Source organism: Calliphora vicina, chromosome 1 (assembly GCF_958450345.1).
Source record: "Calliphora vicina chromosome 1, idCalVici1.1, whole genome shotgun sequence".
NCBI lineage: Eukaryota > Metazoa > Arthropoda > Insecta > Diptera > Calliphoridae > Calliphora > Calliphora vicina.
The window spans coordinates 149,047,543-149,191,721 of record NC_088780.1 but is presented as its reverse complement, the minus strand read 5'-3'; the positions used below and the strand labels follow the sequence as shown (position 1 = coordinate 149,191,721).

The 144,179-nt window shown below is 29.9% G+C and overlaps 4 protein-coding genes across 4 annotated transcripts; 2 read left to right on the top strand and 2 right to left on the bottom strand.

The window, feature by feature from the left end:
• Positions 1 to 13,878: 13,878 nt before the first annotated feature.
• On the bottom strand, positions 13,879 to 23,372 carry Hug (protein hugin). Its single transcript, XM_065503214.1, has 3 exons — positions 23,343 to 23,372; positions 14,287 to 14,578; positions 13,879 to 14,119 (listed from the first exon to the last, which is right to left on the bottom strand). The coding sequence occupies exons 1-3, from the start codon at positions 23,370 to 23,372 to the stop codon at positions 13,887 to 13,889; spliced, it is 555 nt and encodes a 184-aa protein (XP_065359286.1). The 3' UTR covers positions 13,879 to 13,886.
• Positions 23,373 to 65,797: 42,425 nt separating this feature from the next.
• On the top strand, positions 65,798 to 119,822 carry LOC135953345 (octopamine receptor beta-3R-like). The gene is made up of 11 exons (XM_065503198.1): positions 65,798 to 66,657; positions 79,704 to 79,904; positions 89,266 to 89,541; positions 89,607 to 89,778; positions 91,758 to 92,023; positions 92,120 to 92,607; positions 92,653 to 93,310; positions 93,389 to 94,161; positions 100,165 to 100,608; positions 118,470 to 118,578; positions 119,612 to 119,822. Exons 1-11 carry the CDS (start codon positions 65,798 to 65,800, stop codon positions 119,820 to 119,822), a joined length of 4,458 nt encoding a protein of 1,485 aa, XP_065359270.1.
• A 12,065-nt stretch (positions 119,823 to 131,887) lies between these two features.
• Positions 131,888 to 136,084, bottom strand: LOC135959000 (uncharacterized). Its single transcript, XM_065509984.1, has 3 exons — positions 135,865 to 136,084; positions 132,227 to 132,769; positions 131,888 to 132,156 (listed from the first exon to the last, which is right to left on the bottom strand). Exons 1-3 carry the CDS (start codon positions 135,970 to 135,972, stop codon positions 131,929 to 131,931), a joined length of 879 nt encoding a protein of 292 aa, XP_065366056.1. The 5' UTR covers positions 135,973 to 136,084; the 3' UTR covers positions 131,888 to 131,928.
• A 1,428-nt stretch (positions 136,085 to 137,512) lies between these two features.
• Positions 137,513 to 138,985, top strand: LOC135953336 (uncharacterized). The gene has a single exon (XM_065503187.1). It carries the CDS (start codon positions 137,513 to 137,515, stop codon positions 138,983 to 138,985), a length of 1,473 nt encoding a protein of 490 aa, XP_065359259.1.
• The last annotated feature ends 5,194 nt before the right edge of the window (positions 138,986 to 144,179 follow it).

The window sequence follows — 144,179 nt, the reverse complement described above, 5'->3', positions numbered from 1 at the left end:
TTCACTTAATTGTGAATAAATTCGAAAAGAATCAATCAATTTTTATGATCATTTTGTTGCTATTATATGTGGGTTTCCGACAAAGCAATAAACCTGAACAATTTCTGCCATTTTCGATTTTTCATGATTTTTTTAAAACACAAAAATTTTATATTTTCATGTAAAAAATATATTTTTTGCTTCAATTTGTTAATACAACTCCTAAACTACTAAGCCGCTTAAAACACAATATATAAATGGAATAAAGGTTATGTAAATTTAAACTGTTCTAAGTTTATTTTAATAATATCGGAGTAAACGCTTTTGAGTTATCATAAAACATGTGGAGAAAAGTCTAAAAAAATTCAAAATTTAAAAAAAAAAATTAAAAAAAAAACTTCTCGATAGAATTTAAAATTTTGACCATATTTGTTCTACTGGAACCACAATACATCAAAATTGTGTAGTGGTTTAAAAAGCCTCTAAAATTTTTTCGATTTTGTTGCTCTGTGTAATCAATCCTTCTTCAACAGAAATGGTGTTGTCAATGCTTAGGCCATATATAAATACATATATCTATGTACTTTCATTTAAATACAAAAAGCGAGAGAAAATATTATTAAATATGAGTAACAGTATACATTTATTATACAATTTTACTTTTATTATACCATCCACCTGTATCCGACATATATGCAAAGATATTAGGCTGGCCCTTGTTTTATTCATAAAAAAAAATTAAACAGAGTAGTTAAAATTTTATCAGGATTGCGGCATAATCAACATTTTTATGGCTGCTCAAAAAGTATTCAGGGAGGGCATTTGTATGGGGACTAGGTAAAATCATGAATCATGGACCGATATTGCCGATTTTCAATACCAAACACAGCTAGATCATCGTCTTAGAGTCATACTAGGACTCAGACTATATATACTAATATAAATGACAACATCAATATAACTCCCATCTTTGTTGATGGATGGTATAAAAAAATTATATTAATTTTATATTTAATCATATATGGTTAAATGAAAAATAAAAAAACAATATTGCTACTTCGGCAAATTCTAAACTTTATCCGATTTAAGGAAATCCAAACAGTTCATAACATAAGAGCCACCATAATATACACACATAATTTATTTATTTGTATGTATTAGTTTAAATTAATGTGTGTAGATTTGACTAAAAAATAACAATTTATGTATACAATTTTTGTATTTGAGTGCCTAAAGGTATTTCAAATATTTTTAACTTTCCAAACTCAAATACAGGGGTACAAAAAGAGGTTAAATTTTTGTTGCTATTAAGCAAACAGCTACAAAAAAATATATAAAAATAAAACGAAATATATTTGTTCCATTTACCTAAACATTTTTTCGCTTTTATAACAACAGCAGGAAAAAAATTGCCATCATCAGATTGTTTTAAAATAACCCAGTAATAAATATGAATTTATTCTATTGAGTATATGACTTAAAAATGCGGAATTTTTTAAGTTTTAACATTTTGTACAATATGAATTTTATTCAAAGTATTAGTCATTGTTAGCTATGAACTCTACCCATAATTCTGGCAACATATGGATTCCGAGACAAAGTAACTGCTCAAGAACGAATCAAGCCAATATCGGATACTCTGTTCGGGAGAGAGAGTGTTCCGCACGATCTGGCCTATAAAGCGGGTGAGGCAAAATTTCCAAACAACTTCATTCTAAATACTTTTTAACAGGTATTGCAATATATTGCCGAGCAATGTCATGATGTAATATTACAGTTGCATGTCCGGCCGCATATTCTAATCGTTTTTCGGTCAATTCTCGCTTCAAACGAATCAGTTGCACCCTGTGATGGTTTGGCCAGATTTCATTATAGATATTAGCCTTCAGCTGGTTAGCAGGGCTTTACATACGATCTCTTACGTTTTGGGTTATTGTAATGAATCCATTTTACAACGCAAGTAATTATTCGGTGCCAAAAAATAATTGTCTGGGTCCACATAAGATTCCAAGACGATCTAGCTATGCCCCACATTGGTATTAAAAAATTTAAATAAAAACAATTCGGAATACAAACGAAGAAATAGGATCCATATTCCTCTTTACTCATGTGAAATGTGATTCAACAGGACTAACCGTTAAAGAATTATATCCCTCTTTTTTTCTGTACCACTGCGCACAGAGGGATGACTTCATACATTTTTTGGCAAAAATTATAAGGAGCGGCCGCAGAGCGCTGAAATTTGGCACCGATAAATATATGGAACAAACTAAGAAAAAAATAAAATTTTATCAAAATCGATTTTTTCGCATAAAATTTTTCCTATCCAAGTAAAAGTCTAGAAATTTGGTACATATATTTTCTGAAAAAAAAGAGAATGTATGACGAGTTTCAATAAAATCAGCCATGCCCACCGCACACCGCCCATGCAATTCAAATTCAATACATTTTTGTGTAAAAATTATAAGGAATGGTTGTAGAGCATTGAAATTTGGCACCGAGAATTATATGGACTAAACTAAGAAAAAAATAAAATTTTATCAAAATCGACCACGCCCAATGCCCACTGCCCATACAATCCAAATAGATTTTTTCGCATAAAATTTTTCCTATCCAAGTAAAAGTCTAGAAATTTGGTACATATATTTTTTGAAACAAAAAAGGAACGCATGTCGAGTTTCAATAAAATCGGTCACGCCCACCGCCCACGAAACCCATACATAGATAAGATTTTTTTTTTTGATATTTTGTTTATTATTCAACAAAAAATTTTAAGTTTTCATCCTGTTCCGAAAACTAACGAAAACAATTTTTTTTTTAGTCGAAACAAGACACTCCCAACTTTCATTTTATTAGAAAACAGCTTTTTTGAAACAAAGGAAGAACGCATGCCGAGTTTCAATAAAATCAGTCACGCCCATGCAATTCAAATGCAATAAATTTTTGTGTAAAAATGGTCGTAGAGCATTCAAATTTGGCACCGAGAAAAAAAATAAAATTTTATCAAAATCGACCACGCCCACTGCCCATACAATCCAAATAGATTTTTTCGCATACAATTTTTCCTATCCAAGTAAAAGTCTAAGAATTTGCTGCATATATTTTTTGAAACAAAGGAAGAACGCATGCCGAGTTTCAATAAAATCGGTCACGCCCACCGCCCACGAAACCCATACATAGATTAGAATTTTTTGATATTTCGTTTATTATTCGACAAAAAATTTTAAGTTTTCATCCTGTTCCGAAAACTTCCGAAAACTATTTTTTTTTAATCGAAACAAGACACTCCCAACTTTCATTTTATTAAAAAAACAGCTTGGAGGAAATTGGGGCTACATTTTTGTTTTCCATGAAAAATCAAAAATAAAATAATTTTTAGAGACTTATAGATTTGGGCATATCTTCTTAACGGTTTATGATATCGCCATAATTTTTTTTTTTATTTATGGAGAAATGTTATATTTTTCAAATATGTTAAAGGTAAATGGCATTATTAGGAAAATTATAGATATATAAACCACTGAATCGAGTGAAAATATAAGTAAATTTTTGCTTAACGCCCTTGCATGGACTTTACTTAAATTTTTTAAAAATAAAATAAATTTTTTCTTAAAACTATAAGTGTACATTTCATCTTTAAACATTTCTCTACAAAACTGCATCATTTGATTTTTGAGTGTTTGAAAAATTTACTTTTTGACACCAAAATCCATCTGTGCTTCGTGTCTGTCTGTCAGTTGAAATCACTACAGGGACCAAACGAATTTAGCTAGCTGGCTGAACTGTGAAGGGTGCCCCGATAGACGTGCGGATTCGATTCCCGTCAGAGACTCTGAGTCTATCGGCAGACAAGCAAAACGCTTCGAAGTTTGTGTATGTTTTAAAAAATATAAAAAAAAAATATATAAAAAATATTCTCTGTTCGGTCCATTATTTCACCTAGCCCCCACACAAATGTCCATCGGAATACTGTTTAAGCAGTCATTAATAAGTTGATTATGCGACAGTCCTGATACAATTTTGCACAAATTTCTTCTAAGTACTTTGAAATTTTACTCTAAAGTATGGAGAAAATCCTGCAACATTTGTCCCTAGTCCCCACTCAAAGTCCCCCTCTATGAAAATGACTTGACCATTCATAATTGTCTTACAATTGACAAGATCGTTCCATAATTGTTACATATTGATGGTGAGTCCACAAGATTAGGTACAGCCGAACATAGCACTCTTATTTGTTTTTATTGTTTTAGTAGTTTTGTAACACTGAAAATTAAATTTCAAATAGTTTTTGTTCCCAAATTGTTACTCTGGTTACCTTAATAAAACGCAATTTAATAAATATACCTGGAATACTTAAAATGTTGCCAATTTTTTTTTTATTTTTGTAAATTCATGTTTTTCTCTTTTTTTACCTTCACGTGCACTTCAAAACACACATCATTTTTCATGCAGATTTATTTTCATCAGTCATGTGTCAATGCTTTAAAGACAAATTCTTTATTCTTCTTTATGACACCAAAAAAAATTAAAGAAAGGAACGTTCACATTTACACACTAACGGAAAATGATTTTCCTTTTTTTATTTTATTTTTTGCTTAGATTTTAGATGCTTTATGTAAATACGTGCCTTTTACGCACTTTACTCAATTTGACATTCTCTCATATATATTTTATTGTGTTTGTATCAGTGTGAAAATGACAGTGAGAGTGAAAGTGAGTGTATTTGTGTGTTTAAGGAATGTTTTTCTTATTTGCTTTATTCTACCTTAAAAGTGGAGGTTTTAAGCGAGATTTTTTAACACTTTATTGTTGTTTATTTTATAAATTTATTATAAGATCACATTAAGTAGATAATTTAACAAACTTACAAAGGCATTCATTTCGCAACAAAAAAAAAATTGTATGAAGAGGAAACGGCTCGGGGAAAATAAGTCAAAAAGTTACATTTTAAAGTACAAGTAAGTATTTGTTAAAAGATTTATATTTTGTATTAAATTTGCAACAAATTGCTATAATTTATAAAATGAGTTTAAAATTTTCAAATAAATAAAAATTAGGTAGAATAAAACATGGTTAACTTTATTAGGTTTAAATAAAATATGTTTAAATAAATTTTATTTAGTTTTTGGGTTAAAAAGTCACCACTAGTTTCTTAATTAGTTTCTTATTTTAACTTATTAACAATACTTTTGTGACAACATCTATAAAAGGGTTTATAATATTGTGCTTAGGGAAATATACTCATCATGCACTGTGGTTACAAACGGAAATCAAGCTTTATAAAATTATTACTATTTTAGTCTCTAAAATAAAGCGCATTATTTATAAACAAACACATACTGCGAAGCTGTTTGGCTTGTTTGCCGATACGGTAATTGGTGGGAATCGAAACCGCAACCCTCAGATTGATAGCCCACCACAGTATCGTCTAGTTTATCGGGCGCCTTAGATATTTCGACAAGGCATCAGACTTAACCCGTTCTAAATTTGTGTAAACTTAATACACAGGTTCTTGGTAAAAAATTTTAAATTCGATTTGGTTTGTATTTTATGTGAACCACGATTCAAATATGTATTGTGAAATAATTAATTGTAATGCTTATGTATCTTAGTTTCAATATATTTTCTTAAAAATTCTTTTCTTTTGAACCCAGGTTATTGAACCAAAAAATTGTCCTTGAGCAAAGGATATCTCAAACACTTTCTTCAATTATAAGCCACTGTATGGTTAAAAAGACATAAACAATTCAGAGTGGGACCATGGAAATCTCGATATAATAAACATTTAGTAGAAATTTTTTAATATTTCGAAGAAGGCATAAAATGCATTACAAGTGGGCTTAGTCAAAGAGTTTAATTTATTGAAGCACTATATAAAAATTACGTTAAACTAATAAATAGTTAATACGAAGGTTTAATGAAATTACCTGCACTAATCCTTATAGCAAACGTGGCAGCAAATTGTAAAAAAACTAATATAATAACAGATTTTTCAATTTTTTTAGACGATTTTGAAAACAAGTTCTATTTTTTGTCACGTTCTAGATCCCATGTTTATTGCTAATATATTGGAAACACCACAACTTTAGTTTAAAAATGATCGCATAAAAAATTATGTTCCAATTTGCAGATTTCTATACATCTATCTGATTTCCCGTACATAATATAAATTTTGACAATAAAACATTTAAATCGTAAAGATTAAATCACCGTAAATTACCACCTGGTAATTTTCATTTAGTTTATAATCATTTTTATATAAGTAATGAAGGTTTACACACTGAAGGGGCGCTTCATACGAGACAGAATTGCTAACCACTTTGATATTAATTTATCAAAGTCGACTGATACAAATCGATCAATCCATTTTTTTCGGAACTGGGGCGTAGTTCGAGCTTCGTCCGATTGTTCAAGACAGAGGCTTCCGCCAACTGAGAGACAGAGTTTGTTCAGTACAGTGGCTTCGGACGACTGTTCAAGATAGATGATTCTACCAACGTTCAATATAGAAACTTTGCTCGTCTGTTCAACGCAGGAGCTTCGGCTAACTGTCCCCCTAGTAAAGTTCATTTATTTATATTATAGACTAAGTATCTAAAATATTATAGTTTTAGTTATCACCCGATCCTGTACCAACGAAACGCATCACCAGAAATCCGTAGCTACCGTTTGTGACGAACTGCCCAGTTAGTGAATCGTACCAATACATCGTACCGCCGACAATTATTAAAATCCCAAAGAATCCGAAATACATATCAACAGAATCGTCTACATCCGAACGTAGTAATCATAGTTATAATAGCCCGACCCTGATCCGACGAAAGGCATCACCAGAAATACGTATCACTTGTGACAATCTACCAGTTAGTGAGTCATAATTATACATCGTGCTGCAGACGATTATTTAAGTCCCGAAGAATCCGAGATACGCATCACCAGAACCATGTGATTCCGAACCTTTATCGTAGCTTATCGGAATATAGTGTTAGCAATCACCCGATACTTTACCGATGAAACACATCACCAGAATTCCGTAGCTATCGCTTCTGACCAACTGCCCAGTTAGTGAATCATTTCAATACATTGTACCTCGGACGATTATTGAAGTCCTGAAGAATCCGAGATACGCATCACCAGAACCACCTGCATCCGAACGTTGCTGTCCCTAGCTGTTTCTAATTCGCTATCTAAAACTTATTATATATAAATTGTATTAAATATTAAAACAATAAAGAAAGACATTATCGACCCCAGAAAGGGTAAATCAATTGTGTTATCACTTAATGGTTGTGGATCCGTAAGTTTACCCTAGACTCGACTGAACTACCTCAGCCGACGTCAAAACGGAGTCGAAAACAAGGTAAATTGTCGCTTTCTGAATACAATGTTTATGGCTAATATATTGGAAAAAATACAATGATAAATCCTAACGTATTGAACTTACTTCAACTAATTTTATTGCAAACGTGACGGCATAATATGTTGCATTATTAAAGTCGCATACTAAATCATACTAAAGGTTGTAAAAAAAAACAAATGCAAATATTTAAACATGACAACTATCAACAGATATATATTTTACTTGAGTTTAAAGACCATATCTTAAAAATATTATGTTTCTAGATGCAGACGAAAATGAATGTTATTATTTGGATCAAGCATTTATTGGAAACAATACAACGACAAAACCCAACTTATTGAATTTACTTGAACTAATCCTTATTACAAACGTGACTGCAAAATACGTCGCGTTATAAAAGTCGCGTGCTACATCAAAATGTAGTTGCAAATTATCGCAAACAGGATATTAAGTTATTCGTATTTATAATAATAAAAATTAAGTCATTTTTTCAATATAAAATTGTGTAGTAAATCCTGGAGTCAACTGAGCTTACCCCAGCTGGGAGTATAAATACGTTGTTGCAGCTTATTTTCTAATATTTAATTGTTTAATTTTGTACCACTGTGTCATGTTGCAACTTTCATTTCATTTTTCTTCTTCTTATATTAAGGGATTATCTACCCTTTTCTAGTGACTATAGCAACATTTAATTACTGTCAGTTGTTGTTTTGGGAGAAATAAGTTCTCTTTTAAAATTAATTAATGTCATCTCATCTTATGTCACTTTAAAATTTTTCCTTAGCTTTGCTTTTGGTTTGCTGTTTATGTAACGTTAATGGATGATTGAGTAAAAAAAAACTATGAGAATATGTATTTAAAAAAATGGTTAGATGTGTGTTTTTATAATAAAAAGGTTTGAATTTTTTGCTTTAAAGTATTGCCAATCAAGAACTAAAAAGTTGGACAGCTAACAATTTTGGGTAAATAACAATGGAATATTGTACAACAGAACAACGCGATTTTATTGCTGAACAATATTTAAAATAATTTCGTCCAATATAAAGTCGGAATAAATTGTAAATTTCATGAAGATCTCACTGGATTATGATTTTTATAGCAAAATCAGCCCACACGTGATTGTCGAAACACAAAATACATCCACAACGTGTCACTGTTTGATGGGGTTTTTAGGCTGGAGATATCTTTTTATCAATAATGAGGCTGATGTTACTTATTTTTAGGTTCTTTAAAAATCGTTTAATTCTCCTTTAATTTATATTAGCATTAAACGTATAATTAGTGTTTTACATCCAATAAAATAAGTTTAATGCAAAACATTTCTCAAATGCTATTAATACAAAGTTGTCTTCATAAAACTATTTTTAGTTACTGATAAGTTCGCTGAACCCTGAAAAAGCAGCAACAATCTAACTTGTTTATTTAAATAGTTTCTATTTAAATAACAAATTAACTTAGTTATTACATCACATCTTTTAAAATTTACTCGAAATCATCATGCTAAACTCAAAACGACTTCATATCATAAATCCAACTCATCCAAAAAAAACTAATAAGAAATATACATGAAATTATTATGATAAGTTGACACAAAAATGACTCTTTCAAAAAATGTTTCTTCCTTCTCTTCTTCCTCTTAATTAATAAGTTTCAGAGGCAAAGTAGAAGGAAAAAATAAAATAAATTACATTAAAATGTCATTCATTCACTAAGACTTTAGAGATGGATTTTCTTTTCAAAATGAATGAACGTTTTTCTACATGAACATCATTTTCTTCCTCATTTTTCTTTTTAAATCTTTAAAAGGGTTTGTTATAATTTACAGCAATAAAAGTGAGAAAATAAAATTGCTTTATCATGTTGTTAAATCAAGTCGAAAATATGTATATTAAATACAGCTAATAATGTTTTTTATGTGGTTTTGGAAACAATCCATTGATGGTTGGATTTAGTTGGAGAATTGTCAACACGTTTTTACTGTAGGAGATTTTTAAAATATAAAGATATTTCCAGAGAAAACATCACCGGGAAGGAGGCTGAACAAAGTTCGATTAACTACAAATTGACAATTTGATTTTGTTCATGTTCTACTGCTGCGTTCTTGCACCTAACACAAAATTTTTAAATTCAAATTAGAAACATACTAAACCTTTTATACAATATTGTCACGTTCTCTATCGTAAGATTGCCTTTTTCAAAAACAAATGTTTTTAATATTTTAATATACATACTTAGATGGGTAAAACGTTTACCGAAAGTAGAAGGGAAGAACTAATGATATACTTGTGAAAAATTAAAAGAGTTGCATCAAAAAATATAAAGAACTAGCTAAAACCCGGTGTGCTTCGCTACCCGTACGGTAAAGATTTACAATATATTTAGTCTATCTAAAATTAGTTTCTGTTCATGTGAAAAACATGGATTTTCTAGATTTAGTCCGCAAACTTGCAAACACTGACGTTGAGCTTTATCAATTGTCATTGCAAATACTAAGCAAATAGGAAACTGCAATCGAATAAAATCAAATGGCATTTCCGAAGTTAGTTCATTAATTGCCTTACTGTAAGTCGAGTGCCATTACAAATACGCAAAGAATCATACAAACAAACAAACACACATTGACTTTTATATATATATAAGGGTTTCAAATGTATACATACAAATTTTAACATTTACTTAATATTTTTGGTAGTCCGCGCATTTCTGTACTAAATATTAATATTGATAGCTGCTATAGCTGTCCCTATATATAATTTTTCATCACATCTATGGGAGGTGCCACGCCCACTATTGCTTAATATATCAAAAATGTCAAAACAAAAAGTAGCCTATAGCTCCTTCCAGACATACATAAATATACTGTAAAAATTTCAAGCAAATCGGTTCAGCCGTTTAGCCGTCTATAGATCCCAAACTAAAAATAATAAACATACATACATACAGACACACATTCACTTTTATATATATAGATATAGATAATATAATAAAGCAGCTGAGAAGGCACATCTATTGATATTGGCAAAGAAAAGGTTTAATGAAATTACTTGCACTAATCCTTATTGCAATTGTGACTGAAAAATATCCCCCATTATAAAAAAAGCATGCTTCATTATACTAAAAGTTGTAAGAAACCAATGCAAATATTTTAACATAACATTATCAACAGAAAGCTATATTTAGTTTTAAAATAATAGCTTAAAAAAAAACTCAGTTTTTTGCAATTTTATAGATGCATTAGTAAAACTAAACGAGTTCTATTTTTTGTCGCGTTCTGGATGTCATGTTTATTGCTAATATATTGGAAACAACAAAACCTTACTTATTGAATTTACTTTAAATAATTAGTAATTGTAAAAGTCACATGCAAAATCATACAAAAGTTTGTAAAAAAATTAATAAAAATATTTGTATATGACAATTGTCAACATTTTTTTTACTTTAATAAAAAAGTATGTTCCCCTTCGGTGACTTCTGCATTTTTCTAAATGCTGTCAAAAACATAAAAATGCGGGACTTACAATAGATGACTTATCATTTATTTGTTTTTTTTTTACTTCGAAAATTATTACAAGATCTTGCAAAATCATTGGGAGCTACTCAAGTAGCAACAACAAAACGTTTACAAGCAGAAGGATTCATCCAAAATCAGGGAAATTGGGAACAATACGAATTGAAGCCGAGACAGATTTTGCATGTCCGAAGTGATGGTTGGGCGTTATAAAGGAAAATCATTTTTGAATAGAATCATTACTTGCTGTGAAAAATATATCCGTTACGATAATCCGAAGCGTAAGAGAGATGCCGAATCGACACCAAAACCAAATTTCCAGGTAATTCTCTGTATTTGGTGGGAGCAAAATAGGCATATCTACTATAAGCTGCTGAAATCTGACCAGACCATCACATCGAACCTGTATCAAATGCAACTGAAAACACGGCCACATGTTACAATATCTATTAAAAAATATTTAGAATGAAGACGTTGGGAAGTTTTGCCTCACCCCAGCCGACTGCAATTTGTTTCGATCGATGCAGAACGCTATCTCTGGGATACGCTTCATTTTGCAACAGTTAATTCGTTCTTGGCCTCAAAAGATGAACAGTTCTTTTGGCGCGGAATCCATATATTGCCAGAAATATGGGAAAAGGTCATAGCTAACAATGGCCAATACTTTGAATAAATGTATATTTTAAAAATAAAAGCTAAAATTTTTAAAAAAAAATCCCGCATTTTTAAGTCATACACCCAATAGTTACATTTGTTTTTTTTTTGCATGTTCTGGAACCAATCTTTATTGCTAATATATTGAAAATAACACAAAGTTTAGTTTAAAAAAAAAACGCTTCAAATAATTATGTTCCAATTCGATGATTTTTAAATTTTTCTAAACACAGTCGTGAACGATTTATATTTTTTGTCGCGTTCTGGATGTCAGTTTATGTAAAACGAATAAAAATATTTAAACATGACAAGTGTCAGAAGAAAGCCACATTATTGTACTTCAGTTTAGAGACGAACGCTTTAAAAAATTCAGTTTATAGTCGAAAATAAATTATATTTTTTGTCGCGTTCTGCATTCCATGTTTATGTTTAGGAAAAACCTAACTTTTGCTGTAATTATCGTGCTACAAATATGCTAACGGAAAATGTAAATAGGAAAAAAGTTTGTTAAAAATTCTCTCGCCCATATATTTCAATATTTCTACTTGAAAAATATCAGCAGAGCTAACTTTTTCACCAACATGCACTACTAAAATGCTATCGAACAATGGAAACAAGAAAACAATTTTTAAGATTTGCTTATTATTTTTCACTTCCAAGGCCTACAAATGTCGCGTTCTGGAACGTAGAAATAACCATTTTATCTTATCATACTTCTCAGGATTGGGGATATGTCAGTTTTTACCCATCATTTCATAGAGTTATATTTAAGTATAACGGCAAAAGTGGTGGTTTGTCACTTTAAACCCATTTGTCAAATAATAGATGAAGTTTCCGGACTTCTGTAATGTTTGAATGTGGAAAGTCTAAATAAAACAAGTAAGAAAGTATGGTCGGTCAAGCCCGACCATATAATACCCTACACTAAGTAAAAGAGCAAAAACATTTTTCTTTTAAAATTTCAATAATTTATATTTTTGAGTGATTTTCGGAAGTAGGCCTTATATGGTAGCTATGACCAATTATGGACCGATCACCATGAAATTAGGTCGTGTGATTTATGTCTATATTAACTATGTTGAATTTTGTTTGTATACCAACATTTTTAAGCGATTTATGCACGTTAAAGTGATTTTCGGAAGCGGGTCTATATGGGAGCTATGACTAATTATGGACCGATCGTAACAAAATTTGGTGACATGAATTTTGTATATATAAAACTTATTTGGAGCGGACCGATAAAATCCAATTTCGGAAGGACATTTGTATGGGGGCTAGGTGAAATAATGGACCGATTTCAGCCAGTTTCAATAGGCTTGGTCCATGGGCAGAAAATAATATGTACCAAATTTGATTGAAATATCTTCAAAATTGCGACCTGTAATCTGTGCACAAGGTTTACATGGACAGCCAGCCAGCCAGCTAGTCGTTTAATCGACTCAAAAAGTGATTCTAAGTCGATCGGTATACTTTAAGGTGGGCGTTACAAACATCTTCACAAACGCATTATACCCTCCCCACTATGGTGTTGTAGGGTATAAAAAATGCATATTTTAGAAACATATCAAACATGTTTCATTATAATTATACACATATGTATCTTAGCTGATAAAGGTTCACAATTATTTGAAATAATTGAAACTTTTTTAAAGAAAACATAAATAATTCTCATTAAATCTCAATAAATTAAAATTTAGTTTTATGTAACAAACAAAAATGCGTAATTTTAAGTTCATGTATCTCTTTGTGAATATTTTAGCTTTATTTTTTGTGACGGTTAAATGCATAAATTACAATATATTTTTGTATGCTTCATATATGTATATATATAATAGTTTTACACAATAATTTTAATTAAATATACCAATTTTTGTATATATGTATGATTTTTTTTAATTTGTTTTTATAAAATTTGCATTTAAATACAAAAATTTATTTCCTCTTAGTAAATAAAAAATTTAATATTTATTATTTTTTTTTTGTTTTTATTTTGCCTTCAAATTGATTTACAATATATTAAAAAAAATCCAGTATATCATTCATAAATGATTTATATTTGTACAATTTATTTTTTACATATTTTTTTTTTTGTATTTTTTAAAGAACATTTTATTTATTTTTACTTAAATTTTTCATTATATGGGGAATACATGCGAATATTTTTTATAAAAATTGAATTAACTACTAGAGTAAATGTACATTTATTTATTTTATTTTATATGTATTTAAATTTAAATAAATAAATGTAGATGCCATGGTTGTTTAATTTAGTGTTTCCATTTTCCAATACGTGGCCAACAACAAAGTAAATGTCAATAGGTTTAAGGTGCTTTAGTTTGTGTTGGCCATAGTTAATGCGATATAGAGTTGTTGCTGCCGGTTATTTTAATCGCAAACTTGTGTTCTTTTACCTAAACGTGGCTTAAATTGCACCGACTTTTTCATGACACGAGGTAGAAATTGTCGTGAGACTGCATAATCGTTGGCCATATTTAATGCACCATCAAAGTCATGTCCTGCAGAGGTCGCGGCACCCGCATCAAACAATTGAAAATCAATGCTGCGCCCCAGGCGTGGTGTACGTCTTGTGGGTAATTGACGTTCATTAGTTTGTACTGCTTTAAAGTGCAGTTGTATACAACAGAACAGAATAAAATAAAAACAAGAAAGTGTAACAAAATGTAAGAAAAGAAAGAAAATTGCATATAATTATTAGATTCTCTATAAATATGCAAATTAATAATAATGCAAAACTAGTCTAAGAAAATGTGTTTATTTAACCTACACTGCTTTAGTTTCTGCAACAACATAAAGTACAATAGTGGTGGCATATTTTCCAAATCCATTTCCTGTGACACTGGCATAATGGCATTATCACCCAGCTCTTCTATGAACTCATTAAAATCTTTATACTCTGCAGCACTGCCAAAGCCATTTCCAATACCACCGCCAATGCTGCCCAAATCAAGCTGTGAACGTTTTTGGCGTGTTTCGTAGGTGGCTTCACTTTGTAGTTGATGATGTTGTTGTTGCTGCTGACGCTGTTGTTCATGAGGCATTTCCACCTTTTTAGCAGCCTAAAATGGTGTTTTTATTTTTTTGTGTAAATTTAGATAAAAAGATTGTTAGATTGTGTTTTAAGTATCTATTTGATGCTCTTGTTAAATTAAGTTTGTTGACAGGAAAAGTACACAGATATTTGACTAAGTGACGAGGGTTGTTAGAAAATTAATGTTTAGATGTTAGTTTGATAAATTCTTATCAATATAAGAAAAATATTAGTAACAAAAAGCTTTCATAGAGGCAGGTTTTGTGAGTATTACAATGATGTAAGCTCCTACAAAATCTTTTGCATTTTTTATGAAAATTTTTTAACGCATCTTTAGTAAAAAATATAACTTTAGTAAAATGCTATTTTAAAAAACATTTTAGCCATTTTTATAATATCGACGAAAAGCTATTTCAACAAAGTTTTAGTAAAAAGCTTATTTGAGAAAACTTTAGTGAAAAGCTTTTTAAAGAAAGCTTTGATAAAAAGATGTCTTAAAAAGTTTTCACTAAAGTTTTCTTAAAAAACCTTTTTAGTAAAGCATAGACAGGTTTTTGCATTATGAAAGTTTTCTAACGCAGCTTTAGCAAAAATATATTACTTTGCTATATAGATGTCTTAAGAACCATTTTAGCCATTTGACAACAAAGCTTTAGTAAAAAGTTTTTATAAGAAAACTCTAATGAAAAGCCTTTTCAAGAAAGCTTTAAAAAAAAGATGTCCTAAGCTGCTTTTACTAATTTTTTTTTAAAAAAGCTTAGACAGGTTTTGTGAGTACGATAGCGACATAAACCCCTACAAAAGCTTTTTATGGCAAAGTTTTTTCAACGGAGCTTTAGTAAAAAATATTACTTTAGTATAAAGCAGTTTTAAAAAGCATTTTAGCGATTTTTGTAATGTAAAAAAGCTTTTATAAGAAAACTTTAGTAAAAAGTCTTTTAAAGGAACTTTTGATAAAAAGGAGTCTTAAAAAGCTTTCACTAAAGTTTTTTTAAAAAAGGTTTTTACTAAAGCATAGACAGGCTTGCGAGTACAATAGCGCTGTAAGTTCCTACAAACCTTTTTGCATTTTTTATAACGGAGCTTTAATAAACAATATAACTCTAGTAAAAAGCTGTCTTAAAAGGCATTTTAGTCATTTTTTAAAAGTAATAAAGCTTTTTCAACAAAGCTTTTGTAAGAAAAAGATGTCTTAAACAGCTCTCACTAAAATTTTGTTAAAAAATCTTTGTGAAAAAAGAACATAAAAGCATTTTTTTGCTAAATACTCGTAGTTTTTTTGAAAAGAATTCTTAAAAAAATTTTTATTAAGAAAAATATATTTATTATACAAAAGCTCATATTGTGAGAAAAACTTTTCTGTAAATCTAAGAATATAAATGATGGGACATCAAACAAAAAATCGTCTATTAATAATACTGAAACTTAGCAATCCATATTTCTGTATACAATAGCCGACAGAAGTCTTACAACATCACCTACAAATAAACAAAAATCTAATTTCTGTCTATACAAATCCCCCGCTTAAGACAGACATTTATTTGCCTTTGATATTGTTAACTGCAAAATTTCCTAAGTGTTAATTGTAAGTGCTTACAAATTAACCACATTTAACAAATACTTTAAATGAAATGTTAACAGGTGTTCAAAACAATTAAGGATTTTATGTACATGAACTAATTGCCAAGTGAAGGTATTGAATTTTAAAAAACAGATATAAACAGTATTTGCAAAAAGCTGTAGAAATTACTGTTTAAATTTACAGTATTAAACTGCAAATGTCGTAGGTTTAATGCCTGCCGAGTGTCTGTCCAGTTTTCTGTACTATCCAGCTCAGTAAGATGATTGCAAATTCTATTTATAAATCATGCTTTCTTTAGAAATCTTATTTGAGTAGCCATAGTTTTTTTGCAAAATGATTCTGATGAAATCTTTAGTACTCTGGCTGATTTAGAATTTAATATTAAATAATTGTACATATATTCATATTACTTTCTTCTTTAAACTAATATTTCTCAATGATTACTTATGCCCATTTCTAAATATTGCCCCAATTAGAGATATTCTATATAAACCATTTACAACTATTCAGTAAGGTAGCCCCAAAAAAAGTTTGTGGCTGCTGCCATCTAAAATAACAGTTTAATTTATTATATCTTTGTCCTGGCGTTAAAATCTGATGAGCTGGAGCAAAGGATACAAATTTCCTTTTTAAGATTTTTGTCATATTTCATGCAAAGGAAATATATAAAATATTGATATCATGTGAAATGTCTTCGAAAGAACCATGCAATGTCATAGCTAAAATGATCGTGTAAGACGAAAACTATAAAATTAAACATTTTTATATATAATTAGTTTAAATTAATCCCCGAAACAGATTTTTCCATTTATCTAGTTTGAACTTTATATGGATTTTTGGAAACCTACTTTCTTCCTTATTTTTCCTCCCTACAAACAGTACCATCCTACTATTTATATATTATCATTTCTAACCCCAAAATGCTGCTGCATGCAATTTAACATATTCTCTAACCATTACAAAACTTTACAAACTCTCACACACACAAAAACTGCTTCAAATTGTTATTACGATTTCTAAATAGATTTTAAACTGAATAGAAATAGAATTCTAACGAAATGAAAACATAATTCCGTATACAGAAAGTGTAATTCCGTATACGTGCAACCTTTTTATGGTAATTGCTGGAAACTATAAACTTTTTTTTTCTATACACCAGAACACAACATATTCATGTTTAGATGTAGAAAATGTAGACAACTATTAGAGACATACATTTATACACATTCACTCTTACATTGTTACAAATCTAATATGTATTACAAAATCTGAAATTGTCAGCAAAGTCAAGCCACAATGCAATTCAGTCAAAAATTGTTCAGATAGGACAACAACACAAAAATGCATAGAAATTCAAAAATTGTTGTTGAAGTTTAAATAGAAATTTTTGTTGGAAAATGTTTTGTAGTATTGCATGTAGATGAACTTGATTTTGATTTGAAAGTTGGGAAGTAATGAGACCAGCTTCATTTGAAATAAAAAAAATCGATATATTTCCAAAACATTTTAGTTTCAGATAAAACTGAATCATTTGAGAAGATACACGCACAGAAGAAATATAATTGGGCATGGTTCAATATTGTTACAAGTTTTTTAGCAATATTATAGTCACAGTAACCATTTACATGATTGTGGTAACCATAATATGGTTAATTTACGATTCACATGATTGTATCAACCATATATATGGTTACAGTAAACAAATATATGTTTGTGGCAACCATATTTATGATGAATAATTTTATCATAATATGTTGTTCTCAGATTATGATAAGCCTTAAGCCGAGAGCAACACAATATGATAAGTCCTTCATCATATGAATGGTTGTCACAAACATATATTTGTTTACTGTAACCATATATATGGTTGATACAATCATGTGAATCGTAAATTAACCATATTATGGTTACCACAATCATGTAAATGGTTACTGTAACTATAATATAGTTAAAAAACTTTTAACAATATTGAAATGGTTACAGTAACCATGCCCAACTATATTTTTTCTCTGCGTGTAGCAGGTCAATGGCAATATGTTGCTAAAAACAGCAGTTTTTTGTATAAATTCCATGTTTTCGTAAAACTTATTAAAGCAAAAGTAATATTCATATTGTAGGCGAAAATAATAAAACAAGGAGAGTATTGATTATAAAGGGTAAACCATAATTCAGGCAAGATTTACCGCCATTGTCCAGAAAAGTTGTTGCCAATCACAACAAAATTAGTTAGACAGCTGGTTATAATCTAACATTACACAAGAAAAATATTTTAAAAATAATAAATGTTTGATGGCTGTAGTACGAAATGATTGTCTCAAAAACAATGTAAACTTTTTATTTATTGATTTTCTGTACAGCAAAACAAGTCTTATAACAACAGTACAGGAATATATATGTCGATATGAATGTTATAAAAAAGAACAACTTAACGTAAAGTGAAGTGAAAATAAGTTAAATACAATTAGTCACAAAAAAGTTATAATTTTCTCAAGCTCATATCTTGCAAACAATTCGGAATTTTGATTGACTCGCTGAGGCAAAGTTGTTGCCCTTGTCATAGAGAACAAAAATTGTGAACATATAAAATCAAAAAAACTTCATCTTCAAAATCAAAATCGCAAAAAACTTTAAAAAATTCGATTTTTTTCCCCTTTTTTCCCCTGTTCAGGTTCATAGGTAGAAAACCGTTTAAAATTCAAGGAAATAATCAACTACAAAAATGTAGCTAAGATCTCAATAAACAAATTTCTAGATCATATGAACTACTGAGGAATGATTCTTAACACAGTTTAGGTAGGTCAATATAAGTTAGAAGAAAAAACTAAAGGAATAAAACTATTAAATAAATATAAACTAAAGCATACTTTTAGGCAGCTTTAAAACAATTTATTTCGAATTTTTTAAAGTTTTTTTGCAATTTTGATCTTGAAGATGAAGTTTTTTTGATTTTATATGTTCACAATTTTTGTTCTTTATGACAAGGGCTACAACTTTGACTCAGAGAGTAAATCAAAATTCCTAACTGCTTACAAGATATGAGCCTGAGAAAATTATCACTTTTTTTGACTTTGGGAAAAACTTTTTTTTTCGTGTTGCACTGCACGGTAGTCAATTCCGGCCAAAAATCCATAACTTCTTTATTTCTTCATAAAAATGTTTGAAATTTGTTATTTGTATTAAGAATAACATAACCAACCGATCGATAAATATTTCGATGTTCAAGTACAGGGTTTGGTCAAAAAAGCATGGACGTTCTAAAAGTACCAACAAATTGCATGTAAGCGGCTGATATTTATTCCAAAAATAAAGAATAAAATATGTGATCGAAAAAAAATCGGTAATTCAAATTTCGGATTACATATGGAGGGTTTGTCCAAACAATCATGGACTTTTTAAAAGCATCGAAAAAATTAGGTTATTCATGTAAATGCCTGAAATTTAGTCCAAAAATTAAGAATAACATAAGTGATTGAAATAAATGGTCGTAAAAATTTCGGAATACATATACAGGGTTTGGCCAAACAAACGTGGACGTATTGAAATAATCGAAAAAGTTAGGTTATTCATGTAAAATTTGAAATTTTGTGTACATTTAAGAAAAACAGACTTGATCCATCGCAAAAAATATTATAAATTGCATATAGGAGTTGGCCAAATTAAAATTTACGTTATAAAAGTATCGAAAAAAGTATGTCATTTTTGTAAATGGCTTCAATAAGGTTTTTAATTAAAAATAACATAAATGATCGATTGAAAAAATTTCGACATACAAATACATGGTTTGGCCAATTCAGCATAGACGTAAATAACTCTCAAACTTACATAATTTTTGAAATTGACCAAAAAAATACAAAAAAAATGTGTAAAATATGTAGGCACTAAAATCGTTCTGGTTATGAGAATGGCAGATAATTGCAGCTGAAATGTATAGTACTTACTCTTGATACCTTACAGTATTAGATGTAATTTACGCTTAAGCTCTAATAGCCCCATTTAATTTGTTTTGGCCTTTCAAACTTTTTTTTTTAATTTAGTTTCTATAGATTTTAAACTAGTTCCAAATCATTTCACTTGTATATAAAAATAACACGCAAAAACTCCTTAATAACTACGTAGAATGGTTAACTGCTAACTGTTTTATAAAAGCATGTGCTAATTTGCAAAAAGAAACTTTAAAGAAAAAAGCTCAGGCTACTTCAATTCAAAAGTAAAAAAATCACATTTTTCTAATATTAAAATGACAAGAAAAAATCTTTGACTTTACAGCTCTATAAATAACCATATAGTTACTTTATAGCCAAAATAATTATGATACTGTATATTCTGAAGTGTTAAGAAAAATTTACCATCAAAATTTTATAAAAATTAAAAAAACAAAAAAAAACATTTTTGGCCGGAATTTACCACCGTGCACTGTGTTATTAAACAGAACTTTGTGTTTTGTTTTGTTCACTGAATCACATTTTGCAAATAGTTCACACTCATATAAAGGTACTAGTCAGGTAGTTTTCGCAAATAGAATTCTTATTCTTAATGATGTATAGAATTGACTTATCTATTCAAATACGTTTGGGCAACCAGTGATTGGATGTGGTTAGACCAGGAGAGATTGTTATTAAATACTAGTCCTAGACTTTAAGCTGATTGAATAATCACAATTGTTTTGTTGTTGATTTTAATGTCATTTTCAATGTTTTTTATGAACTAGCAGACATTTTTGTGGATTTAAACAAAGCCCTGGAATATTTTAATGTAGATCCTGAATGATTTTATTAAAATTTTAATGGATTGAGCTCACCGTAATACTGAGATACATCTGTACATTATCAGCGTACATGTGGATTTTGCACTATGATAGTTGCTGAGGTAAATCATTAGCATGTAATGAAATGAGAAGTTGTCCGAGAATTGATACTTGTGGCCCGCCTAGTTTAAGTTTCAGCTATTTAGAGTATATATTATTTAGGGAAACTAATTGAGTGTGATTCATTAGATATGAAGACAAAAGTTTTGTTTGATAAATATGAAACCACGGTTTACTGTGTCGAACGCTTTCGAGTGATTCAATAAAGTTTTCCAGAATCAAGCTCACATCGTAAGCTACATCGAATGAAGCAGTTAGACAGCTGTGGTTAAAGCGTAAACCAAATTGTTTTCATAGATGTATTTCATCATTTGTACATGCAAAATTTGTTCGAATACTTTCTAGAAATAGCACAATATTGCATTTGGACGAAAATCATTACTGGATTTTAGAATATGAATGATGTTAGCGTTTTTCTATATAATGGAAAAACAAGTAGTGGTAATTGTAGTTTTAAAAAAGTGAGCAATGAAAAGCAATAACAATAGCTGAATGATTTTTATAAACTAGGGGTGTATATTGCCCTGAATTCAACAGGTCCGTGAAACTATTGAATGAGAAATTTCCCCGTTATGTAGACTTGTAATTTAACTCCATTGGATATTATTTAATGGGGTCACAGGTCTATGCCAACAAGCCCACAATCAGAAGGTAATTTGATCGAAGTGCTTTTCCGTACAAACCCTTCCTTGTACATGAAAAGAAAAATCTAAAGGAAAAAAATCTATGTTTACTATTTAATTTAAATCCAGCGTTAATTTAGGGACATCCTTTGTAATAGCTGCTCATTTTTAAGTTCAAGGAAAAATTCTTCTTTTTTTAACAGGCTACAGATGCTGTGTGGGAAGAATGTAATTTAAATTTTTATCCAGTCACCCTTCTTCATAAATTTGGCCAATTTAGTTGGTCACTTTTGCAATTCGAACACACTCTCTCCCTCAGCCTTAAACAATGCTACAACTTTCAACAATAAAAACCCATTACAAAAATTGTTTCCTTTTTTTGCTGCTACAGCTTAAATTTAACACACATACACACATGTTGCCCAGCAACCAGCAAGTTAACTGTAGCATTGATTTTTTATTTAAGGTGCAACTTTCTGCATTTCTAGTACTTCTTGCACTTGCACTTGTACTTTCATTTTAGTCCCTTGCAAAAACTTTCCTTTAACCATTTGTATAGGTGTGTTCGTGTGTTTTTGTGATAGAAAACTTTCAAATGGAATGTCAAAAGTATCATTTACTGTTATTTTACACTCAGTTTCCCTGGCTGCTCTATATTTAGGAATTGATTTTAAAACCCAGTGTCAATTTAAAGTTTTTCTATTTTGTATAACACACTTTGGTGAAAATAGCTTGCAGTAAGAAATTTATTGTAACTAAAGAAGGAAGCAACAAGTTATATTTGTTACTGGTTTACTTTTTTTATTAGTTTTTTTCAAAAGATTTCAAATATTGTTTAAAAGTGAAATATTTTTAAAATTGTTTAGTTAAAGTTAAGCGTTTATTAAGTTTTTGATTTAGCTTGGCAGCTTTAAATGTCATAGACTGAATTCGTTTTACAACCTATGGAAGTTAAGGGAATTCTTAAAGAAGATGCTGCACAAATTCATAAAATTTGCTTTAAGATATTGGGCAACAAATAAGACGAAAATTTAAAATTGCACCGAAACCATTACAAATATATTTTCGGAGACTACACTTAGATTTGTTGTGGCAGTAATAAAGTATGTTGATAAAATTCAGTTATGACCAAAATTGCAACATCTTCAAATGAGGCGCTTAAGGCGAAATCAGTCGATTGGGAGCAAATTCGATTGACCCGAAGAAACTGTATTCTTTATACAGAGAATTAAGTTTCATTGTGGCAACCGAATTTGTCGATTGATTCTGTCTTAGTGACAAAATTTTATGGTTATGGCTACAAAATTTTTGAATTTTATGTTTAAAACTGAATCATTCGATTGGCAATAAATACGGTATAATACCCATTTTTCTTTAAAATAACACAAATTTGATTACAACAAACGTAATTCATCTTTATCATTTAACTTTTTGTTGCTAGAACCAAAAAAATCTTAATATATAACTATTCTTGTTTCTCTAAGTTGTAATTGAGTCTAGTTTTGAGATGAAATCAAGAAATTTTGGTTAAAAACCAATTTATTAAGCCTTGTGGAAACTTTTTGCCAGAATCACATTTTAAATATTTAATGCGTTTAATTTGAATGCCTAGAAAATGTTAAGTTATTTCTGCTATTTATTCTCTTTTTGTTGCTTCTATTTGTTTGTCAGTATTTGTACTTTTCCTTATCAGCACTAAAATACAAATAGCTTCAAAACTTACCTCATTTCGGGTGGGTTTAGACATGCTCATGGTGTAACAACAAAATGCTACCAAAACAAAAGTTAAACAACTTAAACCAGTCATGATAAATCAGAAATTCTGTCAGTCTTTGTTAATTTCGTTTGAAGATGTTTTTGCTGATGCTGTTTTATCTGACTGTTTACGCCTTCAAACACTATAAATTTAGCTGGAATTTAAATGCGGTAAGTTTTGTAAACTGCTGGTGGTTTTTTTAATTCCAAAACCTTAAGATTTAATCACTAGAAAACAAAAATGTTGCACTATTTTGTTTCTTTTTACTATCTTTTTTTATAGCAAATTTGTATATTAATTTATAGTTGTTTAGAAGTTATAAAACACTTTCTATTTGATCTTTAACACCAAGAGGTTGTAGTGAAACTGATGCTAAAACAATTGAAAAGTTCAATATTTATAGGCCAAAAGATGGACACAAAATCACATTGATACACAATCAGAGAAGGGTAATGAATGGTCATGTTGGTAAAGATAATGATAACAGGATAGATATTGATGATGATGATGATAGTGTGAAGACTTCTAATGATTATAGTGTCACTAGAGGTATTAGTGTAACAGTTGGAAAGCAGAATGTGGGAAAACATGTAGGAGACCATGACAGCTAAGAAAATCTTATTGATGTTATTAGGCAAAGACATACATATGTACATATACATGTTTTTGTAGTAGAAATTAATTTGTTAAAAAGTCAATCACAATATTAGTTTAGTGCATTAGGATGGTGCCAATTGTTTTGATCTAAAATAGCAATGTTTGCAGTGTAAACTAAAGTCATTCCGTTTGTAACACATCAAAATATTTGTCGCAGACCCTCATTAGTACATATTAGGATATTCGAACTATTCGATTTTTCTCTTGTTCGAATAAAACGAATAATTCGAATAAGAGATTTTAACTTGTTCGAATAATTAGATCACACGTTTAAAATTAATCGAATTATTCGAACAATTTAAATTTTTTTTAAAAAAGTAAAGAATGAAGTTTTGATGTCGGTTTTTTAATATTTTATTGTTAAAGAAAAACAAAAAAATAACGTTAAACTTAACAACTCAAGTATTGATAATGTTAAAAAACATTCGAAAACAAAGTCAATCATTAAATTTTCATCAGAAATATTCTGATTAACTCCCGAACTATCTACAAAACAATTGACTAGCAAACCCTTTAGTTTCCGTTTTGGAGCTATGCTTTAAAAAAATTGAGCTAGTTGGACATGATCCTGAATTCAAATACAATATAAACGTATTAAGAACTTTTTTATGTCGTTCATTAATTCGGGTTTTAAATTGAGTAACTAATTCTTTTGTAAATTAATTATTCACTATTTCTAAATTATTTGTAACAAATTGTATTATATATCAAGCTCTATCAAGGTTGCCAAATCTTTGCCTAATAAAGTGGTCTTGGGGAATTACACAATAAAGGAAATCTGTCCAAAATTTGATATCATTGTCAGTGAACGTGGCTAATTTAAAGACAGGCAGTACATTATTGACGTATTTACAAAAACTCAAAAAGTTTATTACCATGTTAGACAAAGATGTTCAACGATGTTCAAAATCATGTATAAGACGAACTCCATGCATTTCTTGCAACAAAACGTTAGTTTGCAATATTTGTGTTTATCATTCGATTTATTAAATATTTTGCAACACTTACGTACGCGGTTAATAACATCACTTATATACATATATTTTAAGATCATGGCCTTCATCTATATCAATGTAATCATTATAAATGTCATCCTTAATATCACTTTCGACGACCGTTTCAAAATCACATTCTCCACCACATTCAACTCCACTTTAATCTAAGTTAATATTTTGATTACTAATTGCGATTCTTCTAATATTTCGCCAGCTAAATAACAAATATTTTATTACGTACCTTTTATTTTCATTGGTTCAAGTCCTAAGTTAAAAATTTTTAAAGATTTGTTTTTAGAATTGTATCTGCTTGCAGTAATATTTATATATTTATAGAAGGAGCTATCAGAACACTCATCCCTTTGTCTTTAGTTATTTGTCGAATTTCAGAAACAATAACATTTTTGTGAGTCATTATTACTTATTTAAATTTGAAATTATGAAAAATTTTAAGCAATTTAATAAATTCAAATATATGTATTTATTCGTTTTATTCCATTATTCTACATAAAATTGTTCGAATTATTCGTTATTCGAAAATGGTCATTTTTAAATTATTCGACTAATTATTCGTAAGAAATTATTCGATTAATCGAAGATCATCAGTCGAATGAATACCCTAGTATATATATTATTGGTCGTGATAAGGTTCTAAGACAATCTAGCTATGTCCGTCGGCCTGTCTGTTGAAAATACGCTAGGACCCAAACAAAAGGATCTTGCTGGCTGATATTTTCCGTAGATTCTCTCTGTTGATAAGGTTTGTTTGATATTGATAATGGACTATATCGGTCAATGCTTTCATCTATCCCCCATACAAATGTCCCGCCGAATACTGTTTGTGCAGTCATAAATATGTTGATTATACTGCAATTCTGATAAAATTTTACTCAAATTAGTTCTAGGTACTCCGAATGTATACTGAAAGTATGGCGAACATCGGGAAAAATTTATTTGACGAATATTCTTAATTGTCTTATAGTAATTAATATCGTGATGAAATTGGACATAAACAAGTTTTATATGAACCTAAATCGTTGTATTATCTTTTGTGAGAATCAGTCCATAATTGACCCTATAACCCTTGTATAAGAAAATTATTTTATTTCAAATATTGATGGGACAGCTGAATATAACACTCTAACCCCCATTTTCTCAATATCTGGCTAACGCTATAACGATATACTTCCAATTAACATTTTTTTGTTTGAGAACTGTCAGTTTATCGTCACGATAAAAACTAACTAGATGTTGAGAAAATGGGGATAACTTGTTTGTTTTTATTTCCGGCTTTAAACGTTACTCAGCTGAATTTCCGAACATGAAGGCGTATGATTATTTTTTGTTGTTTTTGAATATTGCATATTCATCATACGTAGCGTAACACAGTGTAATAAATCTGAATCTTCTAAACTACTGACCTGATAGCATAATAATGTCTGAGCGAATCATAAAAGACGACATAGGCTTTAAGAAAATAAAATTTGTGCCAGATACAGGGTGCTAAAGTAAACCATCTCTGGTTAGGAAAACTATGTACAACTTTGTGCAAATATAGGCAGATTTCAATGAATGAACATTTGTTTTAAAGCAAATGGGAAAATTTTAGAACCATCCTAATGAATATGTTTTTGTTTTTATATTGATACAATTAAAAAATACAATAGCATTTTAGATCTATGAATACCGTACACAAGATTTATGTATTTTTAGCAATAAATTAAAAGAAAACATTTCATAAAGAATTGATGTTTACCAAAAAAATATGCAATATTGCACAATATCGTAGTGATCAATTCTACTGAAAAGTAAAATGTTTTACATTACTTAAAACCATTGAATAGCTCCGACAAAAACTGACTCATTTTTAAATCAAGTCATGAGTTAGCACTATAGCACTATCATTAAACTATTCTTTATTAGTGCCAAATCCCCAAATTCCCCAAATATTTTGTAATATAATTGTTTAGTAAAAATGTATTTCTTTACAATAACTAAACAAAATTCTGTATATTCACAGTTTGATATTTCCTTGTATAGAAATATTAAAACCAAAATTCTTATTCATTTGATGAATTAGATTTCAAAGGACTTTAAATAGATATAGTGGATTATCAAAACTGTTGCTTAAATAGCAGATTTGAGGATATTAATCTGAAAATTAATGTACAATGAAGTTATTTAACCACTTTTTAACATACGAAAGTGTTAAAGTTTTCAACACATTTCGATATGAACAGAAAATCTGACAATTATTAAATACTTTTGAATATGGATTTGAGTCTAGAAATATTTCATTAAAATCCAGTACAACAATAACACAACCTATTTTCAATCTCATTAAAAATCTATAATTTAAAATTCTATAGTGATTATCAACAACAACTTATAATAAATTATTTTATCCTCAAGGAAAAACCCTGTATCTAATAAAAATTTATATTTAGGGGATTCAAACGGTCTACTATTAGGTCGTATTGTCATAAAATATTTTTTTAGTTTAAACAAATTATTGTTGGATTTCAAACAAAAAAGTTTTAAACTAATAAGACTTTTTGAACTATGTTTATTGGCTTGTCGTAAAATAACCCTTTTTTTGTGTGCAGCACAACGAGAATTTGTTTGAACTAAAAAATATTTTACGACATTATGACAATACGACATAATAGCAGACCGTTTGCATCCCTCAATTATAAAAAAATTTATATTATGAAATAAAAAAAAAAATTCTCAGAATATTGAACACAGTTCTAAGCATAGAGAAACACACATAGAGCGGAAACTATAAACAAACTCAAACAAATAAATTAACCATAATAATATCAAATCGCATAGTTTTTTTTACGAATACATACTCACCATTTAGACTTTTGCAACAGAGTTAGGTCTTTGACAGGAGAGTTTCCGATCTATGCTTATGAAATCTGTCCATATAATATGAATTATTCAAAATCTGTGTATAATATTAAACAATAATTTTTACTTTAAATAATATCCAAATTGAAAAGTTTTCGGGAATATTCTGAGAATTTGTTTTTTATTGCCCATATACAATATCACGATCCATTTTTAACTCTAATTTCTATTTCTTCTTTTCTTTGCAGTTAATCCAAACTTTGGAAATACTTCCTGTTACAAAAACCTAAAATCAAACAAGTAAGAGAGTTATATTCGGCTGAACACTTGACTAAAGTATATTTTAAGATAAAGATTGAAAGCTATGTTCTGAAGAAACAAATTTTTGTTGGAAAAAAAAAATATTAGAATTTCAAAAGATGATGTATCTTTTGAAAGCGGTTTTTTGTCATTTATTCAAGATATTGAACATTATTATGTAATCCACAACATTTTTTTGCTTCGAAAATGTCATCTTGTCGACATTCCTTTAGTTTTTAATTTGTAAAAAGTGCCGCTGAAACACACCTATTGCTCACCGAAGCTTATGGTGACTGTGTTCCATCAGTATCAATGTGCGAGAGATGGTTTGTTAGGTTCAAAAGAGGCGATTTTTACACAGAAGACAAAAGTCGCTAGGCCAGCTACAAGTTTTAATACCAAAAATTGGAGACATTACTCCATGAAGATTGTTGTAAAACTCAACAAGAGCCTGCAAAATCATTGGAAGCTATTCAATAAGCAATTTCAAAATGTTCGTAATAAGCAGTATTTGTCCGAAGTAGGGAAATTGAGAGAGACCTATAAATAAAAATTATTTTTGCACTGAATCAGTACTGGATATGAAGTCGTATGTGAAGTCCTGCCAGCCAGCCGAATCGACGCTAAAGCCAAACATCCATGGCGCTATGGTAATTCTCTGTATTTGGTGGCCACAAAAGGGTCCTATCTACTATGAGATATGGAAATCTGACGAGATCATCACCGAATGTCACATTTTGCAATACCTGTTAAAGGTATTTGGATTGAAGTGGTTGGGAAGTTTTGCCTTATAGTTCAGACCGTGCCTCGTCCGACCTACTATTTGTTTCAATCGATGCAGAATGCTATGTGTGGAATATGCATCACTTTGGAATAGAGTATCCAATATTGGATTGATTCGTTTTTGGCCTCAAATGATGAGAAAAGATCATAGATCATATCTTGATTAAATAAAAACAAAATACTGATTTCAAATTTCTTAAAAAAATTCAGTATTGTAATCAAATGAAAGCCAAAGTTCAGTAGATTTGAAAACCATAAAAATGTGTTAGGATTTTAATGAACAACTAACAGTCGAAATATTTAGAACATTTACCGTACGATTTAAAAGTTTTGTACTCAACATATCAATATTATGTCTAGAAAAGTGTTATGGATGTAAATTTATGGATAATTTTTAGTTCACATTGATATTCAATAACCAATTATATGTCATTTAAATTTTACAATGTCCATTTTGAATCCATAAATCAGAGACAAACTTAAGGACAAGCTTATTTGCCTTAAAAAAGTGTAACTAAACAAATTGATATAAAATGCAAATATACACATATAAATCTAGGACAACAGCATGATGATAAATGCCAATTTGCTGGTTGGAATCCTAACTGTGAAAGAGTGCGTCAAAGTGCTACAGAGAAAAAAACTAACAAAAACAATACAAAAAAACTCCAAAGTATAATATAAAACGCTGTAGGTTATAACAACAAACTACTGATTTTTCTTTGAAAAAAAAAAATAATTCAAACCAATATTATTGTTAGAATTCCCACCAACAACTAACTACAGATTATAGATTTGTTATATTTAAACTCTGTGTGTGTAAGTCTGAGAATAACTATTTATTTGCAGTTTAAACTTAAGTGAAATCCTGCTGAGGTACCCAACACTTTCAGCACAATTCATCACTCTTGGAATAATGTTTTATTTAACAATCATCACCTTCAGTCCTAGAATAACAATAGCTTGGGAGTAAGTAGGTATGCAAATGTATGAATACATCATTGCTCCCAGATAACAAATGATTCATTTGTTATTGTTGCATGGACACAGAATGATGGACCCGAACTATTTGGCTTTAGGGATAGGTATGGGTGGTGCTGCATTCGAATGTTACAAATCAATCAATCTTCCTTAAAACAATGTGACAAATGTCACTGTTATTTGTGTATTTTATCATTTGTTATCTGCTACACAAAATGGATTCAATAAGTGTGTGGGATTGGATTAAGAGCTGACTGAAATTCCATACTCATGTATTTAACGTAAAATTACCCCAACACTTACATTCTAGTGAACATATGGACGTGTGTGCATACAATGGAAAACACAATAACAACATGTTGAGCTCAATAAGCTACTAAATGGTTTGTGAGGAATCAGAAACGCTGTTTTTGAGGAGGGTTTAAGAACTATAATAACCAACATTTGAATACATTTATATAATTCGAAAAAAAGATGAATTCCATAATTACTCCCCCAAATTCAATCAAAATCTTACCTTAATTTAAAATTAGAAAATTAGTCCTACCTGAAAATAAATAAAAATAATCATTAATAAGAAAATAATTATAAAAAATATAGAAGTAAAATAAGTCTAATGAAATTGATATGATTAAACTCCTTTTTAATATGACCTGCCAGTTCCGCCTCTGATCACTTTCCTACCATCTATTTTTTTCACATCCATATCTGTATGTATTTATGTAAAACCATTTTGTTTTTCTATTTAATGACAGATTTAAAATGAAACAAGAGAATGAGATGGAAATAAAGTATTTTTCCTCAATTATCGTATAATTTATTACATTAACACCCAGTGGCATGACAATGTTGATTTGTTAATTTAATATAAATAAATAAAGAACCAATTAGGGTAAGCAGAATGAAAAACAAGATCAAGACTTTTATTCGGATCCGATAAATCTCAGAATAGGAATATGACTAACTAACTAACTGTATTTTTTGAAACAGTTTTACAATATAAATCAAGCTAATTTCGAATACTCTGTTCTGAAGCGAAGCGTGTCCCAGAGAGAGCGTTCAGCTCTCGTGAGCACACACAACTGGGTTTTTTGATTTTTGTAATATGAACAAGTAAGAAAGTATGGTCGGTCAAGCCCGACCATATAATACCCTACAATAAGTAAAAGAGCCAAAACATTTTTCTTTTAAAATTTCAATAATTTATATTTTTGAGTGATTTTCGGAAGTGGGCCTTACATGGGGGCTATGACCAATTATGGACCGATCACCATGAAATTAGGTCGTGTGATTTATGTCTATATTAAAGTTAACTATGTTGAATTTTGTGTGTATACCAACATTTTTAAGCGATTTATGCACGTTAAAGTGATTTTCGGAAGCGGGTCTATATGGCAGCTATGACCAATTATGGACCGATCGTAACAGAATTTGGTGACATGAATTCTGTATATATAGAACTTATTTGGAGCGGAATTTGTGGAGGTACATATATAAATTAAACATTTATGACCGATAAAGTCCAATTTCTGAAGGAAATTTGTATGGGGGCTAGGTGAAATAATGCACCGATTTCAGCCAGTTTCAACGGGCTTGATCCTTGGGCCGAAAAAATAATATGTACCAAATTTGTTCGACATATCTTCAAAATTGCAACCTGTACTCTGCGCACAAGGTTTACATGGCCAGCCAGCCAGCCAGCCAGCCAGACGGGCGGACGGGAGGACGGACATCGGACTCAGAAAATGATTCTAAGTACATCGGTATACTTTAAGGTGGGTGTTAGACTAATATTTTTGGGCGTTACAAACATCTGCACAAACGCATTATACCCTCCCCACTATGGTGGTGTAGGGTATAAAAAAGTAATAAACCTGAATATCTTCAGAACTAACGGATACTTTTTTTAAATTCGGCATGATGTAAATACGCCAGGGGGCTAACAATGTGGCGTATAAGCCATTCAGACAAAGTTAATTGTTTCGTGTGCCTTGTGCAACCTTAACGATAAATTTTTACAAAAAGTTTGTACATTTTGCTTTAACGAACCCAAATCTTGTTTTCAAATATTATTTAAATGAATTTCACTGATAATAAAATTGTAAACAGCATCAGTTTTTATACCCTTCACCATGTAATTTCTATATTTTTCATTTGCGACCCCATAAAGTAGATATATTCTGGATCGTTGTAGATAGCGAAGTCGATATAGCCATGTCCGTCTGTATATTGAAATCAACTTTCCGTAGCCCCCAAATAACTTATAAACATGATTTTTACTCGGTTGATATTTAAAATCGATAAAATCAGCCCACAAATGGCTGAGATATAAGGAAAAAACCGGGACAACCTCGATTTTTTGCCTATTTTTGATATATATATGGATTACTAAGTCATTAATATAGACAATATGGATATCTAATGATAGACATTTCAAACGATGTATAGAAGGCTATAGTAATGTGGACCTACAATGGGCCAAAATCGGTAAAAATAATTTTTAACCCAAATTGTTTTAACAAAAAAATTATTTTCACAAATAAATTCAAAATATTTTATTTTAAAAAATTAAAAAAAATTTTGGGAAAAAAATTTTTTTTTTAATTTTCAAAAACAATTTGGAAAAAATTAGTTTTTAAATTTTTTTACCTAAACCATATAATTGATACATCAGTATAGCCGCAGTAGTCCCGCTTAGGTTGCGATATAAATTCGGGAAAATCGGCCAACAAATGACTGAGATATAAGCAGAAAACCACGACTAACTAGATTTGTTACATATTTTTTATCTACATATATCTGGATTACTAAGTTCCTAATATACTCAATTTGGAAATCTAATGACAGACATTTCTAAAATCTTTCCGGTAATGTTTTTAACCACGGAAGAATATTGTTTAACACAAATTTTTGTTCACCAAAAATTGTTTTCAATCTTTATCTTAAAGTATACTTTCGTGAAGGGTATGTTGGACTTGGTAGAATATATTTTCTGTAAATCTGATTTCAAACTTTGAATAATATTGATCACATTTTGAAACTAAAGTCAATTTTTAACAACATTTAAATTTCTTAATCACAATTTTCAGAAAACTACAAAATTTTGTTGTAACTACAAATTCAACCAAGGACCGATCCTTACAAAAGTTGGTGGAAATATTTAGGTTTCTAGCGGCCCTATAATTCTGAAAGGGCATGTTAAGTAGATCATTTTTGTAAAATAAACTCATAGTCCAGCTGGTCTGAATTTTTTTTTACAAAGTTGGAACATGAAAAAATTTCCATATTTTTTACGTAAAGATAGGTTAAGATTTTCCACAAAAATTATCTCCATAAAATTCCACAATATAACTCTGACAATAAGAATTCTCTCAGATATTAACTTACAACATTTTTTTCAGTTAGTATAATACTACCTTCGATTAAAAAATTAAAATTTTGACCCACTGTAAAAAAAATTCAGACCAGCTGGACTATAAGTTTATTTTACAAAAATGATGTACTTAACATGCCCTTTCAGAATTATAGGGCATGGATAGGATAATTATGAAAGTTTAAGTAATTTTCTGTGGGAGACCTTGTTGTCCGATTCTCGCCATACTTTACAGTACAATTTTAGAGTACTCAGAACTAGTATTCTGGGGATACATTTATATGGGGGCTAGGTGGAATCATTGTCCAATATTACCAATTTCGTGTTTTCAATAGACGGAAGGACATAGCTAGATCGTCTTAGCATCTTATGAGGACCCAGAATATATATACTAATGTGGGTCTGCGACAAATACTTTGATAAGTTACAATCGGAATGATATGAAAAAAATTATAAGGTTGTTTTGTCCTAAGAAAACAGGTTTGCAGACTTTTTTATACATTCTCTGTAACGAAACCAATACTGATTTTGGCATCATTTTATAGAAAAAACTCTTAAAAAGTTAAACATTTTCGATGATGCAGAAATTCAGAAGGTTTTACAAAAGTTTTATAAAGTTTTAATATTCAGATTTTCATTCAATATTAATATACTAGTTCTAAAAGGAACCAACCAAATCTAATTTTTATGGAAAAAATCAACAAGATAAAAATGTTTTGATTTTTGATATACAATTTAACGATGAAGAAAGCCATCATAGAACTGAAACTTTCAACTGGGTTATTTCAATACTCCCAGAATATTGATACTTTGAGGGGACTGAAATATAACACAGGGACAAATTATGCAAATGCAGCAATAACATAGTGAAATTGGGGCCTGATTTTGAAATACGAATATTAAATATTTTTGGTTGAATTTTGTATCATACAATATTTTTTAAAATTTATTCCGATCGTGTTTCTGAATCTTTTATTATTTCATGCATATTTCATGTTTTAACATCAAATTACTTTTCCGAACACCCTGAACACTCGTGCTGCCACAAAAATAACATGCAAATCTACATAATAGACTGCTCCAGAACTGTAAGGATAAAAATAATTGTCAAACTAAAATCAATAAGTCTGCCCGAATTGTTTTCCACTGGTCCAAAGCTTAAGGACAATTATTACCATAATTTCTTTCAGTTTAGAATAAAGTCAGATTGGAAATTTACAATATTCATTTATTGGCAGCAGTCTAATACATAAAAGCTCCAGCAACATTTAAACCATTTCATAAATGAAACCCAGAACAATGAACACAGTAAATTTGAATGTTCATATGTAGTTGTGCTCCTGATTTCGTTTCCTCAACAACAAAAAAAGGATTTTAGTTTTATTTCATCCGGCATACGATTATGTTCATGTGTGTGAGTTTAGGATGTGAATGTGCGTGTGTGAGTGTTTGTTTAATTTGATGAAAGTATCTAAAAATTTTATTAGTTGAAATATAATATTTCACATTACATCATTTACTACGAGTAAACGTACACTCAACAATGTGTTTCCAGTTGCCATAGTATTTTTGTATCATTAGAACAAAGAGTACGAGTGTGAATATCTACTTTAAAGTGATAATTTTTATTGTGATAATATTTAAAATTAATTTAATGCACTCAATTTAATTTAAAATTTATCTGAGTTTTTTTTTGTGGAAATGTAGTTGGAATAACTTGCATAATTTATGGGAAATTATGTTAACATGTATGCCACTTATTGTGAAAACAAAGTGAACATTTGATTTATAAATATTTTAGAATGGTTGCTAAATTGTGTAAATTGTTAAATATGTTGATTAGACATGCCCTTACAAAATGGATTTGCTTATTTTGTTCATTAATAGCTGAAACTAACTACTGCAAAATTTATGTGCAATCGGACAAATATAATCCGTACCGGAAACCGATTGAAAGTTAAAAAATTTCCCTATTTAAATAAAATTTTCTAAACGTTTTAAATAAACCTAATCTTCTAGAGGAAATTGTCTTTCTATCAAGGTATAAAACATGAAAAATAACCAAGTTATTTGCCTTCGTCATATATTCAAGAAAAACGAAATGTTTGTATTATTTACTCACTGTTTTGCATGCAAAAGTTATGTTAACAACTATGATTCTACACATAAATGCAAGTAAAATATGCGTAAATTAGTACTTTTTACTCAATATATGGTCAGAAAAAACTGCTATTTTTCATTAGAAATTGTTATTTTATATCATGTTAGAAAGACAATTTTCTCTAGAAGGTAAGATTTATTGGAAATGTTTATAAAATATTAATTAAATAGGGAATTTTTTTAACATATCGGAAAGAGTACCATTATTTACCCAATCCGTTATCCGATTACACTTTAATTTTTGTTTTACCAATGAACAAAATAAGGCCCATCCACAGCAAATCTATTTTTAAGGGCATGTCTAATGTTGATATTAAAATGTATGGTAAATGTTTGCTAAACTAAATATATCCCGAAAAAGACCAGTGGAAAATGAATGAAGAAAAAAATCCCCAAAGCATTTTGAAAACTTAAATAGCTCGAAGTGATATTTTATAGCCTTTTGAATAAAATTGGCTAAAAGCTTTTGGAAAACAGTTCAAATATATTGTAATAGCAAACATTTTCCAAGTGTAAAGAATAAAAATTTATTAAGAAAATTCTTAAAATATCAAAATTTTTACCTATACCCAAAGAAAAAATGTAGTTGTACATGTTTACAGTAACCATTTCACTATTTTTACAAGTAATTTGTTTGATTGTGGTAACCATAATATAGTAAAATTGAGATTCAAAAGATTGTCATAATCATATATATGATTGTCGTTAATAAATATATGTTTATGGCAATCATGTTCATCTGAGAACAACATATTATGATTTTATGATTCATCATAAATATGGTTGTCACATATACTTATTTACTGCAATTATATGTATGATTGCTAGAATCATGTGCATTTTAAATTTACCATATTATGGTTACATCAAATATACAGTGGTTGACAAAACAATGAAAACTTTTCCAAATATTTCATTGGTGGCCTAAAATCTGAGTTTGCAATAACTCAATATTTTGTTGGGTATCCCTTATTTTTTATAACTGCTACACATCGACGATGCATTGAACCAATTAAAGAGTCAATGGTCTCCTTTGAACAATTTTGCCATTCCCTTATAACTGCCTCCGATAAATCTTCCTTCCTGGTGTAATTTTGGGTCCTTATTTTACGTTCTAAAATTTCCCATAGATTTTCTATGGGATTGAGATCTGGCGATTGGGCAGGCCACTTCAAAACACGTACCTCGTTGGATTGTAACCACTCGGTTACAAACCTAGAGGTGTGTTTCGGGAATCTCCAAACTAGGGGCATATTTTCCTCAGCGTATGGATACATAACATCGTTTAATATGGTTCTGTATCCTATATCTGCCATGGTATCTTTTATAATATGAATTGGGCCCATACCTTGCTCTGAAAAACATCCCCATACCATAATATTGCCACCGCCAAACTTTGCAGTCTTATTTGTGTACTTTGGATCTAATCTGTTTCCCTTTAGTCGTCTTACAAATGTTCTCCCATCACTGCCTCTTAAATTGTATTTGGATTCGTCGGAGAAGAGGACAGTATTCCATTTCTGTATCGACCAGTTTAAATGATCCCTGGCAAATTGTAGACGAGCAGAACGGTTCTTTTTAGAAATGAGTGGTTTTTTCACAGGACGATAGCAACCAAGACCAGCCTCATTTGCCCTGCGACTAACTGTTCGGGTATTTATTTCTAATTTTAGGCTATTAACAGCCTCTGGAGGAGTTATTTTTGGGAATTTCTTGAACTCTCTCGCTATTAAATTATCTTGTCTAGGAGTAGTCTTACGAGGTCTTCCACCTAAATGTTGAGTTTTTACTCACGAAATTTCTTTATAATTTTTGAAACTGCTGATTTATTTATTGAATATTTATCACAGACACTTTTTTGTTTTAAACCAGCTTTAAAATCGTTAATTATTTTATTTTTTAAGTCTTCACAAATCTTAACTTTAGCCATTTTCGCTAACTTTGAAAAAAAGCAATTATGCGAAAAACTTAGAAAAAGAAATTGTGAAAAATTACCAGAATTTAAAAATAAAATAACTTTAAACAGGATGCTTTTTACATCGTTCTTTTAAATATTATTTTCGTTTTACACTTCTTTCTTGCTGAAGTTTAAAAGTTTCCATTGTTTTGTCAGTAGCGAAATAGTGAATATTTTTAATTTTGTTCCCTTTCTTCAGAATATAATTAATTATGTTGTTTGTTTTTCAGTTAATTTATATAAATAAAACTATACAAGTAAAATACTACAAAAAAAATTTAATTTTAAAAAAATATTTTAAATGTTGGGCTACATATGGAATATTTGGAAAAGTTTCCATTGTTTTGTCACTGTATATATCTAATTACAGTGACTTTTTTGTGACATTTAACTAATATATCGCACTAGTTCAACAATACTGTATTAACTCAAAAATTTTTATTTTATCTTTTTGGCAAAAAGCAAAACTATCTGCAGACAATGAACAAATAAAATGGAAATGCAGCGGCATACAAGAATTGATGGATTTTCTTAATATTGAGAAATTTTCGTTAAAGAAAACTTTCTTAAGCATTAAGAAAACAGATTTTTGTCTCTCCTGAACATTTAAAAATTTTTGAGTTAATACAGTAATGTTGAACGAGTGCAATATATGAAAGACTTTGTAATTGTGATTTATGTATATATTAAACATATTTCTGTTGAATTCTATTTATATAAAACAATTTTAAAGAGATGCTCATTAAAGTAATTTTCGGAAGTGGGCCTTATATGGGATGTATATAGCAAATTTTATCGAAATATCTTCAAAATAATAGATTCTGAGTCGATCAGTATACTTTAAGATAGGTACTAGACTAATATTTCACCACTATGGTGGTTTGGGGTATAATAACTATAAGTTCTTGTCAAATAAACTTTGCTTATATTTGATTATTTTCATTGTTTTCTGTTTTACACTTTTAATCCTATAAGTTCATAAAGATGCAAGTGTCATAAGGGCTTATTAAGTATAAACAAATAATAGGCACGGTCCATTTTTGAATGAAACACAGGGTTTTGTCCAAAGTTTTTTTTTCCTTACAAAAAATATGATTTGTCGAGGTCGTAAAAATATGTACATATTTGCTTGTGAGATGATTTCATCGTTGTAGTCAAATGGTGATTGTGAGCAAACGGGGCAGCCATCTTGCGAAAGCTTTCTCATACCCAAGTTAGCATTAAAAATTGAAACCAGTGAGCCATGTGAAATGCCTCTGACTTTCACAATCTCTTGCACTTTCAATATACGATCGGCCAACACCATATCGTGATTTTCTGGCTGTAAAATACATACTAAGTGTTAAAATTTCGACAGGAATCAACTGGCAGGTGCCTGTATTGCCCCTTCAGTTAAGCGCCGGGAAATTCCGAAACTCGCGTTTTGAAAGCGTAATTCCAAAATATTTTGACCCAAAAATAAAGCATTAAATATGTCTACTCCTTAATTTTGTTTTAAATAATGTAATCTACTCTTAAATGCGCATTTTAAGGCGTATAAACCAGGCCCATATTAGTATATTGTTCTTATTTTATATCCCTCTAAAGATGGGCATCTCGGAACTATTTGTGAAAAATTAACTACGTTCAGGACTAAATAACTTTGTAACTCGTCATTCGATTCTACCAACTATCATTTGAGAATATTCAGTTTTAACTTTATATAAATTACATATCTTCTTAGCAAAATGACTTCAAAATTTAAAAATGTTTTCTATCCTTGGATGTCTCAAAAACGAATAATTTTATTTTCATGGGTTCAACAACTTTCACGATTTACTATGAAAGCCACAGATAAAATACAATTTTCTACTAAATTTTCAGTATTGAATTTTATAATTTTGAGAATTTTTAATACAGAATCTTATCTCAATTGGAAAATATATTGATTTGTGAACAGATGATTGATAAGTGGATAAATTAGTTAAAGTCATAGGGTTTCTGGAAGCTAAATAATATCCATATGTCTTTCTAAGACTCTTTAATACAGTAGGTTAATCTACAAACCGAAACAGTTTCCTTTTTATTTCGCAAATAATTGATGACCATTTTACCAAATGGTATGTTGTTGCGTATACTTAATATTTTATCAAAATTTACTAAATAATAAATACTCATACGCACTGCAGTTCCATCATGATATCAATTGATTAAATATATAAGTAGAAATATGTGTCTTTCAAACTATAATATTGTTAAAAAAAAGTGTAAAAATGTTGAAATGGTTACAGTAAAAATGTTCAACTATATCTCTTCTCTGGGTGTACCCTTCCAATAATAGCGACGTAATTGTCAAAAACCTAAGACTATTGTCAAAGACCTAACTCTCACAACCACAAAAAAAACACTCTAGTCAATGTATATTGTTGTTGTGTCAAACATATGGTTTGCGTAGAACATAAATAATTTTATAGAAAATAATTTCTAGCTGCTAATATCCAATTTATTTGAGCTCTTGCTAAACTTTCGTACCCAACTCTTAATTGTGATGTCTTTAATTATTACTCTTCATTACTTTGATATTAGCCCTTATCTCCAACATTATTGTAAAACTTTAAACCTGATTTTTTTGTTGAAATCAATAGACATGATTGTCATCTTTATTTCTTAAAGTTATTTTGATTTAAACTTAAACAAAAACAAAAACACTCACATTAAACAAGAAAACTTCACTAAGAAAAAAAAATAAATGTCCAAACTTGTGGTGCAAGTCGTCCATGGCAGTTGTCGCCAATGGCTATTAAATTTTACAAAGTTTCACAAAATGAACAGAGAAATACATTCCACAAACCAAAAAAAAATCGGTGTTATGGAATACTAAGACTTTGCGTTCAATGAAATTTAAAAGTTTTACTCTCTTTTAACTATATAATTTTTAAGATGATGTTGTTTTCATTTTAACCAGTATCTAACTTTCGCTTAAAAGAATATTATGGTTTAGCTTCAATGGTTTTACAATAGAATTCAAAGCAGACAGTCTGACAAACAATGTATATGAGGGGTATTTTGCTGTATTAGCATTTTTTAAATTATTTCTTTTTTTCCACATCAAGTTCAAGCTGCATAATAATTGTTTTAAAAAAAATGTATACAAATTTGTGAGGATAAAAGTAGCAGCTACTCAAAACAAAAGCATGTGTGTATAGGATGTATGATACCCGGTTTAGAAGACACCTACTTGTGTATTTGTAGTATTCGTTTGGAAAAAAATAATGTTTAGTTTACATGTTTCTATGTTGCTAAATGACCTTGGTTATGATGAAACAAATTATTTGGTTTTTCTGTTTAGTTGGTTATTTTTGCTTTTTCCTGGCTCTCTGGTTTAGGTTGTTAGTGATTTATTTATTTTTTTTGTTCAATCTCGTTATATGTTGGTAGTGTGTGCTTAAGTATTTAGATGAATGTGATAGTGTTTTTTCTTCATACACACAAATGCAAACATACAGGCCCTTTTCTTTACACTAAGGAAATATTTAACGGATTTATGTGTGAACAGATGACTGATTAGCGGATAAATATAAGGAAAGTCAGAGCGTTTCTGGAAGCCAAATAAGACACTTTAATACTGTATTCCGCAAATAATTGCTGAACATTTTACCCAAATGGTTAGATGTGGCGTATACTTAATATTGTATTACATTTACTAAATAATCAATACTCATACGCACCGCAGTTCCACAATGATATCAATTGCAAGTAGGGAAGCCAAACTGTACTGGGTTTTATATATCCCGGGATTCGGGAGTTTATAAATGTAAATCCCGGGATTTTTCGGAATTCGGTATTTTTCGGACTAAGGATTTAGAAGTAACAGATTTATTTCCCTCTCTTTTTCTATACCCCGTGTAGCATTGAATTAAAATTATTCTCATAAATACTAAATAGATTTATCACCGTTAAACAAGTATTGTATGTCAATGATTATCACAAATATCTGTTAACCCTTTATGCTATTGTGATTCTTTCCCCCCAAGTTTTATGTTGTTAATATTTCCATTTCGCATTTTTGATGCTATAATAAAACACGCTCATGCACTCATACGACAGAAACCTAAAATGTCGTATTTTATAAATAAAATACTTATAAACGCATATACATACATGCTACAATTTGTGGCATTAACTATATCATCATCAGAAGCAGTGTGGTTGTAGATGAACGGTTGGCTGGTTGGTTGAGTGTGTAAATAAGCAATAACCACCTAAAGCCAACAGAAAATAACTGCTAAAAAAAAGGAAAAACGAAGAGAAAGACATAAAACTGAACTAACACTTGCTTAAGTTTACTTACAATATTATTTTTGTACTTTTCTCTTATTTACTACAGAAAAACCCCCAAAAATAAAATGAAACTGAAGAAAACGAAATAAAAGAATGAGCAAGAGATGAAGACTGTTTCAGTTTGTTAGTGTTAACTTAAGGAATGATACAAATTTCCATCACTTTGCTGACACTTGCTGTAACAACAAAAATCTCATCTATAATAAACAACCAAAAATACACGCAACCAAAGCGCACAAAAAGAATCAACACCCAAAACAAAACAAAATAAAAAATATTACTATCAAAGTCGAAAGCTAATATTTTCAATGCCAGGATTATTGTGGATAACAAGTGACTGTGTCAATATCAATCAATTTAATCCTTGATAAAATACAAAAATTCAACAAAAACATTTAACACAACACAAAAAATATGTATAAATAAAAGTACTTACTTTCCCAACCAGATGAATTTTTTTTTTTTTTTTGTGTGGCTTCATTTGTTTGCTGCAAATGTTGTGAAAATTTATAAATGATAGATTTTTGTTATAATACCCCTCCAAAAAAAACAAAAAAAAAACAAACTATACAAAAAGTTATTATACTAAAGGATTTGTAAAATAAATTTCCTTGATTAATGGCTGAATTCAAGGATTAATATTTATTGAATAGTTGTAAGTGTTTGTGTTTCTTTTGGAGTATTTGTTTGTTATTGTTATTTTTGACTGGTCTTAAGTCTTGGATACGTATGAGTTTTGTTTATTTTCATATTAAATATTAATCTTACGCTACTGGGTACAAAGAAGATTAATGTGGTGGAAGAAAGTGTAATTCAAATAACTTTTTTTATATTTGAGAAGTTTACTTGATATCAACGGAAAATAACATAATTTCTCAAGAATTTGACTTGGGAGCCGTATGAATTTTTTTATTTGCAAAATCAAATTTTAATCATAAGTTAATCTGTGTTGAGAAAATTAATGTGATTAAAAAAAGACCTGGTTACACAGTGCAACACATAAATGCAAACTTCTTCTCGTGTGAAATTGCTCGAAGTACTTATGGAAACTAACAAAACCATGAAGATACATAAAACCGATTGGAATTTTGCTTTAATATCTACGGCATAATTGCACTATATGCCCAATTCCAATTTTTATGGCAAAAATTCAAGTGCTCAGCTTTGAAAACAAAAATTTACGATTCAATTCCTAACACTTCGACTACATAAATGTCAAAAATGTTGCCAAGTGGCCAAACAGCTGTGAAAGTTTACATTTTTAAATAAAGTTTTCAAGCTGAAAAAAGTAAAAAAAATTGCATTAGTGAAAAAGTGATTTTTTTTTTAAAAAAATAGTTATAACTAACATTTTACCAAAATGGATTACATACCGAAGGTGTGACTTAAAAAAAAATAAAATATTTTACTAAATGTTTATATTAAATGTAAAATTTCGTGTTTTTATTAGTAATGTTTTTTGTAAAGTTACGAAAAATTTTTTTGTTTTCTGTAGTATAGAACTTACGATGCCTGCATTCGCCGAAGGAATGATACATATGCGGGTATTTGTGGGAAGGTCAGGCTTCATGACATACTCAAATTTTTTGCAACTACTTGCACCGAAGCAAATAATTTTCTTTTTTCTAGAAACATACCAAACATTTTTTGTAACTACTTTTAGCGAAGCATGAGAGCTTAATGTAGCAAGTTTTATAACGATAGCGAATGTCAAAGACATACACAGTTGCTTACCCAAAATATACTTATTTATATTTACGAAGAAATGCTATTTGTAGAAAGTGAGAATATAAATTGAAATTTTGTTTGAAAATTTTTGGTAAGTAGGTGGGGGGTTATAAGAAAAGTGAGCGGAGGGGCTTAGGTTAGGTTAGGTTACGTGGGTTGCTCGCAAGTTAGCGAGTTCACTCGGAGGCCTTGCGGCCCATTGTGGTACCCTTAGAAGTACTATTCCCTTATGCTGAAAATGTCATACATAAAGTGAGAATAGTTTCCCTCCCTAGTTTCGTCAATTATGTGATTTCTGTGGTCCCTATGGGAACCAGCCGGTACTTCTAATAAACCCAATCATATTCACTAGTGACACATCTCTGAGACAGTCCAGATCATGGAAAAGAGCTCTACCAAGATGTAGTAGTCTATGCTCTTGTAAGGCTGGGCATTCACATAGAAGGTGCTGTACCGATTCCTCCTCCTCTTCATCTAAACAACTTCTACAATAGCCATAACGTGGGTAACCCATACGTTCCGACATATGTCCAATCATGCAGTGCCCAGTAATTATACCCGTGAGAAGTCTAATCGAATTCCTACTAAGAGACAAAAGAGTCTTAGTTCTATCCTCTGTCAGATTGGGCCAGAGCATTCTGGATATTCTACAAGTGATGATATTTGACCACCTGAGTTCCGTCTCGCTCAAAGCCCATTCATCTATCAATTTTGATACTGTCACCAAGGGATTGTGAATATCCCTTTGCGCAAGAGATACGTCCAGGGACGACCCGTTGGTTGCGCACTCATCAGATACTTCATTTCCCCGGATGCCCGCATGTCCTGGAACCCATATCAACTCCACGTGATGTTGTGTCAGTTGTGCCAGTGATTTGATACAATTGAGAAGACATTTCGACCTAATCACGTTGGAGTTAAGAGCCTTGATTGATGCCAGGCTGTCCAAGTAGATATGTATGGTCGAATTTTCGAGATTCAGTTCCCGGATTCTTCTCGCGGCTGTATCAATAGCATAAATCTCTGCCTGGAAAACCAGCTCATCTGAGAAGATTCCCGAGCCCGTGCCTCTTTCTGTCTTTGAACCATCAGTATAGATTGAGATCACGTCATCTCTTTGGACAGAGTTCGCGGCCCAATCATCCCTTGTCGGTATTCTGATCCTAAATGTTCTATCAAAATTCGGTGTGGGTATTATATAATCCGTTTCCCTCCCTATGATTGGCCTGCCTATCTTTTGTAGGATGGTGCCATGACCAATACGATCATGCTTCAGTCATGCGTCTCTAGACTGGCCTGAGGTGTGGAATTCATAGAGCCAGTAATTGCAAGACATGCTAATCTTTGTACCTTGTTTAGAATAGAGAGGTGAGACTTAGTGTCCACCACTCTCCACCAAACAAGAGCCCCATAGGTCAAAATAGGTCTTATGACCGCGGTGTACATCCAGTGTACAATGTATGGTTTAAGACCCCATCTCTTCCCAAAGGTTTTCTTGCATATATAGAAGGCACATAATGCCTTCTTCATTCGACTCTCAGCATTACGTTTCCACGAGAGCTTAGAGTGGAGGGGGTTAATGGCAACTTTTTTAAAATCGTATTTGTGGAAAGTGCTATGAGAATTTAGAATGAAATCTTTTTTGAAAATGTATGGTGAGTTTGTGGGGGAGGGGTTATCAGAAAAGAGGCGAGAGGGGTTACGGCCAATTTTAAAATGCTTATTTTAGCAACATGGGTCTCCACTAGGGTATTCATTCGACTAATGATCGTTCGATTAATCGAATAATTTCTCACGAATAATTATTCGAACAATTTAAAAATTACCATTTTCGAATAACGAATAATTCGAACAATTTTATGTAGAATAATCGAATAAAACGAATAAATGTACATTTATATTTAAATTTATTAAATTGCTTAAAATTTTTCATAATTTCAAATTTAAATAAGTAATAATGACTCACAAAAATTGTATTGTTTCTGAAATTCGACAAATAACTTAAGACAAAGGGATTTTCGATCACTGTAGATGAGTGTTCCGATAGCTCCTTCTATAAATATATAAATATTACTGCAAGATGTTACAATTCTAAAAACAAATCTTTAAAATTTTTTAACTTAGGACTTGAACCAATGATAATAAAAGGTACGGAATAAAATATTTGTTATTTAGCTGGCGAAATATTAGAAGAATCGCAATTAATAATCAAAATTTTAACTTAGATTAAAGTGGAGTTGAATGTGATGGAGAATGTGATTTTGAAACGGTCGTCGAAAGTGATATTGAGGATGACATTTATAATGATTTCATTGAAATAGATGAAGGCCATGATCTTAAAATATATGTATATAAGTGACGTTATTAACCGCGTACTATTTAATAAATCGAATGATAAACACAAATATTGCAAACTAACGTTTTGTTGCAAGAAAAGCATGGAGTTCGTCTTATACATGATTTTGAACATCGTTGAACATTTTTGTCTAACATGGTAATTAACTTTTTGCGTATTTGTAAATGCGTCATCATGCACTGTCTGACTTCAAATTAGCCACGTTCACTGACAAGATATCAAACTTCAAACTTTGGACAGATTCCCTTTATTGTGTAACTCCCCAAGACCACTTTATTATGCAAAGATTCGGCAACGTTGAAAGAGCTTGATGTATAATACAATTTGTTATAAATAATTTAGAAATAGTGAATAATTAATTTACTAAAGAATTAGTTACTCAATTTAAAACCCGAATTAATGAACGACATAAAAAAGTTCTTAATACGTTTATATTGTATAAAGCATAGCTCCAAAACGGAAACTAAAGGGTTTGCAAGTCAATTTTTTTGTATATTGTTCGGGAGTTAATCTGATCAGAATATTTCTATTGAAAATTTAATGATGAACTTTGTTTTCGAATGTTTTTTAACATTATCAATACTTGAATTGTTAACTTTAACGTTATTTTTTGTTTTTCTTTAACAATAAAATATTAAAAAACCGACATCAAAACTTCATTCTTTACTTTTTTAAAAAATTTAAATTATTCGAATAATTCGATTAATTTTAAACGTGTGATCGAATTATTCGAACAAGTTAAAATCTCTTATTCGAATTATTCGTTTTATTCGAACAAGAGAAAAATCGAATAATTCGAATACCCTAGTCTCCACACAAAGTTTTATGATGCTAGATCCCTTGAAAATAATTCTTGCCGCAATTTTGGCTTTTGGACACATAGTGAATTGTTTATTCCTAGTTTATGAAAAACTATAAACTAGGAATAAAAATTGTAAACCAAAATAACCCGAAAAAACTGCATCTAGCCTCAAAATTGCTAAAAATTTGCCAGTAGCAAATACAGTAAAGTAATCTTCAGAAAAAGTATTCTTTATAATATAATTCAAAATTCTTCAGAACATTACAATATTGCACAGTGTGGCAGAATCAAAATTTTTTGGAAATAAATCTGGCATTTCTAAGCGGCTGGTCCGATAGGGATAAAATTAAAATGGGCCCTACAAATGCTCCATCCGATTTCAAATCTTTTTATATTGTTGGAAAGCGCTCGGCTTGTTCTTGCTTATAATTTCCGAATTATAAGCAATTCAAAATTTAAATTTTAAAATTTTGCCATAGTTTGGTCCGTTTTTATAGGCCGTAATTTTGGACCGAATAGAAATAGACAACTAAATTACAAATAATATACAAACGATTCCGGAGCAATATCAATTATGGATCCAAAAATAAACGATTTTCAATTTAAAAACTCAAAAAATAGTAGATTTTTGCTGTTTTTTTATTAAACATGTGTTTACAAATTTCACATGTCGAATTTACCCTTCTTTGAGCCGCCCTTGGAGCATTTGTAGGGCACATTTTAAAAACTTAAGCTCGAGTACTCCTTGGATACGTCCAAGTCAAATTGTATTCCGATTGGACCAGCCGTTTAGAAATGCAAGATTTATTTACAAAAAATTTCGATTCAGCCCCACTGTGTATTGGCCAAATAGACATATTTTATTCTAAATTGAAAAATATTATTCATTCGAATAAAAGATATATTTTTATTACATTATTCCAATAAATGTTATTGAAATGGCATGCCAAGAATCTATTGGCACCAATAAATTGAAGAGAATTGAATGAGAATTGTGTAGGCGATGCAGATATTTTAAATGATTTTTACATCATATGCCCCCCCCCCCCATTAACTAAAAAAGAACTTTTACATTAACAAAAAAATCTTAAAATTCTTTCCAGCTAATTTTGAAATAATTCAATTTTATCTAATAATTTATTGAATAAACTCATATTTTACCAACCAAAAATATTTCCACACTCCCCTCAGTTTTCTACTAAATAACATAATGACTTAATTTCAATTCTCATCATCATCATCATCGTCATCTCATTAACCTCTGTTACGCTCACATTTCATTTGAAGGGAAATTGGAGGCAACATAATCTCTGCTAAACAGTAATTAAATATTGATGTTGATTCTGATGTTCCAAGTTTCAGACTAATAATGCTTGTTGCTACAAGTAAAAATAAAAAAAAAAACAAAACTGGGGAAAAATATATAAGAAAAAGTTTACAAAACACAATATGGCAAATAGTATCTAAGTAAAGACAAGACATTGAGCAGAAGACATGATAAGAAAGAGAGAGAGAGGGACAAGTTGAAAGCATGAGATATTTAAGTTAAATATACAATGAACTGATATCTAATCCCAGCAATAAGTGTTTATTTTCATTAACTGTTATTTACACTACAATTCTGTAATGATTTCTCTTTTTTTTCTGTGTTTGTTCCTCTTTTTGTTTGCGGAAAAGGGAAATAATATTTAATGATTTTGGCTTTAAGAAATTTTATTTACACTACAAACATTTATTTTAAGCATTATTAGGTATTTGATATAATATTAATAGGATTATAATGTTCATTTCAAAAAGGGTTATTATAAAATAAATATATTTTTAATACTCTATTGAAATAAAGGTTGGGCTACAGGCAGTAAGTATTATTACTGTAAGAAAACTTTTAGAGCTTTCAAAGATTTGAAAGGATCTAATTGAATTCTGATTTATTTTTCAATATTTCCAACAATTGGATGTATTGTTTAAAAATGCGTGTTTTTTGAAATGTTTAGCTTTTATTTTGAACCATTTGTGCAAGATCTATGACCTTTTTCCACCTTTCTGGCAATATATAGATTCCGAGCCAAAAGAACTGCTCATCTTTTGAGGCCAAGCACGAATAAAGCCAATTTCGGGCGTTTTTCGGAAAATGCTCGCTTCAAACGAATCAGTTGCTGGTTACCCGGGCTACACGTACGATCTCTTACGCTCTGGATTATTGTATCCATTTTTCATCGCAAGTAACGATTCGATGCACAAATGATTTTCTTTCGCACGTTGAAACTGACCATAAGCTTCGGTGAACAAAAGAAGTAAAGCAAAACATCCCACATATGACGCTTTATTGGCACAAAATTCGACATTTCGAAGCAAAAGAAACTATTGCTTCGAAATTCTCAATAAGTAAGCAAGAATAAAAGACAGTTATGATTCGTACTGGTGCTCGATATCGCGAGATAATAACAGAAATTTTTCTACGTAATTTCAGTAACCAAAATTCATTGAGTCTTTACAAAGATAAAAATTTTTCAAATTGAAATTAAATTTTTATTTATGAATATTTATTAATGAAAGTTTACATTTAAATAGATTTATTCTATTTAAAATTAAAAAATAAAAACAAATTTGTAATCAGAAATCCCGCAATTCCCAAAAAAAATTGTTGAAAAATCCCAAAAATGGGATTTTTTAGATTTTGGGCTATAACACCGTCCGACAAATAGAGAAAAAATTCGTTAGACACGAACCGGATGATATACGTCTGAAACTATAAATTGAATGGAGAAAAACTGTGTTTTCAATTTTTCATTTCGTGATCCTGTGTCCTTTTTTAAGGACACACACATTTTCAAAAAATATTTAAAAATACTCCTGCTATTCCAATAATGACAAATTGGATTCAAAAGAACAAGAAGAGTTGTAAAACATTTAGTATTATCTTTATTTTATTCTGTAAGGATCGAAAGATGTCAAAAATGTCCTTTAAAATGTTTATCCTTTAATATCCTTTAAGATTGCCAATAAATTCCTTTTAAAAAAATAGTGCGTTAAAGACCCAAATATTCTATACTAAATGTCAAAATTTCATCCTTTATATATATAAAGGTCAAATTAAAATATACAAAAAAGTTTTATTAAGAAAAGTGCATGTTTATAAACTACACCACCATAGTGGGGGAGGTATAATGATTAGGCAACACCCACCTTAAAGTATACCAATCTGCTCACTTTCTGAGTCGACTAAGGGATGTCCGTCTGTATGTCCGTCCATCCATGTAAACCTTGTAATCAAACTTCAGGTCGCAGGTATAAAGATAATTCGACAAAATTTGGCATAAACCTTTATATTTCCCCATTTTGAATTTGGTTAGAATCAGCCCATTATTTATCCTAGGCCCTATACAATTTGCCTATTTGAAAATAGTTAAGCTCTCATAAATATCTTAATTATAAACATATTCAAACCAAAATCAGCACAATTAATTTTTAAGTAAGCCGAACACTCTCGACCAAATTTCGTGACGATCTTTCAACAATATTCCATAGATCCCATATAAGCAACATTCTCGAAAATGTCATTAATATACATAAATCTCTGAAATATTCATATATTCTCAATTCATCCCACCAAATTTTGTGATGATTGGTCCATAATTAGTCATAGCTCCCATATAAGGCCCACTACTGAAAATGTGTGTATTCAAATAAGTTTTATATCAAAAGAAAACTCTTTATAATCATATACCCGGTGTAGGGTATCATAAGGTCGGGCTTGCCCGACTATACCATTTTGCTTGTTTATTAAAAAGTCTTCTTCGTTGCTTTTCACACCGGATTTTGTTATATTTTTTTCGAATGAAATATTAAATAAAATAAAATATAAAAAATCAAATAATTCAAATTTAAAATATTTTTTAACACTTAAGTAGTTAAGATAGAAGGATGAAATTTTGACATGTGGTATTCAATATTTGGATCTTTAAATCACTATTTTTTAAAAAAAAAATATTGGAAATCTAAAAGGATATTCAAGGATAAAAATTTGAAAGGACATTTTTGACATCTTTTGATCCTTACAGGATAAAATAAAAATAATACGAAATAACTACAACTCCTCTTGATCATTTGCCATCAAACTTGACATAGTACGATGATCAGAAGTATTTTAAAACATTTTTTTAAAAATGTACTCCTCTGAGAATTTGAAGTCCTTTTAAAAGGAAACAGGATCACGAAATGAAAAACTGAAAACGCAGTTTTACTCCATTTAATTTATTGTTTCAGACGTATATCATCCGGTTCGTATCTAATATTGAGTGTCGTACGGTGTAATATCCATACCAGGGTCGGCGTTATCGGAATCCTTTACAATATAATTAAGAACATATTTCGCCATCTAAATGGGTTACTATATATTGATATTGACTATGCGATTTGAGAATTTTTACCCTTAAGTTGAATTTTGTATTAAAAATAGGCGATTTTTTAATGTACCTAGTGCTCTCGGTATCAACAATTTTCAAATTTATTTTCATTTAAAATATTTGGTCTAAAGTTAGCTTTTCAAAAAGTATAAACTCCTAATACATCTATTTAGAATTTTTTTAGAAAACTTAAAACGAAAAAAATTACTTTGCTCCCAAAAACTAGCGAAAAATCCCCTTTTTAAATCTTTTTTAAAATTCAAATGCATATAACTTTGGAGCCGGTCTCGTCTTTTAAACAATTTTTTTTTCGTTTGACATATACATTCATTATTAGTCCAATAAAAGAGAAATGGAGAAAATAGTGAAATATTTGGATCCGATGTTATCAAAAAACTGGAGTAGGTTGGGTAAACATTTTGAAAATTTAATTTTCAAATGCGAATATCTCCTAAGTTACAAGAGATAATTGATAGCTACGACCAGGTTTTCTATAGAGATTCTATATGTGAAATTTTTTGACATAGCAACACAGATGAAGAAATAGCATCGTTTGGGGACCCTTGGCCGCACCCTTTGCTCGTGTCAAATTTCATTCAAATCGGTCTAAGGGTTTAGAAGTTACAGATTTATTTCCCTCTTTTTTTAATTTACCACTGTGCAGCGTCACTGTTTTGTGCGGATTTTTGGCTAGAGGTATAATTGAACCAGTTACTGAAGCTCGATATCGGGACATCACAACAGGGTTCTTTCTGTATAAATTATACATTTCATGATCTTATGCTTACTCGTTTCGGTGACAAGATCGTGAGATTAACACCATTACATTTACTTTTATCATGGTTTTTGAAGTTCATCCACCATAAACACCAGCAAAATGTCTTAGCTTCAAAATTTGATCAAATCGATTTGTAAAAGTTGCAAACATTTTTCTATCTCATTCGAATTGTTTACTTTTGACATACTGCCGCTCAACTTTCAAATGAAACAGAAAAGGACCTTACCAGAATTGGTTACCTACCACTGGATTTCTTTTTACGGTATTGAAGTTATGCCAACAAGTCCTCAACCACCAGTGCATTCACAAACGAAATGCAAAGCTACATAAACGAAATTCAAAAAATTCTTAGAATTTTCTATGCTTATCAAAATTTAATGAAATCGTAAACGATTTCTAAAACTTGCAAGCACGAGTGCTTTGTTCTCATTTGAGTTATTCACTTTTGACATCCTGCAGCTCAATGTTCAATTCAAATAGGAAAGCCCCCTACTGTTAGGCCACTTCATTTGCTTTCATCTAGAAATTTCAAGTAGTTTTTATTTTAGTTTTTGCAGCAACTGTTACCCAGCAAATGACAAACTTATAACAACTCTATCCTGTAACTATTATTAATGCAGAGTACTTGAATACAAATGGAAAAAAAATATCAACCTAAAATAGTATGTAATAGAACAATACACTTTAGCTGTTTGAATTATAATCAGAGATTTTGTATTTTATACAAGTTTTATATAAACAATGATTTTATTATTCAATTGTTTTCAATTTCCATTAAATTATATTTTCTTTTTTTTTTACTTAAATGTTTTAACAGACAGTTGGCTTTTGTTATACATGGTTGGAATAATGATTCAAATACGACGACTACCAGAGAAACATTTTATTTCCTTTATTTTGTTTTTCTTCATTTATTTTCTTATTTTCAATTTATTAATACATAGAAAAGTATTTATCATTTACTTTTGCAGAGACGAGTATTTATTTTTAAATGTTTCGTTATAGATAAACTGAATTGCGTAGAATTGAAAACAGTTTTAGTTTTCACGCTATTGACACTAAATAGAAACAACATTTTCTCGTTTACTATACTCACCACCGAAACGGTGGACGGTATATTGATTTGGTCATGACGTTTGTAACACATTGAAATATTCATCGCAGCCCCACAGAAGTATATATTTATATTCTGGGTCGTTGTAAAATTCTTTGACGATCTAGCTATGTCAGTCCGTCTATCTGTCTGTTGAAGGTGCGATAGGGCTTAGGGATATGCAATTTCCCTCAAGTATTCCTTGTTGATCAGAAATGTCTAAAATAGGTCAAGTAGAACCAGAGTTATGGACCAAAACGTGAGACAACCTCCAAAGCTTTTCGAAACTTTTCAGCAATTTTCTTGAAATATTTTGCATACATTAGGCCTATTTTAAGAATCGGTCCTTGATTTCTCCAAGGACGCCTACTTGTCAGGCGGACAGTCTTACTTGTTTTTATACCCTTCACCTTCGTGAGAAGGGTATATATAAGTTTGTCATTCCGTTTGTAATTTCTACATTTTTCATTTCCGACCCTATAAAGTATATATATTCTGGATCGTTATAGATAGCGGAGTCGATTAAGCCATGTCCGTCTGTCTGTCCGTCTGTTAGTTGAAATCAATTTTCTGAAGACCCCAGATAACTTCGGGATCCAAATCTTCAATAATTCTGTCAGACATACTTTCGAGAAGTGTGCTATTTAAAATCAGCAAAATCCGTCCATACACAACCTCGATTTTTGACCTATTTTTGATCTATATATGGATTACTAAGTCATTAATATAGACAATTATAGTAAGTTGGACCTACAATGGGTCAAAATCGGGAAAAATATGTTTTGACCCGAATTTTTTTTTTATCAAAAAATTTTTTTTGTCATACATTTTTTTTCCAAAAAAAAAAATTTAAAAAAATTTGAAAAAAACTTTTTAAAAAAAATTAAAAATCAATTTCCAAAAAAAAAATTTTGAAAAACAATTAAAAAAAATTAAATTTAGTTTACCTAAAAAAATTTATTTTAAAGTATAATTTGGTGAAGGGTATATAAGATTCGGCACAGCCGAATATAGCTCTCTTACTTGTTTTTTTAAGGAAATGAAAAAATCATAAAACTTGAAAATATAGTTAAGGGCATGCAAATGAAAAACGTTACTATGTAACTTAGTTTAGATTTAAAGAAAAAGTGGATAAACAGTGAGGGATAAAAGTTTCATATTACATCAAACTAAACTTCTGTTTTCCTTAAACATTTTTATTACAACTATATATCCACTGTTTACTTAAGTATATAAGCACTTAGGGGACCTAAGTATTTTTTCTTGTTCCATTCTGTAAATGGCCGTTACATGGTCATCAGTTGAATCGCAACAAGGCGTTTGTATTTAATTGAATTAGTGGCGGCCCCTATGGGAACAAGTATATTTTATGTTCTTTTTTTTCTCCTCAACTCTACTTTACTTTTACTTACAGTTACAATCATAAAAAAAAATTGTATATTTTTATACAAATCCTTTAAATACACATGGTCCTACACACGCATGAATGACTACACATGCATGCAAAGTCAGCAACAGACAAAAAGCTGAGTCTGACGTACATTCATACTCAATCTAACGCTCTCTTGCATAAATATAATAATAAATATAATAAAGAACCCACAGAGATACTAAATGCTCTAAGGTACTCATACAATAAAATACTGTACGAGTTATAAAAACTACACTACAACTACAGCAGCTGCAGCAGGGCAAACAAAAAAAAAAGGTATAAAAACTTTTAGAATGGTGGGCGTTTAGTACAGGAAGGACTCATATGTTTATGATTGTTTAAGTTGCAAAAACTGTGTGTGTGCGTGCGTATATAGATAAGTGTAGTATTTCCCCTGCAGCTTTTAGAATTAGGACCGAATTTATGAATTTTTTGAATTCATGAAACCACTAACCTTCACGAAGGAAAACACTTGGTTGTGGTGACCATAATGGAACAGTGTCATATTATGATTGGATTTTATGGTTGCTGTCAAATTATATCGTGGTTTGTATATGACCATAATATTACTAATGATACTAATTAACAATAATTTAATTCTTGTTTAATCATATTACGGTTCAGCGATATTATTGAACATAATACGATTGTATCCAAAAATATTTAGATTCCACTTCAACCATAGTATGGTTGTGTAAAAATATGAAAGGCGATATGATTATATTATGGTTGTGATACAACCATAATCAATTATACTCTGCTTTGAATAATCAAAATCAAATTTATTCAATTAATTATAAATATGAATAATCAAAGTGTTTGATTGATCGAATAATTAATTAAATCTAAATTTGAATTTATTTATTAATCCCTAGTAATATTGGGTATATGACTTAAAAATATGCGATTGACAATAGTTGACGTATCTTTTGCCATATGAACATATTATGGAGTATTTGAGATCATGCCATGATTATAAATATTGCAATATTTTTTCATAGTTATCATAATTTAGATGTAATTAGAACATCGCATCGTTCAGAATATAACATAACATCGCATCGTTCAGAATAAAAATCATATAATTGTTAAATATAAACCGAAACAGTTATTTATATTTTTCATTCACCAAATTATAGTTTAAAATACATATTTTATATATTTTTTCAACAAAATTTAACAAAAAAAAATATTTTTTTTAGATATTGTTTTTTTTAAATTTTTTTCAAAATATTTTTTTAATTTTTTAAAAAAAAAAATAAATTTATAGTGAAAAAAAATTATGACAAAAAATATTTTTCCCGATCTTGACCCATTGTAGGTTCAACTTACTATAATAGCCTTATATACAACGTTGCAATGGACTTTGAAATATCTATTATTATTATTCTGTCTATTAAATAGGCCAAAAATCGATTTCGTCCCGGTTTTTTCCTTTTATCTCAGCTATTTGTTAGCCGGTTTTCTCGCTATTAAATTTTTCTTGATGTATCAATCATGTTTGTAAGTTATTTGGGTGCTACGAAAAGTTCATTTCAACATGAAGGGTATAATTATGACTACAACATAGCATACACGCAGAGAAAAAATATAGTTGGGCATGGTTACTGTAACCATTTAAATATTGTTACAAGTTTTCTAACTATATTATAGTCACAGTAACCATTTACATGATTGTGGTAACCAGAATATGTATCAACCATATATATGGTTACAGTAAACAAATATATGTTTGTGACAACCATTCCTATGATGAATTATCATAATCTGAGAACAACATGTTATGATAAAATTATTCATCATGGTTGATACAATCATGTGAATCATAAATTAACCATATTATGGTTACCACAATCATGTAAATAATTAAAAATTAAAAATTTTGTAACACTATTTAAATGGCCCAATTATATTTTTTCTCTGCGTGTAGTTGCAGCAACCACAATAGCTACAATAAATACAGTATTACATTAGAAAAATAACAAAATTTTCACAGCAATGGTTAGCTCTACCAGAAGAACTATTTCTAGGCCAAGTTGCCACCTTCAAAACTACTGGATCTATGTACTAGTGTGTGTGCCTGTGTGTAAATAAATATAAATGTTTAGGGATTTATAATTTTTTCACTTTCACTTCTTTTTCAACGTTTTTTGTTTTTTTTTTGCTTTCCTTTTATACATATTTCTTTGCTAAAATGGTGATATAAAAAATATTTTTTGCTCTTTTATTATTTAAAACACAAAATCCCTTGATTTTTTTTGTAATGCTCGATTGGACGTTATTATTTGCCCCAGACAACAACAATATTTATGTTAAATATGTAGTGCAAATAAAATAGCAGAATAAAACTAGTTAGAAAGTATAGTCGGTCAAGTCCGATCATATAATATCCTACACTAAGTAAATGGGCAAAAACATTTTTCTTTTCAAATAACAATAATTTATTTTCGTGAATGATCGTCATCAAAATAAGGTAGCATGTTTAATTTCTACACAGAGAAAACTGATTCGTGATAGCAAATGAATTTGTTGCCAATCGAATGATTCGGTTGCACACATAGAATTTGTCAGTTCTAACAACAGAATGTCAATTGATAAAAGAGAATTTCAGTTGAAGCAACCAAACTTTTGTTACCCCTTCCAAAATATTGTAGCCACAACTGTAAAATTCGGTCACTAAGATAGAACCATTCGATTGGCAACAAATTCGGTTGCTAGCACGAATCTGTTTTCTCTGTGTATATGAAACTTCTTTCTATTTCATTTTATTTGGATATCAACATTTTTATAAGATTTATGCTCGTTAAAGTGATTTCCGGAAATGGGCCTTTGTATGGGAGCTATGACCAATTATGAACCGCTTGCCATGAAATTAGTTCGCATAATTTTTTTTCTAAGGAGTCTTTTATTAAGCGCTTCCTGTCTTTAAATTTGTATAAAACGAAGTGTATGTGAGATACCATTGCCATTTTTTGTTCCCTTGAAAGGCCTATCGTTGTCATTATGTATGCAATATACCATTGTGCAAATGTATGCCGCTTCTTTTGCTGGGTAGCGCGCATCCGAAATGTTAAATTTTACATGACTCTGGCTCATAAATTAGGCTGAATTTGATCGATGTTGTGGGTTATGTTGGCTTTGAGGGCCGCTGTAGTTAACAAGATCATGATCAACTCACACGATCTCGGTGGCCACTTTACATCACCTCTATGTGAGAACGTGCAGAATGTCAAATGTGACATATGTTGTCCATATTATCAAATGCAGGCCGAAAGAAATTGGTAATCTTCGACCTATAGGACTGGTCAATCAGAAACTTCTTCATTATATCTGCCGATTTTTACGTAATACACGTTTTTCATCAATAACACAGACCTTTGCGGTCGATTGGCCAGTGGACCTCACAACTCACTACAGGGAAAATTCGTTCTTCAGCCGTAGTGTCCGTATGTGGAACAAACATCCTGCAGAAGTCTTTCCTGTCACTTTCAATGTAGAAAAGTTGAAATCGAATGTTCACACACACAATTCCCTTTTTCCTCACACCCATAACTAATTTTCCCAGTTCCAACACAATACTTTGCATGAATAGGGTCATTCTTTAAGTGGACCAAGAAGAAATAAAAAATATGGAGCCCAAAATCCACACCAAACAGTGACTTTTTCAGTATGCATTGTAAGCTCTTGGATCTCATGTTGTTTGTTATCGTTCCATATTCAAAAATACCACCCATTCATCCAGAAATGTGTATCACTGTAAAATGGGGGCAACGAGCGCATAGTTGCCGGAACAGAACACCCGTTTTGATAAAACAATTTTGACATTTGCATATGTTTTTGAACGCTACATTCTTCCATGGTGATTTGGCAAATCAAACTGAATAAATGACAGTCAATCCAAATGACAGTATATTACGAAAGACCCTTTAGTAATAAGACAAACAGATTAAATCCGTTTTCGGCTTCGGGTGTCTTATCGAGTTACTGCCAATCAAATAACAGTTGTTTCTAAAGATTTTTTTCGTCTGCTTTTACACACAGCAATTTTACTTGAAGCAAGTCACTTCGTGTGGCTTATCGAGTTACTGCCAATCAAATGACAGTTGCTTCTATAGATTTTTTTTCTAATCTAGGTCTGCTTTTACACACAGCAATTTTACTTGAATCAAGTCTCTTCAATTATCTTTTAAAATTGCTCGTTTGTTAACACACAGCAAGTCTGTGTTCAATTTTGTATATCAGAACCTAATAGACGCCATCGTGAGAATGAAATAACAAAAGAGATTTGAAGAGACTTTCTTCTTTCCTCTCTCCCCCAATAAACTCAGACTTGCGGCAAGAAAACTTTCTGTGTGTAAGTGCACTGCTACACGTTCAATATATATTGACGGCGGTCCAACATCGCGATATTTATTGAACGTGTAGCATGCAGTGTTGATGGATCGCGATCCAAATCGCAGAATAACCTAATTTTGCGTGATCCATTAGAATATCACAATATATATTGAACGTGTAGCAGTTGCTTAAAAGCAGACTAGCAACCAGCAATTCAGTTCGTAATATCGAAATAGAATTGTGACAACCAAATATGTGTAACCTCATATACAATTTTACAGCCACAAATGGCTAGTTCAGCCAAATTTGGTTGTCACAACGAAACTTTTTTCTTCGTGAAGGCTTTATTGAATTGCCTTTGTAAACGTTACCAACCTACATTTCTGCATCTCCTCACAGATCTATATTTTCTTGAATACACGAAAAAAGCTATTTAATGACGAAACCAAACGAAACATTATTCTCTGTAACTTTGCTAACTTTCACAACCCATATTTGTAAAACTTTTTACGGCACCATCGGAAGGATCTGCTTCAGAAACATTTTAATAACTGTAGAAGAAACTAATTATGAAACTAAAAGAGTAGGGATGTAGGGTACTTATAAAAGGTTTAAGGAATAGTTACTCTCTAGGATTTTAACATCAAAATGTATTGCTACATTTGTATAAGGTTTGTTTGTAAAGACTTTAAGTTTATTTGTATGTGTCAGAAAAATGTTCGAAATAACAAGGTACTATTTAAATAAAAACTGAAAGTGCTTAACAATAAAAAAAAGTCAAAAAAAAATAGAAAAAAAAACAGTACTAAATTCAGAATTCTATGGGGTATGATTATTTAAAGAAGAATAAGGAGAAGCCTTAAACTGGAAATGGCTTTTTCCCTTTTTAACAACATAAACAACAAGTAAAAGGATGACAGGATGAATTATATGCACACTACAGGGTGATTATTACACACGCAAAAGGAAATATTTATATACAATGAATATAGAAATCTATGAGGGATATGTGTGAATAAACAAGGTTTTAGCAATTATCCATATTCTAAGGATATTTATGCGAATTCATGAACATTTATTTCAAGGTGATTCTTCTAAAAAAAATATATTAAAAAGAAAAATAATAAACAAATTTGGCATAGAATTTGTACTGTTTATATTTTATTAAAACCATCATTCAATAAACATTTAATTGGAAAAAATCCAGGGCCATTCACAAGTGATGTATGTAGAATTACTATGGACATTTATTTCTGTATTAAATGTTGTTATTTAACTTCGGTATTGTTATTAACTCTTTCTAAATTACTTTACTTTTATGCCATAGTTGTATATTTTTTTTCAGAAAAAATATACATTATTATACATATAATTAATTACTTATTTATTAAACTGCACAGTGGGGCAGAATCAAAATTTTTTGGAAATAAATCTGGCATTTATAAATGGCTGGTCCGAGCGTGATAAAATTTGAATTGGGCGTAGCCAAGGAGTATTCGAGTTTAAGTTATTAAAATGGACCCTACAAAGGCACTTTTTCAAACTAAAATTTTTTTATAAATTTTCTTAATATTTTATTCAACACAAGTCACTGGTTCTGACTCAGTCACATTAAGAAAATTTATACACATTTTTATACCCTACACCACCATAGTGGAGAGGGGATAATGCGTTTGTGCAGATGTTTGTAACGCCCAACAATATTAGTCTAACACCCACCTTAAAGTATACCGATCAACTTAGAATCACTTTCTGAGTCGATTAAACGATATCCGTCCGTCCGTCTGGTCGTCTGGCTGGCTGGCTGTCCATGTAAACCTTGTGCGCAGAGTACAGGTCGCAATTTTGAAGATATTTCGATGAAATTTGGTACATATTATTTTTTCGGCTCAAGGACCAAGCCTATTGAAACTGCCTGGAATCGGTCCATTATTTCACCTAGCCCCCATACAAATGTCCTCCCGAAATTGGGCTTTATCGGTCATAAATGTTTATATATGTAGCTCCACAAATTCAGCTCCAAATAAGGTTTATATACAAAAACTTCATATCACCAAATTTTGTTATGATCGGTCCATAATTAGTCATAGCTCCCATATAGACCCGCTTCCGAAAACCACTTTAACGTGCATAAATCGCTTAAAATTGTTGGTATACACACAAAATTTAACACAGTTAACTTTAATATAGATATAAATCACACGACCTAATTTCATGGTGATCGGTCCATAATTGGTCATAGCCCCCATATAAGGCCCCCTTCCGAAAATCACTCAAAAGTATAAATTATTGAAATTTTAAATGAAAAATGTTTTTGCTCTTTTACTTAGTGTATGGTATTATATGGTCGGGCTTGACCGACCATACCTCCTTACTTGTTTAGTATGAAAAAGTTCAATTTTTTTTGAAGGACGGAGTTTTAAAGTGACATATTTTTGAATCTAATTGAGATATTGACTTGAAATTTTTTTGTAAGACCAAAAATTAACATATCTAAACAAAAAAATATAGCTCGGAATGAATGCGGATCAAATTATTCCTAATATTTGCAATCCTATTAAAATTTTGATATAAAATTTAGTTTTAGAAACTCAATGAATATGTAATATATAATAAAATCTTTATTTATTAACGAAACTCAATGAAATTTTTAGCGTTTTTTAAGTCTGTCATTCTAAATAACAAGGTGTATAAAAAGGTCAAAATGAATCCCGCAATTCCTAAAAATTGGAGCAAAAATCCCAAAAATGTTTTTTTTACAATTTTGCCTATAGGGTCCACATTTCCTTCGGGGCTGGGAAAATACTTTAAGGATAAATAGGGAACACATCAGGATTTCCAAGGCTGCTTTCCGTTTTCTGATCCCTGCTTTGGGATTTTAGAACATGTGGCCCAAAGTTGAAATTTTGATAAAAAAATAGAGGACGTAGGGCCGACATGTTCCCAAAAATAGGACATGTTTTTTACACCAAAATGTTCTCCGTAAAGAAACTTTATAGAAAAACATAAAATTGTTATATGTTATTAAAGAAAGTTGTTTTTTAATAAACAAAAGAGTTAAGTCCAAAAAAGTTTTGTCCGAAAAACAGCAAAAATATACTATTTTTTGAATTTTTAAATTGAAAATCGATTATTTTTGGATTCGTAATCGATATTGCTCTGAAATGCCTTTGTTTTTAGTTGTCTAACTAACAAAAAAATGTCGAGTCCATTCGGTCCAAAAGTGCGCCCTATATTTTTAATAAAGCGGACCAAGGTTTGGCAAAATTTTAAAATTTAAATTTTGAATCCCTATAACTAGGAAATTATAAGAGATAAAAATATAAAATTCATTGAAATCGGATGTGAAACAAAAAAATGGCAGGTGTTTAAAAATTTGAGCTCCCATAGCGCCGCCACTGGAGTATTTGTAGGGCCCGTTTTAATAACTTAAACTCAAATACTCCTTGGCTACGCCCAATTCAAATTTTATCCCGCTCGGACCAGCCGTTAAGAAATGCCAGATTTATTTCCAAAAAATTTCGATTTTGCCCCACTGTGCACTGTTACTTTGGATAAATATGCTCATTATTTATATTCATTTATTACAAATATTGTTTAATAAACATATGATTTTATGACACTGTAATTAATGAAATTCAGCTTTGTTTTGTCCTGTATTGAAGCATAAAATATTCAATTAATTGGCTTTTATTTATTGCTACATTTATACTTCCTTATGAAAATCAATATTAATTAGTTTTAGGGTAATTGAAATGAATAAATTTTGTTTAAAGATAACTTCGTTGAGTAAGAAAATTTATGCAAGCATAAGGAGTGAGATCGAAAAATTCTTAACACACGTTTTTCATTACATTTTTTAACCCAAGTATTATTTGAATTTTTTTTTGATCAAGTTACCTTTGAAAAACATGTCAGTTATTATGTGTAATGTCAATTATATTAATTTTTTTGTTAATCTGATTAAAATGAGTGACCAGAAAAAAGTGCGTACTGAAATTATTAAATATTTTCAACAAAACCCAACTTGGTCTTACAAAAAGTTGGCCAAGCATACAAAGGTCTGCCGTCAAACTGTTTCCAATGTTATTAAACAGTACCGGGAGAACTTGTCAGTTGATAGAAAACCTGGTTCAGGTAGAAGGAATGGTCCACATGATGTTTCTAAAGCCAAAAAAATAGAACGTATTTTCAAAAGAGCTCCCAACACATCCGGTAGGAAAGCAGCCCGGTTAGCTCAGTGCTCGGACTATTTGGTACGAAAAGTTAAAGCTAATGCAGGTTTAAAAACATACAAGGCTCAAAAAGTTCCTGACAGGAACGCTACTAAAAATTTAGAGGCCAAAAACAGAGCACGGAAATTGAAGTCAAGTTTTATAAAAAAATATTCTTGCTGCATAATGGATGACGAAACGTATGTTCTGGCAGATTTTTCGCAACTTCCAGGTCAAAAATTTTATGTTGCTGATGCTCGAGGGAATGTTGAAGAAAAGTTTAGGACCCAAAAGCAGACAAAATTTCCCAGAAAGTTCTTGGTATGGCAAGCAATATGCAGTTGCGGCAAAAGAAGCCACTCATTTGTTACAACGGGCTCTATAAATACCGAAATTTACATCAAGGAATGTTTACAAAAAAGGCTGCTTCCATTCATAAGACTTCATAATGTGTCCACTTATTTTTGGCCTGACTTGGCATCCTGTCACTATGGCAAACAAGCCCTTGAGTGGTACAAGAACAATAATGTGGTATTTGTACCAAGAGAGGCAAATCCTCCAAACTGCCCGGAGCTAAGGCCAGTGGAGAGATATTGGGCTCTTGTTAAAAGAGAATTGAAGAGTACAAAAAAGGTGTCCAAAAGTGTGGTAGATTTTAAACGGAGATGGACTACATGTTCGAGCAAAGTGACAGAAAGCACTATAAAAACGTTAATGGAAGGGTTTCCGAAAAAGGTTCAAAATTTCATCACTAGTGATTAAAACTATAAAAATATTTTTTTTTGTAAATTGTAATAATAATTTCAATCAAATAAAAAAAAAATTAAAGCTGTAAGTTTAGTGGTTTCTTTTTTATAAACATATATGTATGTTAAGAATTTTTCGATCTCACTCCTTAATAAATTTAAAGCTTAAGACTATTTGATTATTTGCTAATTAGGGTCAGGCAGGAGCAGCATGTGTTATTTTTCTCACAAGACTGTGATTTGTTTTCTTTTTTTGGGCATTATTAACCCATAATGGGTAAGGGGTTCAAACACATTAATAAATATAAGAAATTTTGCAAACTAAATGCTCTTACAACTACAGACTTTCATACGTATACCCATGACAAAAAAGTGTTTTACAAAAATTTTATTTTGGAAACAATCTGGTAGCTCGTCAATGGTTAAAATATCTCAATGAAATCTTCCGCCCTTAAGCCTAGTACTCTGTGCATATTTGTTAAAAATTATGATTTTTTTATGCGAAAAATGTTATATGCAACAAATGATCAGCTTTTGGTTTTAATTTTATGCGAAAGAAGTGCTGCTTATGTTATTTCGCATGGAAAAATAAAATTTGCCAGATGGATTTCACATGTTTTCCACAATAAGAACAGAGTACTGATTTTGCCAAATTATTTCGCATATATTTCATTCCAAATATTTTATATGGAGTTTGACAGCATTTCAAACGAAATTTTGAACAGAGTATTAAGCTTTAGAGTAGAGATTTTGCTGTAATATAAGCAAAAAACCACGACTACATCGATTTTATTTACCTATTTTTGACCTACATATATCTCGACTACTCATAAGTCATGTACATAGACAATATGGTATCCAAAAATATAAGATCCGGCACAGTCGAATATATCACTCTTACTTGTTTATTACTTAACCTTAGAAACCTTTAACTCCACAATGGGATAACACAAACAAATACCCCACAGCAACTATTAGCCATACAAAAACAAAATCTCTCAGAAATGACAACAAATTTATCGATATTTTATTTTGCTCAGCCAAGCAGTTCTAAGCAATTAGCTTATTAAGAGAAAGCAAAAACCTTAAAGCACAAAAAAAACTAAAAGATAAAAATATCTAAAATCATGTAATTAACAACAAATCACTCAAAAAACACTTATTCTTCATTCGTCTTTTCGTTACAGATTCAATGATTTTAATTAAACTCAAACAGAATAAATAACAGCAAAAAAAAATAAGAAGAAAACTCTCACTAATACACTGTTAAAAAAGCAACAAAATAAACACACTGTTATACAAATAAGCACTGAACAAGCTACTCGATACCAAGAAGGAAGGATATAAAATGAAGGAAGTTGGAAATATACAAAATGGCAGCAGACAACAGCAGCTACAACTACACGTGTAAAAATCAAGAGATACGAAATAGCAACGGAAACAGCTCGAAATGAGCATAATAAATGATAATGAATTTTCAAATAGCGGAATATAATAATAATAATGAATTCTATAACGACAACAAACAAAGTAAAATCAGTATTGTAAGAGCAACAACAACAAAATGCTACTAAAAACCTGACAAAAATACAAAATTGAAAGTTTTTCGGTTTTTAAATTGACAACATCTAAACTGGCAGAACAAACGAAAAATAAATTAAATAACTATTGTAGGACTAATAGCTTAAATACACCTATTTAGAAACAAATATTATTAAATTCTGGCAAAAATTTAGCAACATTTACATTTAAAAAAAAACTCTCACACACAACGACAATCGACAATTTTTCTTTTTTTGGTTTTAATGATTAAACATTATGGGCAGTTGTGCCTGGAAACGTGTTGCAATAAATAACCCGAAAACCATTATCATCAGTTTTAAATGTAACAGCCAACACAACGGCAGCACAACAACCAAAACCCCCCACAATAAACACATTTGTAAACAGCCATAAACACTCTTCAGCAACAGACATAAAAATACGAAAAAAAAAAATAAAAAAAAAAGGAAAACATATTGAAACATTGTGCAACTATTTACAAACATTCAACCATTTGTCATCATTAAAAACACACTATAATTTTCGAGTGTATGATTAAGTGGCGTTGTCTATGTTGGTGTGTCAGTAAGTGAGAGCAAGTAGAGGCGATGTCGTTACATTTTAAGACGCCTACCTCTAGCAATACATTGTCAAAGTCAATAGCATCAACAACAATACGAACATTAAATGGTTTTAGCACTGCCAAACTACAGCAACATTCAAGCCAACATCCACAGCAACAACAACAACAAACCCAGCAAAATGAAGATTTATATGCAGCCTATATTACAGAAAATGCTCAGGCGGCTACAGCCACCTTAGCAGAGTCCACAAAATTTCCCTCAACATTAATAACATCACCTGCAATACATAATATTTTAACAAATGCTGCCAATGAAGCTTCATCATCTTCATTATTATTAACAGCAACAACTTCAACCACGTCAGTCACCACCACTACAACAGCAGCCGCAGCAAATGCATCATTATCCTTAACAACATCTTTGTCATTTCTGCCACCAGCATCATCATCTACAACTTTGCCCTCTTCTTCAAATGTTTTCAACGATTCCCTTAAAACAGTTACATCCGCTTTGACAACATCCTTATTCAATGACACTGATGCTGTTGTTGCTGCTGCAGCTGTCGACGACAATACCGCCAATGCCTTAGATCATTTTGTCTTTGCCTCCTCAACTCCCTATAGTAGTTATTTAATACCAAATTCCACCAGCAGCCATAGTGCATTCGCTTTCAATTCAACTCACAATGATGACAGCATCTACGGCCACAACTACAACAGCTCTTTGTCATCGCTAACAACTGCTAGTGCTGAGCAGGAGGATGACAATTGGATGGCTTTGTCTGTCATCATTTTGAAAGGCTTCATATTTTTCTCAATTATTTTAGCTGCCGTCCTTGGCAATGCTTTGGTTATAATATCGGTACAGCGTAATCGCAAATTACGGTAAGTAATTTCTTTATTTATTTATTTATCTATCAATTTTAGATAATATTTTTTATTATTATTATTTTTATTACTTATACAATTACATTTTATTTGAAGCTCCTCAAATCCATGTATTTGAAATTTTTAAGTTAATCACTGTAACCTAACAAAAACCTTAAAGTCGATTTTATACCCATAAATTCGTCCATTATTATAATTTCATATCATATGTATATGAAACAGAATTTAAAATGTTGTTTTATTATTTTAAAAAAAAGCTTTTTATTTTGGAATTTTATTAACATTTTCAGCCTAACCATAAAAGAAATTTTAAAGTTAATTTTTGTTAAAGTCGACTTTATTTTAACCCATTTCGCTCCGAGATAATTTTTTTATTTATTTTTTAAAAAAAAAACTTTTTTAGTGTAATTATGAACCCCTGATTTCGAAAAATGTCATGTTTATTATTTTAATTTTATTTATTTTATCATTTTTAAACATGAATTTAAAAAATGTCTATTTTTAGACACTTTTTTTATTTAATGTAATTGCAGAAATTTGCCCCTAGCAACGAGGGGGAGGTCACGTCGGGATATAGTTTTTTATTAGCTAAAAGATGAGACTTAACATTCATACCAAAATTTTTGAGACATTCTACCTTTTATTCATATACAAATTTTTTTGAAAAATTTTATTGTTACTGTTCGAAAAATCGAACAGCAGAGCGAAATGGGTTAATAGAAATTTTGTTTTTTTCCCACCATAAGAAATATTTTAAAAAAGCTTTCAAAACTTTTTTCAACTCATGCTTTCAAATAAATGAAAATATTTTTCAATAAATGTAAATAAAAAACTGAAATTAAAAACAATTAAGAGAGCTATATTCGGCTGTGCCAAATCTTATACACCCTTCACCAAATTATACTTCAAACTAAAAATTTTAAATATTTTTAGGTAAACAAAATTAATTTTTTTTTTTTCAAAAATAGTTTTTTTATTTTTTTGAAAAGAAAATATTTTAAAATTATTTTTTAAATTTTTTTATTTAAATTTAAAAATTTTTTTTTTAATTATAAAAAATTTATTTTTTTTTTAATATTTAGCGAAAAAAATTCGGGTTAAAAATATTTTTTCCGATTTTAACCTATTGTAGGTCCAATTACTATGGCCTTATATACGTCATTGGAAAGGTCTTTGAAATATCTATCATTAGATATCCATATTGTCTATAAATGACTTAGTAATCTTAGTAAAAAAAAATAGGTCAAAAATAGCAACCGAGTCGGAAGAATTCCGGAGATATTGACGTATGAATCGTGTATGTAAGTTATTTGGACATGGCTTAATCGACTCCGCTATCTATAAGGATCCAAAATATATATACTTTATAGGGTCGAAAATGAAAAATGTAGAAATTACAAACGGAATGACAAACTTATATATATAACGAAATGTACGTAAAAGTTCAAAATAAACAAATTTAAAATAATAGTCAACTTTATGGACTTAAAATCGACTTTAAGACTTCTAACCATAAAAGTCTAACTTCTAACCATAAAAGTCTTAAAGTCGATTTTAAGTCCTGTTTGTTTTTATAATTTTTTGAAATTTATTTTTCTTATGTATATTAGAGTTCGTTTGTGACCTGGTCACGTCATTTGTTTTTCGGTTATCATAATTTTTCTGAATGTTTTTACTCAAATCAAAATAATGGTTTTCTTTTTTTTTGGAAAATTTTCACTCCTTGTGGTGGTTCAACGCACCTAAAAACGCGCATTTTGAGCACATTTTTCTGTAGAGCTAAAAATGTTGAATATATTGCAAATCTGATTCCACCAGTTGATTGTGCATCAAAAATTAATGCAATTGATGTTTTTTGAATCCTTAAAAATAGTTCCAAAAACCCACAACAGGGTCCGCAAATTTCATAAACAAAATAAAAAAATGTATTTTAGATTTATTAAATATACACGACGAAAGGGCATTTTAACCCTCCGTTAGTCGCAATCATTTTCTATCGAGACTAGTTGCAATGTATCAAATTGTTATCAACAAAAGATAGGCGTGTTTGAAAATAATTTCTTCACTTTTTATTTCGAAAACATAAAAACAATATTAAATGCAATTTATTTAAAAGAGTGATACAAAAAAAATTGCAGTAAAAATATTATTTCATCAAAAAATAGCTTAAAATTTAGGGTGTTTAAAACAATTTACAATAAAAAAATGTTTGCCTGTATCAACCAGATCAGTTGCGAGTAACGGAGGGTTAAGCTTATCAAAATGGTAAAAATATTTCCTCTGTTAATAAGGTTTGCTACGTATTGAAATAGCCAATATCGGTCCGTGATTTCACCTAGACCCCATACAAATGTCCCCCTAAAAACATTTGACCATACAGAGAATTACCTTAGCGGCTTGGATATTTGGCTTTGGTGTCGATTCGGCTGACTGGACGGGCTTCACATACATACATGCTTTGGGTTATCGTAATTGATCCATTTTTCATCGCAAGTAATGATTCGGTGCAAAAATTATTTGCTTTTACAGCGTTCAAGCGTATGGTACCCAATGTCCCTGCTTTTGGATGGATCCTGCTGCTGCTTTTTTAATTTGCTCTTGTTGCGTTTTACAACAGTCTTCATGCAGTAATGCTTCCAATTCTTGACTTCAAACTTTTCTGGCTTTCCAGGGCGATCATTGTCTTCTATATCACAAACACATTCACCATAAGCTTTGGTGTGTAATCGGTGTGCTTCAGTGTCACTTTTTTCTAATTAAAGAAGTAAAGCAAAACTTCCCGCAAATGACGGTCTGTTGGTACAAAATTCGACATTTTCACTCTACTACTTATGATTTAAAAATGTTCACCTAGAATTTCATTGTGTTATACAGTGCAACACAAAAAAAAATAACCATGCTCTTTTTTATGGGCCCCCAAAGATTTGAGGCCTAGGTGTCAATTTTGCAAAAAAGTGATCATTTTCTCAGGCTCATATCTTGCAAACAGTTCGGAATTTTGATTTACTCTCTGAGGCAAAGTTGTAGCCCTTGTCATAAAGTACCAAAATTGTGAACATATAAAATCAAAAAACTTCATCTTCAAGATCAAAATCGCAAAAAACTTAAAAAAAATCGATTTTTTACCTTTTTTCCCCTGAGCAGGTCCATAGGTAGCAAACCGTTCAAAATTCAAGGAAACAATCAACTACAGAAATGTACCCAAGATCTCAATAAACAACTTTCTAAAACATATGAACTTCCTAGGAATGATTCTTAACACCGTTTAGGTAGGTCAATATAAGTTAGTAAGAAAAACCTAAAGGAATTAACAGTTTTGGGCCATAAACCATTAAATTATTATAAGCCAAAGCATACTTTTAGGCAGCTTTAACAAAAAATTTTTTGTTAAAGCTGCCTAAAATTTGTAAATTTATTTCGAATTTTGGTTCTTTATGACAAGGGCTACAACATTTTGGTCTTTTATCACGTGTGGTGTCCGTATATGGTTATATTTCCATGAAAAAATTATACACACTGTTATTTGTAAGTTTTCGTATGTACTGTGACTCCTCAAATGAAGATGAATAAGTATTGTACATCTACTTCTAAAGAATGCAGACGATATGTAGGAGTCATTACAATGTATGTTAATTTGAAATGGCACGTCAAACATTGAAACTTGCCTGCTAAAACAAAATCTAAATTACAAATATTTGCAGACACAAAGAAGAACATTCCTTTGCTTAACAAATTAGCACATGACAATTTGCCGACCATTAAAATGTATAGAATTCATTTCAAGCCACAAAATAACCAAGTACCAGCTTTAAGTCAATAGAATAACAATTGAAAAACCACAAAGATTCATAAACATTTACGAGCTATATTTCACGAAACATTGACAACAAAAGACCATAAACTCCCCACTATTTAACTTTAACATTATTCTGAGTTTATTTCGGAAAAAAAAACTATACACTAAAACTCATACATCTTAATGAGAAAGAAGTAAAAAGAAAATGTAAAAAAGAAAACCACGAGTTGGAGTAGAATTTCCAATTGAACTGTAAATAGTAACCTTCGAACTTCATAAAGCTACTTATGACCTTATTTAAAAGCACCATTTAAATAAATTGCAACATTCAAGTCGTCAAATTACATAGCAACATCAACTGCTTCATGACTACGTTGTTGCTCCGGACGTAAAGCTACATACTCCTTAGAAGGTAGACAGACGATGAAGATGTCTTCATGCTGACATAAAAATGTAAAATGTGAAACGTCTAGTATGTCTTCAATACTTTTTTTGTTACTGCTTTAAGTACTGAAACCTATGTAGAAAATAAGTAAAAGAAACTGATGTGGAAAGACTTAAAAGTCAATAAAATAATGTAAAAACTACAATATTATGGAGACAAATGTATAGACATACAATAACTAGGAAAAATTATTAATGTCGGAGAAGGACTTTAGAAAATGGTCAACTGGAATCTTAAGAATTTATTGCAGTCAACCAAGAAAAAAATGTGTGCAAAAGTTTAAGGCAGACAGTTTAAAGAATTAATGTTGTAGTTTGTATTGCATTTACTTCATTTTCTTGTAAATGTCATTCACTTAAAATTGATATTGTAAGAAAAAGAGGCCAAAACTTATTTGCCCACTTTTCGATCTGCCATCTTGACCAAAAGCGCTGTGAATTACCTCCAAAGGTTTTATAAAGCCCCAAAATGGTAAATATTGATTTTAAATATATAATAGCAGAAATATTTGCAAAACAACTTGAAATTGGAAACTGAACTTTTTCGGTCGCCATAATTCTGGTTTTGATAACTCGAATTTAACCGTAAGTTCTCGAGATCATACACCTAACTCATCGTTTGTTGTAAGTACTGCGAGATCGTTCTAAGCATGTAGTTGAAGAGTTTAATTTAAATCGAAATTTTGTGTCTTAAACTAAAAAAAGTTTCTGTAACTATATAATAATCACACTAAACATTTTATTTTGATTTTCAAAGTGTTTCGCGAACGAGAAACACTTCTTGTTTCAAAAACAAATGCTGTTAAATTAAAACAGATCCACTAAATTATAAAGAATATTTCGATAAAGCCGCTGAGAAGACTCTGTAAGCTGATAAAAGAAAAAAATATTTTATAAGGCAAACATTGAGTAAAACAGTAAAGAAAGCACAAAATACATTACCAGTCGGCTTTTTAAAGATTTTAAGTTAATGTTATTAAAACACTATATTAAACAAATAAATAATACATTTTTTTAAATTACTTAACTAATCCTTATTACACACGTGACAGGAAATTATGTAGCATGCTAAATCATACTAGAGGTTGTAAAACAATGGATGTAAATAAATAAAAATAAAATGGTTGCAGAAAGCCACAGAAAGCTAAATTATTATACTTTAGTTAGATTTTATATTTTACTCGTGTCGCGTTCTTGATCCCATGACAAAATCTAACGTCTGCATTAAATGCAGTGACTTGAAAATATGGGATTTACAATAGATGGCCTATTTTTTGAACGGGGTTTTTGTTTTTAATAACTTAATGTCAATTTCAAGGGTACATAACTGTCAATTACACTATGCGACAAATAGTAGGGTCTGTGATCGGCGGGGGTTCTGCCCACCGGGAAATGTTAGATCGTTAAAAAAAAGTTATACGTGTCCCGACGTTCGCTGGATCGCTTAACAGGAGCATTTTCAAAATGTTTTCGAACTGCAGGATTCATCCAAAAGCAGGAAAATTGGGTACGATACGAATTGAAGCCGATTTTGCATGTCCTAAATGACGAAAAATGAATCCATTACGCCCAGAATATGAGGCCAGACATGGACCCTTAATATTCCACCATGACAACGCTAGGTCACATATTGCTATACCTGTTAACAACTATTTAGAATGAAATCATTGGGATGTTTTGCCTCAATCGTGATCCGCCTGACTACTATTTGTATCGATCGATGCAGAACGCTATCTCTGTGATTCGCTTCCCAGAGTAGAACAGACTATCTGAAATTGGCTTAATTCGTTCTTGGCCTCAAAAGATGAACAGAAAATGGGAAAAGATCATAGCTAAAAATGACCACTACTTTTAAAAAATGTATACAGTATGAATGCTTTAATCTAAAAGTTAAAAATTTTAAAAAGTTACGAATTATAAGTCAATAATAAATAAATATTGTTTCAATAGAATATAAAAAATATATATCGGGGATTTCATGTCAAGTGAACTAACTTTTGAAATCGATATCTTCCGATCGAAATTTTGCCAAGTTTAGTTCTATTGAATAGTAATTCAGACACAATTTTTCAACAAGATTGGTAGAGAACTCTCTGAGTTTTGGCCAAGTAGGTGTTTTTTTCTCATCCATGTAACTTATTACCTATTTTTCATAACAAAATGTGTCCCAAATAGTATAGAAATAGCACTTCAATCTTTCGAAAAAAATATATTTTTTTTTTTTCGAAAAATTTGGCCCTTTTTCTCAAAACAAAGCTTAGATATTTTGGTTGCTAAGAGGAATGCGAGTTGGATATCTATCAAAATAAATGTTTTGTAACTCAAAACATTAAATTTTTGACTTTATTTGCAAAATCAAAAACTTTGTTGACTTCTTTTCCTTGAATACCCTTTTGGTCGATTAGTGGGATGCGAGTGGAACATCAATCAAAATAAATATTTTGTAACTCAAGACGTAAAATGTTTGACTTTTTTTTTTGCAAAATCTAACTTTTTTTTCAAAATGGGAGCTCCTTGTCGTTTAACCGAAAATTTACCCTTTTTAAGCTTGAAAACTTGTATTGAACGAGCCTTCAGCAGTTCAGATTTTAAACCAGAACACATGTTTGATATAATAAGGGTACTCATTTAAACGCTTAAGTTTCCCATTTGTGCAAATGGGCAAATTTGCGCGACATGTTTCATGAACCCACCTTTTCAATTTTGTGCAAGTTTATACAGAAAATTTATATTTGTCAAATAAAAATACATAAATTCAACAAAAGCTTTAATAATTTTTTTCAAATTGTATAAATTTTAATTTTAAAATGTTGAATGAAAGTTAAATCTTTGGAACAAACGGTGGTATACATAGTTTGGAGGACTTTGTTTATGTTCTAGCTGTTGGTTAATGTTTTCATACACAATGTCATTTAATACAATCATTCTGTTCCAAAGTTACACAATTTTCACATGCACAAAATTTTTATATTTTATTTGATTTTTATTTCTTATAAATAAAAGTAAACAAAAGCAGCTGATTCATCAAATGCACAATAAATTCAAGTTTGCGAGTCTAAATTGTCGCGCAAAGTTATCGGAGTTGTGCAAACGAATTTTCATACATTTTTTGACATTTCATTTGCGAGAGTGTAAAAATGCACAGATTGCACAGTTTGCGAGGCTTTTAAGCGTTTACATGAGGACCCTTAATGTGTATAATAATGAATATAAATAAAAACAAGTAAGAAAGTATGGTCGGTCAAGCCCGACCATATAATACCCTACACTAAGTAAAAAGTAAACATTTTTATTTTAAAATTTCAATAATTTATATTTTTGAGTGATTTTCGGAAGTGGGCCTTATATGGGGGCTATGACCAATTATGGACCGATCACCATGAAATTAGGTCGTGTAATTTATGTCCATATGAAAGTTTACTATGTTGAATTTTGTGAGTATACCAACATTTTTAAGCAATTTATGCATGTTAAAGTGATTTTCGGAAGCGGGTCTATATGGGAGCTATGACTAATTATGGACCGATCGTAACAAAATTTGGTGACATGAATTTTGTATATATGAAACTTATTTGGAGCGCAATTTGTGGATATACATTTATAAATTAAACATTTATGACCGATAAAGTTCAATTTCGGAAGGACATTTGAATGGGGGCTAGGTGAAATAATGGACCGATTTCAGCCAGTTTCAATAGGATTGGTCCTTGGGCCGAAAAAATAATATGTACCAAATTTTATCGAAATATCTTCAAAATTGCGACCTGTACTCTGCGCACAAGGTTTACATGGACAGCCAGCCAGCCAACCAGACGGACGGACATCATTTAATCGACTCAGAAAGTCGATTCGTATATACTTTAACGTGGGTGTTAGGCTAATATTTTTGGGCGTTACAAACATCTGCACAAACGCATAATACCCTCCCCACTATGGTGGTGCAGGGTATAACAAGTAAGAGAGCTATATTCGGCTGTGCCGAATCTTATATACCCTTCACCAAGTTATACTTCAAAATACAAATTTTAAATTTTTTGGGTAAACAAAATTTTTTTTTCCAAAGTTGTTTTTTAATTTTTTGGAAAAAAGAAATTATCGAATTATTTTAAATTTTTTTAAATTTGAAAAAAAAATTTTGGTTTTTAAAATTTTTTTTTTTTTTGGTGAAAAAACAATTCTGGTTAAAAAATATTTTTTCCGATTTTGACTCATTGTAGGTCCAACTTACTATGGTCTTATATACGTCGTTGCAAAGGCCTTTGAAATATCTATCATTAGATATTCATATTTTCTTTATTAATGACTTAGTAATCCAGATATAGGTCAAAAATAGGTCAAAAGTCGAGGTTGTCTTGGTTTTTTCCTCATATCTCAGCCATTTGTGGACCGATTTTGCTGATTTCAAATAGCAAACTTCTCGAAAGCATGTCTGACAGAATTATTGAAGATTTGGATCCCGAAGATATCAGAGGTCTTCAGAAAATTGATTTCAACAGACAGACAGACGCACATGGCTTAATCGACTCCGCTATCTATAAGGATCCAGAATATATATACTATGTAGGATCGGAAAATTATATTGTGGAAATTACAAACGGAATGACAAACTTATATATACCCTTCTCACGAAATATCCATAAAAACATGAATTTTATTGGAATTAGGGCGAAATTTTAGCCGAGTAATACAAACCGGGCAAAAAACCGAAATTTCGATTAACCGGTTTATAAACATAATCTTACTCTTGTTAAAATTACAACTATAAATACAACCAAGAATAGTCTAGTACAAGTTGTAAACTGATGAAAATCTGTAATTACTTATGTTGCCTACCCAAAACATAAAACATAATTATTCTTGCAACCAAAAGGAAACAACGTTTATGACTACCCTTACTTTTATATCCAGCTGACTATACTATTTCTCAGAATAATCCTACCAAAAACGGAAGTAAATGCTAGAGAAAATATCAAGAAATAACCAACAAGCCAGTGAAAATTATCACCACATAGTCGCTCAAAAACATTTATTTCATACTCGCTATTTTGCCATGAAATCAACGTTGACACTACAAAAAAATGGCAGAAATAATAATGAATCATGACAACATTATTAAAGATCCGGAAATTACAACTTATTTCCGTTTGTTAGAGTGTTTTAAACAGGTGGTTGGTTTCTTGTATACAAAGGTAGCAGTAGTGATGTTTTACAGCAGTATTGGTAATAATAAAATAGTAAAAAAATGAAAAATGAGCTAAACTTAAAGGACATAGTCGTGCATAAAAGGTATGCGAAAAAAAAACAAAATAGTAAGATAAAAAATAATGATGTAATAAATTAGGACAGTGGAAACTTAAGATAGAGACAGATGTTTGGAGTAAAAACCAAATTTAAATTAAAATGAAAACCTAAATACTAATATTTAATTCACCGTTTTTACCTCCCACATAAAAACAAAACATAAACGGACGTTTCATAAAATGTCATCAACAACAAATAATTCCTAGACAAAATAAATATACCCTCCTGATTTTAATATTAAAGGTTAAAAAAATACCCTTTTCAACTGCTAAATGTAACAATAGTTCCTCCCACACATTCAAATTATTACCTTTTTAATTACACAAACTGTCCACCTCTAGCAGCAGCCACTGTTTAGATATTTGTTTTCACAAGTAGGTTACCAGCCGGATGGTAAAAAAAAAAGAAGACAGTATGACCGTAAAATGACATTACGACTACTGAGATGAGACAAAGCATAAAATTTAATTTCTTCTCAAGTGTGTCAACTTCATTTTCAACATGTTTTCACGTTGACGTGTATTTTTCCCTTTACTTGTTTTCTGTTTTTTTTTTTATTATTTTTCTTTTTGTTTTATGTTGATTTTCTTGTTAATTTCATTTTGTTTATATCTTTTGTGGACATTTGCTATCCTGTTTTATACATTGTGTACATGTAAACTCCAAGGAAAAATGTGTCTGTTGTTGAGTTTACACTTGAAAAAATGAACTGATGTGGTGATTGAGTTAAATATTAATGAGTCAAGTTTAATACGGATATAATTAATTATGTTTAGATGTACATATTTAGCTATTTAATAAAGATGTTGACTCATACAGTAAAACTACTGTATGAGTCACCATTATACCTTTGGTCCTGTAAATTAATATGTATTAATGACAAGGATCTAAGCAGTCAGAAAACAATGTTTCTAATAAAATCTCAAGGAAAATATAAAAAGAACACACATTTCACCAGCAATATTTCACTGGCTTATTCTAATGGCTCCGGTATTGCACAGGAAATTCCACATTTTAATCCCTGATAAAAATAATCGTATGGAACTTCGTAAAAAAAGGATGTTAATAATAATTTCTGCTTCACTGATAACATTTTGCTCAAATTATTTTCCAGGTGCTGGTCTTTAATTTAAATTGTTTCTTCTATTTAGAGCATTAGAATAAAAGTTTATTTTATTTGCTTCATTTAAAGCATCCTGCATATTTCGAATTTAAATTCGGATTTTCGAACATAAAGACTGAGTCAGAAAAAACTTATACGCAGCCAAAACGTATCTTTGGTCCAACAAATTATTATTTTTTATCACGTCAGCTTTTAAAAATATATCAGATATTATATTTTCTAAATCATTAATTTTCAACTGATATTTCGGTCAACATGAACTGTGGTATAGAAAAAAAAGAGGGAAATAAATATGTAACTTCTAAACCCTAAGTCCGATTTGAATGAAGTTTGACGTGAGCAAAAAAGAAGTATTGTCGAGTTTAATTTTTGAATTTAGGTCGAATGGACCCACCAGGTGTGCGGTCAGGGGTTCCCAAAATAGGACACCTCGGGTATGTTCAATATTTAAAACGATCCTATTTCTGCGTTTGCGTTTCGATTTCAAAACGATCACATACATAGAATCTCCTCGTTAAGTACTACAAAAAACGAAAAAAAATAAAAACAAATTTTAAAATTTGTAATCAGGAATCAGGAATCCCGCAATTCCAATAAAATAGTTTTTTTGCTATAATATCCATACCAGGGTCGGCGTTATCGGAATCCTTTAGAATATAATTATGAACATATTTGGCCATCTAAAATGGGTTACTATATTTTGATATTGACTAGAATTTTTACCCTAAAGTTTAATTTTACATTAAAAATAGGCGTTTTCTGGATGGGCCTGGTCCCCTCGGTATCAACAATTTTCAAATTTGTTTTCATTTAAAACATTTACTGTGAATTTAGCTTTTCAAAAAGAATAAATTCTTAATACAAATTCTAAGAATTTTTTTAGATAACTTAAAAATAAGAAAAATACTTTTTCACCAAAAACGAATGCGAAAAATCGCATTTTATTAAATTTTTAAATTTAAATGCATATAACTTTGGAGTCAGTTACGATGTTTAAACAATTCTTTTTTTGTTTGACATACATATATATTAGTAGTTAGTCCAACAAAAAATGGAGAAAATCGGGTAGTATTTGAAAATTTTTATTTGAAATATACATCGTTGCAATGATATCCATTTACATATCTATATTGTCTATATTAACACATTGACTGCCACGTCGGACACAGATGTGTGACACTGCACTATGCGGTTTACGCCACGTCGGACACATATGTCCGACAGGATTGTTATTCTCTCTAGCCATGTCAGACAATAGTACTGGATTTTAAGAATTTTTACGATGTTGTCTGGAAGTTCCTCATCAAAAATGTAATCTTCACATTCTTCACCACTTTCTGAACTTGTACTGAGTATTTTTTCTAACTCAGTATCCCATAAAAAATTCTTTTTCGCCATTTGGTAAGACCCTCTTATTTATAAAAAAAATCTGTTTCTAAGCAGTAAATATTACTGACATTACTAAATTCCAATATTGACGTTTACGATGAGATTACCCAAAGAAAATGCTGTGGCTCCCAGCATCTTATTTGCTGAAAGTGCCTTGGCAGTCAATGTGTTAATGACTTAGTAATCCAGATATAGATCAAAAATAGGACAAAAATCGAGGTTGTCCCGTTTTTTTCTTTATATCTCAGCCATTTGTGGGCCGATTTCGTCGATTTTAAATAGCAACTGAGCCGGAAGAATTCTCTATATATTGATGTATGAATTATGTATGTAAGTTCTTGGGGTCTACGGAAAGTTGATTTCAACATACAGAAGGACAGAGGGATAGTTGGACAGACGGACATGGCTATATCGACTTCACTATCTATAACGATTTAGAATATACTTTGTGGGGTCGCAAATGAAAAATTTAGAAATTACAAACGGAATGACAAACTTATATATACCCTTGCCACTCATGGTGAAGGGTATAAAGAAGGAGAATTTTTATATTGAAGACTTATTAGGTGGTTGTGATTAAGTCTCTTTCGGACTTGTTGTGAAAAAAAGTACATTAGAGTCTTAACCTAATTGAAACTATTCAAAAAAAGTATACAATTTCAGTAGATTTTAAAACAGTTTTTTAATTTTTTAGCAAAAGTGCTAAAAACTAAAAAAAAACTATGGTTTTAATGAACACATAAAAGTGTAAATATCTCGTACCAAAATTATATAACAACAATTTCTGGTGGCACGAGGAGACCTTTTTGACTGTGGTCTTGTGTCATTTTTCGAGTGTATCATTTGTATTTTACCATTTTCATTTACCAACTTTTATATTTAACATGTTTTGTTTTTCAAACCAAGACCGATGTTAAAATTTAAAACTTTTTCTTCTGTCTCTTTCTCGCTCCCCCTTTGACTCTGTGTGGATTTGTGTGTTGTATGCAGCGTTATAACAAATTATTTTGTTGTATCATTGGCCATGGCAGATATGTTGGTTGCACTTTGTGCGATGACATTTAATGCGTCGGTAGAGCTGTCCGGTGGCAAATGGATGTTCGGACCGTTCATGTGTAATGTTTACAATAGTCTGGATGTTTATTTTTCCACAGCGAGCATTTTGCATTTATGTTGTATCTCAGTGGACAGGTAAGTCAAAATAAAAATAATAACATGTATATAGTTATTTGTTGCTAAAGTATGTATGTAAAAGTTAATGTAATTTTTTTCCTTTTAGTATAGTGCTTTAAATTATTATAGGTAGGAACGAAAGAAATATTATGTGTACTTGGCATATAAGTAATAAAAATATTAAGTAAATATACGTACATCAAAGGATTTTTATGTTACATTATCTTGGAATTTTATCAGAATAAGAGTCCAAAAAGCTCTTAAAGGAATATACCCAAGCTTTCTATTGAGCAAAAAAAAAAATTAAAAAAATAGAAATGTGTACGTAATTGACGTTCTAATGAGACATAAAAAACAGAAATTGGTCAAAAAATGTTAAAGTTATTAAAAATTCAGCACGCCATTACCGTATCTCAGGCAACTAGAACAAGAAATGTTGAAACAAAATTAACATATTTTGATAAATATTAAAATAAAAGCTCATTTTTACTTAAAATATATCCATATTTACTTGTATATGAGTTTTAATCTTCGTAGAATACCGTTAACCTATTCGCAGGTTTGACCAAAAAAATAAAATTTTTTAACGGCAGTTTCAAAACTCCATTTTAAAATTTTTAAAAATTTTGTTAAACAAATTTCAGAAGTTTTTGATCATCTCATTGGGATTTATTTAGAATATAATAGGGAATAAAAATGTGAAAAAATTATGAAAATATCTCTTATAGTTTTTCCGTACCTGCGATTTAAATTTTGAAATTTTCGAAAAATCCAATTATTTGGCCATTTTTTGCGAATTAGCTCTATTTCCTTAATGTTATAAATTATAAGTAAAACCTATTCAGAAGATTATAGTCCAGATAATTTTAAATATACTCTGAAAGTTTTATTGCAATTGGAAAACGTTAAACCTTAAATCGTGAAGGTCAAAGTCAAATTTTTCAATATTTGGAAATTCTATTTTTGGGCCGATTTTGATAAAACTTACCAAAAATATAACACAAAGCCTAGTACTTACAAAAACAGCAGAAAAATTAAAATTAACCCTATATAGCACTTGGGGTTAAAATTACCCCATTAAATTAAAAATTTGAAAATGCAGTTTTGAAACTGCCGTTAAAATAATTAAATTTTTTTGGTTTGCGGTATCCTACGAATACAAAAACTCATATACATGTATACCAGTCATGGGCAAACACATACCACCATGAGTATATTTGTGTGCGTTAAGCAGCAGAGAGATGACTGCACGTTATAACATTTTTCTAGGTGTAATAAAAGAGAGAAAATCATAAACATAAAAAAATCCGCAACATAACCTTGCTTCTACAAATGCTAAACAGCAACTGATTTGATTTTGATCTCTGAGATCGTAACAAAGCAACAAACAAGTGGTCATTTCAGTAAAACACAGACACACTAATACACACAAGCTTATAGTGTAGGTGTGTCAACAAAGCGCCAGCAGAATTTTTTGGCCTATGCACGCGTGCATTAGAATCCTAATTTTGCTCGTGACTGATGGATATATTTTAAGTAAAAAAAAAACTGAAAAAAAGGCATTTTTTCCCCTTGCAAATGCATCTCAAAACTTCAAAGGGCTTGCGGCACTTCTAAACCCCAACCTAAAATTACCTAAAATTGTTTCAGGATGATTTTTTACTAATGTTCACCAAACTGGGGGGTGAGAATGACCAAAATCCAACTTTCGTTTATTAAGGGCCACCCTAAGCTTTATATAATATTTTTTCAAACTTGTTTAGAAAATTATAATTTACTTAACTCTTTGCGGTTTGGTGGTTAGTTTACTAACCACATTTTCTATAGTCTTTAAAACATAGTTTATTGGCATTTATTTATCGTTTATGATTTTTTGCAAAACTTTGCTTAAAAATCAGTCTTTTTAAGAGACTTTCGAATATTCGATTTCAAAAAAATTTATACGAAATAAAATTTTTTATCATAGTTATTTTTAATGCCAACCGCCACGGTGGTTAGTAAACTAACGGCTTCACTCCACAAAAAACCTTGGAATGGGGTGGTTTTTTCATGTTCTGATTAATTTTTTCTTACTTTTTATAATAAACTAACCCTGATTAAACACAAATACACAAAAAAGCGTGAAAGAGTTAAATAAACTTCATACAACACACATCAAATAAACAAACATTATCATTAACTGCAGAAATACTTAAACTAACTTTAATAGCCAACATTAATACTAATGATGTGATTTTCAAAATATTTTAACTAAAGATTACAGCAAATCTTTACAGTTCAAAAACTAATAACATTAAACAAAATATGTTGTTTTTTTTCTTTGAATTAAGTATTACTAAAGGCCTTTTGGCTTCTTATCGATATTTCCGTTTCATTTTATGATTATGGTTAAAGATGCAAAGCATTTAAATGACTTGGATCTCTTTATTAAAGTTTTCAACATATTTGAATATATCCACATATACCCTAAATGTTTCCTTACATTATAGGTATTTAGAAAATCCTTTTTTTTTGTCATTCTTTGGTTGTGTTTAGAAGGATTATTATTTTGAATAAACATTCATGTTATTATGCATACTAAGTAAGTAAGTAAGTTTGTATGGCGTATTTGTAGTTTCGAAAACCCTTTTTTAGTTACTATATTTTCTTTTCAAATTGTGGATATCCTTTGTATGAATCCTTTTTTATTTATAGGTTAAAAAGCAATAACACTAATGTTAAAGAAAATATAAGACATTTTGTACAAGAAAAGAGTAATACTGGTTTAGAAACGTTTTATGGCAGATTGGTCGGTTAAGTACAAAGAAAATTGCAGTAAATCAAATTTAAATCCCAGCCTTGATGGGCTATCTACTGGAAAAATACACTGCAAGCAAAAATCAATAGTAACTTTAAATATGTAGTTGCTTAGAAATTGTGATTTTACTTAGTTTTTCCTAAAGCCAAAAACTTACAGTTTAATTAATTTTAAATTCATACCTAAATCAATCCAGTTCCAGTATATGATTTCGGGTTAGTGAAACTTTGTACAGCTGGTAACTTGTGCAATAAAGGAGACTTTGTAATAAAGCAAGTAGGAAATTAATGAAATTCCTGATTATTTCACTAAGTTGTATATTATAGTTTAAATGTTCGATTTTTACCATGACTTTATTTTGTTTTTCGCAAATATCTTCTAAAAACATCCTCTTATCTACATATATAAAAATGAAATGGTCCATATATGTAATGGCATCACGAGAGAACGGCTGGAGCGATTTGGCTGATTTTTATTTTATTCGATTCGAAATTTTTAGGAGATGATTTGTAAGGAAAAAAAATTCAAAAATTCCGGGTAAAACTCGGATATTTTTTTTTTTAGTCCAGTCAACTGTAATAAAAAAAGCTTCCTAAAGTATGCAGTACAAATTTAGATATTTTATTTGCAAATAAATAATAACAGGCAGGATTATGCGGGTTGGAGAAACTTGAAGAAGCCAGGACGGACAACTAGTTTTCAATAAATTCCATAGGTCAGGTTAATTCCAAATTAAACCAACCAGATTCTCTGATGACGGAATGAATTCGTCTCAGATTCATCCTTGATAACTCATCAATTGCAGAATAGTTGTGACACAGACTCCTCCTCTTCATTTCATTTTGACACCTTCTACAGTAGTCGTTGAACCGTAGGCCCATTCTTCTAGCATGTATTTCGATTATACACACGCAGAGAAAAAATATAATTGGGCATGGTTACTGTAACCATTTATATAGTGTTACAAGTTTTTTAACTATATTATAGTCACAGTAACCATTTACATGATTGTGGTAACCATAATATGGTTAACTTACGATTCACATGATTGTCTCAACCATATATATGGTTACAGTAAACATATATATGTTTGTGGCAACCATATTTATGATGAATAATTTTACAATTTATTTTATGAATTCATCATATATGAATTCATCATATAAATGGTTTATATGAATTCATCATATAAATGGTTTATATGAATTCATCATATAAATGGTTGTCACAAACATATACTTGTTTACTGTAACCATATATATGGTTGATACAATCATGTGAATCGTAAATTAACCATATTATGGTTACCACAATCATGTAAATGGTTACTGTGACTATAATATAGTTAAAAAACTTGTAACAATATTGAAATGGTTACAGTAACCATGCCCAACTATATTTTTTCTCTGCGTGCAGTATCCTTTAATTAAATAAATAATTTGCCTTATTTGCTCACGACGGAATTCTGTAGGTAGATTCGACCTGCCGGCATCGTATGTGTCCAGATTGACCTCGCGATAATACAAGTGGATTCATTAGCCCAAATGTTCTGTGAAGTCTCATATTGCTTCTGCTATACAACCATCTTACATTTTGTCATTGAAATACCAGAAAAGGAATCAATCGACTCCTCAGCCATTATCGATCCCTTTCAGGCCAGTTCATCTACTATCCAATTAACCTGACTTCCATCATGTCCACTCGTCAAGCAGCTCTCTTGGACCCACTGTAATACCCAATAAGTAGACAGCAGGATACTTATTCGGCATTCGTTGTGTCAAAGTTGAACCAACCAAATTCTCAGATTCAATATAACCCATTTAAACGATAGGAAGGAGATTCCAGCTTCTGCTATATCTTACATTTGTAAGGAAATCTTACATTTTGTAAGGAAAATACCAGAAAATGGATCTATCAGCAGTCACGGATACCCTTCTGGCCAGTTCGTCTGTTATGTAATTATCCTGATTTCCATCGCGTCCAGGAAATCATATAAGCGTTATTCTAGAATGTCTAGCTATCTCATTTAGGGATACTCGGCATTCCTCGGTTAACATATAGGTCGTGAAGACATCCGCTATTCCGATAACGACAGGCTTGCTATCAACCTGTCCTCGACTTGTCCATGAATATTCCTTTTGTAGTCCATTATTTTAGAGAGTCCAAGGTCTTTACCACACCGCGAACATCCAGCATTCAGTCTCACATCAGAGTATAAAATACCGAAAAGTGCTTTAGAAGAAGAAGTAGACCTTACAGTACATATTATCAGTATTACAATAGTCTCAAAGCCATGCCTCCTCCATAAAACAAAATGGAGGAGGCATGGCTTTAAAGATCCAATTGCTTTAAAAATCCAACTGAATTATGATTTTGTAAAAATATTCAAATTTCCAATACCATTTAATTCAATTGCATTAAATATCTTTAACGAACATTTTTTATGAACTTTCAAATCTGACCAGTAGTTTAGAAGAGTCATATTTATTATCACTTTTTTGTCCCACTGTGCGTTGTTAAAATCGGTTAACGAGTTCTAAAGTTATTCTTTTTTTGGATATATCTCGCTTATTTTAAATTCTAACAGCCTAACCATAAAAGAAATTTTAAAGTAAATTTTTGTTTTGGTCGATTTCACAAAATTTTCTGCAAATATAAATATGCTTTTGTCCCCCACCAACTATGAAATATAATAAATATTAAATTGATAAACTTATCTTATTAATAATAACTTCTGTCATTATTCTCCAGCCAATTTCAATAAGGTAATTTATCAATTATTTAATAAATCTCTTAAGTATTTCTTGCCATTTCAATCTGGTTGCCAGCAACGACTAGCAAAAATAACCAAACGCAACCCTAACCAAAGAAAATTGTAACGCTGGCAGGCATTAAATTGAATTTCTTTGTAAACCCACAAAAATTCAATTGATTTATTTGTTGGTCTTTATTATTTATCGTATTTATTTGCTGTTATTACACGTAGTGCCTTGTGAAAGCAGCACCTTAAAGATGATTCCAAGTAAATCTGCCAACATTAAATGTAAAAGTGTAATTAATTTGCTCCGAAAAGAGCAGAGCAAAATAAAGGTAATCAAAATAAGCAGCAGCAAAATACTAAAATTAAAATAATGTGGCAAATGCAATGATTAATGGTTCCCTCAAGAAAACTATAAAAACAAAGTGAACAAAAAAGAAACACAAACAAAACCAGACATGGAAAAAAATTAAAGCAAAAGAATTCAAACACTTTGTGTGTAAATAAGGACGAAAAAATAAAATGAGTAAAACATTAACTATTAATTGTGTGTAAAGGACTTCTACCAGTGGGATTAACATTTAAGGTTTTTGTGTGTATAAAAATGTTAATGGTCATAGTAAGATTTCAGTAAACACCGGCACAGTGGAACGGAATCAATTAATTAATTGTTAATATTAGTTATATTAATTGATTTATATATAACTGTAGGAAAATACTATTATTTATTTCCCAATTAGTAAAGAAAAATAATACCAATTTTACTTCATAGTCTAGGAATTGTAAATTGATGTTTCCTTTTTACGCCCTCCTCATTATTGCAGGTTAATGATTATTTCTGTCATGCATAACATTTTGAAATATTCTTAGAAGTCTAATCAAATATAGCCTTAAAAAATTCAAACACAATTTAGCTATATTCATTTGTATGTTTCTTTAAAACACTCTCACGTCCAAAATACAAAATCCAAATAAATGAAATCATTCCAAAGTATGTACAACTGTCCTAATAAGTTTTGTATTATTCAAAATCAGCAAAATACACAACAAGTAAATTATTCAGCTGTGCCGAATCTCGTATAAACAACATCAATATGTAGTTTTAGCGTTCTATGGGGACTTGAATCAGTTATGGTCCGAACAGTACAGAATTTGATAGATTGATTAATTTCTTAAAACTTTTCGTTTGGGCCCTATCGTGTTTTTAACTGACAGACAGACGGACGGACATAGCTAGTGGGTCTGTGACAAACATTTTGATGTACTGCAAACGGAATAACAAAATATAATCACCATCTTTTTTGATGGTGGGTAATAAACTTATTACTTATGCCCATTATTTCATCATAACCTCCAAACCGATATCATTGGAAAGGCAATTTTGTGCAGATGGTTTGGACACCTAAAATACTGCATTAGGTGCATTCGGTCTATTCTCGTATTTTCCCATACAAAATTTGTTGACAATTTTGAACTTTTGATATTTTGTATGTAGGTATCTCTCCAAGTGTGTAGGTCAACTAAGAATGCATTTTTGGCAATTCGAATTTTAAGGGGATAAAAATGGGTAAGTAAAAAAGGCTAAAATCGGTATCTCTAAAACTAATAAAGCTACTAGCACCAAAAATCCAACATAATTTGAATTTTTCCAAAAAATAAGAGGGCAGATTTTTGTACCAGCAAATAAATTTAAATAAAATTGTTACTATTAATAATACTATTTTTAAAAGATAGTAGAAATACTACTATTTAAAAACAGGAGTAGAAATAGAAATACTACATTTTTTTAAAAAAAAAAGTATTATCAAAAATACTACTATTATAAAGAGTAGTAGAAATACATACTAATATTTTATTTTAAAAAAGTAGTAAAAAATACAACCATTTTTTAAAAAAAAATACTACTTTTCTTAAAGTAGTAGAAATACTACTTTTTTAAAAAAAATACTACTATTTTTTTTGAAAATGAGTTTTAAAAAAAGTAGTAGAAATAATACTTGTTTTTAAAGTAGTAGAAATACTATTCTAAATAAGTAGTAGAAATACTATTTTAAAAAAGTAGCAAAAATACTGCTATTTTAAAAGGAAATATTACATTTCTACAAAAGTAGTAGAAATACTACGTTTTAAAAAAAATGTAGTAGAAATACTACTTTATTTTAAAAAAACTAGCAGAAATACTAATATTATAAAAAGTAATAGAAATACTATTATTTTTTAAAAAATACTACTTTTTTAAAGAATTAGAAATACTACTTTTTTTAAAAAAGTAGTAGAAATACTACTATTTAAAAATAGAAGTAGAAAAAAATACTACTTTTCTTAAAGAAGTAGAAATATTACTTTTTTTTAAAAAGTAGTAGAAATACTACTATTTGTAATAAGTTGTAGAAATATTACTATTTGAAAATAGAAGTAGAAATACTACTTTTTTAAAAAAAGTAGTAGAAATACTACTACTTTAGTAATGAAGTAGTAGAAATACTACTACTTTAGTAATGAAGTAGAAATACTCCTACATAAAAATATTTTTTATGTACATATACATTAGAGTGTCCCTTAGAATTAAATTTTTTGAAATGTTGAGACGGTACCCCCTGAAAACTTTCGTAATGCCATAAAATACCACCAAAAAAATTTTTAGCTTGTTCTAAGAAGGGCAACCCGTGCCGACTTAGCGATTTAGTTTTCCTTACTTAAAAATCATAACAGTAAGGAAATTCGGTTCATTCGCCAAAATATGGCCAAAATATTAGTTAAAATCTCAAAATTTAACTCGCTGGTACAGAAAAACTATAGGTGGTATTGTCATATTTTTTTCATATTTTTATTCCCTATTTATTCCCTATTCTCAATAAATCCCCATGCGATGATCAAAAAATTCTGAAATTTGTTTAACAAAATTTTTAAAAATTTGAAATTGGAGTTTTGAAACTGCAGTTAAAAAAAATATTTTTGTTTGGTTATATCTGCGAATAGGTTAACGGTATCCTAATAAGACAAAAACTCATATACAAATAAATATGGATATATTCTAAGTAAAAATAAGCTCTTATTTTAATATTTCTCAAAATATGTTAATTTTGTTCCTACATTTCTTGTTCTAGTTGCGTGACACACGTTAATGGCCTGGCGATTTTTTAATAACTTTAACATTTGTTAACCAATTTTTATCTTTTATATCTTATTAGAACGACAATTAAGTACACATTTCGATTCTTTTAAATTAAATTGTGAAAGTAATTATTTAATGGCAAAATTTTTACAAAAACTAAAAAAACCTTGTAAATGCACCTCAAAACTAAATCGCTAAGTCGACACGGGTTGTCCTTCTTAGAAAATTTTTTTGGTGGTATTTTATGTCATTACGAAAGTTTTCAGGGGGTACCGTCTCAACATTTCAAAAAATTTAATTCTAAGGGACACTCTAATGTACATTAATATAATATGTACATAATTTTTATCGTAATATCACACGCCAGGTATCCGCTAGGTATTTGAAATATGTCTGAAATAATTAAACATTAAATTCATATTAAGCTTTGTTAGCAAAAATAACCACTGTACCACATTTAACCATTTGCCAAACCCAGAGATGACCATTTATAAACATTTACACATACGTTAATTTAAAGCAAACAAAAAAAATCCATAGAAAGGAAATAAAAATAACAGGCAACAGCTGCTAAAACAATTTAAATATTAAAATAAACACTTAACCAATTTATCAACACCTTATGTTTATTCCTCTTCTCATTTTCTATATTTATTTATTTCTTATTTTTCATTTCGTTTTTAACACATCTCGATTACCTTTACTTTAGATATTATGCTATAGTACGTCCTTTGGAGTATCCTTTGAATATGACTCACAAGACAGTGTGTTTTATGTTGGCCAACGTTTGGATACTGCCAGCGCTCATCTCGTTTACACCCATCTTTTTGGGTTGGTATACAACTGCCGAACATTTAGAGGAGATTAGCCTGCATCCCGATCAATGTTCCTTTGTGGTTAATAAGGCCTATGCACTCATCTCGAGTTCCGTTAGTTTTTGGATACCGGGCATAGTGATGTTGGTCATGTATTTTAGAATTTATAAGTAAGTTTTATAGTGGGAGTGAAGGAAATTATGTAATTAATTTGTTTTGTTTTTTTTGTTAATAGGGAAGCGGTAAGGCAGCGTAAGGCCTTGAGTCGTACTAGTTCAAATATTTTACTAAATAGTGTACATATGGGTCATACCCAGCAGCCAACAAATTTAAATTATCTACATCCCAGTGACTGTGAATTCACCCTAACGAGAGAAGAGACTCATAGTGCGATCAGTAATCTTGAGGTAAGTAAATTTTTAAATTTACAGAAAGTTTAAATTATATAAAAAAATTTATTAAATAGATGGGTATAGTTGGTTATTTCCTATTACATAGAGTACCAGAAATAAAACCTCTTAATGCTAATACATAATTCCAAAAAATATATATCTACTATGTAAAATACCCAGCCGATTAATTTACCTAAAAGGTAACTTGATATTAATCAAATCAATATCTATCAAATATTTTTACTCCATAAATAACTAATCACTGATAGATATCTATTTGTTGAAATTACGAGCATAAGTCTAGTATCTAAACCAAATTCTATGTGAAGCTCACAAGTGGAGAAATGTTATCATAGACTACTACGACCTTAAGATTAAGCTTCTCTGTGAATAAGAGAGAACTCCACGACCATCTATTTTGACCTATTTGATAAAGGTTTTCCACTTATAGATCAAATAACCAAGATCGGGTATTCCATGTGTAGCTCTCAAGTGGAGATATGTCATCATAGACTTGCTGCGATCTTAAGTTAAAGATTCTCTTTGATGGATTAAGCTGCATGAATCATATAGATCAAATTACCAACATAGGTGGGCTGCTTACAAATGAAGATATGTCTTCATAGGCTTGCTGATTTGAAATTGGTTTTTCATTTAAAAATCCAAATAAACTTCTCTATTCCAACTGTTCACAAAGTAACTATTAGTAGGAGAACTGAAATCATTTGGGAAGGATCAAAACGAAGGATGTTTTGCATCCTCATCCATCCTTTAGGTATTCTAATGCAATATATCAGTGACATTGATTGGAGAGTTTTGAGGGATTATATTTGTAATTTGTTATGTTCATACTGTGTGTGAGTAAACTTGACATCAGAACTCAATTAGAGTCCTCACTGCTCATAAGGAATTGAGTCTATAAAAAAGAGCATAAATATTGCATTTTTCACATTTGGAAAAAAACACCTACGGGAAATTCAATCTATAATATCTCAGAGGTTTAGATTCGTAATGTAATTGGGAACTATTGGGACATCACAGCACTACTTTTAGTAGACTTACTATCATGAGGAGATTTGCGTACTCTCTCCCCATTTTGTTCATAGCTTACTCTCATGATACTGTGATCTGCGAAGAAGAGGACAAGTCAAGCGATTTTTTAATTTCTATATTGGGAACAACCATCAGAAAAGTAATAGTATCCGATCAGCAAACAATCATGGGTATGGATCAGAAATTCCTATAATAAATGACAACAGTTGGGTTCTTATAACACTATGTTTTCAAGACCTCTCCATAGATGGAGAGGAGTCAGCCTTAAATGAATAATATTTATATTGAGGATGCAGTATCTAACCCGGAATTACAAAAGTTATGGTGTGATCGTGTGAACGCAAAAGACTATGAACATCCATGATCAGTTAATGAATTCTGAAAAATAATATAGAAAATATCACTTAAGATCTCATTCACCAGTTTGATATATATCCTCTCAGCACTACAATATGGGAAATGTTGATTCAAGACTGCACTCAAATACAAATTTTAATATCTTCTTTCTGAAAATTTCCTCGCTAATCCCAAACAATGGCAACATTAAAACAAAATGATATTTCAAGCACTTTATAGAAAAATATTTTAAACAAATCTTAATAATTTGCATAAACTTTATGCAGAATTGTAGTACATTTGGGTCCATTACCATAACTCTCAATATTCTCTTAACAAAAGTGTTCATACAGCTACATATTGTATCAACCACATGATTTTTTTAATAAATTAAAGGTTGCATTTAGCAATATCTCCCATATAAATGACTGTACTTGTTAAAGCTAAATTTTTTTTGAAGTTCTAGCATTAACTATTATTCTTTGAAATTTTCAATTTATTCTTCAAATCATGCAAAACATACATTAAATTGGATTTTCTTTTTCTATTTCAAAGCAATTTATTATAATGCACATTTTTTATGTTCTACAACATTTTTTTTCCAGGATATTTTACCACAAACAGATGATGATGACAAAGATGAGTGCGATGAGTTGCGTGTTCCTTCACCACCACCCCGTAGACTGAGTCGGAGTAGTATTGATTTACGTGACCTCGAACAGGAACGCTATGAAAAGGTTACACACACAGATAGTGCACCCTCAATGATAGCCTTACATTATGCCACACAGCAGCAGTTGCAAGTGCCATGCAACAAAGATGCAACAGCGTTTAATCAACAGCAGCAGCAGCAACAAATTTGGCAGGATACATTAAATGATTTGCAACAACCCATAGAGATTACGGTTCCTACAACAAAAACAACCCATCAACAGCAGCTGCAACAACAGTATCATACATCTTCAACGGGTAGTATTTCACCGCCAATATTAAATAAACAGGGTAATCAGCCACAAAAACAATTTAGTGCTAGTAAAAATGGTTGTGATTCAGAACAATACCAAATATTTGGTGGCAATAATAGTGATGATAGTGAAACCAACGATTATTACGATAGTATCAATATAATGAAGCAAGCACCCGCCACTTACCTGCCCATAGCCGAGGACAACAAAGAGCTTAAACGTCTCATAGAAGACAACTATTTGTATTATAAAAAACAAACGGCTGGCGGAGACACAAATGTTGAGGGTGACATGTATAGCAGAGAAAAAACAGGTGGTAGGTATCCCGCTTTAAGTGAGACTGATTTTATACGCATGAAAAATGGCGAAAACCGTTTTCGCAGCAGTAAAGAATCAAATAAGAAGGCATTTGCTCTCAGTGATTCAGAATTTATGAAGAGTTTTAATGAGGGCAAGAGCAAAAAGAAACAATTGGAGGCGTTAAAAGAAGGCTCTATTGCCACAACCACAACCAGTACAAAGGAGGAGGGTAAAGGAGGTTTTAACTTAAAGTCTTTATTGGCCAAGACCAAACGTTCTAGTGCAGAGTGTTTTTCCCTGGAAAAGAAAAGACATCAGGCCAATTCTGAGGAAATACAATCCAGTCGAGCTCAGCTCTTCAAGCGTTCCCGCAATCGTAAACTCTCACACAGTTACAATGGCGGCCTAAGGGAAAGACAAAAAAGTGAAATACGTTCACGCCAACACAGTGATACCGATTCAGATGTTTATTTACCCCGTCTGTTTAGCGAAAGCCAAGATTCCTCCAGTCGTTATAATACCCCCGATATTCTACTAGACATCAACATACTAAATGAACAATCCGAAGATGCCAGAAGAGAAGAAGATGAACAAATGATGACCATGATATCGCCACAACATAAAAACACCTATATACAACTAATAGACTTAGGAGCCAACACTATACAAGAAGTAGGTCAACAAGATGATTTATCCTTTCTCAAGGATATAACACAAGATTCACCCAAAATACCCAATACTCCACCACCCTCTTTGTCGCCCACTTCACTGATAGACTCCTCAATACCAGAGCAATTGAAAACGGAGGCTTTAAATTCCATCAATGAAAAATCAAATGTTTCTGTCAAATCCAGCTCTGAATTGGCCGAACTGTTTCGTTCTTTAAGCTTTCCCTCTACAGAACAATCCTATCAATCACCCATACACCAAGCCGATATAATGGGCAACATTAAGGCAAAAGAATCTTTCAAAATCATTAAAAAAGAGTCTATAAAACAACGCATGAGCACGCTGAGCGATCAGGTTTTAGTCAATAAAAATAGTTCAAATTTTTTAATGTCTCCTCCCATGACACCGAACTTCAACTCAGTCATACAGCTGCCCACAAGCAAGTCACCAAATTTAATATTAACCGGTAATAGTAGCAGTTTTGGGGGAGGTGGTGCGGGGACTCCCAGCAATAGCATAAATGTTTACTTTCTATCACCGCCACCAACAGCAACGGCACCCGTATTTCCTCTTAACTCGCCCAGCAATCAGTTTTTCGTCAGCGATACTTCCACCGTATCATTGGATGTGTTTGCCACACTGGCCTTGTCCCCACAAACCCAACAAATAGCCAACACAACTGGAACACAGCCAACACCGCCATCAACACTGCAACCTACCTCACAGCTAACAAATATTTCACCGAAACCGGAAATTATTTTAGATTCCACTCTCTCACCGACCTCAATGCGTAGCGGCTGTGGCGGCGGCAGTGGTGGCTCTTTAGCGGGAGAGGAGAAAGACTTAACATCACCGTTATTTAAACGGCACGACAGCGAAGCAGAATCTGCAATTAACAACACCCAACGCAGTGGCAAACGCAGTTCACTGCTAACCGGCTACGAAGGCATCCAAACAGTGAGAAAACGTCAGGCTTCTGTTGTAACGTATGACGTTAATGTCATTAATTTTTCACAAGACAACAGTGATAGTCGCAGCTACATACCCATGGGACGAGTATCGACAAGTTCAGCCAGTAAGTATTAGAAAGTTCAATAATGTTTTACTAATGCACTCACACACATTGTCACTAATTTACTCACTTACATATGTATGTACGTATCGTCGACATTGTACTCGTATTCGTTCTAATTAGGTTGGCCCTTATTATGCACTTTTTGGATTTTCGATGCTCCTAAGGTCTTAAATTGTTCTCTATCTTCTAAGAATCAAATGTTGGATATTTGAGCGAAATGGGTTAACGTTGAGAGGTTGCACATTTTATTTTAAGTTTAGAGTTTTGGGTCAAACTAAAATTTGAAAAAAAAAATCGAAATAATAATAGATACCCAAAAAATGATAAAACTCCATGCAAACTCTCAAATCCCAAATTTTTTACTTTCAAAATTTTTAAAATCGAAATTTCCAAAATTCAAAAAAAAAATGTTTTCGATTCCAATAAACACTAAATTAGGACTAGAAATACAAATTGTAATAGCGAAATGGGTTAACGTTGAGAGGTTGTACATTTTATTTTAAGTTTAGAGTTTTGGGCCAAACTTAAATTTTATAAAAAGAATCGAAATAATAATAAATACCCAAAAAATTATAAAACTCCATGCAAACTCTCAAATCCCAAATTTTTTACTTTCAAAATTTTTAAAATCGAAATTTCAAAAAATTAAAAAAAAAATGTTTTTGATTCCAATAAACACTAAATGAGGACTAGAAATGACCCAAAAATCGAAACTTCAAATAAAAAGTAGTCATCCGTTATAGCTCATGAATTAGTAGAATTCTAAACCTTGAGAACATCGAAAAATCACAAAAGTGCAAAATAAGCGTCACCCTAGTTCTCATGTACATACCTACTATTATTATTATTTAGTTAATAAGGTCGTGTGTTCACCTTTCCTTCCATTGTAACGCTCATACTTCTACTAACAAAAATAGAACATACTTTCTCACTTATCATCATCTATCACTTGAAAGCTTGTTTAGTTCTATGTCATTTTTATAGCAAACTAAAAAAAATGCTGTGCGTTAAAACAAACTACTGCTAATATTTATTTAAAGAATTCACAGTTCCCTGAAAGATGTATTGTGGTTTACCTTTTTTTTGTTAAATATTTATGTGCAACATTTTAAAATAAATCCCCTAAAAGTATCGCATTAAATGTTGACTGTTGTGAGTGGCTTTTTTGTTCTCCTTGGAAACTGTACAACCATGTTGTTGTGTTTTTTTAGTTATAGTTGTGTTTTACCCTCCACATGTGTGTTCTAGTCCAACTGGGAAACTATGCTACATTGATGATGGAAAAGGTCATTTTTGTAGTTTTATTTTCTAGCACTAAAGTCCATGTTATCTTGGTTTAGTGTCACGTATTATTTTTGTTTTATTTCTATGTTACTTTCTCCATAAATATTGTATTTGTTTTGTATAAGTGTGACTGTAAAATATTCATACATCGATTAGGGTTAGAAAGGGTGGTGCAAATACAAGAAGTATCTTTTGGAAGGTCAACAAAATTTTCCAAGAATTTATAAAGCTTTTCGGTTTCAACTCACAAATATATCGGATGTCATTCGCCTTAAAGATCGGCATACGATCTTTAAATGGTTCCTCCAAATGTCAAATCGCCACTTCGAGACATCTGATAACGCTGATTACGCAATTATGGAACTTATTGCTCAAAAGATAAATTGTTTGATGTTCTAAGTGAAATGATTTGTCATGCCGCAGAAATCAAAGATCGTCCAGATTCATTAGAATGCTAGCACATTGAATGAAAAAAAATTTATTTAATCTTGAGAAGTGGGTGTTGGAATATTGTGCCTCTTTTAGTAATACAGTATAGAAAAAAAATTATGGAAATAAATCTGTAACTTCTAAACGATTACGGTACGGTTCCCCACCCTGGTATGGGCATTATAGCCCAAAAACTAATAAATCCCATTTTTAGGATTTTTCAATTGTTTTTTGTCATATTTTTCAAAAACGTATTTAATGAATTTTTTAATTTCAATCAGGAAATAGTGTGACCCACTGTTATAAAAAACCTAAAGTAGGTTGGTTAAAAATTTCGAAAATTTTATTTTCAAATGCGAATATCTCCTAAGCTTTAAAAGATATTTGGTAGCTATGAAATCGAAACACAAACGAAGATAAACGTTTTAAAATCTTAACATACCTAGGGTGTCCTACTTTCGGAAACCCATATGTCCAAATTCGAACTCTTTGCTCATGTCAAAATTCATTCAAATCGGACTAACCATTTAGAAGTTACAGATTTATTTCCCTCTTTTTTTCTTCTATACCACTGTGCAACGTTAACTGAACGCGCATTGGGGTCAAAAGGAAACTGTACGGGCACATTGACATTCATAAAAATTCCTCAACTAATAGTAGAACACATTCTTAAAGTCAGTACTTGTTTAGTTTGGCGTTGAAACTGATTTTAATCAACTCTGAACAAATTCTAGAGAAGCTTTACAGAGCAAATACACCACCATAGTAATCGTTTATGAGCTAGTTCTTTCACCAGTGATTTGAATTCTTGGTACTAGTTCCAAATTTTAGATGCAATGTTACAATATTCGGAAACGCACATTATAGAAGTCAAAAGTCATCAATTAGTCGTTAATTATGGCTATGAAGCGCACCAGTAGAAATGTTTTGATAAAAAAAAAATGGGCCAATTTCGGTATCATCGTATGATAATATCCATGGACGATATCGCACATCACAAGTGTAATAAAATCTATTGATAACACCGTCCGACAAATAGAGAAAAAATTCGTTAGCCACGAACCGGATGATATACGTCTGAAACTATAAATTTAATGGAGAAAATCTGTGTTTTCAATTTTTCATTTCGTGATCCTGTGTCCTTTTTTAAGAACTTCAAAGTTTCAAAGAAGTACATTTTTCAAAAAATATTTAAAAATACTCCTGCTATTCCAACATTCACAAATTGTATGTCAAATGAACAAGAAGAGTTGTAAAATATTTTGTATTATCTTTATTTTATCCTTTAAGGATCAAAAGATGTCAAAAATGTCCTTTAAAATGTTTATCCTTTAATATCCTTTAAGATTGTCAATAAATTCCTTTTAAAAAAATAGTGCGTTAAATACCCAAATTTTCTATACTAAATGTCAAAATTTCATCCTTTATATATATAAAGATCAAATTAAAATATAAAAAAAATTTATTAGTATACAAAAATGTTTAATTAAGAAAAGTGCATGTTTATAAACTACACCACCATAGTGGGGGAGGTATAATGGGTTAGGGCTGTTGTTTGCAACATACAAAAATATTGTACCAATACCCATATACCCATCTGCTCAGGACCATTTTCTTAGTCGACTAAGCGATGTCCGTCCGTCTGTTCGTCCATCCATGTAAACCTTGTAATCAAACTACTGGTCGCAGGTTTAAAGATAATTCGACAAAATTTGGCACAAACCTTTATATTGCCCCAAGGACAAAGGCTATTGAATCAGCCCATTATTTATCCTATCGGACGATCGGTCAACAATATTCCATAGCTCCCATATAAGCAACATTCTCGAAAATCTCATTAAAATCTCTGAAATATGTCAGAATCCAAACAAAATTCAACACAAATATGTTTCATATATTCGCAATTTATCCCACCAAATTTTGTGACGATTGGTCCATAATTACTCATAGCTCCCATATAAGGCCCACTACCGAAAATGAGTGTATTCAAATAAGATTCAACACAAATACGTTTCATATCAAAAGAAAACTCTTTATAATCATATACCCGGTGTAGGGTATCATAAGGTCGGGCTTGTCCCACTATACCATTTTACTTGTTTATTAAAAAGTCCTCTTCGTTGCTTTTCACAACGGATTTTGTTATATTTTTTTCGAATGAAATATTAAAATAAAATATAAAAAATCAAATAATTCAAATTTTAAATATTTTTTAACACTTAAGTAGTTAAGATAGAAGGATGAAATTTTGGCATGTGGTATTCAATATTTGGATCTTTAACTCTCTATTTTTTGAAAAAAAAAATATTAGCAATCTAAAAGGATATTCAAGGATAAAAATTTGGAAGGACATTTTTGACATCTTTTGATCCTTACAGGATAAAATAAAAATAATACGAAATGTTTTACCACTCTTCTTGGTCATTTGACATAGTAGGATGATCAGAAGTATTATAAAACATTTTTTTAAAAATGTACTCCTCTGAAAATTTTAAGTCCTTTTAAAAGGAAACAGGATCACGAAATGAAAAACTGAAAACGCAGTTTTTCTCCATTTAATTTATTGTTTCAGACGTATATCATCCGGCTCATGTCTAATATTGAGTGTCGTATGGTGTAATATAACACTTTTAACTTAGAAGAATATTATAATTTTTAAAAAAGAAACTTTGGTTAAATTCAACTGATTATTCCGTGTTAGTTAAAGAAGTGTCCTCCAATCCGGTTTCTCATTTGTAATTCTCTTTAATATTTTTCTCTTTTGATAAATTGAACGAGTTTCGCTCACATTTTTTTTGTGTTCGTGATGACTTAGTCGGCCCCTGGTAGCTATGAATGCCGACCACTATTGTGAATTTATCCTCAAACTTCAGAGCCGATGTGTCGCAGATTAAAGTTATAATATCATTTTTATATTTTGTAAAAATACGATTACAATCCGGCCAAAATACGCCAATTAATATTTTTGAGCGCAGTTAACCTGAGAGTCAAAATTTTAAAATGTAATAAAGCTACAGTACTAAAAAGACACCTGTATTTGGAGCACTCTTTACAAAAAGCAATAAGGTGTATTGTTTTATATATTTTTTAACAAAACCTTTTAAAGTAATATTCTATTTATTTTATTATTTAAAATTCAAAGTAAAAAAGATGATTTATAGTTTAAAAAACTGATTTACTTACATTAGCTATGGATGCAAAATTATTTAAAAAGTTATAGTGGTTAATGCATTAATCCCTAATCCAATAAATTAACTATAACTGTCTGTATTTGATATCTATCACACGATGGTCATTGTCATATCATATTTCTAGATACTTTGACTAAACCATTAGCTGCTATATACTTCTAATTGTTATTTCCACTCGAATTTATTATTAATGACATAGACTGTTTAACAAACTTTCTTCGCAATCATTTTGTCATTAAAACTATTACTCAATCAGAAAGTTTTTTACGTAAGTTTTATGAATTTTGGGAATTTATTATTTCTTGAAAATGCATGCATAAGAAAAGTAATTAATTAAAGCATGGGCGCGTTAATAATTTGATTTTCAAACATTACTTTTACTTTCTCGCTCTCTATCTCTCTATTCTCACTATTAAAAAAACTACACACAGAGAAAAAATCAAAAATATAGTTGTACAAGTTTACTGCAAGCATTTCAATATTTTTAAAAGTTTTTAACAATATTATGGTCACTGTCATTATGTATATTATTGCGGTAACCATAATATGGTAAAGTTAAGATTCACATGATTGTAGCTATCATATATATGATTGCAGTAAATAAGTATAGGATTGTGACAACCATTTTATGATGAAACCTTTAGAATATTATGTTGTTCTGGGCCTGTGGTTATCATAATCTGAGAACAACATATTATGAACATATAATGATTCATCATGAACATGATTGCCATAAACATAAATATATTTATCATAATCATGTTGAAGGTAATTTTGCCATATTATGGTTACCGCAATCATATACATAATTACTGTGACTATAATATTGTTAAAAAAACGTAACAAAATTTTGAAATGGTAACAGCAAACATGTACAACTATATTTTTTCTCTGGATGTATCTAAAATTCCAATGAAAATATCAACTTTTGTAAATAATAAAAAAAAATTAAAATAAATACAAACTACAAATACCATTATTATTCCAACTATTCTTCTTTTGTATATACATTTAAATTTCTCGTTCTAACTCTATTGTAAACGTAAAATCGTTTGTCCAAAAAAAAAAAAAACCAAAAACGTACAAAACAAACGAATAGAATATGAAGCAGATTATTGTAGTAAATCGTCCCTTAAACGACGTGGTGGTATTTGTATATTTGTGGATGAGGAAGAAGTTGAGCAAATGATTGATCCAACAATGCCAACCGCCCAACAGCATCAGCAACATGGCACAAAAAGTATAACTTTTAATGTCAATTCATCGTTTAAGCGTAAATCGAGAGGTGGTAACAAATCAAACAAGTGTCTTTATTGTGGTTCAGATCTAAAAGCACAACAACAGCAACAACAAACCTCCTTAAAAACGGAAAACTATAGCAAACATAGAGATAATAATAACAGGCATGACATCAAGCAAATGCGTAAGACGCGTAATTTAAGTTTATGGCATAGGACACGTTATTGGTATTACATAAATCGCAAACAACCACGAAATGGATGCCAATGTGGGGCCAACGGTGAGTTCCTAAACAACAACACAAATATCAAAAACAAAAACAAAAACAAATAAAATCAAAATCAAATCAAAAACTATATAACAAGACAGCTTTAATTTACGATTTCTACTCACATCTACCCACTACTCTACTAAATACTTATTCACCAAAAAATATATAAATAAAAATAAAAAATTAACAACATCAACAATTTAATAAACTCACTGCCACCACTTTAACAACAGCATTATTGTATATATTTATTTTGTTTATTAACTATTACAACTAAAATATATATTTTTATTATATAGCCAAACAACACTTGATTTATTTGACTCAATATACTTAGTATAACACTTAATATTTCAATACAGTGTTAATGAAGAGCAATAAAATTAAATCAAACTACTATACAACAACACAACAGAATGATTGAATTGAATGAATAAAATGAAATAAAATAAAATTTGCCATATGATATATAACTAATTTTACTACATATTTTCTACAAACTACAAACAAATTGCATAAATTTCATTTTTATTTATTTATCTATAGAATAAAGTTAATTTTATTACACTACTGGTTATATGTAACCTTTATTATTCATTTACATGGATACTGATTTTCTCATATATGTATCTGTATCATTCAACTCTTGTATAATAGAGGAAATAATGTGTACATAATTGGCCAATTCACAAGGTCTCCTATCATGTCATATTGTCATAATGTCCCAATATTCCACAATATTTTGAAAATGTTGTTATTACCTTTTAAGCCTAAAATAATACTAAGGTCGGTTAACTTATCAATATTTTAAATATAGTTAAGGCATAATCAATATATTTTTTTCATATAAAAAAAATATTTAAACATTGATTAAGCTTAACTGTGTTTAAAATTTTGATAAGTTACCCGGCCTAAGTATGCTATGTTTATTGCGTTATCGTAACCAACCAGAAGACACCTGCACCGAGGGCCTAAGAGTCGGTTAAGCCGAGCCGCCGAGTTATGAAATATTAGGACATTATGACATGATAAGAAGCCTTGTGAATTGACCAAATGTATTTAGTTTTCTTATTCTTTCCCTTAAATTCAAAATCTGTATATAGGAACATATAGTATAAATAACGCACTTTATATTTATAGACACATATGTAGATACTTATTTGCATTTAACTCTATGTGTGTGTATTTTGCCTTTAACTAAATTCTGTACTTTATTGTGTAAATCTTTTTAAATACTCTTAGCTTGTATTTATTTTTAAGCCATAATACAGTTTGTTCGAAATGGAAATTACATATTCAATAAATCAATAAATAATGTATACAGCCAGCCCATACCGTATATCTATTCTGGATCAGAGCAAAGTTGATATATCCACTATATTACTTTATGAACTAACAATAAGTATTTCAAATCTTATGTCTAATAACTAGGGGGCGGATTTTCATGCATTTATTATTGAAAAATATGCGCCTGAAATAGGCATAAAAAAATCAAAATATGACCTAAAAATTTAAAAAATATGCACTTATATTTTTATACAGAAACATAAAATAATTAAATATGAATCGCTCAATGTTCAAAAATTATACAACAGAGATCCCAATAGATAGGACTCTATAAATATTTCCCATTGATCTCAAAATATTAAGTTTTTATTAAAAATTGGTATAATATGCATATAAATATGCATCTTGAAGTAAAATATAACAAAATATGCATTATCAATAAAATATGCAAAAATATGCCCTAACAAATCAATGGCATTTTACTGAAAAATGTGGGATTCAGATAGATAAAATATCTACATGGTACTTGGTCGTTCGAGAAAAAACTTACATTTACATATAAATAAAAATCAAATGTCGTTCGTTGGTAATTGCATCAGTAGAGAACGGCCAGACCGATTTAGACAATTTTTTTTTTAAAATGTTGGTCATAGCCCACTTTTTTTCGATTTATCTAAAATCGGAAAACGGCTACATCGATTTGGCTAATTTTTTGTTTGAATGATCATAGTAATCCAATTTAAGTTTTTACTGAAAGAAAAATTTACCACGCCAAATTTTTTTCGAAATATCTAAAATCGCAGGACGCCTGGACCAATTTAACAAATTTTTTTTAATGTTCGCAATACATAGTCAGCAAAAGTTTTTACATAAATAAAAATTGTCCACGTCCACTAATACGCCCTCTTATTAAACACATCTGCAAAATACATCGGTCTGTGTTATCAATCATATTTCAGACCAAAATTCGAGTACTTATATGAAAACTCACAATAGCTTAAATCGATAATAACTTGAGCAATAAGCGTTTAATCAAGAAAATGAGCTCGATCTGTGATCACTCATATTTCTAACCAAAAATCGATTTTTTATATAAAAACTCAAAATATCTAAATTCGCTAATAACTTGGACAATAAGATTTTAATCAAGAAAAGGAGCTCGATCTGTGATCACTCATATTTCTGACCAAAAATCGATTTTTTATATAAAAACTCAAAATATCTAAATTCGCTAATAACTTGGCCAATAAGCGTTGAATCAAGAAAAGAAGCTCGATCTGTGATCACTCATTTTTCAGACCAAAATTCGATTACTTATATAAAAACTCAAAATATGTACATTGATTTACATGTATTCTGCTGTTGCAAGACTTAGGTTTTTGACAACAAACTTAGGTTATTTGTCAAAATATATAAATTCACTAATAACTTGGCCAATAAGAGTTGAATCAAGAAAAGGAGCTCGATTTATATAAAAACTCAAAATATAAAAATTCGCTAATAACTTGGCCAACAAGCGTTTAATCAAGAAAAAGAGCTCGATTCGAATCGATTTTTTATATAAAAACTGAAAATGCGTTTATTCAAGAAAAGCAGCTCGATCTGTGATCATTCATATTTCTGACCAAAAAACGATTTTTTATATATAATTCGCTAATAACTTGGCCAATAAGCATTTAATCAAGAAAAGGAGCTCGATCTGTGATCACTTATATTTCTGACAAATAAAAAAGGTTTTTTTATTTAAAAACTCAAAATATATAAATTCACTAATAACTTGGCCAATAACCGATTAATCAAGAAAAGTAGCTCGATCTATGATCACTTATATTTCTGAGAAAAAAAAACTATTTTTTAAATAAAAACTCACAATATCTAATAACTTGGCCAATAAGCGTTTAATCAAGAAAAGGAGCTCGATCTGTGATCACTTATATTTCTGACAAAAAAAAAAGATTTTTTATATAAAAACTCACAATATCTAAAATCGCTAATAACTTGGCCAATAAGTGTTTAATCAAGAAAAGGAGCTCGATCTGTGATCGCTCATTTTTCAGACCAAAATTCGATTACTTATATAAAAACTCAAAATATGTACTTGATTTACATGTATTCTGTTGTTGCAAGACTTAGGTTTTTGACAACAAACTTAGGTTTTTTGTCTCTTAGTAGCGCTTCTATGTATATTTTATTCTATGTCCTATATGAATAAAAATTATCATTCAATAATACGTTTTTTTTTTCTTTTAACTATTTTTACGCTTTTCAAACCGCTTCTCACAAATTCACAAATCGAACACAAGCTTTTTTTTAATTTGGACAGGACAACGTCTGTCGGGTCAGCTAGTAACTAATAATAACAACTATTATTTAATTAGTTCATACAGTGCCGGATGAAAAATTTTTTTATCTATCATTGTTCTGATAAAATTTGGCATTGACTGTGTCCCTCCTTCTTAATTGAATGTGGCCACTGTTATCTAATATGTTGCGAGCCAGTGGATTTGGGTGGATTTCAATATTTTTCTACATGTTTCATGATCTCAGTTTTTTTGTTAGATCTTTGTGTATACCAGGGGGCAATTGTGATCCTTCTTAAAAACTTTTTTTGGAGTCTTTGGATTTTTCTACATTTGGCACTGAGGCCGTGCTTCATGTACCTCATTAACCAAGTAAACTGATTTATAACTATTGTGAAGAAAATATGTTCAAGACAAAGTTTGCTACTGGATGATGAGTTCAATTTCATAGTAAAAGTTATTAAATGGATGGGAAGTTAATACATAGAGTATTATAAATATAAAACACCAGACGCATCCAATAATATAAGTAAAATTAAATTTTCTGAATAGGTTTAATTTTGGCCAGTTCAACCCCATCAAAGTTCCTGAACTTAGATCCAGAAAAACTTTTCAGACTTAAAAAGGCGGGATTTTTTCAAATGTTTAGCTTTATTTTGAAACATTTGTACAAAATAAATTTATTTTGGCAACATATTCCGAGTCAAAAGAACGGCTCATCTTTTGAGCCCAAGAAAGAATCAAGCCAATATCGGATACTCTGTTCCAAAGAGAGCGTGCTGCAGCGATTGAAATAAATAGTAGTCGAACGGGGCATGGTCTGGACTATAAAACTGGTGATTCTAAATACATTTTAACAGCTATTGCAACATGTTTCGCTTCAAACGAATCAGTTGCGTTTGGTACAGGTTCCCGTCAAATAAATCGTCCGTTAAAATAATTCGTGAAACTGCTGGAAAATGGCACTGTGTATAAGTAGTGGCACCGTTTAGTTAGTTTATCATAAGCGCTGTTAGAATTAATATAAACTGCATTACCAGTGTATTCTTGGACATTATTAATTGTGTAATATAAGAGTGTGTAAATAAACCACCGTTTTTAAAAGGTAAAAGCGTAACAATATTTTTAATTTATATTTTACAACTTTCCATATTTTTTTTGCCCATACATTAGGTGTTAACTTAAGGTAGGGTAGTTCAGGAAGAGTCTGGTAAATGAGAAGAGTATTTTATTATTACAATGGAATATAATTGGTCAGGTCCATTTTCTACATCCATTATATTCAGTTCTAAAGTAAAGTTAAAGTAAACTTTAATTAAGAATTATTCCAACTTAATAATTAATTTTCTTATCGAACAAACTGTAAAAGCACTTACACATTAACCAACTACTTCGTACATATTTTAACACGTATTTTGTATGAAAAACTTTCAATTTCAACAAACACAATATCTTACTTTCACTATTCCATTAAGCACTTCTTTCATACATTCTATATGCATGCACTTTGTATGTGTATACTATATTTATTTACCCGTAAAACAATTTATCAGGCAGTCAGTCTCTTCTTCTTCTTCACATTTCATACCAAGAAATACTGTTAAGTGTTGCTTGCTACTACTTCCTAACAATAATACCATTCACATTGTTTCACATATTTTGAGGGGTTAAGTGTATGTACAAGTATGTGTGTGAGAGAGATTGTTGTTGTTATTATTTATGTTAATGCTGCAATCTCTATAATGAACGTATGTATATCAATCGGTTTAATTGTTGATATACTTTACTAATAGGGTGTTCCTTATTTTGCACTTTCTCTAGTTTCAAGTAAATATTACTAATAATCTATAAAGTACAAAATCAGGGCCACCCATATAAGTATTTGTACTTATGTTAATACTCGTATTGTAAATTATGTAAATATAACTTATTGACATTAAAGTTAAAAAGGAAAATAGAACAATGACCACATGTTGTTGTTGTTTGGTGGTATAAGAATATACATAATTTCATCTCATTAAAGTGCACGCACGTACATGTTTGCTTTTTTCATTATAGTATAAAAATAGAAATTTTATTTAATAAGCATATAGGCGAACATTACGATGATTTCATTTGTAAAGAGACAAACGGCAAATTTGGGTTTCCTAGATGAGCTAGTGCTGCCAAACAACTATTCCTTTATCATTCTAATAATGTTTGGCATCATTATCTAATCTTGGAAAAACGTTCTTAATTAAGAGGTATTAACATGTAACCATTTTTAAGAGAACAATAGGAAATTGTATTCCTTCAAATGGCGCACTAAGGAGCATTTAACCAGAAAACCTGTCCAAAAAGATTAAAATGAATTTAAGTTTAAAAAACTAGATATGCAGCTGAATAGACATTAAAATTCAGCATCCAATTGTGAATTTCCAAGACTTTAAGTAAAAATTTGTAGTTTTGAGACACTGACAAATTTAGGAAAGTGAAGAAACTTTTTTCATTTTAAGATATTTTTTGTGGCTAAACGCTTAAAAGTTTTATATTGAAATATTTTTTATTCGAAAAATTATCAGTTGCTTATCACTTTTGTTAATTTTTTTGGTTTTAAAAGGTTTATATAATATTTTTGTGTGGGTAAACTCATGAAGGTTTTACATTGATTTTTTGTTCGTCTGAAAGACATGATCAAGAGCTATTTTCAATATTTTAAAACAAATAAACGATAAGGTTTTTAAAGGTGAAAGTAGCAAATGTTCAAAAAAGGCAATACAATTTTAAATCTCTATTTTCAAAATTTCACCTTTTTATATTTTTGTTCAAAATACACTTTTTTTATTCACACTTTATTAATCACATTAGTTTTAACATATAATGAGGGATGACCTGGTTATAAAAGAGGTTTATCCGGAACATTTTTTACCGTAACATGTATTCATAAATTGAAATCTGTAAAAAGATGTAGCTAAGTCCGATTTTCTGAAGGAGGTTGGTAAAATGATTAGGATTCATATAAAATTCGTTCATGATTTCATCGCGGTACTAATGTTTTTAAGTTAATTATGAAAGATACTCTGATTTTCTTATGTAGCCTTATATGGAACCCAGAGATAATTATGGACCGATCATATTAAAATTTGATAAAATGATTACGATTTATATAAAACACATGCAAGTCGAATTTCATCACGATACTAATGTTTTTAAGATAATTGTGAAAGTTAAAGTGAATTTCTGAAAGCGACTTTATATGAGGACTAATTTCCGAATTTCACCAAACTTTATAGTGATTTCTGAGTTCACAATACAGATACTTGCTAAATTTTGTCATGATTATTGCATAATTAACACTTTTATGATGCTATTCCGAGGAGAATTTGTATGGAGGCTAGGCAAAATCAGTTGGGTTCATCCTTGGGCCTAATTAATCCTAAAACTATCATAAAATCCAGCCTTTAACTGAACAACACTTCTAATATTTTCGGACCTGGTTCTCTGGTAAAATGCTTCTCCTAGAATGTTATGAAATATAATTCTAATTTGTCAGATTTTTCGTATGAATTTAAAATATTTATACACTAATTTTTCTGTTTTTAACTTAAATTCATACAGGATAATTCATATACATGGCGAAATCGGACACTATAGTTTCAGTAAAGATTGAGTTTTTTTAAGTTACTGAACTGACAAAATGATAGGAACTAGACTAGTTCTCTAAACTAACTGCTATATATGGATTCAGGATACAAATTTTTAGAAATGGCTTCATAAAACAAACTTTCATTAGGAAACAATGAATTTTATCACATCCCTTTCAATTAAGTGCTTCCTAATGTACATACCTAATTGTCTTTGTATTTCCATAATGCTTTAAATGTATTAACAACTACCATATTGTGCCATTTTGTTAGAAAAAAAATAATATTGAAGAAAAGTAAAAAAAAATACATATTTAAGTACACCAAAAAGAATCTTTATGAGTCAATCGAACAATGACTGTCCATCCGTCCGTCCGTCTGTCTGGTAATTTTTTCGCTCCCCTTTGATCGAAGTACAAACCCTATTTAAACTGATTGCTATCGGTTTATGATTTATTCTGAATTTTATCAATTCAGAACAAGTAAATTATTTTTCAAACTATTTTCCCAGTTTGGCTACCGATTCGAAACAGTTAAAAGGTATCGGAAATGCTAACTTGGTTTATTTCTTTAACGGTATATTAATGATAAAGTGAATTTCATACCGAATTACAAAAATTAATAAAAACATGACAAAGGTGATATTTTATTATATTTTAAATTTTGTAGATTTTAATAAACTCAATTATTGAAGTCAAAAATCTGTCTGGTCATTTGTTTATTTAAATATATTTAACAAAATTGTATATCCTACACTACCTTTCATATTTAAAAATACTAAACGACTCAGAATCACTTAGTGAGTCAATCGAACAATGTCCGTTCGTCTATTTTTTTATGAAAATCTTGTGATCAAAGTACAGATTGTAAATTTGTAGATAAACTATAACATAATCTCCAATTGAGCGAAGGACAAGCGCAATTTAAATTGATTGCAATCGGTTTATGATTTTTTCTAACTTGATCGAATTCATAGCAAGTACATTTTTTAATAAATAAAAACCATATTCAAGTAAAAGAAAAATATTTTTCAAACAATTTGCGTAAAATGACCATCTGTCTATCTAGCCGTTTGTTCATGTAAAACATCGGCCCAAACTCCAGACCAAACAGCAGCTTTTTTTAGCTCAATCGTACATATCGTACATTCTAACATATGTTCATAGAAATTCTTATAGTTTCAATCACTTAGCTCAAATCAGGCTGAATAATGAAAATTTCCTTAATTTAAGATTTAAAATACACACACGCACACATAATAACAATAATAGAAACATTTCTCTTTAAAATAATATTTTTTTATTAAAATCTTAACCATTAAATCAAGACATAAAACCAGCAACTCCCCATTGAATTCGTTTGCAATAAAAAATATCGTTTAACGAATCGTTTAACAACAATCAAAACGTTTTTACAAGTTACAAAATCTTAAGAAAACTGTTAAAATTGTTGAAAGATTTCCAATTCAATATTTAGTTGCTTAAACGATTCGTATGGAATTTAAATGTATTTTAATATCAATCTTTTTTTGTTGAAATTTTTCACATTTTCTTATGTATTTAGTATTGTATTTCAACTTTAAGTATGTAGTATAAGTATGTGTATTCTGTATTCTGTATCTTGTATCTTTTCTTATTTTATCAACATGTATCTACACAACTTCATAATATTTAATATACCTATAAATATAATCTTATATTTCTCTCTCTACCATTTGCTTGTTGCTATTGCTGTCGTTATTGTTGTCGTTGTTATTGCTACCATTTCCATTTAATATCTATGACAATATCAAACAAAACAAAAAAAAAACAATTTTTTCCTATTTCTTTACTCGTACTGACTGTCATTTGGTTCTGTTAAACATGTATAACACTAACTACTAAGTACTCTTTTGTATGTTTGTAAAATGATATATATTTTCCGCTATGTGCATCTGTATCTCCATTTACTTTTATGTTGTACTCTTACATACAATAAAATATCGTACATTCTAACATATGGACTTCATTTTAATCAAAACTGAAATGCTACTCATCAATTTTAATCATCAATGATGTGCAATTAGTGCATAGTTCAACGCCATTTATATTAAAACAAAAAGAAAAAAACTATTGCGATAATTGTAATTGTAATCAGAGATTTTTCATTAAAAAATCAAAAAAAAATTAATAAGCAAACATCTGGAAAAGAATTCACAATTAACAAATTAATGATAGAAAGTAAAAATTATACAAACAAAAATTTATTAATGGTTATTTGAAATGAAACCAGCTCAAAATACCAGGTTATGGTTTAAAAAGCCAGTATAAAAACAGCCAAATCATAAATCATACATGACAACTAGTTAGGTAAGTGAGAGGCAAAAGTCTAAGTATTCTCATGTATTTTGTTATTGAGTAATTCTTGAGCTAATTCTGTCTCCTTCCGTTATATGTGTTTATTCTGATAAATCTCATAAATTGTTATCTTTCCTTTGAAGACAACATAACTACTTACGCGTAAAATAATCTTTACTAAATGAGAATTGTAGAGATTCCTTGTAAAAAACTTCATGAATATTGACACGGTCTTTGAATTGAAAATATGCTGGTCTTATGAAGCAGATGTGATGTAAGATGCATTTGAGAGATAATTTCGTCCTCTCTTTCAACAAATCATGCAATTTGCAGATGCACTTTTGGAAATGTTCTTCTCGTAAAATTTTAATTTTTTTAAAAATTCAAATGAATCCTTAATCAATAAAATATGATCTAAAATACAATACGATATCAAAATCGCGAGTTTTTCCAATTTAAAAAAAAATATTGGGTGAATGACTTAAAAATGCGGTATATCATTTTGAAACATTTTTATAATATAAATTTACTTCGAGCCAAAAGAACTGCTCATCTTTTGAGACCAAGAACGAATCAAGCCAATACTGGATACTCTGTTCTGAAGTGAGAGATCGTTCTGCAGCGATCGCAACAAATAGTAGTCGGACGGGGCATGGTCTGGACTATAAAGTGGCTAAGCCAAAACTTCTCAACCACTTCATTCTAAATACAAAAGATATTGCAACATGGTCATTATGGAATATTACAGTTTCATGTCTGCACGCAGAGAAAAAATATAAATGGGCATGGTTACTGTAACCATTTAAATAGTGTTACAAGATTTTTAACAATATTATAGTCACAGTAACCATTTACATGGTTGTGGTAACCATAATATGGTCAATTTACGATTCACATGATTGTATCAACCATATATATGGTTACAGTAAACAAATATATGTTTGTGGCAACCATATTTATGATGAATAATTTTATCGTAATATGTTGTTCTCAGATTATGATAAGCCTTAAGCCGAGAGCACCATAATATAATAAGTCCTTCATCATATGAATGGTTGTCACAAAACATATACTTGTTTACTGTAACCATATATATGGTTGATACAATCATGTAAATTGCAAATTAACCATATTATGGTTACCACAACCATGTAAATGGTTACTGTGACTATAATATAGTTAAAAAACTTGTAACAATATTGAAATGGTTACAGTAACCATGGCCAACAATATTTTTTCTCTGCGTGTGGCCGCATGTTCAGGGCGTTTTTCGGCCAAGGCTCGTTCCGATGCCAATGCAATTGCCTTCGGCACAGGTTCATTGTGATGGTCTGGTCAGATTTCACCAAATACAGATCATTACCTTAACGAAATATATATTTGGCTTTTAGTTGGTTGGCCGGATTTCACATACGATTTCTTACGCTTCGGGTTATTGTAATGGATTGAAAGCGTTTATAGCGTTGAAGCTGAATTTCAGACATACAAAATCGTCTTTCAAGGTCTCTTAGCTTCAATTTGTATGGTACCCAATTTCCCTGCTTTTGGATGAATCCTGTTGCTCGCAAACTTTTTGGAATTGCTGTGTAGCTCCCAATGATTTTGCAAGCTCTTATTGAGTTGTATTTGGTCTTCATACTTTTTTGAGCTGGCCTGGGCGATCTTTGTCTTCCGTGTCAAAATCACCACTTCTAAATCGCACAAACCATCTCTCGCACGATGGAACACATTCACTATAAGATTTGGTGAGTAATCGGTGTTGTTCATATATATGCATCCGATTCTGGAACTGGATCCAGCATAGCTTCCTGGCGGTCTGGCTTAGAAGCCTTACATCACCGTGTTCAAAAGATACGCCATAAATCTTGTAAATCTCGCAGTTCTATCCTAAAGGAAGAACACTATTTATGTTCTTTTTTTATAAAACACTAGCTGTCCCGACAAACGTTGTTCTGCCATAGCTCACACAAAGTTTGAAGACTTCCACTATAATAGTACACAGAGAAAACAGATTCGTGATAGCAACCGAATTTGTTGCCAATCGAATGATTCCACCTTAGTGATCGAATTTTACAGTTATAGCTACAGAATTTTGGAAAGGGTAACAAAAGTTTGGTTGCTTCAACCGAAATTCTTCTTTATCAACTGACTTTTTGTTGATAGAACTGAAAAATTCGATTGGCAACAAATTCGGTTACTATCACGAATCTGTTTTCTCTGTGTACTTCAGATATGCAGTAATACATTTTTACTTTGTATGGGAGGTGCCATGCCCATTGTTCCTGTATTGGTCAAACACAAAAAATGTCATCGAAATCGGCCCAGCCGTTAAGGAGGAGTTCAGTTACTAACACAAGTACAGAAGAATTATATATATAAAGATTTCTACAGTTTTCTACTCAAATAATGAAATATAAAAATCAAGTCACACTGTTAAACTTATCTACACTAAGCAAAATATTTTTGTCACCCAGTTTATACCATATCTTTGTATCATCCTATTTTATTTATACATAGATTAGTTATGTACTTTCTTCGTATTATGTCATGACTTAGATAATGATGATGATGAAGAGTAACTATGGTTAAATCATTAAGAGTTTATTAGAGAATTGTTGCTATTTCGTAACATTACTCGTCTTACAATATAATATTGTTTTAATTTCAAGTTGCCTTTACAATAGCGATGCTTACTTTTCCTTATTTATATTTATAAAATATTGACATAGAGACTGAAATGAAAAAAAAAATATATATATAAAAATGATTTAAGATTTAACATTAAAGCAAAGTACTTCATTACAAAGCATTAAATTGAAACTTTTTGTATTTGTAAATGTTTGTTTATAACCCAAGGACAAATTTTCTTTGTTTACCAAACAATAGAAAACTAAGATTTACTAATCAGTTTGAACATGTGGTATGAGAGCCTTAATATACAGAAAATAGATTTTAGATTTAAAGATATTAAATAAAATATACTGGGCAAATTGCAGTGCTGTTTTCTAGAATCTAATTTTGTTAGGATTTTTAAAAATAATACATATCTGACATTTTTAAAAATTGATTACAAAAATATAGAAAGCATAGGTCACTGTGGCTTAGAAACTTTTTATTTTGAAAATAATTCGATAGCTCGTCGATAGTGAACGAAATTTCAGTTCTTCTACGAATGTCAAAACGTTAAAAATTTCAAGAGATGACAAGATTTGTGTGAATCCTGATAGGTAGATATAATTATGTACAAATATTTGGTATTATTGAAAACCTTAGGACAAGAGAATTAACATTTTAAAGAAACAATTTTTTCTATAAATTTTTATAACATTTTAAGGATTTCATGATTTAGTGCTTTTTTGTAAAGACAATTTTAAAATTCGAATTAGTGGAAAATATGGACCAGACTAAATTTAAATTTTTTAAAATTTTATCGGAAAAAAAAAATTCCGATGCTTATCGTTTACATAAATAATTTTTGAAGTAAAGGAGATAGCCCGCACATGTAAGCGTTTGATTTTAAGATATTTTCAAGTAATATCTTAATATAAAATTGCTTGACATCCGGATATGACCTGATTTTTTTAAAAAAAAATTTAGCCTACATTCCAACTACTAGTCCATGTAAATACAAATCAACTTACTTGCTTTTTTATGCTTCTACAGTATATCTCAGTGGGAAAACTGAAACACAATAAACAACCAAAATATACCCTTATCATTCATAATAAATTGTTTAAAAATGATTGATAGTAAATCACACATGAAGCCATTAGCGCAAAAGTGGTGTAACTTACAATTTTGTTGTTCCGGTGTTACATATAGTCCTTACATTACCAATATCAATACAATACAATACAATAATCAATACAATTCAAAAGCAGACGGGGCTGAAACAATCGTTTTTGCACAGAGCCTAATATAACAAAGTAATGTAGCAAAAGTGGTGTAAGTTGAATATTACACTAAATAAATAGTTTGGGGTTACACCATTTTTTTAATTTTCGATGTACTCGAGGTGTTAAATTCTTCTCCGTCATCAAAAACTTGAGCATAATGAGATTAGGTTTAGATCGATGTAGCTATATTTCACAAAAAAAGACATGTTGAAAACAAATCCGTAATTTTCAAATTTTTTTAGCGAAATTTCAAAAATATTAATAAATTAAAAAACTAATAAATGATAAATGTGGATTAAAAATGCAAAATAAAATGTTAACTGTTCTAAGTTTTTTGTCAACAATTTTTTAAAATAATTTCTTAAAAATACCTTTTATAATATTTAATTTCAGATTGTTTCTTGGGATTGCTAATTAAGTGTCCGATATTTTAAATTTCTAGAAAATTATAAACCCTTTTAAATCTGGAGTCAAAATTGTACAATACATCTAACTTAGACGATGTATTCACTAAAATTACACTATTAATATTATATTTATTACACAAATAATATATTTTTTACTTGGTCATCTTTAACGGATATTAAACCAATGTCAAAAATACTGTTCAAATTTTAAATACATACAAACTAGGCTATAAATATTATAAAATTAATAAATAATACGAATGCTTCTTTTTATTGAATAAAAAATTCTAACATTATTTTGGTTGATAATTTGATAGTATTTTGAATTTGATGTGAGAATTTGCCTTAAAAATTTTATTTTTGACTTTAGGTTATCATGGGTTAATGAAATCCAGGTAAAAAAAATATATATGTAATTTGTTTAATAGTATGATTTGTTAAATGTTCCAATAAAATATATAAATTGTTCTTGAAAACGAAATTTCACGTATTTTATATTTTTAATAATTTTTAGTTTAGATGTGTAACTTTGCTGTCTTAGATAAGTTTAATCCCAGATATAGAAGGGTTAGTTATGTCTTAGAAATTTATGACAATGTCATAAATCAAATTCATAAATTAGCAACTCAAAAAAGCAATTCGAAATGAAATATTAGAAAATATGCTACGAAATATATTTATTAAAGGAATAATTTTATTAAATTTTGTGACCAAAACCAAAATTGCTTCGAAATCGGTTCCCACGCTGACCCATAGCGCGTACTAACTATAAATTTTAATTTTTAATTCTTATTACAAACGAAAACAATTATTTTAAATTTCGTTTAAAAATATTTTATAATTAAAAATTTGAGAATTGTCGATAGTGTTTATAAAAAACCGACTTTTTAAAAACCGGTTTGTCGGTTAACCGAAAATTGACCTTTTTTAGAAAAATTTGTCTCTTAAATTCTCAAAAATAGTAAAAAGTAAATAAACGCTTTTCCAGTAACAATTGTTTTATACATACAATTTTCTTATTTTATTCTTTTTAAAATGTATAAATACATTTTTTTCAATTTTATTGAAAATTCGTTTTTTCGAAATTTTTTCACCACAAAAATAAAATTGTAAATAAATAAACAATAACACAAAACATTTGAAATATAAGCTGCTAACTATTATGAGTTCAAAATAGAACTTGTAATAGTTTGCAACGAGAAAACACTCTCTAAAATTTATACGCTCTTGATTTTTTCTCTACTTGCAAGTTTTTTGAGTTAATGAACGCTTTTCCTGTAACAATTGTTACTAACTAGTAACAACTTTTAGTTATTGAACAAAGCTAATATTAAATAACTATAAATATACAAAAGTGCTAAGTCCATTTTATTTTGTAAAAATTTCAAAATTATTATCTCAGTCAAATTGAATTAAGTATATAAATATATTATACTTGTTTTAAATATTGGTTGATTCATTAAATTTCAACCAAAAAATGTAAATACATTTTTTAATTAAATATTTGATAATTTTTAAAATTTATTATCTCTCGACTTTTTGATATGAAACAGAAAATGTTACAAGTCCCAAAAAAGGACTTGTAAGATCCAAAAGCCCCTCTTCTTAGCTGTGATTATTTTTCATTATAAATCATATCAAATAATTAATAAAACTCCATTATCCGATTTCAAAAATATTTCAAATCATGGATTTTAGAACGTTGTTTGTCTCTCCTGTAATATTTCTAAAAAGGACTAAGCTAACGAAAATGATTAATAATTTAAAAAAAGTTTTTAAGTAAATTCATCGTCCTCTACTATTTAGAATCATTGTAATTATTAAAAATATCAATCTAAATAGGTTTGTATTGTAAATCAGCAGTTTATGTTTCAAATCAGACCAATAATATGTATACAATGAATATAAAAAATGCAAAAAACCATGAGATTTCTTAATTTTAGACCTAAATTTTAAAAATCGGTTAACCGAGTGATAAAAACCGTTTAACCGAAAATCAACCGGCTTTTCGGTTAACCGGTTAATCGGTTTATAAACACTAATTGTCGATGTCATACAATGTTAAGATTTCATATTTAATTTTTAATTCTATTTTTTTTTCAACATTTAATTTTAAAATTTTTTCAACTCAAAACGTAAAATAAATCTTTAGATGACAGAGCACAATTTTAGAACTTGGGAGTATTGAAAATCGAAAAAAGTGCAAAATAAGACTCACTGTAATGTACAAAAACTAAAACCGATGGCGTATGTTTAATTTGGTTTTTATAATAAAAAAATGCGTATACGTCAGAGTGGTTATAATATTATGACCTTATAGAAGAAAAATAAAAATAGGAAAATAAATCTGTAACTTTTAAACACTTAGTCCGATTTGAATGAAATTTGACGTGCACAAAGAAGAAGTATTGTCAGTTTTAGTTTTGAATTTTGATCACATGGGCCCACCAGGGGTACGACAGTGCTCCCTAAAGTAAGACACCTCGGATATGTTAAATTTTTAAAACGATCCTATTTCTTCATCTGTATTCTGATTTCAAAAAAGTTACATACATATATAGAATCGCTCATCGAGCGCTATAAAAAATTTCGTGGTAGCTATCAATTATTTTGTATAACTTACGATACACAGAAAAAACTATATTTCAATTCAAACATTTATCACATATTGAACTGGTTTCAATTATTTCATAATTCAATCAAGTATTCATGTGCTCAAAAACAAAATTTTCTGATATTTTCTATTGAATTTTGAGTTTTGCATTTGATAATTTTGACAATTGAATATACAATTTTCGTTATTGGCTGAATTTTAAATACAAAAATTATTGAATAGATAATTTTCGTAATTGAAAACACAAAAAATAACAAAAATGTGTTTTGAATTACGAAAATTATCTATTCAATAATGTATACGTAAAAAACTAATTGTTTACAAATCGTGACTGATTCCAAAGTTATATGAATTTGAATTTAAAAAAGGCGATTTTTCGCAGTTTTTATTTTTTTAAATATTTTTTTTTCGAAATATTGAAAAAAGAGCTATCTAAACTATTTGGGACATATTTTGCTAAGAACAATAGGTAATAAGTTACATGAATAAGAAAAAACACCTGCTAACTCAAAGAGTTTTCGACCGATCTTGTTGAAAAATTGTGTCTGAATTACTATCCAATAGAACTAACCTTGATGTTATCCCGATCGGAAGACATTGATTTCAAAAGTTGGTTCACTTGACATAAAATGCCCCTTATGTAAAAATACACAAAAGTTCTTTTAGCAGGTTTGTTGCCGAAAAAAAAAATAATCTATCAATATAAAAAATATGTAGCGCTTTTCATTAATTAAACATCTTCACATCTTCTCTGACATATAAACGCTCATAGATTTGTTTACACTTAATTTGTTTTGGTTTTCTAACAGGTTCATAATATGGCTAATTAATGTTAAAATTATACATTTCTTAGAATTATGCATGTTTCAGAAAAAAATATGAATAATAAATAAATAACCTAAGGTTATAATTATAAATAAAGTCATGATTGTAACGCTCAGTGTACTACTACTTTTAGCCTTTATGTTTTTTTAATATATTTCTTCTCCAATTAGAGTAAAAGCAATTAAAAAGTTATTACGTTTTACGTGTTTTAGATATTTAAATTTAAACCTTTTTAATTTTTAAACAAAAATAAAATAAAAATGTTATGAAACTTTATACATTTTATTTGGTGTTTTTTTTACTCTTTAAACTTGTTCTTTTACTGGTACTAACTAACAATTTTAATTAGACATATTTCTATGCATACCTAGGTATCTATGAATTTTTCTACTAACTCTATTAAACAAAAGCTTAAATCATATGCAAATTTTACTTATGGATTTTGCTATTTTTGTATGTTCTTTTTTAATTTATTTCTGTTTTTCTCAACTTTTTAATACTTTGAATCTATTTGTGTAGAATGTGCTCGCAATAGAGTGTGTATAAAAGAGCTAGAAATTAAAGGGAAAGAAAACTATATCTATTAATTATTTTTCATATTTCTAGGTGGTTCAGTAAGACCAACAAAAGGCTGGAAAGCGGAACATAAAGCAGCACGTACTTTGGGCATTATAATGGGTGTATTCCTATTGTGTTGGTTGCCATTTTTTCTATGGTAAGTATAAAACTATTTAAAGTTTAATCAAGTGGTGAGGTAATGACTAGAAAAACATTTAAAATAAGTAATAGAGCAGCATCGTAAAAGGTATCTTAGATAGCTAAAAGTAATTTTAGGAATACATATGGGCATTTCCACACGAATATTTAAAATGTTAATAATGACATGAATTCTTCTAGCATTTGCAACAAAACTTAGTTGTGAGAAATGAGAGAATTGGCAAACAAAATTAACATTTCAATGTTGCCGAACAATGCTTGATTGTTCTTGTGTCGCGTTCTGGTAATTAAATCATAGTTACTTATCAGTAATCTGCAACCCTGCTAATCAAATGGCTGAAAACATTAAATTTAGATTCTGAATATAATAATTAATAAATCATTTTATTTCGCTTTTCAAAGAGTGTAGCTTTCTCTATAGTAAATGTATATTACTTAAAAAATAAATGTTTTGAATGTTTAACATTTATATTTAGATGTTTATGTATATAGTAAATACTAAGCTTCTGTTTAAATTACTTAAACTATTCCTTATTACAAGTGTGAGAGGAAATATGTCGCGTGCTATATCATACTAAAGGTGTACAGCAAAAACGAATGTAAATATTTCATTCTGACTACTATAAACACAAAGCCACCTTAGCTTAATTACCAAAAAAAAAAAATTGTTTACTTCAAAGGCGAACGAATGTCCCGTTCTGAACCATAGAAATGCCCATATATTTAACCTGGTTGTGATGAAAAGTTATTCTTGATATCCCCTAAACTAAACCACTTTTTTCAGTTTTTGTTAATTTTTAACCATTCGCTCCAAATACTTTGATTTCATATGACATTCTCTTCAAATTATTCTTTGTATACAGCTTGAACCTATCTAATGCCAACAGCTTAAACTATTTTCTTTATCTAATGCGTATTAATCTAAACAATTATACACACTTGTATGCATAGTGAAAAACTTTATAAACTTATAAATATTACTAAATTCATGCCACCCACTTATATTTCTTTTTTCCTTTTTATTCAAATAGGTACGTGATAACGTCACTATGTGGTCCAGCATGTCCTTGTCCGGATGTTGTGGTAGCTGTACTATTTTGGATTGGTTATTTTAATTCAACACTCAATCCACTCATTTATGCTTATTTTAATCGTGATTTTCGAGAAGCATTTCGCAATACCTTAGAATGTGTTTTACCCTGTTTGGAGAAACGTAATCCCTATAATGCTTATTATGTGTAGCATATGCAGCATTCAACAATATCCTCATCGTCAGCAATACCAGCAACAGTGTACTAAAAAAGTATACATACACCAGACTACGAGACAAGATATGGTACAATTTACTTACTTATACAACAAATGCAGAAAATAAATAGAGTGAGGGCTAAGTGTGTGAATTTATATGCAAATGATACTAACTCACAAGTACAGTATTACCAATATACTATCACTATGTATTAGGTTCGTAAGTATGTTTTTGTGTGTTTGTATGATTGTGAATTTGTGTGTTTTAACCACGTATTTACGTATCTTTGTATGTTTGAGTATGTATATTAGGGTGGCCCCGTTTGTATGCAGGAAAAATAAGGTGTAAGAAAGTTTAGTTTTATTGAGGAGACCATTTCTCAAAATGTTTGTCCTGGTGTCGGTTTTGGTGACCTGAATCACAGAATAAAAATATAATTTTTTAAGGTTTTTATGATTTTGTTCATATATCTGGCAAAGAAAACAAATGAAATGTGAAAAGCGTTTAATGCCGTATCTGAAACTATAGTGTAGGTCCAAAAATATTTTAAAATTTTGAAAATTAGTTTAAATTAATACCTCATATGAATTATTCAAAATAGATGTTATTTCATAAGCTTTCGATTGGTATACAGTGAACTCGCGAAAACGTGAACATTCGAAAGTGTGAACGTATCAGAAACATGAACAAATTTATTTTTATACATACTATTCTAAAACGTGAACAAAATCTGGAAGCTCTAAAACGTGAACAAATTTCTGTTTTTTTTCTTTACTTTTTAAACTGTTGTTTTAATTGGGAAATCCCCGAATTGAGTGACTTATTTGTTTATGTTACAGCGTTATTTTTTCTTAATTGTATCCAAGTATGTTAGTTGTTCATTGACATCGCTACATAAAAGTTGAAAGTTATTAAAAATTCTTATTCATGAAAATGTCATTATAAAAAACCGAAAGTGTTATCTTTGAAAGATAAACTAAATAAAATAAAGTACTTGAATTATTGCAACAGGGTTATAGTGTCAGTGATTTGGCAAGAAAATATTGTGTTGCTAAATTAACAGTTTGTTCCATTAAAAAGAAAAAACAGAAAATAACAAATCGTGTAAATAATACTTTTTATGGTACCGGAAAGCGTAAAACATTATGTACATCTGAACTTCCGAAAATGGAAAAAAACTCTGTACAAATAAGGAATTATCATGCGAAACAAAAAATGCCTGTAAGCGGAATGACTTCAATAATTTAAGCCAATTTTCCTCAAAATTTCTGGCGAAAAGCTTTCGGCACAGCCACAACATATTGACCCGTTTAAAATCAACTTTATAATGCTGACGAATCCGGTTTGTACTGGAAGCAGCTACCAGATAAAACATACTTGTAATCATTGGAGAAGAGTGCTCGGTGGAAAACAAACAAAATTATATCTTTAAAAGATGGAATAAATCTTTTAGAATCTGCATAAAGTCGAATTTCACAAGAAATTTTACACAAATGCTGGAAAAACATTTTAAATTTATTTATCTTCAACCAAAAAATGTTCCTATTAGTTTCTGTTAATTTGATGTGTATTTTTTTTTTTGGTTATATTCATAAGAAATTTATTTTTTTATTTATCAAATGCAAAGTGAACTAAATTATTGCATATATGTATTTTTTGTTATTAAAAATTAATAAAATATTTGTTTTAAAATACTTGTTTATCATTTAATTTTAACATTCGTAAACGTGAACCGTCTTGGTAAAAATTAGTTCACGTTATCGCGAGTTCACTGTATAACACTTTATAATTGATTGGATAATAAAACCAACATTTTAGTTTAACTAAAATACCTACAAAATTTCTCAAACAAATGGTTTTTTATTTACCCTTCAACAAATTATACTTTAAAATAAAAATTTGAAATATTTTTTAATTTTAAAAATTTTATGGCACAATTTTTTTTTATTATTTAAAAAAAAAATATTTATTTGAGAAAAAAAAATTTATAACAAAAAAGTTTTATTGGTGACAAGAAAATTCGGGGTAAAAACTAATTTTCCCAATTTTGACCCAATGTAGGTTCGACTTATTTTGGCATTATATACGCTGTTGCAAAGGTTTTTGATTTTGATTGTTTAATGTCTATATTAATGTCAGAAATCGAAAATTCCCGATATATTGATGTATGAATCATGTATATAAGTTATTTGGGGTCTACGGAAAGTTGATTTCAACATACAGGTTTTGTTGACACTAATAAGAAATATATTAAGAACTGCATATGAAATCCTCGAAAATTTTACATTTTTGAATTCTTAAAGCTCTATCTTTATTTTTTATCTTTTACAAAATGCTACAAATTTCTGTAAAATAAATGAATATTTTCAAAGTATTTCGAAAATGTGTTTAAATAAGCTTTAGAAAACATATTTCATTAAAACTGCTTAACCGTCTTACAAAAACCGGTTTGTCAAAAAACCGAAAAGTTAAAGAAAGCCGAAACCGGTTGAGTTTACAAAAAAATTAAAAAAAACAGTGTTCGGTTTAGGATACTCTAATGATCAAATCAGGAAGAAAATTGATTTCGAAAAATTCAAATAAAATTCAAATTCAGTGAAATTTTATGAGGTTTAAAACATTAATTTAAACTAAGTTTGAATATTTCAAAGTCCTTTCACATGATATCAATATAGAAATATGAAAACAAAAGACACAAAAATACCCTTTTATCCATTGATCCACTTTACCAAATACTGAATCCAGGAAAAAAATTTTGAAACACACTATCTTAGAATGAATTAAAATTTTATTTTAATTATTTTTTTTTGGGGCCATCCTAATGTATTTGAGTGTATGTATATGTATATCTCAGTAACTATAAGTACATCGTAGTAAAGTAAGAGATTGTAAACTAAAACTATTTATGTGATAAACAAAAAACAAAAACAAGAAAATTTAAAAAAATAAAATAAAAACAAAATGTTATTTTTATATTATGTTAAGTGTTTTAAACAAAAAAAAACAAAGAACTGCTCTTAAGGGGGTATTTAGAAATTGTTCTACTTTAAACGTTAATACTAAGCACAGTGGGCTCAAGCCAAAAAAGTAATGAAATCATATTTCTCTATTTAAATTGAATATGCTTTTTTCTATTAAATTTGAAACAACTGCTCACACAAAATAAATAATTATTCTGCTTTAATATCATTCATAAGATAAGTTAAGAAACCACAAAGGATTTAAACATGTTTTAACTTTTATACCCTACTCAAAATATCTTGGCTGTATGGATATTATTACGTTTTTACCTTTTAAAACCGTGGTTTATTTCCTTTAAATAAACCGTATTCTTTTGCAAATAAAAGAAGTTTGGTAGTTTATGATTGTAACAACTCTTTATTTATTCAAATTTACACAACAAATTAAATAGTCACTTTCTTTTAATACACACTCTTATGTTATACACTTTATAATGTACATGAATACACTGGTAATGCAGTTGATGTTAACTCTAACAACGACTATGATAAACTGGCTGACTGCAATTTGGTGTTACTACTAGTGATATGTTCTAGGAGTTTCAGGAATTGTCTATCTAAAGGACAAAACTAGAATGTTCTATTTCTACAGCTTTTAGCAGCTATGTTAATGTTAGCAGCTTTAACAATTAATTCTGTTATACTTAAAAACAATGTTAATAACAACGTGTTATCAACATTGTTGATAAGTAGAAGTTTCGAGACCTGGAAATGTTTATAAACATGATGAATGTTGCAAGCAGTCGTTACAAACCGTTATATTAAAATTGATAGTGCAATTTCGTAACACTATTTTGAAGTTTCACGTCCTGAATTTGTTTGCAATATTTTTCCTGAAGTAACAAACCCATATATGTTTTACATCATGAACAAAAACTTTCTAAACAAGTATAATTTGCAAAATAGTTCAAATTCGAAACCAAAAAATATGATTTTTTTTTAAATTATCGAAACACTGTCGATATAATGCCCTTCTAACAATGACAGCAAGGCAAAGGTAATTATCTCCAATGGTTTTTTGACCATTGATTTATATTGTTTAAAAGCATATTTGGTATTGGCGTATTGACTGATCACAAGCATTCATCAAATGTAAGTAACTACTTAAATGAAATTATTATATAATGCCATGAAGACACCCTCACACCCTGAGCATAATAATAGAATAGAAATTCAAAAATAAGAATTATAGTTACAGGTTTGATCAGGCGCGGATCCAGGTCAACCATTTAAGAGGGTTAAAATTTGTTCTACATTTTTCTTTTTATTGCTTTTTTATATGAAAAATTTTCTGTTTTGGGGGGAAAATTTCCTATTTCACCCCCTCTGGATCCGCGCCTGGGTTGGCTGAAAAATTGGGGCTGGATGAGCTTAAAAAAGGAATAATGAGGGATATGTTGTCACATTAGTCATATTAAATATAGAAAAGTCTTCCTTTTAACTTGTTTTCTATTAACTGTTATCTTTTGAATGAATACTTTTCTGAAATAGTACATATAGTTATAATAATTTTTGCTCCAAAAATATTGCATCTTGTTCTTATGTAAATTATTATATTTCTTTACTGGAAAAAGCAACTCTGTAATATGAGAGTGTTGACTTTTTAACAACAAATGCTTCCATTTAATTTGTAAGCAGATGAATTTATTTACACATAAATAATATTTAAAAAAAACATTTTCCTTTTACTATTTCTATTGCACCCTGTTAAAAGGGTACTGTCTGGCCCACTGTGCTTGCCATTTAATTTAACCTTATCTATACAGCCACACATACTTAAATAGTTATTTTGATAGCAACTACTACTACAACAATACAAATGTTATTTAGTATTTTAAAGCAATAATACTTTCTAGACGTTTGTTAAGTTATTTTCTTATGAGTTTACCAGTATGAGTAAAAAATTATTTTAAGTTTTAAAACACATATGCAGCATACATAATTGGTATGTATTTAACATTTTACAAGCTTTTTCAACACCTGTTATATTTAAACATGGAAAAACGTATTTTGTTTTGTAAATAATAATTAAAATTTAGTGAAAAAAAATATAAAAAATATACCAGATAAATATTGATGTAATGTATTGTATTGCAAACGGCTTTTCTAAATAATAAACAATGTATAAAATAGCAATACAAAATAAAAAAATATTTAAATAAAAAGGAAAACAAAAAAGCTGAAATATTACTTAGTTAAATAAATATATGAAATATGTCTAAGTATTTAAATAGGTAAAATAACACATGGTGTTCTTGTAAATGTCTCTGGTTTATAAGCAATATTTGAAGTATACGTATTGATATGTATTTATAAATTTAAGCCACTAACATTTTATGTTTTAACTGAAAATTTTGAAATTGATAAAAATTGCAAAACAAAAAAAATTATTATTATTTCTTTCTACTGTAATATTTTGTAATTGATTTTATAATTTGAATTATATGAACTCTACACACACAGAAAAAATTATATTTCAATTCAAACTTTTATCACATATTGAACTGGTTTCAATTATATCATAATTGAATCAAGTATTCATGTGCTCAAAAACATAATTTTCTGATATTTTCTATTGAATTTTGAGTTTTGAATTTGATAATTTTGACAATTGAATATACAATTTTCGTTATTGGTTGAAATTTAAACACAAAAATTATTGAATAGATAATTTTCGTAATTAAAAACACGAAAAATAACAAAAATGTGTTTTCAATTACGAAAATTATCTATTCAATAATTTTTGTGTTTAAATTTCAACCAATAACGAAAATTGTATATTCAATTGTCAAAATTATCAAATTCAAAACTCAAAATTCAATAGAAAATATCAGAAAATTTTGTTTTTGAGCACATGAATACTTGATTCAATTATAAAATAATTGAAACCAGTTCAATATGTGATATATGTATATTTGAATTGAAACGGTTTAAGAAATAGTTTTTTCAGTGCAGAAAGGAGCTTCAACATAAATATTAAGTTCTGATTTCAATTCATAACATTTATAAATAGTTTCTTAAATAGTATGATTTTGTTCATATTTTTATGTGTTTTATGTTTTCAAATAAAATCTAGAGGACTTGAAAAATATTATTTCAATTTCATTTACATATATTTTTGTGTTGTTCAAAAATGTTTGAAATTTTCCTTGGGAAATTTTTCATGTTAATGAAGTAAGAATGAAATGTTTACTTAGTTACCAATATTTTTGTACAATTCGTTAAAATATTCACGTTTAATATCCGGTGCATGTCAATTCTTCTATGTAAAACTCTTTATAAATAAAGAACTTTAAGAGATTATGTGCCTATGGATATAAACTACAATCAGATGGTTAAACAAATTTCTAAGTAAGTATTTATGTATGTATATTAGGGTGGCCCTTAATAAACAAAAGTTGGATTTTTGCCCCCAGTTTGGAGAATATTGGTAAAAAAAATCATTCTGAAAAAATTTTAGGTAAATAGGTTGGAGTTAAGACGTGCCGCGAGCCCAGTGGAGTTTTGAGATCAAAATCAAAATCGGCCCAAAAATATATAACATCTATATATCTTTAGAAATTCCAAATATTGAAAAATTTGACCTATAACCTTCACGATATAGTAAAACTTTCAAATATATTTAGAATTATCTTAACTATAATATTCAACGGTTGAATATATTTGCAAATCTGATTTCACCAGTCGATTGTGCATCAAAAATTAATACAATAGATGTTTTTTGAATCCTACAGGGGGCACAAATTTCATAAAAAAAAAAAATAAATTTTAGTTTTTTTAAACATGCACGATGAAAAGGTATTTATAGCTTAGTGAAATGGCACCAATATTTCCTTTCTATCACTAACCACCACAAGGAGTGAAAATTTTCCAAAAAAAAAAGGACGCCATTATTTTTATTTACGCAAAAACCTTCAGAAAAATGTTGATACCCTAAAAACAAATGAAGTGACCTGGTCACAAACGAACTCTAATGGATTTAGTTTAAGTAAAAATGTGCTTTTATTTTAATATTTCTCAAAATATGTTAATTTTGTTCTTACATTTCTTGTTCTAGTGGCCTGAGACACGTTTATGGCCTGGTGAATTTTTAATGACTTTAATATGTTTTGACCAATTTCTGTATTTTAATGTGTGTGAAGATAAATTCGTATTTAACTAGTAGAGACACAAACCACATCATTATTCATTATTTTTCTACTATCCCACTAATAGTGCATCATTATATACTCCTATATACTACCTATATACTCAAGTCTCGTTTTATGCGGATTTTTTTATGCGGTTTCAAATTTATGCGATTTTTAAATTTAGGATTTTTTTAAAATTTTAACATATTTTAAAATTTTAGATGTATTTTTTTAAATTCTAGTGATGAAAATGATATTTACAATATGATGACAATATGATTATATCATCTAGTGATGAAAGTGACGTTGAACCAATTCCAAAACGATGCAGACAATTATTCAGTGATTCAGATTAATCATACATATTTACAGAATTTCCTTAAAAAATGTTTTAGCTTATTTTTTTTATCATTTTCAGTTTTTTCTGTAATTAACGCATCTATCGCATAAAACGAGACCTAGTATATAGTGTGTTACGTGTACCATTCCAAAAATGGCCATTTTTACCTACGATCCTCAAAAGAATTTTTCAAAATCATATTTTTTTGAAAGTAAATTTTCTCAAATCCCAAAATTAGTTCAGCTATGCCTCTAATAGTGCATCATTAGGCACCCCTTGGACTACCAAACCTATATAGTGTGTTACGTGTACCATTCCAAAAATTGCCATTTTTACCAATGATCCTCTAAAGAATTTTTCAAAATCATATTTTTTTGAAAGTCAATTTTCTCAAATCCCAAAATTAGATCAGCTTTCCCACTAATATTGCATCATTAGGGACCCCTTGGACTACCAAAGCTATGTAGTGTGTTACGTGTACCATTCCAAAAATGGCCATTTTTACCAATGATCCTCTAAAGAATTTTTTCAAAAATCATATTTTTTTGAAAGACAATTTTCTCAAATCCCAAAATTAGTTCAGCTATCCCACTAATATGGCATCATTAGGCACCCCTTGGACTACCAAAGCTATGTAGTGTGTTACGTGTACCATTCCAAAAATGGCCATTTTTACCAATGATACCCTAAAGAATTTTTTCAAAAATCATATTTTTTTGAAAGACAATTTTCTCAAATCATAACCCCAACCGATTTACCTAAAATTTTTTCAGGATGATTTTTTTTACCAATGTTCACCAAACTGGGGGGATGAGACTTGCAAAAATTCAACTTACGTTTATTAAGGGCCACCCTAATGTATATTAGTTAGGCATCTAAAGTTTTCTGTTTAATTTCCGTTGTTTTTATTTCCTTCTAACATAACAATTCTAATTAATTCGTAACATTTAAACAATTAATTATACCAGGAATATAGAAAAACTTGAAGCTAAACTAATTGCTTAATTAGAATTGTTTGTGTTCTGATTTTTTATTGAAATACAAATAGTTAGCTTAGTATGTACACCATAGAGAAAATATACATAGAGCGAAAACTCTCCTGTCAAAGACCTAACTCAGTTGTCAAAAACCTAAGTGGTGAGAATGCATTAGTAAAAAATATATGTGATGATTTTGAGTTTTTTTCTAGTTTCCGCTTTATGTGTATTTCTCTATGATGTAAACGTCCTAAATTTTTACAGGAGAGACAAAAAAAGGATTGTAAAATCCTCGGTATTAAATTGTTTTTAAATCTGTCAATGCAATTTTATTACTTGTTTGGTATACATTATAATGATAAATAATCACAAATTAAAAGAAGTGCATTGATGACTTCTAAGTTCTTTTTTGGGTCTTAGCTCTTTTTCTATTACTTATTTTGCTTTTTATATTAATTTTGTCATATCGTTAATAGCACTTTGAAACATTCATCGCGATCCATAAAAGGATATATATTCAGGGTCCGTATGAAATTCTAAGACGATTTAACAATGTCCCTCCATCTGTCTGTCTGTTGAAAACACGATAGGACCAAAACGAAAGAAGCTAGCTACTCTCTGTTAACAAGATTTTGTTTAAAAAATATTTTAAACCTTTAAAGTTTTAATTTAAAAATGTATGTATCTCTTGATCAGTGATATTAAACTTCTATATTTATTATTTTCTTTTAACATAAATGACTTTACGTTTACAGATATTTTTAAACATTTAAATATGTAATTAATTTCAAATAGTAACAAAACTATTAAAATGTTTGCTTCTTTAAAAAAGACTTATAAATATGTAGTTATCTAATATTTTAAAACAATAATAAATACAAAAGAAGAGGAAAATTCGTAGCAAAAGCAATTGAAACAATTTTCAAAAATAAAAATTCAAAAATGCTCGTAGAATATAACAATAGATTTAGATTGTTGTCTAAATGTAATAGATATTTACGGAAAAGTCATTTCAAAAATATAGTTTAAATTTGCATCGAAATTTAAAATCTAAATAATAAAAAAAAAAAATATTGAAATGTAACCAATTGAAGTTGATAAATTAGAATATTAAATATTGAAAATTCTTATAAGAACAAAAAAAAAATTTAAACAAAAGAAAACTAAGAAACAAAAGAAAGCGAACAAATAATAAAAATAACAAAATAAATGTGAATTTTATGTATAAATGTTGGTGTTTAACTAAGTTAGTAACAAATAAAAGAAAACATAGTTTGTAATATAAAAACTATGTATTAAAAAGAAAATTAATTTTAAAATAAATAGCTGCAAAATGCAATGTAAATTAATGATTTAAATGAAACTAAATATTCATACAATTGCAGCAACTGACAATCTTTAATGCTAAAGAAAAACTAAATTTTAAAAAGATGAACTTTAAATAGAAACTAAAACTAAATTGTATTTTCAGTTTATTTTTAAGTTTTGCATAATTTCAAGTTATTTTAATGTAAAATGCAAGAAATGCAAAAAGAAATTGTTGATTATGTTTGTTTTTGTTATTAATTATTTTTAGTGGAAAAAAAAACGGTAATAAAAAATTAATTTATTAAAAAAAGAAACAAAAAAAATGTATTATTTGTAAAGGAAATTTAAAGGAAATATTTTAAAGTTACTACCATCATTACCCAGCCGTTCACCATTGCATATAGAATTAGATACATGACAAGTTGTTTTATCATTTGCCTTTCCAAGATGAAAGCCTAGATTACGAATATACAATCTAGTAGCCAGCCGGTCGTGGTAGTCAACATATAGCAAACACCTTATTGGGAATGCACAGTGGGGCGGCCCTATGGGGTCTCAAAGTGGGGTACCTTCGACATGTAAAATTTTTAAAATATTTTTTTTTTTGTTTCCCATTCGACATGTTTGCGTGTGCTGTTTATCTCTTATAATTTCCAAGTTATAAATTGAAATTTTAAAATTTTGCCATACCTTGGTCCGCTTTTTTAAAAATATAGGGCGTAATTTTTGACCGAATGGACTCGAATTTGTTTTTGTTAGTTAGACAACTAAATTGCCAATAATATACAAAAGATTTCAGAGCAATATCAATTATGGATCCAAAAATAAACGATTTTCAATTTAAAAACAAGTAAGAAAGTATGGTCGGTCAAGCCCGACCATATAATACCCTACACTAAGTAAAAGAGCAAAAACATTTTTCTTTTAAAATTTCAATAATTTATATTTTTGAGTGATTTTCGGAAGTGGGCCTTATATGGGGGCTATGACCAATTATGGACCGATCACCATGAAATTAGGTCGTGTGATTTATGTCTATATGAAAGTTTACTATGTTGAATTTTGTGAGTATACCAGCGATTTATGCACGTTAAAGTGATTTTCGGAATCGGGTCTATATGGGAGCTATGACTAATTATGGACCGATCGTAACAAAATTTGGTGACATGAATTTTGTATATATAAAACTTATTTGGAGCGCAATTTGTGGAGATACATATATAAATTAAACATTTATGACCGATGAAGTATAATTTCGGAAGGACATTTGTTTAGGGGCTAGGTGAAATAATGGACCGATTTCAGCCAGTTTCAATAGGCTTGGATTGGGCCGAAAAAATAATATGTACCAAATTTGATCGAAATATTTTCAAAATTGCGACCTGTACTCTGCGCACAAGGTTTACATGGACAGCCAGCAAGCAAGCCAGCCAGCCAGCCAACCAGACGGACGGACGGACATCGTTTAATCGACTCAGAAAGTGATTCTAGACTAATATTTTTATTAAATTATTAAATGGCAAAATTTTTACAAAAACTTAAAAAATTAAATTTTTTCCCTCTGAAGATGCACCACAAAACCATAGACAACAACTAGATAGGTAACTGAAAGCCAAAAACCTAAGTCTGTTGTCAAAAACCTAATTCATGAGAATGTATTTCATGTATTTTGTTATTGTATCACCCGTATGTGTGAAAAGAGAGTAATTTTTCCATATATATTACTCTCTCCTTCCGTTCTATGTGTTTATTTTATGCACAAAACTTTGAGCGACGAGCGGTACGTCGCTTAAACTAATGAACACTTGCCTGACTCCAATTTATATATTTTTGGTCATTTGACACGTATGTGCTCTTTGTGGTGCAAAGAGAAGTCAGTTGGTTACTTTATACATCCCATGTAATCTATCGTGTTAACAATTGTCACTTAAGTGTTACTAAGTAATCTAGAGTGTAGTCACTTTAAATATTTATTTTGTACTGTACTTTAGAACGTAGTTATTTCACCCATCAGAAGTAATCTAATGGAGAGTTATCGGAGGATGGTTTGTTTATACAAGCAATCGATTATTGAACTGTCTATGAGATGCCTTTTGCATTTCCAAGTGTTATGGGTCTTTTGAAACTTGGAAATACAATAGAAATCAATCAAATAACCAAAAATTATTGAAAACAGCGTTTTTAAAACGATACATTGTCACTATCAAAACTAAGGTACCATAATATTAAAATGTAAAGGTAAGTTATAACATTAATTTGTATACTATATATTTGTAAATTTTATTCAATAATCTTAAATCTACTTAAGGCATTTAACATTTAATTTAAATAAATTTAGCACGTCGTATTACACCATCACTGGAAGCTATATAAACTGTATTATTGGCTCCATTACATAAACAATTAACACAACAGCCAACGTCAACTTCGCCCAAGGCTTTTGGTTTCTTTTGGTCCAGCTCAGACCAGCCTTTAACCTTGCTGTCATAACCGCCAGTGTACAGATATTTCTCATCGCCACACATGCCATTTATAATCATTTCATGGCAGTCCTTTAAAGTATAATAATAATCATCATTACATTCAACATTTTGTTAAACCAACATCAATATGTCTACTTACAGCAGTATCCCATATAACATTGAATTGCTCATTGGGAGTGTTGTGAATTAAGGTCATACCTTTGCCGGTACGATCGGCAAATGCCACATACTTGTGACGGCCCTCGTTCATGGGTCCCAATAAACATAATGGCGATTTACCTTGTATTACAGCTTTTGTACTATATTTGCCAGATTTGCCCGATACCACCTGCGATACTACCACATCCAAATCACGCACTGTGTATATCCATTCTTGTTCAGCCGACAATCCCTTCACCTCCTCTACCAAGTTGTACTTGAAAAGCATTTTGTCATTTTCCCAATTACATACGACACCCTTGTCATCACCAGTGTACAATACATCGCCCTCACAGTACATGGCCTGTATAGCATCGTCACAGCGAAATAGATCTTCAACCTTGTCGTAGGGTGGCTGCAAAAATTTGACACTACCATCACAGCAACTCGAATACAATTTACCTTTGCTATTAATGGCCATGGCATAAATATAGGATTCATGAGCATCGACCGATTTAATTAGATTCAAATCACTATCCCAAATCTATTAAAAAATGGAGAGGTGAATGTTAAATGTATTAAAACGCATAAATTGCTTAACGTCCACAATGACATGGTACTTGTACAGTACGTGAGAAAATACACTAAGTAAATGAACAAAAATATTTTTCTTTAAAAATTTCATGAATGATTTTCAAAAGAGGGCCTTATATGAGAGCTATGACTAATTATGGACGATATTAGGTCTTGTGATTTATATCCATATGAAAGTTATTTTTGCTGAATTTTATCTGTATACCAATATTTTTAAAAGATTTATGCTCGTTTAAGTGATTATCAGAAGCTGGCCTTACATGGGAGCTATAACTAATTATGGGCCGATCATCATAAAATTAGGTAACATGAATTCCGTATATATAGAGATACCTATATAAATTTAACATTTATGACCGATAAAGTCCAATTTCGGGAAGACATTTGTATGGGGGCTAGGTGAAATAATAGCACGATTTCAGCCAGTTTCAATAGAATTTGTCCTTGGCCCGAAATTTAGTATGTATGTTCCAAATTTTGTCGCAATATCTTAAAAATTGTGACCTGTACATTGCGAACAAGGTTTACATGGACATGAACAAATATGAAAACGTAAAACGATCAGCAACATATGTAGCTCACTTAACACTTTGTAGGTCAATGGATATATGATTCTCTAAAATTTCGAACATTATTTCCAATAGTTTGACATAACAAATTTTCCATAACACATTAGGCCAGAAGCATCATTTTTTGGAAATAAATCTGGGATTTCTTTGTTTCTCATACGATTTTTGGATAGCGCTCGGCTAGGCTTAAATATTCGTTGTACTGGACCGAATAAACTATTTTTTTGTTAGACAACAAAATTACCATTAATATAAAAAATATTCCAGAGCAATTATCAATTATGGATCCAAAAATAAACGATTTTCAATATAAAAATTCAAAAAATTTTAGATTTTTGTTGTTTTTTGGGCGTAAAGGTGACAACTTTATGTTGTTAAAAGAAAAACTTTCTTTAAGAACATATAACAATTTTATGTTTTTCTGTAATTTATCTTTATGTAGAACATTTTGGTATAAAAACCTGTCCTATTTTATGAATATGTCGCCCCTAAGCTATTTGGAATTTGACCTATTTTTTATCAACATTTCAAACATGTTCTAAAATCCCAAAGCTGGGATCAGAAAACGGAAAGCAGTCTTGGAAACCCTGATGTGTTCCCTATTTACCCCTAATGTATTTTCCCAGCTCCAAAAGAAATGTGGACCCTATGGTCAAAATTTTAAAAAAATAACGTTTTTGAGATTTTCGGACCATTTTATAAAAATTACAGTTTTCCTTTGACGTTTTGACCAGTTTTTTACACTTTGTTATTTAGAATGGCAAATTTGTAAAACGTTGACAATTTCATTCAGTTTTGTTAATAAATAAAGATTTTATTACATATTTATTGAGTTTATAACACTAAAATATGTATCAAAATTTTAATGGGATTACAAATATTATGAACAATTTGAACCAAATTTACTACGAAATAATTTTTTTTGTTTAGATAAGTTAATTTTTGGTTTACAAACAAATTTCAATCAATTAGATTCAAAAATATTGCCCCACTATTGGAATTCTGTGGTCATATGGAAAAACTCCACTTTTTGTGCGGTTCAGAAAAAGTGATATTTGAACACTGTAAAAGAAATTAATTTTTGCACCGAATCAATACTTCGGCTAGTTGGCCCAGCCAACTAGCCGAATCAACACCAAAGCCAAATATCCATGGCGCTCTGTATTTGGTGGGAACAAGAGCGTACTATCTATTACAAGCTGAGATCTGTCCAGACTATCACAAGGATCATTGATCGAAAGCGTCCAGACAAGTTTTGCCTCACCCTCTTTTTAGCCCAGAATATGCCCATTCCGACTGTAAAAATGTTCTAAACTAATAAAACTCTTTGAACTATGTTTATTGTTTTGGCATAAAATAACACTTTTTTTGTTTGTAGCACAACAACAATTTGATTAAACTTAAGTAATATTTTACGACATTATGACAATACGACCTAATAGCAGACCGTTTGAATCCCCCAATTTTATAAAAACTTCAAAATAAAAGCTAAAAATTTAAGAAAAAATCCCGCATTTTTAAGTCATACAACCAATAATTAATGCAAAAATTAGCTGCACGATTTTTTTTTTTTCAATAAATTTAATTTTGTTTGAAAAATATTGCGCAAATTTTCAGCATTTGGTTTTTAATCACGAACAATTTTAGACCTTGGGAGCATCGAAAACCCAAAAATAAGGAACTCTTATGTTTCGCAAAAGGAACAAATTCTAATGAAAAAAATGTTTGGCCGAAAAAAATCGGGTTACAAAATATTTGTCCCTAAGGGTACAATCATATTAACCAATCATTCGGAACGAATAAAATATAGTCGAATTTTTGCACACGCACTGTATATGCATCTGCAATAAAATCAAAACAGAGAGTACAAATTCTACACTATTTCCAATTGTGTTTCAGAAAATTCCAATTGAATTTCAAAAATATCCAATTATATTTCAGAATTTTCCATTTGTATTTCAGAAATCTCCATTTGTATTTCAGATAATTCTAATAGAAATTTCTGAAAAACTATTTTAAAATGCTGAAATACTTTTTAAGTATAAATTAAAAATTCTGAAATACAAATGGAAAGTTGTGAAATACAAATTGAAACTTCTAAAATATAATTGGAATATTCTGATATAAAATTAGAAAATTCTGAAATATAATTGAGAATTTCTGAAGTTCAATAGCAAGTTTCTGAAATATAATTAGAAACTTCTGAATTTAATTGAATTTAATCTGAAGTATAATTGGAAAATTCGGAATTACAATTGGAAATGGTGTAGAACTCATTCACAAACATTTTTGTTTCTATTTACTTTGGTGAGAATTTACTAGAATTTTCTTTTGCCAGAGAAACACAAAAAACAAAAAACAAAATATTTATGAAAATATTTTGTCATTTTATGAGAATTGTATAATCGTACTACTGTATAATTATGATATTAAAACCAAAAATCTACATCACTGATCAAATGGAAATTTTACTAACTTTAATTTTACCATCAGCACCACCAGAAAATACTTGATTATTAAAGAAAGCCACACAAACAGCATCACCTTCATGCTTTTCCGTCGAAACTTTTTCAATTGCCGGCATTTTAAATGATGATTGATAACTTATGAATATATTAATTTATAATTTCTTCTTTTTGATAAAAAAGATGTAAATATTTATTTTTATTATTTTAATATTAGCAAATAGTTGATGTTTCTTTGTGTATGGATGAAAACAAACTAACTAATAGCGAGAGTATCTTTAAGATTTTGTTATAATTAATGTGGATGCCAAATGTATGGCATCTTTACGTAGGCATGTTCTAAATTTAGATTATGTTGCTGATAGATTTTGTTTGTACAGTGCATTATAGAAGTATTCATACAGCAATGGGCTATACAAAAATCTTGGTATTTCACTGTGAACCAAATTAAATAAATTGTGCGTTTGTATGACCATTTCGGTACAGTGAAATAACTCCCAAAGAAATAACTCAAAATGGAATAAATCCCAACAAAAATCTGAATCTTAAAAACTAAAATTGTCAACATCATTGGTCATAAATAGAAAACTAGAAAATTAACTATCGGAGGGCCCGCCGAAGAGAGGAGGTGAAACGAAAAATAACATCATGACGACAAAAATAAGTATGGAAAGTTTCTTCGAGAAAATTAGGAACAAATACAACATTCATACTAGCAGCTTACTGAGGGAATATAGCAGAGAGATGGAGAGATTGGCTAAATTGATGGAGAGAACAACATTTTTACAAGAATGCAGACACATGGGAATCATACCAACACATGTAAGAAACAGTACAAGAACATTAAAACAATTAGTTACAACAAAAACATCACGGATAGACATAGAGAAAATAGAGACAAACTTACACGCAAAGTTATTGAACATAGAGATAAAAGATACACATACAAACACAACATATACAAGATCAGAGATCAGAAAGATTGAAAAGGAGATGAAAAATACACTTGACAAAATAGAACTTACGAAATTCAAGAACCAACAGTGGGATAAATTTTACAATATCAGATCGAGGATAAAACTTACACATTCAATGAAGATGACGAAATTGAAACACGAGAGGTTTGAGAAACTGAACCTCGTATACAATGACGACTGGTTTATTAACCACACGAGTATAGAGTTTGAAATGGAACATAAATGGTTATTATCACTGGGGAACAAGTTTGCAATACCAGTAGATAGAAAGAATTTCACACCTATACCGCTTATAGCTGACATGGAACAATGGGTTCAGGGTATAAAAGATGATACAGAAAAGGACATAACGCGATCGAAAATAGCGAACAGAATTGCATACTTCAAAAGGAATCTTAGGAATACGGAGAAGGATAAATTTATACTGAGTATATACGAGGTCACCAGGAACTTCATTAAGAAACACGAGAAGGACATAATTGTAACTACGGCAGACAAGGGGAATAAAACTGTGATATTATATAGGAGAGATTATATGGAGAAAATGTACCAGTTATTAGATGACAAGAGCACATACAGGAAAATTGAAATTGACCCAACAACTAGTCTTCAGAAAAGGAACAATAACTTAATTACACAATTGGGAAAAGATGGGTACATTACCAGATACGAGAAATTCAACATGACGACACAAGCGGCAGCAGCACCTGAGTTATATGGACTGCCAAAGATACACAAAGACGGAATACCACTTCGACCGATATCTGCATCCATGAAGGTACCGTGTTACAGTCTTTCGAAGTATATTGGAACAATTTTGAGGAATATTGTGTCGCCCAAATACAATATACAAAATTCAGTAGAATTAAAACGAAAACTGGAAAGCGTCTCATTGGAAAATGACGATATTATGGTCTCTTTCGACGTGGTATCATTATTCACTAATATACCGATTCACTTGGCTATAAGGAATATACTTGACAAATGGAAAACACTTAAGGAACACACGGCAATACCAAGGCAAACATTTTTGAAAATTCTTCAGTTTTGTTTAACTGATAATAACTATCTCACTTTTGACAATAAATTTTACCATCAAACATATGGTATGCCAATGGGAAACCCCCTATCGCCAACAATTGCAAATATTGTACTTGACACACTACTGGACGATGTAATTGACGAATTAAGGGCTAATAATATAGGGATTAAGTTTATCACTAAGTATGTGGATGACTTGTTTGCGGTTATAAGGAAATCGGACGAAGAGAAGATATTAGAAACAATGAACGTTTATCACAATAAGATACAATTTACAATAGAACGCGAGAAGAATATGTCAATACCGTATCTGGACATCAATATCATCAAGGATAATGGAAGAATAAGGACAAATTGGTACACGAAACCCACATCTTCAGGTAGAATGGTTAACTTCAACTCTACACAACCATTGAAAATGAAGATAAGTACAGCGACGAATTTAATAAGGAAAGTATTACAGATAAGTGATGTTGAATACAGGAAAACCAATATTAATAGAATAAGAAAAATACTTACAAAGAATAGTTACCCAACATATATGACGAACAATTTAATCAACAAAGTACTAAAATATGAAAAACAGCAGAAAAATCCAAACACTGAGGAGGGAAAAGTTTTTTACAGTGTACCATTTATTCCCAAACTAACGGAGACAAAAACAATGAAGAGAATGATCACAGAGAAAACAACAACAATAGCTTACAAATCAAATATGACACTGAGGCATCTATTTACAAACAACAAAACAAAAATTGACAAACTTAAGAGTGATAATGTGGTCTATGAGATAAAATGTGACGGTAATGAAAGGGAGAGATGTAACTTGGTTTACATTGGTACGACAAAGAGAATGTTGGGGACGAGAGTTAATGAACACAAAACAGATATTGAAAAAGGAAAAATAACGACGGCATTATCTCTGCACGTAAAGGAGTGCAATCATAAGATGGATTTTGACAATATTAAGATATTGGACAGAGAACAAAAAGAGAACAAACGATACACTCTTGAAAGCTTAAGAATACAACAAAAAATACACAATACAATGAACACGAAAGAGGACAAGGATAACACAAAACTGCAATATTCCGCTGCAATATTTAATTATTAAATCAGTTGAAGTTCTGTGATATTAGTATTAAGTTTGACTTATAGTATATGTTTGTGTTGTAATGATTATTTATTTATTTATTAATTCTGTGTCGTGAAGTCCAGTTTTTTAAATAATAAGTTAATTGACAATGTAAACAATAGAATTTCGTAAGTTGAACTGTGATATCTTAAGTTTTTCAATGATTTATAATAAAATATTTATATGTTTTTGTCGCTAGAATTCAACAATAAAAGAAAACCCCTGAAGAAGTTTGAAACAAACAAACGAAACGTTGGGTAAATAATAATAAAAATGAAAATACTTTGATTTTTATTTACACATTTGGTAACAAATGATTGACCATAAATAGCCCGTAAGATTGGAATCTTAAAAACTAAAATTGTCAACATCATTGGTCATAAATAGAAAACTAAAAAATTAACTACTTTTAAACCTTAACAAGTGAAATAATTCCGAAATGGTTAAATTAAATTTTTACTGGAGAATACTATTGAAATAAAGTGTAAAACAATTGTAATTCAATTGCTTGACTATAATTCAAGGCTTGAATTACACATGCTTTCAACTTGAAATGCTTATTGGGTAAGAACATTAGTCACAAAAAATGTGAAATAACATCCAACAAAATGGAAATAATTTCCAAACAAGAAAGCAATGCTTACAAAAACGGCAATGGTTTCCTCCTCTGGGGTATTTAAAAACCCGTTTCCCTCTGTAAAGATTTCTTGTGTAGACGGCCTTAGGCCGAGCGTAATGGGGTTCTCCTCTGAGGATTCTTAAAAAACCGCCTTAGCCCAGTAAAAATGTTCGAAATACTTCAGAAAATCCGTTCGAAGCGAAGCCGGTTTTTGAAACACACGAAACGAGAAAACATTTGCTACCGGCCGAAAATCGGCAATACAACAATCTTTACTAAGCAAAGTAGCTTTTTGATACATCCGAGAGGAGAAAATCTTTGAGCTCAGCCGATGGCCGTTAATCTAATAAATTTTGTTATTGAGTGAAGCTTTGATCAAATATGATTCCCAATATAGATGAAATTACTCCCAATAAAATCAAATTGGTTGTTATTTCATAATGAAAAAATCAATAATTCAGCATATCTTGAAACTAGTTCCAAGAATGACAATTTCAGAATAAAATCATGAAATAATGAAATAATTAATTCCAAAATTGAGGGGTGTGGAACCAAAGGCAGCAATCTCCACTTTATTCATGAACTGAGTTAATGATGCCATCTTGTTATATTTGTTGAATGCTTGCTACCAATCGATATGGCAGTACCAAATTCATGGTCAAAATCTGACGATTGAAACAAAGACAGCCATATCCAGTGGAGATAGCTGACTTTGTTACGCTCACAAGGTGTTAATTTTCTTAGAAATGTTACCATATTTTGGAAAAATATACGTTTTGTTTTTATACGCTTCACCTTGGTGAGAAGGGTATATAAAGTATTTATAGGAACCCTATAAAGTATGTATAGATAGCGGAGTCGATTAACCCTTTAATGCATATTGTTGCCAATTGTCTACATTCCAGTTCCAATTAATTTTAGACGAATATAACCTTGAAACTAATTCAGATTCTAATTCAGAAAAATCAAATGGAGTACGAAAAGTTTCAGTTAAAGAAATTCTAAATGACACTAAAGCTAAACTAAATATAATAAATAAAAATCCACTAAATATTTGATAATTTATAGAAAAATAAAAGTAAAAATCATGCACTTAAGGGTTAAGCCATGTCCGTCTGTCTGTCTGTCTGTCTGTCCGTCTGTTTGTTGAAATTTATTTTCTGAAGACCCCAGACATCTTCGGGATCCAAATCTTTAATAATTCTGTCAGAAATGCTTTCGAGAAGTTTCCTATTTATAATCATCAAAATCGGTCCACAAATGGCTGAGATATGAGGAAAAAACCAGGACAACCTCGATTTTACTAAGTCATTAATATAGACAATATGGATATCTAATGATAGATATTCTAAAGACCTTTGCAACGACGTATATAAGACCATAGTAAGTTAATTGCAACAAAAATCGATTTGGTATTTATTATTTTATAACAAAGTATGCTATCTCCAAAATTGGGTATTTCAAAGGCAGCAATGTCCACTTTGTTGAAACAAACACAGCAATCTCCAAATTTCAGGTCGCATTTACCCGCAAACCTCAATGGATCAAACTTGGTTGGCATATTTGTCTTTTTTTATACTAATTAGCAAAACATTTAATTATAAAATTTAAGTTTCTTTAGAAATACAAGTTTTTCTTATTTATTTCGAAAACAACAAAAGTGGAGATTGCTGCATTTGTTTCTACACCCCTCAATTGTTGATAAAACTAAGTAAACGAACAAAACATGTTTCTATTAAAATAACAATAATTTATATTAGTGAGTGATTTTCGGAAGTAGGCCTTATATGGGAGCTATGACCAATTATGGGCCGATCACCATGAACTTAGGTCGTGAGATTTATGTCTATATGAAAGTTATTTATGTTGAATTTTGTGTGTATGCCAACATTTTTAAGAGATTTATGCACGTTAAAGTGATTTTGGTAAGCGGGTGTATATAGGAGCTATGGCTAATTATGAACCGATCGTAACAAAATTTGTTGACATGAATTTCGTATATATAAAACTTATTTGGAGCGAAATTTGTGGAGATACATAGATAAATTAAACATTTATGACCGATAAAGTCCAATTTCGTTAGGAAATTGTATGAGGCTAGATGAAATAATGGACCGATTTTAGCCAGTTTCAATAGGCTTGGTCCAAATTTGATCGAAATATATTCAAAATTTCGACCTTGGTATACTTTAAGGTGGGTGTTAGACTAATTTTTTTGTGCGTTACAAACATCTGCACAAACGCATTATACCCTCCCCACTGTGGTGGTGTAGGGTATAAAAAATCAACTGATTCCAGAACCATTTCGCGTAATGTGTGCTACCTCCGTAATGTTTCTTTAAACCAGTTCTGAAGGTGATAATTTCAAACAAAAATCATTAGCCTCAACTCCAAACTAGAACTAGTACTGGCTACCTGCATTCTAGATCCAGTTCTATAACTAATACAGTTTTTCCTTGTAATCTAAATAACTTTTTAACATATATTTTCGGCTTTTATGATTATAAGTTAAAAATCATAATTATAGTTACAAATTCTTACCATATTTATATTTTACCTGCAACAAAAAAAATAAAATCACATTAATATTATTTATAATAAAATAATAAAAGAAAATGTAATTTTCTTTAGCGTAAAACTTAAATATTAAGAAATAAAAATAGGTTTTAAGATTTAAGAAAAACTAATACATATTTTCAAAATTTTTGTACGACAAATAGCACATTTGGCCAAAAACTTTTGGTTTAAAAAAAAAAAATTTAAATTTTTTAAATTTAGTTTAACAAATTTTATAAATTTTTTAACATCTCTTTAGTATATATGAGAGAATAAAAATACGAAAACACCTTTCACCAGAGTATACTTTAAGATAAAGTTTGAAAAAAAAAAAAATTTATTTTTTTAAAAAAAAATTGTTTTAATGAAAAATACGTTTGAAAAAAATTTAAGGTAAAAAAATGTTGTTAAGTTAAAAAATGTTTTTCCCGAATTTGACCCATTGTATGTCCGAGTTACTATGGCGCTATATACGTTGTTGGAAAAGTCTTTTAAATATCTATCATTAGATCCATAATGTCTATATGGATTACTAACCAGAGATATGTAGATCAAAAATAGGGTGAAAATCGAAGAAATGGATTTTCTCGATTCAAAAATTACTTCAGTTTTCATACCAATTATAAAAAATAGAAATTTTAGAAACTATAATTTGTCGGGATTTTTTGGGAATTTCTTTATACGTTTTCCTCTTAAAGTTGCAATATTCAGATTTGTTATGATGGCCAAATTTGTTGACAATCGAATGATTACGTTATATGTATCCATAATTTGTTTTCGGTTCTAGCAACAGATAGTTGAAAAAGAAACATTACGGTTGAAATAAACTAATTTTTGTTACTCAACTACAATTTTTCAGCCACAGCAGATCAATTTGATCATTAAGAATGACTCAAATTGAAATTGTATGTTCACAAAGGAATAATTAGTGTGCCTAACATAACAACTTATATGGATATTCATATTTAGAGAAAAAATTAACAATACTAGTGGTTTAAATTTCATTATAAACAATCTGATTTGTGAAATGTCTCTTTCGAAGCGAACAGATTAAACAAAGTCGAAATTCTTAAGTTTTTTTTCAATAGAATTCATTGATTTTATACCGATTAAAACTACGTGTGTGACCACACCGGTCAAATTCCAATATTATAGTATAAAACCTTAAAAGTGTTGGACCAAATAGAGTTATTTATACATCTTTTAAAACGCTGGTAAAATTCTAACCCCCATTTTCTCAATCTATGGTTACTTTTTAACGTTATGATATACTGATAAATTTTTATATGTAATAAATTTCTCACACTTATTTTTAGAAAATTATCTAATCATTATGGGTATCATTGAATAGTTCTTCAAAATATCTTTTATATGATAATATGGTACTGTTCACTGTAAACCAAAAATTTTTGAATTAATATTGTTACGAAATTGTACTTGAATTCAAATATAACGATTTTCAAATAGCAGTACTGTAATAGCAAACTGTAACATATCTGAGGGCATTATTAACATTGAATAAAAGCCTTCAGTTGACTATTGATCGTAAGTATGGCAACGCTGTTTGCTGCGACCGTATATTCGAATTCGAATATTCAGTTAAAGAACATTGTAGAAAGTACACCACAGATGGCGTATGTATTAGAAAGCTCTAGGCAGTTAAAGAGCAATCTAGTTGCAATTGTTAGTTTGAGTTTATCAGAGACGCTATTGGAATAAACATCAACAGAGTCCCTTAAAGAGTGCTGTGTTTTTCAAGTGAATTCGTGTACATTATAAAGTGTGTCTGTATTTCTGCGAATTTATAAACGTGTATAAAAAAACATTGAGTGACTATTTAATTCTGTTGTTGTACATTTTAAATAAATAAAGAGTTGTTACAATTTTTAAACTACTAAACGGCTTTTATTTGCAATCAAAAGTATCCAGTTTATTTAAAGGAAATAAACCAACGTTTTAAAAAGGTTAAAACGTAACAGTATGTACTTCAAAAAAGTT

Excerpts from the sequence above, each read along its gene's own strand:
- Hug (XM_065503214.1), bottom strand. The coding sequence starts at position 23,372 with ATGAGCATGTCTAAACCCACCCGAAATGAG. Across the intron at positions 14,579-23,342 it reads CTAAACCCACCCGAAATGAG|GCTGCTAAAAAGGTGGAAAT; the intron begins GTAAGTTTTGAA and ends ACACCATTTTAG. Across the intron at positions 14,120-14,286 it reads GTTGCAGAAACTAAAGCAGT|CAGTACAAACTAATGAACGT; the intron begins GTAGGTTAAATA and ends TGCACTTTAAAG.
- LOC135953345 (XM_065503198.1), top strand. The coding sequence starts at position 65,798 with ATGTCGTTACATTTTAAGACGCCTACCTCTAGCAATACATTGTCAAAG. Across the intron at positions 89,542-89,606 it reads ATGTATTTTAGAATTTATAA|GGAAGCGGTAAGGCAGCGTA; the intron begins GTAAGTTTTATA and ends TTTTGTTAATAG. Across the intron at positions 89,779-91,757 it reads GTGCGATCAGTAATCTTGAG|GATATTTTACCACAAACAGA; the intron begins GTAAGTAAATTT and ends TTTTTTTTCCAG.
- LOC135959000 (XM_065509984.1), bottom strand. The coding sequence starts at position 135,972 with ATGCCGGCAATTGAAAAAGTTTCGACGGAAAAGCATGAAGGTGATGCT. Across the intron at positions 132,770-135,864 it reads GTGCTGATGGTAAAATTAAA|ATTTGGGATAGTGATTTGAA; the intron begins GTTAGTAAAATT and ends ATTTTTTAATAG. Across the intron at positions 132,157-132,226 it reads ATGTTATATGGGATACTGCT|GACTGCCATGAAATGATTAT; the intron begins GTAAGTAGACAT and ends TATACTTTAAAG.
- LOC135953336 (XM_065503187.1), top strand. The coding sequence starts at position 137,513 with ATGACGACACAAGCGGCAGCAGCACCTGAGTTATATGGACTGCCAAAG.